Here is a 141,152-nt window from a genome sequence, read left to right as displayed (position 1 = left end):
GATATTATTTTTCTCAGGTAATCCATCCCACGTGACCATTACAGGCTTAATGTGCTGATGTAAGTGTTGTTACAGCTAGTGACGGTGTCTGGGATGAATCTTAACATCTGATTCTTTCCCTATATTTCTCCAAAGCATGGGGGAGTTTATGTGAAGCGAAGTGCCAAGTTTGACGAGAAGGCCATGAAAAAGAAGCTTTTATCGCAGACAAAGTTGGGAACACCTGTAAGTTTCATGTTTTTTTGTTTTGTTCTTATTTGTGTATTTTATGTTTGTTTATGCATTCTGTTATAATCTCACAATTACCTCTCTGAAAATATTTCATTGGAACACCTTAAAAATTATATGATTTATGAGATTATCATTGGTCTAACACTGTGTTTCCCAAACTGGGCTACGCAAAGGGACGTAGGGGGTACGCAGAGGGAAATGTGAATTGCATTTACAAAGTAAAACAGTCCAGTACATTTTCAAACTGACCTATAAATAGACAAGAAGTCTTACATAGTCTGAATAGCCCAGTCGCAATGCCAAAAATACACTTGTGTATACATTGTAACGGTTAGCTCCCTCGTCAGAATTGCTGTGTAGAGAAGCGGCAGCTCATTCCGGTTGCTGCACGAAAATGGTTTAAAAGAATGAATCCCTGGTCCAGATAGACACCAACTGCTACTACTAGTAGAAGGCCTACAATCGAGGATGCACCTGCCGGCGAAAGCAACCGAGGTTGCTCTTCCAAGTCTACCTCGTATCAGGAGGTTAGCAGCTGTAAAGTTGTGATTAGCCAAGCTACTCATTTTTTTGTGGGCAAATCAACTCAATGTGAACGACTTTGTCAAACATGACATAACAACGCACTTCAGTGACGAGACTTTGATGCCCTTTGCCACGATGTACTTATGTGAGAGTGGATTCTCAGCTCTGACGAGCACGAAAACAGAATGCAGGCACTGACTGTGTGTTGAAAAACATGTAAGACTTTCGAAAATTTCAGCTATGTGCATCCTCTCAAGCACAGCCTTCTCATTAACGTGTGTGTGTGTGTGTGTGTGTGTGTGTGTGTGTGTGTGTGTGTGTGTGTGTTTGGGGAGGGGGCTGGGGCTTACAAACATGAGAAAAAATATGAGTGGGGGGGGCGGGGGGGAGGGCACGTAACGTAGCTGGAGATTGAATGTCTGAAGGGGTACAGGACTGTAAAAAGTTTGGGAAACACTGGTCTTACACAATCAGATTTTTTGAACTGTTTTGAATTTGTTGCCCGTTGGGATTTTTCCCATGACACTCTCAAGTCTTTGCAGCTGGCTGACAGGAAAGGTCTAAGGACTGTGGACAAAAACTCTCAGACAACTGTCAATCTATCTGTTCTTCCAGTCTTTTTTTCGTGATCCGAAATGTTGTTTTGATGCTGAGTTATTGCAGTTCTGTTCCCAAGTAATACTATTATTTGAGTTGATGAATTGGGTAACTGCCTAGATGCACATTCAGGGTGGAGTTCTACCAGGAAGTGGTTTCGACTGGCATGGTTTGTTGTGAAGTATGTAAAAGGAAACCCTGAAACCGCCTCTGTTGTCGACACTGTTCTGTGTTCTATGTTCTATGCAGATGTACCTGGTTATCTTCCCAGAGGGAACCCGATACAACCCTGAGAACAGAAAGGTGATCGTCGACAGTCAGGCCTTTGCCACTAAAGAAGGTACTCATGAATAAAAACATTGGGCTACAGTGAATGCCATGCCACACTAAGACGTCACTTAGTCACTGCAAAACTAAGACTAAGTCCTTTTGGTGTTTACACTGGAGGCGATTTCCTTTTCAAAGTATGACAGGAATACTGCCACTGTTTCCAGCACCAACAGAAGGGGCAAAACGTTACTTGGACTCCTCCCAAAATCAATGGTCCCAAAATAAATGCTGCAAATACATTGACTAGACTTAAGTCAACATACTGTTTGATATGATGTATACCCAGATGCACTTAAGGAGGAGAACACAGAATGCTAGGGAGCCATGACTGCTTCTACCTCAAGCATACATAGACATAAGGTTGCCTTCAGAATGCTGCCTTTCCACTTGGCTTCACAATAGCAACAGCACACAAGAACATCAGCCAAAAGCAAGTCATTTGGTGCTTGTTGTTAATAGTCAATATTATTGTCATTACTGTAGTAGTAGTAGTACTAGTAGCAGCAGTGATATTTTATCAACAGTGATAGTAATATCCTGCAGCTGTCAGCCCGCTTTTATGAATCATCCCAGAGGCTGAAGCTTAAAGGGGTGGAAGAAGATTACTTTGTGATTATGGAAGTACTTTCCTGGTGGGTTCTGAATGGTTGATCATGTTCAACTCCATTTTAGAACTGTGTGAAGGAAAAGGCTCAAACAAGCCAGAATTCAATTCAATTCAATTCAGGAGCACCTTCATATGGAAAAATCACTTCTAATAAGGGCATTTCAGAGAGGGGAGGGAGTGATGCATGAGGTTCCACAACTAGGCCTTACCAGTCAGTCAGTTAGTCCAAAACAACATAGACAGTTTTATGAATAGAAATATTTACTGGAATAGAATAGCAAATAATATGATCAGAACATTTACATTCTTCCTTAAACAGTAGACTCATTTAATGAAAAAAAAAAAAATGCTTTTCTCTAGTTGGAGACTGTGGCTGACTAGCTGTGCACAGTATTTGCTCCTGCTAGCTTAGTCTGGCCAAATTAAGCTACTTAGAAAGGAGAATAATAGCCGCAGCTCAAGGCAGCTCTTTTGTGCTCTGTCATAATGTTGATATTATCCTGAGATGGATTAAATGATGAACTCTCAGAGGGTTTTATGGCCATTATCACCGATCTACAGTCTCTGTATATGATGAGCGTCATGCATTGTGAAGGTGTTAACAGCATATGGTTTAGGGCTTTTGAAGCCGTTTCTGTCAGTCGCACTTCTACCTCGCCCGCTATCTTCCTGCTTTCAAAGTCCAGCACTGGCTGAGCTGGTCTTGCCACGGTCAGGTTTTAGTCATTTGTACCCGGGTAAATCAGTCTTGTTCCCTGGGGCATTGCATATGATGTATAGACTTGTCCGCTTTTAGTTAAGGCAGGGCAATTGACAGCCGGCTGGAAATGCCCCTGGCCTCTTGAGGTAAAAAAAACTCATGGATGCTGGAATGATTTCAAGCAGAGATTAAATGAGGAATTAATGCACTGCAAAACAGGCCATCAATTCATCACTGATGTGTAATATAGAATATTATGCTTGTGATTTGTGCTGATTGTCATCAGTAAGATTAAGGGGCCTAGTTTGGTGACTGAAACTCTGTGTTTGCCTTCAATTCTGGCGATAAATGAAAAATTGCGCTGATTTGTGGATTTTGGATATAGGCATGGCGACATATTATTTTCTGACCGGGAACTTGGCACGTTGAAATCAGAAACCATCATTTACAAGTCTGATTTATCTAACTGGCAAAAAAATGTGAAGAGGGGTGAATTATGCCTACATATTTCTAGCAAATAAGCAAAACTGTGTCATGGGTTAATTAATGAATCTAGGATATCCTCGAAGGTAACCCATATCCTGGCAGGCTTTTGAAAAAGAATAAAAGGTTAAACCCTGTGAAATACCTAAGTCATTAGTGAAGCAGGAGGTGGATGGTTTTATTCTAAAGATGATGCAGTGTCGTGACCATACTGACTCCTTAATCAGACAATTGTTTTAAAGACAACAATATTTTTGTTTGAATAAGCCCCTTTTTACAATACATTTTCCTATGTTTCACTTTGTCAGAATATTCTCATTTAATGGTTTACATATAGTAACATATCACCTGTGGGGGTTAACGGTGGTTCTTTAACTTTGCACAGGATTGGCTGTTTTGAAAAACGTTCTAACACCCCGGATGAAAGCTTCGCACATTGCCATAGAGACCATGAGAGATCACCTAGACGCCGTGTATGATGTCACTGTAGCGTACGAAGGAACCCCTGCAGCTGGGAGTCATAGGCAACCCGCCCCAACAATGCCAGGTAAACTCTTAACTCTGTTTAATGGATTCACTTTCAAAATAATTGTCTTGTGTCTGGCGCATCGTCTTGTTCCTGGGAGGAGGAGGAGCACATATATCCTCATGAGGTCAGAAAAGACTTGCAGTAATTTGCAGTGTGTTTACAAGTGTCTTGAAGGAAGTTAGGTCTAATGTTTTTTTTTTTTAGCCTTGATTGCTTTTATAGCTAATGGGTACATTTTACATTTACATTTAGTCATTTAGCAGACGCTTTTGTCCAAAGCGACGTACAAGGGAGAGAACAATCAAGCTAAGAGCAATTAATCCTGGTGTAACAATAAATACTGCTTTTTTTTTTTTTTTCAAGAAATAGAAAACGACATAGAAAGAAAAAGAAGTGCGGGACTGTCACTGCTTAAACGCAAGTTAAGCCAAGGTGCCAGTTAGGAAGGGAGGTGCTCTCTGAAGAGTTGGGTCTTCTTGAAGGTAGAGAGGGACGCCCATGCTTTGGTAGTGCTAGGCAGGTCGTTCCACCAACGCGGAACTACAACTGAGAATAGTCTGGATTGCCTTACAAGGACACTGTCCTAGACTCGTATCCCAGGCACTGATGTGCTGCATGACACCAGACTTTGATTTGTCACCGATATCTGAGTTTAGGGGAAGCATTTACACATTGACTCTTAATATGGAGCTAACATTGCCATGCCATGCTTTGTCTCCCCTTCTTTGCCTCTATCTTTTTTGTTTATATTTGAGGATGTTGGGACATCTCAGTGCCCGCTGTCCCTTACAAATAGGCAGGTGGCAGTGAATGTTGGCCTTCACAAAGATATTGCATGTAATCTGGTGTTGCGAAAATATTGTGATTTAGGATTATTGTTGTTGTTGTTTTTATTGTTGTTGTCTTGATAGATTTTAGAGATTTGACCAATCAGGAAATGTTTTGTTGCACAGCCACTTAATTGTAGCATAAACAGCATGGCTGCCATGTGAGGTTTTGTTCTTCCACTCTGAGGATATGGTGACTTGTAAGGACTGGCTCTCTGACAAGGAACCGTGCAATCTGATGTGACAATCTGATTAACAGCATTCAGATTTGATCAGTTATTTAGAGCAGTAAGCATTGCCCTGACATTCCCTGCTTGGTCTTTGCGGCTGTCGTTCAATGCATAGAGCTCTCTGTCCGCTTATTCATTTGATTAAAATTACAAGAAGTTAGTGTAGGGATGAGAATTTCCTGTGCCTTCCTGTAAACAACACGTGTGACGTGTTGGTTTTCAAACGCCGTCATACATCCAAAGAAAACTCCTGAAAATATTTACCCACGACGGCTCATGAATGCAGCGCTGAAAAAAACATCCTGTTTTGGACAGGAATAAACACTAATGGTGCGCCGGATGTTCGCCGTGTGGCTTTCCAGTAATCTGTCCGCAGCTTCCTTTTATCTGCATGCTCATGGCGTGACTGTCCCCATGCAGCAGCTGGTGGCTGGACGGATCCAAGCCGAATCCGGGCCAGACCCGGGCCAGACCCGGGCCAGTCAGCTAGGTTACGTGAATGTAATCCAGAGGAAGGTTCAGTTAGGTATTACTCTAGTATTGTGTACATGCTGTGGCCATGATGTGGTTTTTAATCACACACCGTCCTTGAGTGACTTGGAAGATGCTAGTGGATACAAATTGTATCAGTATACAATGATAAAGCTTGTTCAATCCTGATGGCTAACCATTACGCATCAATCTGTAGAAATATACTGACCAAGCCTTTTTCAGTAGACTAACAAATCAAGTCTTTAAACCATTTAGAGACATTAAGGTTATTGATCTCCATAGCCTGGAGAACCGATGAAGACTTCCGTTTGGTGCTGCATTAGCCACAGTTTACACCATCATGGAAGAACTTCATACATTAGAGGAGAAAAAGAACTCAGTACTGTGTAGTATTGATATATATGTTTGACACAATATTATATTGATACAGCAGTGCCCAGATTTGTGATATGAATTCATTTAATATAATGATTTATATTTTATTTTGGTCTACTTTGGTAGCATTGGTAACAAGACCTCGTTATGTATTGCATCACAGTTGAAGTTACCACGCCAACATTTACCACGCCAAGGTGGCTGCAGAGACTACCAGCATGCAAAATGTAATATATGGAAGAAATAAATCGCAATATATCGTAAAATCGTAATATGGAAAGAATCGCAAAAATACTGTATTATGGCTCAAATATCGTGATGTTATCATATCATCGCCTCTGGCTTTTCCCACCCCTATTGGTAATGCCGCTTATTTTATGTCATTGGCATTGACTACAGTATGTGCATTCGGAGTAGAGACTCTATTGTACTTATGTATGATGTCTCATGTTAATAGTGGAAGTGCAACATAGGGTATAGTTCTGTGACCTAACATGGTTAGTAAAGGGTTAATATTGAAGTTCTTGATGAATGTCTCTGTCTTTACTGCCAACTAGCTGGTGTCTGAGTGGAGGCGTCACAGGGAAGGCTGACGTGTCTGAGTAGAGCGGTCACAGTAAGGGAAGGCTGACTTTTTACACGGCCTGATTGGGAGGATCAAGTGACGCAGTCCAAAACCTCACTGGGACAAAGCTGTTCTCATGGGCCCATTTTGATTAAGATCTTGCTGTTTGGACACTGTGGAGAGTTCTAATGGCCCTAATGATTACTTCCCTCTGGATTAGACAGATAGTAGGCACTCGGCTTCGATAAGTCTGATTTATCTCAACTGTTTTATTAATTAGGGTTCCCTTCTTACCCCTCAAGGCATCACTTATACTCCAGATGGAGACGTTTGAACATTTTGTTCACACAGGAATATTTGTTTATTGTATTGATGGTATATTTTATTGTATAGATATATTAAGTCTGAAAGATGTGACAATTCTGTGACAATTTTCTGTTACTTTGAAGGATAAAATGACAAGTTATATGATGTGCACAAGGCTTGCATTGGTTCTATTGAAACAGTATTTGAAAGTACAGCATTCATTTAAAATTCAACCTAATTTTCTAATTGAATCATCAGATTGTTTGCTCACATCCAAATGGCTAGTGAAAACGGTGAAAACCTGCGGGAGCCTTTCAGATGATATTCCTTATTTTTCTTATGTTTGTTTACTCTTTATGTCAGAATTCCTCTGCAAGGAGTGCCCAAGGGTCCACATCCACTTTGACCGCGTGGACATAAAGGAAATTCCCTCGGAGCCTATGTTTTTTCGCAGGTGGCTGCATGAGAGATTTGAACTCAAAGACGAGTGAGTAATTCTTCTGGAAATGAATTCAAACGTGCCATGAAATAAATGTAGCCTTTCCTGTGCTTCACATTATGATACTTGGATACTGGCACTGCATAATATTAGATCATTCAAGTTTTTTTCACTTCTTAAGTTATTTTTCTTTTGTGCTATTTTTGTATCCCTCACTGTCTATGTATTCTGTATAATTTAGGTCAATGCTTTTTCCTAGTCATGAATGGTGTTTAACCCTCAATGTTGCATAGATTGTACTTTATGACACTCGTGTTTAATAACTATTTCATGTAAAGGGGGGGGGGGGCTCGTGTCAGAAGGGCATTACGAGTATATTCACCTCTTTTCTACTGACTTAGTTCTGTGAGATTTTGAGCAGTCTGAACTGAGGGACCTGGGTCTCTTTTGTCTGTCCAGGCTGATGGGTAATTTCTATGAATCCGAGGATCCTGCCGTGAAGTCTACGTTCCCCGGAGAAGGTCGATGTTCGGAACTTAGCATCACAAAGACATTGCCTCCGCTGGTCATTCTCAGTGCCCTGACCTTACCCATGCTGCTGACTCCATCGGGCAGGAAGCTCTACCTAAAGACCTGGATCTATGGGACTCTCATAGGGTGGCTGTGGGTACACCTCAGGCCATGAGTGACAGGAGTCCACTGCCATATTTCTGTCTCATATCAGTATGGACAGGCCATGCTCTAGATTTCCCTCCTATGGTGTAGGGGTACAATTTTTTTTCCAAAAAAAAAAAAAAGAACTATTCAAACGTTTTTTTTTGGAGCTACAGTCATTCTGTTCACAGAGATGTACCCCCCAAACCTGTTATTGTTTTAGGAGAAAAAACAAGGTACAGTGTCCTGTTCCCATCAGCCATACGTCTTCAGTCAGTCGACTCCATCTCCTGGTTATATGTGTGTATTGGCCATTCTTACCTCCACCAATTCATAGTTTAGATTGTATATAGGAGGAAAAAAAGGAGAATAATGCACTGAAGAGTAAGTAAAAGGATCTTGAAATGTTCTTGTCTCTATGGATTTGGTTGCCTTGCATTTATGCTATTTTTGAATGTCAGAATCCGCTGAATTTGGGTTTTGATGGAGAGAAAATATATATATAATATATATATATATATATATATATTTAGCCGTCTTTAGCTTGGATGTGAGGTTCATGGGAAGTCTGCATACTTGTTTTTGTTAATGGCAAAACGTTCAGTTCAGAAGCCGTTTATGCACAAATGAAATCGTTAATTAATTTCCTACATAATAAATACTTTAATTTAGATGCCAAGGTTCACTAAATATGGGCGCTTTATTGTAAAAACGAGAAGCGCTGTCAGCATCAGTTTATTACTGTGGAATTGGCTGACTTGTTTTCCTGGTTTGAGTATTTGTACTGTTTCTTGCCTTCTTGCCAAATGTGGGGGGAAAAGCAATACATTCACTTTAATAAGATGCTATATAAAGAATATGAGTTAATTTAGTTCTTGTAAAGCTGTATGAGGTTTTGGTGTGTGTTGCCTTCAGTATGCCATGACACACCACCAGCAAGGAAGGCCAAGGGGATACCTGTTATGTGCTCTCAGTTTTTTCAGCTCTGATTCACATTATCACTCTTATTACCATTACAGGTTTATTCTCAAACTTCAAGTGTTTTTAAACTTGTATTTCTTTTCCGTAATTTTTGGGTAAGATCTTCACCATTTAAGTCTACATATGTCTGTGAATGACCACAAATGCAAGCAGAAGTGAAGGCAGTTTGACTTGAGAGGGGTGGGTGTGTGTTATCAGCAACATTGCTGATCACAACGAGTGGTAAAAATAGCTGTTCCATTAAGCAGCATCTCTGAAGTGCCACTCAATAGCATAGGTGTGTGCCTTTGGCTTTTAGGGGTACTGTTCTTAGTCCATACTACAGATGCGCCCGCCTTTACTGGTCCTTACCTGTGGAGGCTATCTCACTGAGTCCCCCCACTGGGCAGTAGCTGAATTACAGTCATATCACAGCATTTGATTTGCTGAGTTGTAAAGATGTTGAGTTATTTTAAGCATTGGGAGAGTGTAGGTCTAAGGAGATAATTACATATACAAAGCTTTTATCGTAAGCAACATTTTCATACCTTACAACATAGCTCAGTATTGAATGTTAACAGGTGTCCGACACAACAGTTACTACTTCAGTGTTTTACACCAAGTCGTTTGCTTATGTTTTTAAGCAATTTATGCAATAGCCGTAGTGTGTATGTGTATCTATATAATTTGCATCACGTTAGGCTGATTTGTATTTCGGAAACTTTCACTGGAAGTGGCTCCCACAGACTTAAAAGTCAAAAAGTTAATGTTTTTTTTTTTTTTTAAATGTCATTAGGTCAGTTTGTGTAAAATATCCCTGGATTATAACTATGTTTCTGTGTTTAGGCCTATCACAATTAAATGTTTTCTGTTCATCATCTCATCATTATACTTTATGAAGATTTCTTTTGTTGTTGTTTACATCTATCTGAAATAGCTTCAGCTGTACGGACCTTTCAAAAGTTTTTCATAAATCACAACTTTTGCAGTACTTCACCTTTATCCAGTGTTTAAAATGAAACCGTGTCAACGTGGAACTGTGCTTTTCTTCCACTTCGAATTTAAATTTTTACACCGAAAAAGAACTACCTCTCCATCTCTCTACATGATTAATTGCAGAGACTCTTATATGTTTACCAGCTATAGGATGAGCATGACTAGATGACCTTGACTGGTCTAGACCTGGGTGGCATTGCTTTCAGAATGCAGTCAGTCCAGAAAGAAATGGAGCCTGTCAAGGAGAGCAAGGACCTTGTATTGCACTTCATGCTTGTGGGCGAAGAAATGCGACTCTGATTTATTTGTTTGCATGTTGCAATGTTTTGTCAGGTGTGTGTGGAGATATCTGCTTATGTTTCATGTAACCTGGCCAAAATTACCCATTTGGCTTTCCAACATGGCTAAGATTATAATATTTAAAAACAAATGTACTCAAATTAAAGGAATTTTGTAAATGAAAAGGTTATCCAGATTCCTACTGCAGGTATTGAGAAATGGTTCATTTCTCAAGGACTTATACTATTCTTTTCCCAGACTGTTTCAGTGTTTACTGTGTGTTTGTGTGCTTATATGCACATTTTCCCACAACATTAAGTCCCTAAGTTATTTTCATAAATGTGTTTTATTGTATGCTGTTTGTTTCTATACATTTGTCCCTCCATCCAAGTGCCCTGTCATGTAATTTAAGCAGCTCATGCACTTCTCTTCATGTGCTCACACTATCACTATTAAAACAATCTTCCACTTTTACATCAGATGACTCTTCCATCTTGTTTGTGAATATGATCTAAAAATAAAATCAAAATGGCCTTTCATGGGATACATGTTTAAACCATACTGATTTCCCCAACTAAGAATTCTGATTTAGACAGTTGGATGAGTAGGAGCGTTGTTTTTAGTCAACCAGCACTGATCCTATTTCTCTCTGAAACCTATGTGGTCCAGTTCAATTGGTAAGATGGACTTGGAATTGATTAACATAGGTGTTATTTCTTCAGGGTGAAGATCTCCCCACACAAGTTCATTTACCAGTTGCACTACTTATTTCAATTAGGAGAGTATTTTAAATTGCAAATGTATTAACTGCCACTGTTTGAATCGGGCAGTTTCCTTTTAAAGTAGATATACTGTATACAGTTAGTTGTCTGGAATGGTAGTGGTGCTACACCTTTGCCTTTGTCCTAATAAGGCTGTAAAAAGCCATTCAGAGATATGTCCCCTTTCTTAAACTTGTGATAAATTACCAACCCAGAGATGTATGACCTTTTTTGAAACTTTTTGCCACAATGACTATTAGTGTGAAATGAGTGTGCTTGTTGAATCATCTCAATAAATCACATTAAAACCTTCCTCAACTTACTTTTAATTATTTTGGGGAGTCTGCTCTTGGGTCATTATCCACAAGGAAACATAATATCCTTAAAATTAGACAAAATGCTGCTGTTCATTTCCCCTGAAACCATGCGACACCCCTTAGTTTGAGACAGACTTGCTTTATTTCTTTTGTGTCTGTTGGAATATTTGAGCCAACCTCCGACTATGCAGAAATTGCTTCTTATCCGAGATGAACATGTATTCCTGTGCCATAGTGACATGGAGCCCAAGTATTAATTGTATTCAAAATGGTATATTTATTCTTTTAGGGGATGCGGTAACCTGTCTTATAGTACTGTACATAGGTACATTTCCATCAGTTTTAGTGATAACTGAGTATCCTGCCAACCATAATGGGTGTTGTTTGCACATTGCTCTATGTGTTGAGTCATAGAATCACACAAGATACGGGATGTGATATAGGTGTGGTGAAAGCTGTGTGGCAATGACTGCTAGAAGACTGAGTTGAATCACACTGCACTCTCTGACCACTACAAAAACTACAAAAGAGGCCAGACAGCAGAGGACAAACATGATGAAGAATATCTGAACAAAAAAACTTGCTGACACCAACAACGATTTGGAACTATTCACACCAGCAGGGGGCAGTCGACTTCAACCATGTTTTCTTTACACAACCACTGGACGAAAGCTACCATTTGCGCAACCGCCGTCTGAGTCTATTTCAGATGTTTACTTCCTGGATGTGGACTTGAGCTCAGTCAGTAATGTTGAGCTGTTCAGTTTGAATTGAAGGATCGTTTGCTTGTCATAACAATTGAATAACTTTGGGCCTGCAAGTAAGCTGCTTTTTTGTGGGAATCTATTCGGCGTTAAGGGTAGCCTACAGACGATGACAGACGTGTCGCTTGATGTAAATGCGTCATTATAACAGCATTATGAAGTCCAAAAGTCCTGCCAACCAAAGGGTCACTAATACTTATAACTTCCAATAGGTGGAAGCCAGCTGACTCGGTGCTTGCTTGCATACTGTTCTGTTTCAGTGTTTTAAAGTAGAGTGCTTAACTTCCAACGGTACTTTACAGTCGTCGCCATTAATGTTTAAAGATAATTGTTGTCGTTTGCGGTTTCCCTAGTCTGTCATTAAAATGGCTATCGACTGGCTTGGATTTGGTTATGCTGGAGCCATCATTATGGGAGGCCTTATTGGATACAAGAGGAAAGGTAATTATGACCACTCCTCATAACGGGGTTGTGTATTGCACCTCCACCTTCTTAATTCCATCCCAAAATGTATTTTGTTTTTCAGGTAGCGTGATGTCATTGATAGCTGGACTTTTATTTGGCTGTATCTCAGCCTATGGTGCTTACAGGGTATCAAATGCACCAAGAGAAGTTGCCGTTTCACTGTGTAAGTAATGCTGATCTGCTTACTATTTCCATATATAAAAATATGGGCATGATATTCAATATTTTCCCAAAACTCTTGCCATTTCAGTTGCTTCAGGTTCTCTTGCACTGGTGATGGGAATAAGATTTAAGAAATCTGGAAAGTTGATGCCGGCTGGTTTCATGGCTGGGATGAGGTAAGACAATTGTCCTTTCAAAAATAATAACAATTGATATTGAATTATGTATCAAACAAAAAAGAGGTCACTACCGGTATATACATTCTTTGATCTGAACAATATACAGGGCCTACCTCTTAACCAACTGTATTTACAGTTTATTTCAGACAAGGCAACAGTAGTGCTGTAAAAGAGTTTGTATAGCACCATAATGAAACTTAACATGCTGCTTCTAGTCTGTATTCTCTTTGAACAGAGGGTCTGAGATGACAGCCCGATAGGCCCTGATGTGTGAAAATGTAGTTAGGAGGAGCCTACTCGTCAATCCTAATGGTGTGACACCTCCTTCATTTCAGTATCCTGATGGTGCTACGGCTTCTTCTCATGACACTGGGATAAGCTCACACAACCGCAGTGTCCAGAAGTGTCTCAGCAATACAGGCAAAGACAAATTATAGTGTGTGATTTTATCAATGTTCTACAGCTTCATTCCACCACCATCTTTGTGACCAACAGTTTGCATTCCGAATAAAGTTACCGTTATTTTTATTAATTGTATGTATTTCCTTCTTCAAAAAAGTCTCTCTATGCTTTAAGCCTTACCTTGAGTTGCTACTTGATGTGCACATGAACGAGTCTCCATATTAACCATAAGGATTTTTCTTCTATATCCAAATAGTTACTGTTTTTATTCATTATAAAGTATTTTGTTTTCAGTCAGCACTTCATGTTTGAAACTTGAGATATAATAGTACACTTGTGTGAGTGGTATTATTCTACTGCGTCACTGATCTCAGATCACATAGGGGGAAGCTCAGGCTTCATTTCCCCAAGTCCTCCTAACCTCTGACACATTATTGTCTTCCTTAACTGGGTCAAGGGGTTGCGTTGCCCCATAAACGAATTAGTGCCGGTCTCATTCAAAAGACCAGGAATACCTTGGTTGAAAATGCTCCAACATGAAAGAGGAGGTAAATAATATTTGTATATATACATAATAATATATTAATATCATTATAATTATTTTGCGTCTGCATTTTACTTTCATCTGCACGTTCAAGAGTCTGCAGTTGGTCTTATGTAAATATACTCAGTTTTCCCATTTAATAGATTTCACAATTTGTACTGTATTGACTGCAGTATACAGTAATGTTTATTCAATCTTGCTCAAAGTATTGCTACATGTTTTCTCACTATAGTTGAAGTTTGAGGACTTCAGTAACGTTTTTCAGATAAGCATCATCTGGTTTGGGCTTTCTCTGACTTCCAGGCTGGAGGAATTTGTTGATTGTTGGCAGGCTTCTCATCCTGTCCTGGAATGCCTGCAACACATTGTTTTCAGTCATATTTCAATTCATACTATTATATCAGCTGAGAATGCATTCCCAGTAATAATGATTTTTTTGGGGGATATTAAAATCTGCAATGCTGCATGCAAACAGGCCCACTGGATGTACTTCCGTTATCTGATTAGTGTCTGCTCAAAAATGAATCATTTTTACTATGTCTTTCTAAACATTTTAACCTAATTTGATGTTGCATGCAGTGTTTACAGAAAGTTCAGTATGGGTGATATTTACATGCAGATACTAAATATACAAGTGTCACCTTCAGATTAGGGAAAGTGGAAAGAATAGTAGGAAATTTCTCCTCCAGCATCAGAGTGGCTTCCATTAAATGGACATCAGCACGGCTAAGCTGGCTCCCCACAAGGTACTGTGAACCGCTGAGAGCCTGTCAGAAATACACAACATGCACCCTAAATTCATCACCAATCCTTATGGGCATTTCCTGCACAAGAAAATACAAAGTCCTTTTATTTATCATACCTTTTCATATACAGGCAAATAACGGCTTCTGGCTTTTTCTTGAGTGACACCAAGCTGGGTCTCTTTTTCGTCTGGCTTTTTGAATGGCAGTATCATTATCATCTCCATCAAATCTCTAAGCCCTTCAGAGTACATCTCAATCCTGATGGTGAAAGCAAATCCACCATGATTCCTGGTCACACCTTGACAAGCCCTGGCCATGGTTATTATTATTGAGTACTGTGCTCTTACATGGCGCCCTCTTTGAGGTCTTTTCCCTTGAGATTATATTTTCCTGCAATGTAATTCATTATGGCCTTGCTTTGAACAAGCTGCATGCCATCAATTTCAACCAGGGGCAGTTGCTGAAACATCAGAGCTCCATCTGATCAAAGAAGCACATATCAATACATTGTATTATTGATATATGAGAAAAAACCTTCAGACATATCAGATTTGTGTACGATAAGAAATGTAGACATGCATGCATGGATACTAACAATAGTAAGTACTTTTTAATCATGTGTGAATACACAAAAAAAGTTTATTTTACTACAGACCCAGTTTTACATTGCAGTTGCAACCGTCTTGAAACTGTTGGAATTCGTACACACACATTGTTAGTTTAGAAACCTACATCTCCACCATGACTTGTCATTATCGGCAATTTACCATTCATGAGTTTTTCAAACTGCTCCCTTTTTGTAAGAAGTACTTCCTCAAACTATGAAATGAAAACATACAACGTTAACGGTTTAGACACAAAGCCAATGGTGCACTTGAGTTGTATATGTTTCCTTTACAGGCCATGTTATTGTCTACATTCATTGCAGTGATCTGCAAGACAAAGAAAAGCTCTTAAAAGCGTTGACATCAACACAAAGCCAACCTGAACTCCCGCGGCTGCAAGAAGCCATCTGGTGGATTCCATTACTCCCCTCCCATTGAAATAATACAGGACAACCTTCTCAGACATTTTTCCTTCTTTTCAGAGACCTCTGAAACTGAGAGACAAACAAATACAAATAGTGTTTCATATATACAGGAATCTTATAAATGTGACAATAGAATGCTCACCTTGAAGTTTAGGATTTGAGCCAGGTGATTGCAATGTTTTTCCAGCGTTACATTAGAGATTACAGGCGGACTTCAGCCAGAAGGGTGGGGCAAAGCAGCGAAAAAAGGACACTGTAAGACTGTAAGACACTGCACATGCTGGAGGACCTCGAGGTAAAGGACATAGATGGTTGAGGGGCTTCTGTTAAATCTTCTGATCCATTGGAGCTGATTTGCTATGCAGAGTTTTAGGTGGGGGACAGGTCAAGTCTGGCTCGGAAAATAGAGACCAGCTTGACTTATCCACCTAGGCCTTGACTTCCACCACACTACAGCTCAACTCTTTCAAACATTAGTTAATCCATTTTCTGCCTCTACCTTTACCTTAACCACAGAGGCTACAGAGGTTCAGAAAGAGGAGACAGTACGTTTTTATTCAGTAGTTAGTTGGGCAAACATAACTCATGTTATTGTGCTAACTGCTAAATGGTGTTATTGTGGTTAGCTGGTCTGGAAATACCATTGACAAACAACCCGTACCCCTGACAATACAAGGAAAATAAAACTCACTGTGCACAACATCACTGTTTGAGGGTATATGATGGAATATGCAACATGTTTGACTTTGCATTAGCAAATAAGATTTTCAAGCATTTCAAACTCCTGCTGTTTTTTTGTCTTCACCATTCCTGTACCCCTTGGCGTCCTCTCAGCCTATACAGCTCACACTGTATCAAATGTAAGTCAATTAAGTGGATAGAATCTTAATGAGCATGCCAAACTTGAAGAACGGACCGGAAGACACAGTCAGGATTTCTGGAGTTTATTTCAGCGTGGAGACTCGCTCTGAGCTGGTGCTCAAAGAATGGCCTATGTGATTGTAGACTATGTTGGCATTTATACCCTTCAGTCAGGTAGAATACAGGAGTGGAGGGGAGACCACACCTTATAGGTGATGACAGGAAGGGGAGACAGTGGGGTGGAAGGGTTCACCTATAGGGGAAGAGGGTGATAACAGAGGACAAAGGGTGATAGCAGAAAAGAGGCTAGGCCTGTCTGGGCCTATCTTCAGGATGGAGGTTGTTCGTTGCTCTGATGATCGCACTACTCACAGGAGTGCTAGACAGCAACCCTTTTTAACCGCCAGGAATACGTTAACCAAACAGAATGCATGACATCTATAACAAAGTATCACACACACATATTATATGAACATGTAAACAGTCTCATGAGCGCATCAATGCCCTTCGGCTCATGGATCTGATAGTATGGGCACCTTTGAGGAATACTACACAGCACACACACAGAGGGGCCTAAGCAGACATCTTATCAACACTGGAGCTGTCTCTCAGTGAGGAACATATGGTGTAGTACACTTATGGTAACTTATTAACCTTACAGGAATTCGGGGCCTCCATATTCTCTCGGGAGTGCCTGGTACGGCTGGTAACGTACAGTTAAGATCGGCACAGAAAACACTACAATCTAACACAGTCCCCCATATGAGCATTTCTATGCTTACACAAGAACCACCATGCAACAACCAATCAAAACAGGAAAACATCAATATGTGATTCCATCAAAGTAAATCCAATTGTAAAATAAATAGAAATTCAATTCAATGTGCTTTTACGGATGGCTGCTTCTTTTCATTTCAGTTGCAGCAGGTGCACTTTCAGTGGCCATTGGAGTAGGATTTAAATCTGGAAAGGTAATGCCAGCATGTGTCATCATGACTAGGCAAGGCACTGCCCTTTTGTGTTAGCATGACTATAGGTAAAGACAGTGGAGTGCCCTTTTATGTCATCATGACTATAATGTAATGACTTTGTTTGGTCAGAACAATATACCGGATCTACCTCTCTATGTGACCAGCTTTCTTGAATGCAATGTTGGCCCTGCTTATTTAGGCCCTTTTTATTGTACATTGCATATAAATAATACAGGAGGTGAATGCCATGTCATTGCCATTGAAATGCATATGCTGGATCTGGATCAGTGAACTACCAAGGGGTTCAATGCCAATGTAACCTGACTGACTAACTTGTACGAATTCTAAAGGCTACAGGTCACACACACCCAATAGGCTTCCTCCCCTGCCACATGAATCCACTGCCAAACTTAAGAGGTCAAAAGGGTTTACTGTTTATGACATTAGGAACATCCCAAAATGCCATTCACAAGCAACACAATTAACTATTTTGCATTCCAAATAAAGAAAACATAATTTTTAACGTCTATTTGTATTTCCTTCTTTCTTAAAGGTCTTTCCTCTGCCATGATAATGACTTCCTTCATGTCATACCAAGAAACATGTGCAAATGTTCTACATTGAAATTGCTTCTGTGCATATCAGAACATGAGACTTTGTTTTAAATCAACTCTTTATTTTAACAAAAAGGAATGTCAGGAATGTTTTATATACACAGGTTTATCTGCTTCATCAATGATCACAGTCCAGGTCAGGGAAAGGCTTAACTCGACCAAACCTTTTTTTTTTCCAGACTGCATTGTGGTGCAAGGTTCAACTCTGCGCTTAACCTCTGCCACATTCATGTTTTTCTAGGCCAAAGGTCTGTATGATCTTTATCCCTAGCAAATTACCGCCTGCCTGAATGAAAAGAATCTGGAACTATTATCTTGTTAAAGAACCGATTCAACATGACGGAAGATTTTACTATTATACTGTCTACAATAATTTCGGTTGTATTTTTAATTCTACAGTTAACTTTTGCTACTTTGGCTCAATTTTGTCATTCAGTAGGTGCCATGATTAATTATCTCTGCTTAATATACAGTATGTGCACGGGGCTTCAATCTCACAAGTGCTGTTAGGTCTTCCTCAAGGCATCTTAATGTTTAAGACCTCCATAGCTGTTTTGACGTAAACATCATCTGGTTGGGGCTTTCTCTGACTTCCAGGCTGGAGGAATTTGTTGATCGTTGGCAGACTTCTCATCCTGTCCTGGAATGCCTGCAATACAGTCATATTTCAGAAACTCAGAGAATACATTGCTGGTTATGATACATGTTTAGTACAGTCAGAAGACGCAAAGCTACATACAAACAAACTCCATACTGAGTTTACCTCCCAAACTGATTACAGTGGCTGCTAAGAAATACATGCTTTTATGGTTTACTCTAAATGGTTGCTTTTAATGTCCACCAACAGGTTCTGTATGCAAAAATGAATCTATTTAATCTATTACCCTGCTGGTAGCCAAAAATATAAAACAATTGAACAGGTGTTTGTTGAGCAGATGGCTTTGGCCTAATATGATATTAATAAAAGCAGCAGATAGGGAAACCATTAATTTCACCTTTAGATTAGGGAAAGTGGAAAGAATAGTAGGAAAAAGCTCCTCCAGCATCAGAGTGGCTTCCATTAAATGGACATCAGCACGGCTAAGCTGGCTCCCCACAAGGAACTGTGAACCGCTGAGAGCCTGTCAATACACAACAAGCACCAACACACGATCGTTAAGCTTTTCCTCCTTTATTGGCATTTAGTTCACAAAAAAGATTAAAAAGTCTATCTACTTGTCATACCTTTTCATATACAGGGAAGTAACGGCTGGTGGCTTTGCCTTTTATGACACCCAACTGGGTCTCTTTTTCATCTGGCTTTTTGAATGGCAGCATCATTATCATCTCCATACAATCACACAGCCCTTCAGAGTACATCTCAATCCTGATGGTGAAAGAATGACATTCACATTAGTAACACAAATGAATCAGTTACTTAGTATGGTTACTTTATATTATCAGTCAGATCAACAAGAATGATATACTTACATGACACGCTCTTTCAGATCGTTCCCATTGAGATTGTATTTTCCTGCAACATAATTCATTATGGCTTTGCTTTGAACAAGCTGCATGCCATCGATTTCAACCAGGGGCACCTGCTGAAACATCACAGCTCCATCTGGACAAACACACACACACACACACAGACATCATGTTACATATACAATTAAAACAAACTTGCAGATTCATGCCAGATTGTCAAAAATGTGAAAGACATGTATGGACCCCCCACAGCTTTTAGCAAAAAGGTTACATTTAATAAATACTGCCATCAAAGAGTAGCCTACATAACTAAGTTATCGTTCTGTCGATGGCTTTAAAGACAGGTAGGTATAAATCATTCTATTTTGGAGTAGAATGATACCTCCAACTTTTTTCCTTTCAGATATGTAGCCTACGTAGGTAGGCCACATGCATGGCGAGAGTAGATTTATTGATATAATTGCTTTATATGATATTATTATTATTATTATGTCTCTATGTGCGAGATTAATTCATTTAATAGCATAGGCCTAGACCATCCATATTCATGAACCAAGGAAATCCACGTAGGCCGTCGTTACAAGCTAGAAGGCTATGCACGTTTGCTCAGAGCTATAGTCCGGTATCTTTGAAACCTCGGTTCTTTGAGAGGACGGAGTAAGACAAAGCTCACGTAGGCATAGTTCCCGTTCGTGAGCTGTGACCGAAGTACTAATGACTTGTCATAATTTGTCAGAGTTGTCAATTTACCATTCAGAAGTTTTTCGTACTGCTCCCTTTTTGTCAGAAGTACCTCTTCAAACTAAAAAACAAAACAAAAACTGTTAATCCACAAAACAAGCGTTACAGCGTCGTCATCTCTATAATTAATGTCAATTCAATGTGTTATGTGTTAAGAAGAAAGCTTTTAATGCGTCAACAAGCATACATGCACTCCTGCAGCTGCCAGAAGCCATCTGATTGATTCCATCTTTCCTCTTCCATTGAAATAATACAACACAATCTTCTCTGACATTTTCCTGGCAGTCGGAGCTAGGTGAGAAAGTCAAACAAGCCAACCATAGTTTGAATTACCAATGGTATTGCTAACACAGAAGTATTTTCAAAGTCTTATTTTATGCTACCTACCTTTAAAGCAAAGTTTTGACCTGTGGTTATGCCGGGTATGCAATGTTCGCTGTGCAACTTCTGCTGAGTTCACGTTTACGTCAGTGCAGTGCGGTGGGCGGGACTTCGGGGAGGGGCAAAGAGACAGAAATCGAGACAGAACAACCAATAGCGGAGTGTGTCTTTTATATCATAATGACTATAATGTAATAGTCATGATGATATAATAAAACTCACTGGGTCACAACATTGCTGTCACTTTATTTTAACAAAAAGGAATGTCAGGAATGTTTTACATGCACAGGTTTATCCAGGTTTTTCAGACTGCATTGTGGTGCAAGGTGGAAATATTATCTCGTTAAAGAACCGATTCAACATGGAGGAAGATTTTACTATTTACTCTCGTACTTTCAGTTGTATTTTTTATTCTCCAGTTGACTTTTGCTACATTGGCTCAATTTGGAAATTCAGTAGGTACCATGATTAAATCTCTCTGCTTAATATACAGTATTTATTTAATCTCACTCTCACATCTTAATCTCTGAAGTGCTGGTAGGTCTTCCTCAAGGTATCTAAAAGTTGAAGACCTCCATAACGGTTTTGACATAAGCAGCATCTGGTTGGGGCTTTCTCTGACTTCCAGGCTGGAGGAATTTGTTGATTGTTGGCAGGCTTCTCATCCTGTCCTGGAATGCCTGCAATACAGTCATATTTAGGAAACTCAGAGTCAGTCGGACGCAAAGCTACACACAAACAAACTGCTTACTGAGTTTACCCCCCAAACTGATTACAGTGGCTGCTAAGAAATACATGTTTTTATGGTTTACCCTAAAATGTTACATTTAATGTGCCACAGGTTCTTTATGCAGAAATGAATGTAATGTTTATCAATTGCTCTGCTGGTAGCCAAAACATATAAAACAATCAAACAGGTGTTTGTGTAACAGATAGCTTCGGCTTAATATGATATTAATAAAAGCAGCGGATAGTGAAACCATTAATTTCACCTTCAGATTAGGGAAAGCGGAAAGAATAGTAGGAAATTTCTCCTCCAGCATCAGAGTGGCTTCCATTAAATGGACATCAGCACGGCTAAGCTGGCTCCCCACAAGGTACTGTGAACCGCTGAGAGCCTGTCAGAAATACACAACAAGCACCAATACACGATCGTTAAGCTTTTCCTCCTTTATTGGCATTTAGTGCACAAAAAGATTAAAAAGTCTATCTACTTATCATACCTTTTCATATACAGGGAGGAAACGGCTGGTGGCTTTGCCTTTTATGGCACCCAACTGGGTCTCTTTTTCCTGTACTTGTTTGAATGGCAGCATCATTGCCATCTCCATACAATCACACAGCCCTTCAGAGTACATCTCAATCCTGATGGTGAAAGAATGCCGTTCATATTAGTAATACAAATTATTCAGTTACTTAGTAGGCTACTGATACTTTATATTATCAGTCAGATGAACAAGGATGATTTACTGACACGCTCTTTCAGATCTTTCCCATTGAGATTGTATTTTCCTGCAATGTAATTCATTATGGCTTTGGTTTGAACAAGCTGCATGCCATCGATTTCAACCAGGGGCGCTTGCTGAAACATCATAGCTCCATCTAGACAAACACACACACACACACACACATCATGTTACATATACAATTAAAACAGCCACTTCCACATTCATGCCAGATTGTCAGAAATGTGATAGACATGTATGGACACCTATTATGCATGTAATGCAATACATTATGACCCCCCCCCCCCCCCCCCCTCAAACATTTCTTATTCATTTAGACTCATCCATTCAGACTAGGATCTTAGGAAGCAGCTTTTAGCCATTCCAGCCCCACTTTAAGTGTCTTATTACAGGTCATTTAGGTGATAAATGAAACCATGTCCTTGTAAAGTATAAATTATTACACAAAACTAATCCTAACCCACAAAATAGGCTTGATAATGTGGGCGCTTAAGATACCATGTAATTTGTGGAATTTTAGAGGCTCCATGACGTCACCTCCAACATTACCTATAAACACATGTCATATGTTAAAAAGGTGACGTTTAATAAATACTGCCAACAAAGAGGAGCCTAAATAACTAAGTTATCGTTCTGTCGATGAATTTAAAGATGTGTAGGTAGAAATAATTCTATTTTGGATTTGAATGATACCTCCAAGTTTTTCCTTTCAGCTAGGCTATGTACGTAGGCCAAATGCATAGCAATAGTAGATTTATTGATATAATTGCGTTATAAGATATTATTATTATGTCTGTGTGTGTGTAAGATTAATTCATTGAATAGCCTAGGTCTAGCCAAGGAACCAAGGAAATCCACTTAGGCCATCGTGACTATAACGTTAGGCTATGCACATTGTTTGCTCAATAATTTTCCGGTGTCTTTGAAACCTCGGTTCTTTTAGGGAACGGAGTGAGACAAAGCCCACACATGCATTAAGATCCCCGTTCGAGAGCTGTGACCGAAGTAGCCTAATAATGACTTGTCATATTTTGTCAGAGTTGTCAATGTACCATTCAGAAGTTTTTCGTACTGCTCCCTTTTTGTCAGATATACCTCATCAAACTAAAAAACAAAACAAAAACTGTTAATCCACAAAACAAGTGTTACAGCGTCGTCACCTCTGGAATTAATGTCAATTAAATGTGTTATGTGTTAAGAAGAAAGCTTTAAATGCGTCAACAAGAGATCATACATGCACTCCGGCAGCTGCCAGAAGCCATCCGATTGATTCCATCCTTCCTCTTCCATTGAAATAGGTCAACACAATCTTCTCTGACATTTTCCGGAGCTAGGTGAGAAAGTCAAACAAGACAAATCAGCCAACCCATCCATAGTCTGAATTACCAATGGTATTCCTAACACAGAAGTATTTTCAAAGTCTTATTTTATGCTACCTACCTTTAAAGCAAAGTTATGACCTGTAGTGATGCCGGGTATGCAATGTTCGCTGTGCAACTTTTGCTGAGTTCACTTCAGACTATTTTGGCATTTATACCATTCAGACAGGCAGAATACAGGAGTGGAGAGGAGGCCACACCTTACCTTAAGGACCTTACCTTATTGTCAGTGTCATAATGACTAGGCTAAGGCAAGGGAGTGCCCTTTTGTGTTAGCATGACTATGGGTAAAGACAACGGAGTGCCCTTTACAGTTTTTCACTATTGCTAAAAACAATAGCGGCTTTCTCAAAACTGCACACAGAAAACTGAAAACCTCACACACAAAATGCTAAACCTGACACTCCCTTTGCAAGATGACTCTTTGCTATCAAATCTCTTAACTGTTCACAAAAACACACACACACGTACATTCATTTAGTACACACAACTAAGCATTTTGCAGGACTGAAAGAGAACCACACTGTGGAGGAAGAAAACACACTTTCAATATTTTTTGAAAGCAAAGTAGCATTTTCCAGGAGATATAAAGGGTTTTGCATTTTCTGTTAGTTGTTTTGGGATTTGTGTTTAGAGTTTTGAGAAAAGGAGGCATGCTTTCAAAAAATGTGTGTAAGAAATTGAGAAAAACTGTAAGCATTTTGTAGACAAGTTTATGTCAATACAATCTAGTGTTTGGTGGAACAGGAGACTGATATTGTAAATATGGTTTGTGAGAACAACGGTATTGCTGTTTTATGTCTGACTATGAAAAATGTAGGCCTGCACTGATACATTTTACAAAAGGAGAAAGGGCTCAATGAGTCATTGTCATTCATATGGTGTGTTTCGATGATTGTGTTTTCAATTTTGCACTTCTGTGTGCTGTAAATGCTTGGTAGTGTGCAGCAAATGCTTAGTTGTGTGTACTAAATGAATGTATGTGTGTGTGTTTTGAAAATATGGCTGTGTGTACCAAATGAAAACACGAGTTCCATTTTGTGAACAGTTAAGAGATTTGATAGCAAAGAGTCATCTTGCAAAGGGAGTGTCAGGTTTAGCATTTTGTGTGTGAGGTTTTCAGTTTTCTGTGTGCAGTTTTAAGAAAGCCGTTATTGTTTTGAAAAACGGGTTTTAGCAATAGTGAAAAACTGTATACTTTTTCTCAATTGCTTACACACATTTTTTGAAAGCATGCCTCGTTTTCTCAAAACTCTAAACACAAATCCCAAAACAACTAACAAAAAATGCAAAACCCTTTATATCTGGAAAATGCTTCTTTGCTTTCAAAAAATATTGAAAGTGTGTTTTCTTTCTCCACAGTGTGGTTCTCTTTCAGTCCTGCAAAATACAAATACTGTGAGCACACTATATTCTATTGATATGCAGTATTACAGTATACAAGGCAAACAGATTTCATACTTGTTCTACATCCTGAAGGTTCTAATGAAAAACCATGAAAACATGGTCTACCACAGCGGCCCAAATCTCATTAGAGATGACCATTCTCCTTCTTCTTTCTCCTCCTCCTCCTTCTTCACCTTGTCCTCATTCTCTTCCTCCTCCTTGTCCTCCTCTTCCTTCTCTCTGTCCTCCTACTCCTCAACCTCCTACTCCTCCTCCTTCTTGTCCTCCTCTTCCTCCTCCTCTCACTCTTACCCCTCTTCTTCTCTGGTTGTCGATCTTTTCAAAGTTTTCAATAGTTTACCAAAAAAAACAGAGGCTCAAGACACTATCATGGTGCAGTCCTCACTGCAAATTGGTCAAAAGACCTGAAAGTTTAGAGATTTGACTATTTGTGTCTTGCAGGTTGATGCTTTTAGATTTTACTTCAAAATTATGTGCAACAACAGAACTTTGTGTACAGTGTTTTGACAACAATGTGATGTGTAATTGATGTGTAATTGTCTAATGCAGATAAGGGAGTCTTAAGTATTTCCCACTTGGGGCGAGCGATTGATACATGACGTAAAGGTTGTGCAGATTGTGCCGAATTTCTCTTTTTACTTCTTAACAATAGTGAAAAACTGTAATGTCATCATGACTATAATGTAATGACTGTGTAGGAGGCTGCTAATGCAACCTATTTCTATATCCTTACTTTGTTTGGACAAAACAATATACCGGATCTACCTCTCTATGTTGTGACCAGTTTTTTTTAATGCAATGTTGGCTCTGTTTACAGTTTTTTACGATCGGATACACGCTAAAATCAAAAGTATTACACAATTATGAATACCGTCACTCAAGGAGCAAAACAACGGCTCAGATGTGCACAACTATAAGCACATTTAAACATCTCACTTTTTGCGAAACCATACGCACAAGTGATTTGCAAAGCACTAAACACACTTTTATGCTTTAGACACAGACGTATATCAAGAGGTCACTTCCTTGCAATTCCAAAACACTGACACAAATTAGCACACCTATGAGCCTGTAAAATAAACACAGCCATCAAGTGCCCAAACACATGATTGCTTAATTGTAGACACAACAAACAGGTTTAAGTACTATATAAATGCAGCAGATGAGTAACTGTAATCTGTCTTCAACCAAAATGGAAGGAGTCAGAAGAAGAAGAGTGAGGGTGAGAGGGGGAATCCACAGAGGAGGAGAAAGAGGAAGAGGCCGAGGCCATGCCATGAGGCTGAGGTCAAGGTGGAAGTAGAGGAAGAGGAAGACCTGAAGCAGGAGGAAAATGTGCTCAAAGAAGAAGACCAAATTTATCAAATAAACTTGAAAGGAGGACAGGCCCATATTCACGCAAGAACAAGATAGAGAGATCATAAACATGCTTTTGGCAAATACGTAATGCTATCAGGCTCAGAGAAATTCAAGCCAACATTATCGGTGACCATACCATTTTCAATACAGTAATGTCCATCATGTCTCTTAGTAAACACTGGCAACACTGACATCCTAAAAAGACATCAGGGTAAAATGCAACTTTATTTGTACTATATTTTCATTTTTTTCTGATCTTTTTTTACTGTCAATGGAATTGTAACCTGTACTGGAAACATCTTTTCACGTTTGTCTGATATTTGCTGAGCTTACAGTGTTATGCACACTACTGAAGTAGCATGAAAAACTGGGACATGTTTTGTTGTGATTCTCCATGTCGACTGATTTGGGTATATGGAGATAATTACGTAAATAATATTTTCATCAGCATTGGTCTTGTGTAATGTTTTTACTGTATTGTGTAATTTCAGTTTCTCTGTGTACTTCACTTACACTACTCTAATCACTGAGAAGTAGAATTTCTAAAAGTGTTTTAGGTTTATAACAGCAATGTGTAAGTTGTACAAACAGAATTCAGTCATATGCAATGTGTGTGTTTCATATGGTAACAAAATATGGTTTTGTTAAATTAGTGTATAGATTTTACAAGAGTGTTTCATTTTGCAATGGATCTGAGGTGTTTTGCTCATTGGGTGTGTGGTTGTGCTTATTGTGTGAGGCGGATTGAAAAACAAAACCAAGCAGTCAAAATTGTGTGTATCCAATCGTAAAAAACTGTATTTAGGCCTTTTTTATTGTACATTGCATATAATAATTCAGGAGGTGAATTCCATTTCATTGCCATTGACCCGCATATGCTGGGTCTGGATCAGTGAACTACCAAGGGGTGCCAGTGTAACCTGACTGACTAACTTGTACGAATTCTAAAGGCTACAGGTCGCACACACCCAACAGGCTTCCTCCCCTGCCACATGAATCCACTGCCAAACTTAAGAGGTCAAAAGGGTTTACTGTTTATGACATTAGGAACATTCCAAGCCGCCATTCAACAAGCGACAATAATGAACTATTTTGCATTCCAAATAAAGAAGTCAACATTTAAATCTCTGAAGTGCTGGTAGGTCTTCCTCAAGGTATCTGAAAGTTTAAGACCTCCACAACGGTTTTGACATAAACATCATCTGGTTGGGGCTTTCTCTGACTTCCAGGCTGGAGGAATTTGTTGATTGTTGGCAGGCTTCTCATCCTGTCCTGGAATGCCTGCAATACAGTCATATTTAGGAAACTCAGAGTCAGTCGAAAAACGCAAAGCTACGCACAAACAAACTGCTTACTGAGTTTACCTCCCAAACTGATTACAGTGGCTGCTAAGAAATACATGCTTTTATGGTTTACGCTAAAATGTTGCGTTTAATGTGCACCCACAGGTTCTTTATTCAGAAATGAGTGTGATGTTTCGTTGTTGTGATCAATTGCTCTGCTGGTAGCCAAAAATATAAAACAATCGAACAGGTGTTTGTGTAACAGATAGCTTCGGCTTAATATGATATTAATAAAAGCAGCAGATAGTGAAACCATTAATTTCACCTTCAGATTAGGGAAAGCGGAAAGAATAGTAGGAAATTTCTCCTCCAGCATCAGAGTGGCTTCCATTAAATGGACATCAGCACGGCTAAGCTGGCTCCCCACAAGGTACTGTGAACCGCTGAGAGCCTGTCAGAAATACACAACAAGCACCAATACACGATCGTTAAGCTTTTCCTCCTTTGTTGGCATTTAGTGCACAAAAAGATTAAAAAGTCTATCTACTTATCATACCTTTTCATATACAGGGAGGAAACGGCTGGTGGCTTTGCCTTTTATGGCACCCAACTGGGTCTCTTTTTCCTGTCCTTGTTTGAATGGCAGTATCATTATCATCTCCATACAATCACACAGCCCTTCAGAGTACATCTCAATCCTGATGGTGAAAGAATGCCGTTCATATTAGTAATACAAATTATTCAGTTACTTAGTACGGTTACTTTATAGTCAGTAAGATGAACAAGGATGATTTACTTACATGACACGCTCTTTCAGATCTTTCCCATTGAGATTGTATTTTCCTGCAATATAATTCATTATAGCTTTGGTTTGAACAAGCTGCATGCCATCGATTTCAACCAGGGGCACCTGCTGAAACATCATAGCTCCATCTGGACAAACACACACACACAGACAGACATCATGTTACATATACAATTAAAACCCTTACAGATTCATGCCACATGTCACAAATGTAAAAGATATTTCTTATTCATTTGGACTCATCCATTCAGACTAGGGTTTTAGGAAGCAGCTTTTAGTTATTCCAGCCCCACTTTAAGTGTCTTATTACAGGTAATTTAGGTGATAAATAAAACCATGTCCTTGTAAAGTAAGTATAAATTATTAAATTAAACTAATCCCAACCCACAAAATAGGCTTGATAATGTGGGCACTTAAGATACCATCTTGTGGAATCTTAGAGGCTCCATGACGTCACCTCCAACATTAGTTAAACATGTCACATGTTAAAAAGGTGACGTTTAATAAATACTGCCATCAAAGAGGAGCCAAAATAACTAAGTTATCGTTCTGTCGTTGAATTAAAAAAAAAGTGTAGGTAGGTAGAAATAATTCTATTTGGAGTAGAATGATAGGCTATACCTCCAAGTTTTTCTTTCAGATATAGCCTACGTAGGCCAAATGCATGGCGAGAGTAGATTCATAATTGCTTTATATGAAATTATTATTATTAGGCCTATTATGTCTGTGTGCGCAAGATCAATCAATTTAATAGCCTAGGCCTAGCCCCTTCATATTCATGATCCAAGGAAATCCACTTAGGCCATCGTGACAGGCTATAACGGCTATGCACATTGTTTGCTCAATAATTTTCCGGTATCTTTGAAACCTCGGTTCTTTGAGGGAACGGAGTGAGACAAAGCACATAGCCTATGCATATAGATCCCCGTTCGTGAGCTGTGACCGAAGTAGGCCTAATAATGACTTGTCATATTTTGTCAGAGTTGGCAATTTACCATTCAGAAGTTTTTCGTACTGCTCCCTTTTTGTCAGATTTACCTCTTCAAACTAAAAAACAAAACAAAAACTGTTAATCCACAAAACAAGCGTTACAGCGTCGTCATCTCTATAATTAATGTCAATTTAATGTGTTATGTGTTAAGAAGAAAGCTTTAAATGCGTCAACAAGAGATCATACATGCACTCCGGCAGTTGCCAGAAGCCATCTGATTGATTCCATCCTTCCTCTTCCATTGAAATAATACAACACAATCTTCTCTGACATTTTCCTGGCAGTCGGAGCTAGGTGAGAAAGTCAAACAAGCCAACCATAGTTTGAATTACCAATGGTATTGCTAACACAGAAGTATTTTCAAAGTCTTATTTTATGCTACCTACCTTTAAAGCAAAGTTTTGACCTGTGGTTATGCCGGGTATGCAATGTTCGCTGTGCAACTTTTGCAGAGTTCACGTTTACGTAAGTGTAGTGCGGTGGGCGGGACTTCGGGGTGGGGCAAAGTAGTAGAGACAGAAATCGAGACAGAACAATACATACTCGCAAGGCACTGTGGGAAATAGACAGTACAACATTTCAAATGTTTCGTATATTGTATCAACACCAAAATTCAAAGCCAGGTTTTTGCTAAAACAACGCATATGTAGATGCATAACAGAATAGTTTCAATGTTCTGTACAACATTTACATACACGTAGAGACAGAGACAGAAATCGAGACAGAACAACCAATAGCGGAGTGTGTATTTACATACTCGCAAGGCACTGTGGGAAATAGACAGTACAACATTTCAAATGTTTCGTATATTGTATCAACACCAAAATTCAAAGCCAGGTTTTTGCTAAAACAACGCATATGTAGATGCATAATAGAATAGTTTCAATGTTCTGTACAACATTTACATACATGTGGCCACCACCGTTGACGTGAGGTCTTTGCAAGGGGTGGGGTATATAATCTTACCACACCAGCTTCAGTTAGTGGATGTGAGGGCGATCTGGCTGCGACATCTGTCACCCCATTGATCGCTAGGGTTGATTCGGCTGATCTGGCTGGCTAGGCGGGTGTCCCCTTCCTCCCTCACCGCTCCATGTGTGTCCCTCCCGAAGCCCCGCGCTCGGTGGCAGCGGACGTGTTCCCCGGCGGACGAGCATCGCTGGTATAGAAGTAGCTGCACTCCCCTGCTAGACCCTCCAAACAAGTTCAAGGCCCAAGCCCATTGTAGGAGAAACGTAGGGAAGTCAAGCTCCAAGACTTCGTACACATCCAAATGAGGCACTGCACGTGGCAGCCTGCCTTCCTTTTCCCTTATTTTTTTTTTTTTAATTATAAATTCTAATTTTCATTCTATTCGTCAGAGGCATTCAATTTCTTTCGTTAACACATTGTCGTTTACTTCAGTTCTGGTGCAAGATCTACAACTGATATTACATTTTATAAATATTATGAATGAGTCTTGCTAGAAACATTCTAGTTAGTGCTTTCACCTATTTTAGCAGTCTGCAGTACAAGAATAAACAGATGTTGGTGTTGGGATCAAATGTAGATGACCCATTCTCTAAACCAGGGTGACTAGTTATATTCATGTGGTGGTGGCTAATGTAAGAATTAAAATAATAATAATGTACCCGCTTAAGAGAGAGCAAATGCCCCAAAACAAATCGCCTTTTCACAATATTGCTATTTATAGTTATGTTTAGAAACAATGTAGGCTGTTGGAGTGCTTGATTTATTCTTTACAAACTGGTGAAATGTGCAGTTTTTTGGTGTACATGTAGAGGTGTAATTAGGTCAATTAGTCGGCCAAACAGAGGTGCACCCTAGCCTGTGCAAATAAAATAGACTTCAAGACTTATGCTCAGTAAAAAGGAAAAAAAAAATCACTTTAATATAAATGTCACTAATGAAGACAATGGCAATACATTTTTCCCATGGAAATTCCATGACATTTAAAAAAAAAAGTAATTATAATATTAAAAATCAAACAAACAAAATAATAATACCAAAACAGGCACCTTGACGTTAAATGTGTATACTACTTACCATGTTTGCATGTATTGCATGCATGTTTCTATGTCAGGAAATGTGACTATACATTGATAAGGGGGTGGAGAAAATCAGGATATATAGGGTTATACTGTGTTAATATGTTATCCAACCTACAGCTTATGCACATCACTTTAGACAACAAAATAGTTGCATAAACAAATTGTATTTGCCAACACTCAGAAGTTCTCAAATAAGCCCATAGACATGGCAACATTTAAATACAGTAACATACAACACTGACAACATGGCATATTTGTGCATATTTGGACACATATAAAAAAAAAACTTTACACCCACAATATACAGGAGAAATACAAAACAAATATTATTGCTGTTTGATATACATCATTATGTACAGAGTTGGAACAAGTTACAAAACCACAAAGGGAAAATATTAATACAGTCAGTTTCAAGGCCAAGACATCCCTTCAGGGTGGCATTTAATTGTGGCCATATTTGGCAGACCAATCCGTTCGCCCATGTACAGGGTTCACAGGGGGGCGCGGCCTCATAGCAGGAGTGCTCTTGGTTGGCGAGGAGACGTAGGAGGCTGCCCCTGTCTGACTCCGGCTGGCCCTCCATGTTGCATAACCTGCAAAAATAAAAAATAAAAAGAGGTTAAAGACGGGTGGTATGTGCAAAAGAAAAAAGCAAAGACAGATCGCTTCACACAAAATGGTACTTCACCATGCAGGAATATATTCGCTATCAGCATTCATGTGTAAAAAGCCACATACAATTAGACTAAAAGACTGCAATAAATTGCCACAGTTTTATGACAAAAAAAACGCTTCATGAATTGTATTGTACATCACAGTTTTCGTATTTCTTTTTTTCGGTCAGTTTACTTGGAGACTGGCTCAGTGCTTTGAACTGATATATGAATCTAATAACGCGATTCATATATGATGAATGTTCCTCTGACATTGTGTTGTGGAACATACTAGCCACACTCCCCCTCAGGAAAGGGTCAGTTATTATGGCATGATTCGGTCTCTCACAGGTGTCCATTTTTCCTTGTGTCTGCATTTCAATAAAACAGTATTCAGTATACAGTAAAGTATTTCAGACAGTAATCCAGGCGGCTCTCGTGACAGCTCTCAAGGCTCCTAGCGCATGGACAGCGATGCTGCAAACAGAGCCCTGGCTCATTAGTACAGAAGCTGCTAATTAGTGTGTCCCTTAAAAACACTGAAGGCAGGAGCAACTCTGCTAGAAACTGTTGACGTCTTTGGCACAAACAACTTTGGAAAGTATCAGAATATATCACATCTCCGTCTTTTTTGTGAAGTCTTGATGATCACATACACCAACATAGTAAAACCAGGTCTTACTTGTTGTTTTTGAATCACCGATGGGGGCCAACTGCACTCTCGGGTTTGCAGGGCCGGGCTCTTTCTTGTAAAACGAGGGTGTGTACCCACTTGGGAGTGTATTCGTTCCTGGGTTTAAAAAAAATAAACATACATTCAAAATATAAAGGTACATCAAATACTTGAATATATGACGCAACAACAATGTCTTGGATGGTGTGTGGTTTAAGTGGTGAAATACCATAGTCATATTTCGAAATAATTTTTCATAATAGACAAATATTTTCACACCCCTCGGAGGGGAAGAGTCCCCCCAACAACAAAAATCACTAATGAGACGAACATAGATAAATAATCCACATTTCTCTCAGCATTCTTTCTTTGGTTGGCACTGTGCTTGCCTGATGTGCATAGGTGGGTGGGTGTACTCTTACCGTGATGTCCTCGGAGGGGAAGAGTCCCCCCAATAGGAACAGTACTGGTTCCCCAAAGACTGTTTCCACTGAAGTCTTTCGTTGAACTTATTGCCACATTCTTTTTCGTACTTAGCCCTGTGGAAACAATTAATGGAAGCATGGCTTCATCTGTAGTGTGGAAATGAACACATAAATAGCTAGGTCGGACTGAAAATACTCAGTTTACCTGGTAAATATCTTGACTGCTTCAAGTAGTGTTGTTTGGCTGAGGCAGTCCTTGTTTGGTCTTGATAGCCCAGTATATTATTCATATTCGACGAAACGTCGTTCCTGCCAATGGTGGGACTGAAGTTTGACACGTTTCCGTACCTGGGGAGGCCAAAACAAAAAGGTTAGAAGAATCACCTCAACAGCTGAAGAATCACCATCTGAAAATGTCACCTATCTACCAGAAGTGCAGTAGAGAGAACTGCCCGTTCACACAGCAGTCATACAGTTTCATTTAGTTTAAAGAATTTAAAGAAGAACAGCTGCAGTGAAGTCTAGAAGCTGAAGGCTAATTGACCTGCTTGAGGGCTCCTCTCCTTGTCTCCGTCTCTCACTGGAGTGGCTCGTTTTGCCCAGGAGGGTAACAGTAGTCTCAATGTCTTCATAATCATCCCAGTCGTCTTTCAACACCCCCGCTGTGTGGCCCCATCTCCTGCGGCCCGCTTTGGGCTTGGTGGGAAAACCTGAGAAGTTTGCGTTCTCCGACTCCTGCGTCAAACACATAGAAGAGTAGGGGGGTTGGAAAATGAACAACTTACAACAACCTAACAACAAGCATTTCAAAATCAGGAAAGGAAAACCATAGTATTTTTTACAATATCCCTGGTACAGTAGGTAAAAAACACACGCACACACACACACACACACACACACACACACACACACACACACACACACACACGAAAAACACATTTAGACACATTCATAGAGAGAGACTCTTTTGAATTCCACTCACCTGGCTGTGGCTGCCTGTGTCATGGATGAAAGGAAAGCGTGCCGGAAATCCTCGCTCACCCTCATCCTGCTGTGCCTGCTGCTGTTGCTTCACAGTGCCGATGGAAGGATCCGGAATTAGCTCAGAGTGCCTTTGGTACAGCGGAGCAGATGGGGGCTGGATCTGCTGCAGGGGCCGTTGGGGGGTCTGAGTCTGAGGCTGAGGCTGAGTCTGAGACTGAGGCTGGAGTTGTGGGGGCGGCTGTGCCGGGGGGACGGGCCTTAACTGTGGTGGCTGTGGATGTGGATGTGGCTGCTGCTGCTTCTGCTGCCGCTGCTGCTGCTGGAGGGGCTGAGAGGCCTGGGGTCGGCCCTGATCTAGGACCTGCAGTGGCGGGCCCAGGGCCTGGCCCACATTGAAGTAGGAGTACCGGAGGGCCTGCAATGAGCCGTGGATGGAAATGGCAGGAAGGCAAAGAAAGAAAGAAAGAAAGAAAGAAAGTCTTAATGTCAGTTATAGAATGATATTTAAAGACATGGTTTGACTTTTCTTTTTAAAGTTGAATGTTTGAAAGTCGTCATGTCAAAGAAACATGCACGCATTTTTGTCGTTTCTCCCCTATAACATAACGGTCAAGTCATTTTTGGATAAAAACTCCATATGACACCTCTCCAGTGGTATGAGACTGAGAGTTAGTCTGAATTTGTATATGACAGGTTAAACAAATTAGTTTTTATCATAATTCATCATGGTACAGCATTTGAACACATTCAACGGTTTTATCTCACGGTGACTGGACGCTTAATGTGACTTGGTTGACTGGTGTATAGAGCCATATGCACACATGAACAGATGTTTTGTTTAATACTTGGGGGAGACCGGATGCTTGTGGTCACCTGGCTGGTGGTTGGTCTCTTCTTTGGGTCCCACGGCATCAGGTCCTTCATCAGCTGGATGGCCTCCGCGCTGGCGCTGGGGATCAGGCTCCGCAGGCTGGTGGGCACGCACTGCGGCCAGCGGAAGTTCATGGCGGCTGCCAACTGATGGCCCTCTGGCCACTCATTCTAAACAGATGGGACAGGGTGAGAATGACGGCTGTCTATCAGGCTGCCAAACGTCAAAAGCTCCTATTTTCAGGACTGTCTGTACGGAAAGGCGTCTGCCAGAAATAGCTTTGCTTCTGGATCGCCTCCAAGCGATATGTGCCCTAGTCTAATGCATGCAAACAGCTACTCAAAATCTAGTCTGAAGTGGTGGTTGTTTAGACTCTAGGCTGGTACTGGGTTGAGAGAGTAGTGCGCAGTTTGAGTAATGGTACCTTCCTGGGTGTTCCTAGGACTTGGCAGATCTTGAACATGGTGTCAACCTCACTGGATCCTGGGAATAGGGGCCTGAGTGTGTAGAGCTCGGCCATAATACAGCCCACAGCCCACTGGTCTATGGGAGAACTGTAGGTAGTCGATCTCAGGAGGACCTCTGGGGCTCGGTACCTGTGGGATGGCACGGCAAACACAAACAAACACGTCAGAGAAACAGATCCGGTGAATCAATACTCAAATCTCACAGGCCCCAGAGCCTGAGAAGTTCCTTTCCGTTTATGAGAAGTTCCATTCTGTTTATGATTACATGATCCTGAGAGTGATTGATTGATTAGTTTATTGACACACATCAGTTTTTTCCTTTACAGGAGCACTGTTCTTCCTGTGGTCAAACAGTGATCACCATTTCAGTCCTAGCTTCCAGTCCAGTTAATTAGTCACTTATCTGAGAAGAACGTTTTTCATGTACATGTACCTAGTCATCCACTCACATCATTTCCTCAACACATGTATAGAGTGACCCACAGAGATAAACCACAGTTTCACGCTCCCTGACTAGCAGTGAAATCCTCACTTTTACCTGAAAGGTACCCCTACAAGTATGTTTGGGTCCATGGGTCCAACCATGCTCAAATAAAGATTTCACAGCAGGTGTATTATCATATTTACTCAATTCGGGGAGAGGAAGCAGTTTTCCCAGCTGCTCGCTGATGCATTGTGTTGACATATGCCCGCGCAATAACTTGCAGCAATCTGCGAGGGGCTCAGGGAGGCCAAACTCACCATCTGGTGGAGACGTAGTCTGTGTAAGGAGGACGGGATCTGATTTCCCGGGCCAAACCGAAGTCAGCTATTTTAACCAGCTCTGGACCCATGCAGAGCAGGTTTTCAGGCTTAAGATCGCGGTGAAAAAAGCCTAAAGGGGAAATTGTCGGTTGAGTGGGGGGAAAAAACACAACCAACATAACGCTTATGAAAAAGTTATGAAAAAGAAAGCACTAAAAATGGTCTTGCATAATGCCACCACTGACATTTGCACATGGTTTCAGACATACCATGCTTATGAATGAAGGCAAGGCCCTGCAGTATCTGGAACATAATATTCCTCACAGCAGATTCGGGAAACAGCCGAGTTCTGTAACAGTGGCAAAGATAAGCAAATTAATTAAGACATAGTAGCCATCTTAGTACACGAGGAAGTAGGCCTGTCTACCTCTAGTTTTATGAAGTTAATAACAGCAGTACACAGAAAATGTTTACCTCTCTTTCATAAGCTGATAGAGGTTTTCCTTCATGTACTCAAACACAAAGTATAGGTGGTCATTTTCGCGGATCACCTCTTTCAATTTGACCACATTGGCATGGTTGAGCTTCTTCAAGGACTGAAAAGAAATGGATAATTAGCAGGTTGCTTGTGCAGTGCATGCCTGACATTAAGAGAATGCCATGTAAACTCCCTCATTCAGAATACAATTATTTTTTAAATTCCAGGCAGGAAGCATGTGGTCTGTAATTACTATTACCATGCAGGTGCTTAACAAAGTCATGCACTTGTCATTTACATGTAATGTGTCAATTCTTTGGAGAAAATTGGGGGCAAAATAAGCAGGGATGCTTCAGGCATTGTGATAGGACATGCTTTGGCACATAGTGCAGTTCACTGCAGTCCTCTCTTAGGTACTGTTACAATCCCCTTGGGTGACTCCTAAGAATAAGGATGCACAATTCCCCTAAACTGTGGTTCTGAGCAAGGGCTTTCCGGGCAAGGGAGAAAGAAGCACTCCAGGCTTCAAATGCATAAGCAAGAGGCACCTACTATCTCAGTCTGAGCTGATGTCTGGTTGTGAGCTTTGGTGATTTTGAATTAGTGGCCCTCCAAATAATTGAATTGTGGATAAAAACAACAACAAACAATGATTAGACGATACACACAGGGTCCACAAACTCTGATCCTGTAGCTTGTAAATCAGTGCTCTTGATCACACCGGCAATTTCCCCTGCACTTTATACCACAATAGATTAATTTAGCAACCACCTGATATGGTTGCTGAGGAACCAAAAGGACACGGAATCAATGATGACTCATGCTCTCCCGAGTCAATCTTCGCCCTCCTCCATCGCAGAATTTCTATGCCAAGGGTAAGTAACACCAGCAGGATTTAACTGTGCTTTATTCATAGGGAGGAATTAGCCCTTACCTTAACCTCTCTTAAATTCATGCACTCCTCCCAAGAATAAAACTTTCTCTTCATCCTGTCATATTGTTTGAAAACAAAAACAACACATTAATAATAAATGAATTGATAAATTACTTTCATAATATAGTGGTCTCCAGTACCCAACCCAACCCAAAATGAAAATGGAACATTGTGAAATAAATTAACCTTCGTAGTGGTATTGTAAATTCAGGAGGGGTACACTTGTTTCTAATCTCTTTGAGGTAATGTAAAATGACTTATTCATTATTAAATCTATAAATATTTATGTTTTAATTAAAAATAATGAAATTCCATATTCTCTAATACAGCTCATTTGTAATACTCTGCATCTGGTTAGACAAAGGAGCATTATCATTACAACACAGAGATGACATACACTTGTTGTTAACACACAAGTCACATATTTCCCCAACTACCCTGTGGTTTCAACAAGTGATGATTGACCAGGCACATTTGATAGCCTCTGCTAAGGGAAGCACTGGGAAGATCAGATTGTCAATAAATCAATATCACTCTCTAAAGATACGTAAAAATATATGATGCAACCATAGACTGCCCTCCATCCTTGACAGAGGCTTCCTATCCGGGCTAAAAATGGACGGCTTTATTTCAAGCCCTTACAATGCAAGCTTCATGGCTCCTGTGACAGATGTCCCCTCCTAATCAGTTAAATGGGTGGGCTTGACATTGATGTATCACTTAGGCTTGCATTCGTCAGCTTATCCAGGCATGGCACGAGCGGTGACTGGCAGTTAATACCACTACTGGTGCAAGACCAGTTCATCTGACTTAGTGGGGGATTTACACAGCAAATCTTTGATGTAGTAAAGAAAAATGACATACTTCACAAGGACACTATTCCCCTGGTGGAAAATAAATATTGTATAGTAGTATTTGTGCCTCTTATTTTAAATGCTCAAACCGCTATATTACGAAGACCTTCCTGCAAGGAGATTTTAACAGATCCTGGCATGCATGTTAATCCCTTGGATTCGCTAAGCAACCCACTCAATAGTCTAAACATGAAGTGAAAAAACACTATTTCAAAAACATGGTTGAGCTGAAAGTGACTTGATGCTTAGCAGGCACACTCACTTTTTGATAGCGACGAGCTCTCCTGACTCCAGGCTACGTCCAAGGTTGACGGAGCCATAGGTGCCATCGCCCAGTTGCCTGAGAGTTGTGTATCTATTCATGGTTCTTGTTGCTTGTCACCAGCTGGTTGTAAAATGTAATGGTCTGAGGCATGGGACAGAGAAACCCTCTTGCTGTCGAGTGCAGCCAGCTTTTGCGGTGACAACAGCAGTGGACAACTGGCACAGTTGCAAGAGTCATATTGTCACTGGCTTGCTGCCACCTTAAAAAGTGATGGGAGAGAAGGCATCATTAGTGTCAAGACCTGCACCAGACTTTGAAAAAAATCATAGCAATGTATCCATAGATTATATCCATAGCAAATCGGCGACCCTGGTGTTGTTTACTTCAGTGATCATTGTGTGGAGCACATAATCACAGACAGAATTAGTCAGTTTTTGTAGTGTGAAGCTAGGTTACGGTATTACACATGATTATTGACATCAACCTGATCGTCACTTTGTTCCCAAATGGACAATAAAGACAACAAACTAAATGCTCAGAGTAAAATGAATGTTATATTAAAAATGTTGGCGTTTAATTTTTACTCGCCACTTTAGCACAGCGTCTCAACACCATATTACGTTACATAGTCCCTTAACATTGATTGGTGTAAACAAATTAAGTCAGGGGCAGTAGCTCGCTGACTGACTTACAACCGTTAAAACGTTGACTAAACGCTGCCCAACAATGCATACATACCTAAACCTAACATTAGCTTCACATTTCCCGAAATTTTGAAACAGCACCTATTGATCACGCTATTCCAATTGATCAATTTCCGTTAGCTTACCTAGGTAATCCATAGCTACATTTAGCTTACATAGTTTGCATTACTATCTTCAATGGTAATTAGCCAACATTGAAAACACTGGTTAACGTTATAATAAAAAAAAACTGCTGTTAACGACAGCTAACGATAGTCTGTGGCTGTCATATTGTCAACATTCTAGTCAATCTTCTCAAGAAATCACGCCGAATGGCGTTAAGATACTGTGCTCCTGATAACCGGATAAATATGTTTACAATGAGTTACCTTCTGCGATTCAGTCCCATACAAAAACATTTGAACTATGTCATCATAAAATGTCACGATCTAACTAGCACTTGTAGACGTAGCTGTAGTAGCCTACTTTCGACAGGCAGTAGTAAAACTCGCAAGCTACACAACCGTGACCTCTCCGCTTAATGTTACCAGCCAGCTAGTAGCAACATGAGTTATCATGCAGCAGCAGCTACAGTTGGCGAAGGCTTTTGTTGCTATGTTTTCGCAGAGATTTTCTCTACATTGTTTTGACGATGTATTCTACCATTGTGTATGTCCCTGCTTTAGCGCCATCTGCAGTGCCGGTGTATGTAATGTTAGAAAGTTGAAACTGGCAAAAGACTTTGTAATTAATTGTAATTAAAGCCAGAATTGTATTTCTAATCTTTAACTCGTTGTAAGAAAAATACGTCTGTTTAAAACAACTGCTGCGAGCTTACTTGATGCGAGCCATAGTTAAAAAAAAAATATCTTAGCCTACTAGTAAAAATATAAATATTGAGTGAAAAAAAAATGTATAATGAAAACACACACTCACAGAATAACAGCCTTTCGTTAGATCCCTTTTCTCTTATCACGTTTTCATGAAACACATTTCATGAACATTGGTGTTTACTTAGCAGACTATCTAACAATAAATAGTATTCCTTTTGACGTTGAAAACAATGATGGAAGCCACTGATTCTTCTTTTTCAAGATGAAACCAGACTAACTACAACCAGCAAGTGACATCTGAAAAATCTAACATACCGATTAGATCTATAGTGGCATCATGGAAAAAAAAGTTTGTGCTGCTGATATTGAATCATGGAGATGTTCAGTGTAAAAATAAACTATTAGTCATACGCTGGTACAAAGACAGCAGAGGGGTCTACCTTTTATAAACGCCGTTGGAGTCACTGTCTTAGTTATTGTAATTGTTTAAGTTATTTTGAAGGCGCTTTTATCCAAAGCAGTTAACCAAATTATATAAACTCTTCCATTCCCCACTCCAGGCGTGCAGGTATTATAGTCTGTGGTTTAATTAAATGGTAGAATCCACTGCCTTGCTGTCGCAATCATTCGTCACACCACGTGAACAAACAACACCAAATAAGTCCTTCTACTAGCTTTAGCTCAGCTAGGTACAGTTCTTCGATTTCACCCTTACGAAATGGCTGCTGTTTGGCGAGCCCGTAAATTCCCTCGTAGTGTCGTCCGCTTTTCCGACCGTGAACTGTAGATTCTTAAGTAGAGGGACACATCGCACACGTTAGAGGAAGATCTGACGGATAAACAATTATGGTTGTACACTACGTTTTTATCTATTACGTTAGTTACCCAAGTTAGCCAGTAGAGCTAATTTTAGCTAGCAAACATGCGCACGCCTACTGCTTAGCATGACGTGTCTGATACTAGCTAGGGCTGCTAATCCTATGATGCTAAGTAAGAATGAGGCTATTCTCAATTTTTGGTCAACGCGTTTTAAACTTTCTGCTTGACGGGCACATGCCTATTGTCTTATGTGCAATGCAATTATTGGTTATGTGGTGATGTACATCATAGGTTGCCATTGAAAGGTCTGAAAGATTTGCAAATGCTAGTATGGTGGCATAAGTTTGACATGAATGAAGGCTACCCACAAAACAAGTGTGTTTAGATTCTCCGCGAAACTCAGTGCTAGTGTTACAAGAGGCAGCAGTTCGCATAATACAAATGAAGGCTCGGTCTGATGGATTTTCGACCGTAGTCTGCATGTCTGAAGCTATGTTATTGTTATTTACAATAAACTCGTAACTGTTGACGGTCTGTGATTGGCTTTGCATGTCTCACGCCTCTGCTACTTACACTACCAGGCTGTAGTGCTGAAAATCTGTTCATTTGAGATTACAAAATAGCTACCTACACCTTGCTTTGGAATATTAGTTTGATAATGTACGAAGTGACAGATCGTTGCTTGATGAATAGCTTTACCTAGGGAGAGATTGTAATATTGGTCCTTGCAGAGTAGTAGGTAGATTAATCTTTTTTCACGTGGGAAATAACAACAGGACATCTCTTGGAAAATAAGGACATGTTCAGTTTATCACTGCTTTTGCATTTGTAGGATATAGCTGTTTTATTTGACCACATTGTTTATGATGTGGGACTGAATGATTATTAAACTTTCACAGGCTGAAACGGAGCGGAATTCTGAAGGTGGTACTGAAGAGGGGGAAAATGAGAATAATGATGACTCCCATCTTGAAGTGAGTATACATTCTTAAACTGTAGCACTTTTCAGTAGCACTGACAGTACAGTCCATACATGTATTAGGTTATGGTACTTTCCAATGACAAAGTGTGACTTGTTTTACTCAGCCAGGTGTCTCACATATTTGAAATGTCTGAACTAGTTTGAACTGGTTTTGTTGGTCTTGTAGTTGGAGCTCAGTGCTTTTCGAGCTCAATGGATCACAGAACTAATACCCAACTCTGGGTTTGGTGGACTGAGGAGAGACCTGTCTCGAGTAGCTGACCTACGGAGAAGACAGGAGCTCATCCGGGAGGAAAAAGTAGGTTCACTCAGCTCACTTTGCAGCGCGTCTTCACTTACAAGAGTAGCGTTAGATAGAAATATGGTAATGTACTTCATGCCGTAGTGCATTAGATAGCATTGAGGCTTTCTGAGGTTTGCACCATTGGTAATGCACAGTGAGCTGCATGAAATATTTAGTATGTGGCTGTTTTTTTGACTCCTTCTCCTGAAGGCAAGAGGACTGTTCCTAAGAGCAGTTGAGGAAGAGCAGAATGGATCGGTGTATGAAGGTATTCTATCTCTTTTGAAGTCAGATACACAAACAATACAAAGTTGAATTTTTCTTATGCGTTAAAAAACCCTTTTGTTCTGGTCACATGCAGCCATCAAGTTCTATCGCCGGGCTATGCAGCTGGTACCAGACATCGAGTTTAAGATAAACTACACATGCTCGCCTGATCCAGATGAAGGTGTTGGAGCCTAGTAAGTGATGAAACTGAACTGTATCAAACATTGATCATTTGCTTAAAGGCTACTAAAGGGTTAAGCATACCCTTGCTTGCATTGTTTATCTTAAGGGAACTGTTGATTTTCACAGCAAATGACATTGAGAACAGGGCGTAAAATAATGTGTCATACAGCAGTTTCACTAATCAACCACACAAAATTGCTTAAAGGTCCTGTTGTTTCTCTTTAGCCGGGAGGGGAGTGAGGGCGACTGTGAGATAGATGACCTCATTGCCTTCTTCCAGCAGCAGCTCACTCTGCAAGGCTCCTCCCAGAAAATATGTGAGCCTGAGATGGAGGTCTCTCAGGTGCACATCTCAGGTAAAGACTAAAGCCTTAGATGCACTCTTCCCATGGTCAGGGATGTACTGGGGAATAACTGAGGGGGATAGATGTAAAATAAATGTACATTAATATCAACACAGGGGTTAATGTTGTTATAATAACCCTCCTGAATTCCATCTTATCCTCTCTTCTGCTCTCCTCCACTATGATGGACAAAATAGACCCTGCCTGAGCCTGAACACAAACAAATAAGTCACTGGGGCAGGCATATATGCACTAAACTTGAATCACATGCATGACTGGGCAGACTATAGTTGTACTTCATGTTATTGTGTTACTTATTATTATTGTGTTTTTATATGCACATGAATGTAAGTGAAAAAGGAATAGGAGTTTAATGGGCCATTTGGACAATCCTGCAGAGATTTTAAGATAATTTAATTTTATGTTTATTTATTTACATATTCATTTTGAAATGCATATGCTTTTGTGTCTGTTTTTGCTTCTCCGTTATGTTTTGATATGTTCTGCTTGTCCAATGCTTTCGTTGGCCATCTCACCGCTGCATGTTATTTTTGCGTGAATATAAAATGTTAACTCTCAATGAGAGTGAACCAAGTGCAGGAAGACGCACACAGCACGCTCTCATGTGCACCCTGCCTGACAGGCAGACAGACTGGGCCTGTAAAGAGACAGTCTGGGCCTGTAAAGAGACATACCGGACCAGTAGAGAGACAGACCGGGCCGGTAAAACTTTAATGATTTATTTAAATTTTTATGGCCCACCCGTATGGTATGCCTGATGGCCAGTCCACCACTGTCCTTGTTCCTTCAGTATATCTTTATCATAAGAGGTCCCACAAGCCTCTACACGTTTCTTCTAACAAAAGTTTGTTGGCGTGTTTCTTGGGGACCTCTGTGAATATCTCCAATTGCAGAGCTATTCATATGTCCAGTCAAAAAAGGGTAATGCTATCTTGTCCCTGTGTGATTCAGTGTGGTTTCTGGTTTGTCTGTGTCTTAACAGTCCTGCCCAGGGAGGTGCTGATGTACATCTTCCGCTGGGTGGTGTCCAGTGATCTGGACATGAGGGCGCTGGAGCAACTCTCTCTGGTGTGCCGAGGCTTTTATATCTGTGCCAGGTGGGTCGCTCTGTCCCAGTTTTCACCAGGTGCAAAAAAAGTCAACACATGTGCATACTAAAGAAATATACACACTTGCTTAGAAGTCATGGTTGAAGGATTGGAGAAGAATCTTGTGTATATATATATGTGTGCTGTCAAGTGAGCATTGTGTGAAAAGTTTTATGAGGTATTTTGGGAACTCCGTGTCTCAGCACTACCAGGCAGTGTGTGAGAAGTGTGAAAAGTGTCGAGCTGTATGTGTGTTTCTTTGCGCTGCAGGGACGGAGAACTCTGGCGTTCAGCCTGTCTGCGGGTCTGGGGCCGCAGCTGCACCAAGATGCTGCCGTTCACCTCCTGGAGGGAGATGTTCTTAGAGAGGCCCCGCGTGCGCTTCGATGGTATAAACATTTTGTTTAATGTTATGTACGCTGCACTATGTTGTCTTTATTTTATCTATTTCTTTTATTTCTTTTCAAATGTGTATTAATTATTTTTTTTATGTTTATACTTGAATGCTATTCCTACTACCTTGCTGCTTTGGCAATTGAATTTCCCTCACAGGATTAATACAAGTTTTATCTATCTATCTATCTTATATATCTACAACCCTGGGGAGGAAGCTTGCAGATTTTTTGTTTGTTTGTTCAAACGAGTTGTCAACTACAAAATATAGTATAGACTTTTCTGCTCAGTAAGCATTTGTAGAGAAATTTTAAATAAAAAGCATATTGTCAAAGTAATTTTTTTCAAATCCTCTAGGACTATACATCAGTAGAACCTCCTATCACCGCCAAGGAGAGGAATCTCTGGATGGGTTCTACAGGGCATGGCATCAAGTTGAGTACTACCGGTAGGTTGACACACACTGTATTAACTTTGGCTGTCCTGAGTGTAAGTACTTGGCTCGAACTCTCAATGTTTTGTGTTTGTAGGTACCTGCGTTTTTTCCCAGATGGTCGGGTGATGATGCTCACCACTCCAGACGACCCACAGGTCTCTATTCCTCGTTTGCGTAGCAGGAACACAAGGTTTGGGTTGAATTTACTTTGGACTTTGACGACCTTTTCAATGTCGTTTTTTAGCATGAATCTTTGGTTCGTAAGTGTTGCCTCTATATCAGTGGTATGTTGTTGCTAAGTTATGTCGCACTGGTCTGTCTAGGCTGGAATCTGTTCTTGTTGGTCACTACCGTCTATCCCAAGACACAGACAATCAAACCAAAGTTTTTGTTGTTGTCGCCAAAGGGAAAGAAGAGGTAGGTGGGGGCGCCGGGCTGAATTAGCAGATTTTTGTTCATTCAAAAGGTGCTCTGTAAAACAGGATGACTTTGACCTCTGACCTCTGTGCATTTTAACATGGCAGAAGAGCCGGTTCTGCAGGCGGAACCCTGCGACAGACGCGGAGCACAGCTTCCATGTGGGGCTGCAGCTGGCCTCCGGGGGGCGCCAGCGCTTCAACAAGCTTGTGTGGCTCCACCACTCCTGCCAGACCACCTACAGGTATGCTCCTCTCTCTCTCTGCTGCACCATGTAGACTCATGGCTCCACTTACTCAACTGTGTGTTTCGCGAAGATACTTACATGTGCATAAATGTTCGGTTATTCATTAGGCAAGTGATTATCAAAGGCAGCCAATCTGGGAGACAACTTTGCTTGATGTCATAGTCGTAGGAAAGGAATATCTTTTGGTCAATGGGAGCAGTGATTCTTGGACATTTTTTTTACTGGTTTGAAGCTGCATACACGCCATATCAGTTATCATAGCTGTTCTATGAACCACACTGTAAGCTTAAGAAACAGGATGTAGGAAACATTCAAACAAAAATATGAACGCTTTCCAAAACGAAGCACATGTGTGATCTGTATATTATATGTGTGTTGCTTGTGTTTGATGAAAGTGTCAAAATTAATGTTTTTGTTGTGTAATTATGGTTCAAAAACCATAATATTCCCGTTTTTCTTTTGTCTTTCAGATCGACAGGAGAGACAATCGTCACAGCTTTTGACATGGACAAAATGTACATGCCCCTGTTCTTTGCTCGTGTGAAGAGCTATACTGAATCTTCTGAGCGACCCCTGTAGCTCAGTGAAAGGATTGCACGTTTGACTTCAGTCTACCAACAGGTTTACATGCGGTCCCTCACAAATCCATTCCCCATTTACCTTTCCTTGCTTCCCAGCTAAATAATGCTATCGATGAATGTATTTCTGTGTATATGTGAATATATCTAGCTTGCCATACCTTTAGGAGTGGTTCCATGCAAGCACATGTACTAGAATCAATGCTGCATTGAGATGTAACTGCTACTGATTGACATGCAAAACTACACACCACACAACACCATAGTAAACAAACATCATGGACTTTCATGCACCTGCAGCTCAGCATCTGTGTGTGTTCACTTGGTCTGATAATGAATGCTCTCACAATGTTTTGTGAATCCCCTTACTTTCATTGTACATTACAGGGGTAAAGAGATTATCAAATGCAAATAAAATGAATACATCTCTTTTTCTGGTGTTAAAATCGGGGACTGTCATATCTATATTCAAATGTGTTCCATTGGTGTCCAATACTCTGTTATTTAACATTTAGCTTCTCCCCTGTATGATAAGGACAAGTATAATCCAGGTATTACATGTTCTATGATTTCTGTGGACTTCGAGGGATTAAGATTAGAGAAAATTTGATCTTCGAACATGGAAACAAAACATTGATGGATAAAACATAAATGGATGCTTGCCAGTGCTTTCTCTGCAATGCTGATATTGCATATGTATTTCACTGCCATAGTGTCGGCCTTTGGAAACTCCTTAATGAGTTGCACTCTGGTTCCTGGTAAAGCTGGTTTGATAGCTGCAGCATGTATTCCATGCACTGCTTTGTTGATGGCTCATGTTAAACAAACTGGTCCTGTTGAGGAGTGCTTTCACCACAGCTTACAGCCAATGCCTCCCCTGGTTTCTCTCAAAGGCTGAGGGAAAAACACTTGATGTGCTGGAATGACAAATGTGTTGAAAAGAAAACTGTGGTATGGAAAAAATAAATACTTTTCTGGACAGGCTGCTTGGTGGGAGGTGTCTGGTCAGAAGGTAGCACTTTATCTTCTAGAATTCAATACAGATTGAAAGGTGACTAAGGAATGACCAATGAAGTGTATCAATCTAGGACCGATCCCCCCGTCCACGTATTTAGGCCTAAGAGACATCACAAGCCATGCATACTCCCACCTTTATTTTAAATGTCACAGACAGAACAGTTCAACAACGGGGTGTCTAACTTTTAACAGTACTTGTAGAAGGCAGGGTATGATTCGAATGTGGTGCGCTAACAAGAAGCTGGTTTGATTCACCTGAAGCCCATTAAGCACAAATTACTCTTCATTCAAAGGTAAATAAATAAACAACAAAAACTAAAATGAAAATACACTTACACGTGTAAAAGTATGAATTATTGTGAAAGGTGTGGACATTTAACAGTCTAGACAATTTAAAAAGTGGCACTTTTCAAATACATTTGGGTGTGACAGTTTGGAAAACAAAGTGTCCAAATGGACAGCAATAACATTACTTATTGCAGTAAGCATTCTTGTGTTCAGTGATTGAATTGGCTGGCATAAATATTCAGGAGAATTCAATCAGACAACTAAATTGTAAAATGCCCATTAGCTGCCAAGCTGTTTGAAAGAACAGATCTCTGGGTTCAACATGGGGTCTTTTGGTACAGTATGTGGTATAGTAAGGCATATGGACAACACAGCATATTAAGATTTTTAATACAGTGTGCAATGACAATGATGTTGAAGCAAACCAAAAAGCACTGAACACAAGTATTAAGGCAACACAGGGAAATAAAAAGTGAAAAGGGTAGTCACATAACATTGGACAACATTCTTGGGCTTATTTGCCTCAGGAAATGTAGGTCAAAATATACCAGGAAATCAGTTAATGGCAACAAAAACAAACTGGAACAAGTTATTCGAATGAGTGAAAAATGGAATGGAATTTTTGAAAGACAGAGAAGCTATTGTAAAAAAAAAGAAAAAAACATACTCACATAACATACTTACATGAACATGTACATCGCAACATTAACAAACATGGAAATAGCAAAGCTATGGGGGTTCCAGAAAAGCTGGCACACAAATCATTACAAAGTTGGTATGTATTTGAACTGATCTCAACGATGTTGGACTGTTTTTCCTGCCAAATCAGACAACCAATTAGAGACAGTTTGGACAGTAATAGATATAGTTGATAAAGTATAGCAGATAGACACACTGTGTTTCTACTACATTCTGTGCACTTGGCATGTGTGATGAATTGCCCTTCATAGAATTGGTCTAATTTGAATGAATTAGCTGTAATGGTGAAGCAACAGAGGTTTCTGTCCCGCACTGGTTCGTCTTCTTAAGACAAGTCAGTGTACAAATATTGGGCGCACACAAACACACGTGCACGTTTACTTTGGGGTTGGCCATCTAGACAACAGAGAGACTGAAACCAAGTGCTTTGCATGGACAGAACATGTTTTAGTATGCTGGAGACTGGATACTGTGTGTGTGGACAGACCATGTTTTAGTATGCTGGAGACTGGATACTGCGTGCATGGACAGAACATGTTTTAGTATCCCAGAGACTGGATACTGTGTCCGTGAATCGACAGAAACAGCACCACTTATATTTGTTGAGACACTTGAGACATGTCCATAACTTACACACACAATCCCTTCCAAACTGTTGGGTTTGGGGCCTTGTCATTCATTGCAGTCATGAGGGTGAAGTAGTGTACATTCAACATTTAAATTAACAAGGGGAGTTATACTGTCGACATTCACAATGCTAGGCCTGGACCTGGTGAGATGGTGGTACTTCAAACAGCATCAACACGGTACAAAAGTACAGTAATAGTAGCAGAAGTGGCGGCATTTTTAACTGCCATTGCTTCTAAACCTGATCACAAGGTTGGTTCACATTCACGCAAAGACCTTGTAGTTCTGTTCTTTGCTATGTGACTTTTTTGTTTTTTTGCAACCATTGGTCTAAGATGCTAAGAATGGCTATCATTTCTACAGGTTTTGAACCCTGGTTTTTCCTGAGTCATCATCAATGCATGCGATTAATGTTCACCTGTGTCTCAGGAGCGCTGTTGGACTCTCTGAATGAAGCGGATAAGACTTGGGGAATGTCAAAAGACTCTTATTTAAAGGAACAATACTGCTATCTAATGTCTATTTGGATCTGTGGTCTCTTAAACCAGCCCTTCATCAAAACCGCTCCCGAACAAACAGTCTGGAACGTTTCAGTGCGGGCAACCATTAAAAAAAAATGTAACTGTAAAAAACAATGTTGAAAAGAAATTGGTTGAGCTGTATTTTGCACAGATGGGCAAGTAGGAGCTGGAGAGGTAAACACCTGTTATTTCAGACTGCAGCCATATCAGGTTCATTCAGGGCATGTTTACCCATTTTACTCTCTTTTTTTTAAACATTATTACCCAATTTACTGTTGAAATATTTAGAGAGGAAGAGACGTTCGTTCATTTTCTGTAAGCACTATTGTGAAATAAAAAAATCATTATTTCCTTACCTCTTAGTTTATCATTGATCTAGTCGGCCATTTAAACGCATGCAATTGCGTATTCAGGCTTAAGCAAGCTTAAAGGAAGCCATTATGCATTATTTGTGATAATCACTAGGGTTGCGCCATCCTATGCAAAATCAATTTATTTGATTTAGTATAGATTTGTTAGTTTGAAGTATAACTTGCTTTATGTTAAATATTTACACTGAGAAAATCAAATATAACCCTTATATGTCCATGTTGCACGACAACTAAAGAGGAATGGTAAGACTAAGAGTCTAATTCTTGTTTTCAACAGTCATCAATATATTAACATAAACAGCAACAAACATTTGTGTCCTCTAATCTGCATATATGAGATGTATTAACCGTCACTGGTCACAACATCTCCAGTGCCAGGACTGCATAATCTCAACGGTCACGTGTTTTGATTCAATATGAATAATAACAGATCATGGTGTGCAAAACGTCAGGAGTCTCTAAGATCAAAATGGCTTAGGCTTTTTTCTACAGTGGATAAAATCTGCATTAATCTCCTATGGGTTCCTGATAAGAAATCTTGCACTGCTTCCTAGCATTATTCTATGGATATGCACTACTATGGAGATAGTGAGGCTTGCTTAAGGACCTTGAGGAGATGTCAATCAATCAGCCCTCGACTTCCTGTAGTTTTTGCTGTCTGTGGGTCCCACCCCGTTCATGTGGCCATTCTTAGTAGTGGCTACCGAGCCGTTCTGATAGTCCTTCTTTAGGGACCCACCATGGCCCTTGTAAGTCTGTAAGACAAAAGGCAAAACATTTCAATTGTTTAAAGTAAGTAGCCAGAGGGTAGCCTGGCCATTACCAGCCTGTGACTCCATTTCATTCCGTCTTTCAGTCTGGGCCAACCCAATGCATTTTGGTTTCCGAGATCGGCGGGTGCTTAGCTTGAGGTTTAAAATCATTGGAGTTCCCTTAACCAATCAGCAACGATTAGTAAGCATTCGGTAGATTAAACTCTTCCCAAAGCCAGTTGGGAGAAGAGCTACGACGTCCTTTCCAATCATAAAACTTACAAGAAAAAAGCGAGGCAGAAACTCTTCCCGCATCACTTCTCCTCCTGTTGCGCTCAGAAATAGTTTTTCACCACTGGAAACTCTCCAAGGGGAGCAATTCTCCACACCCAAGGCCAAAAGGCACAGGAGTGCTATCCGTGCTGCTAACAAGCATAAAGGGCCCGGATCCCCTACACATCATGATGGTCCTCATCTGCTGCGCTCGGGAGTCCCCCATTTCACCCTAAACCCCTCTCGGACCACTCGGGGCGCTACTCGACCACTACCACAAGATCGCCGAAGACTAAGGTATGCTAACACCACTAGCACTAATGCCGAGGCTTCCCACAGGCCATTAGCACTCAGAGGAGCTAACGCTGCTAGCACTAGCCTTGTAGCTAATACTGTTTACCCAAACAACCCAAGAACTGGCCCCATAACTACTGATAAAGCAAGTGTGTGGAATACAAACACAACGCCACAGATGGCCACTATCTTGGTTGGAGATGACATGACAGAACATGTCAAACTTGCAAGGACAGAAAGTCTTTGCCTTAGCAACACATCAGTCGAGGAACTGTCGTCAGAGATACAAACAATCCTCAAGAATAAACCAAACAATGCAAAGATTATCATCCACACTGGCTCATTTGATATCCTGCACAAAAAAACTGGCAACGTGATACTTCAAGAACATTTCACCCAGCTACTGAACACTCTAAACAAACATCAAGATGTGTCTATCAGTGGACCGATTGCATGTTTTCGCAGAGGAAATGAAATCTTCAGTCGACTACTATCTTTCAACACATGGCTGGCATCTGTCTGTCTTGCACACAACCGGAGATTTATTGACAATTTCAATGTTTTTTGGAATTGTGCAGACCGTTTTCAAGCCGATGGACTCCACCCAAACCGTAGAGGGTCTAGATTACTTACAGCAAACATCAGCCACGCGCTCTTGACAACCTCAAACAGCCATAATCAAGCCTCACTCCCTATTCCTGCTGTGCCTAAGACTGACACACCCCAAACCTCCTTCCATGGAACAGAACAGAACATTCAAACAGCCTCCTCCAAGGACACGGGCCCTGCACAGACCTCCACCACCCCAAGGAATTCCCCTGGGATAAACCACCTTGTGGGGAAAGCTGTGAAGGCCCATGAACTCAGTAATATGGACTGTCAGCCCGAAAAACAACAATAGGACAGCCACCATGCTATTTCATCAAACATACCGGTCATCATAAACAGCAAATGGCATGGTAAATAAACCCGAAAATTATAAACCCGAAACTCGTCCTAGAAGGTTGAAAACTATCCATGTTCTCCCTATATCTCCCCCAGTTTTACCTGTTAATACCCCACAGATGAAACTGGCCCTTCTAAATGTCAGATCACTAAATAACAAAACCTTTCTGGTCAACGATCTGATTAAAGAAAACAACTTAGATTGTATCTGTCTAACAGAAACTTGGCTAAACGATGACAAGGCAACAGCAACTTTGATAGAAGCGTGTCCGCCTGATTACAGCTTCCACCAAGTTTCTAGGAAATCAAAAAGAGGTGGAGGAGTCGCAGCTATTTTCTCATCTAAACTGTTGTTCAAAATCACTGAGCTAGGTGAATTTACATCAATTGAATATCTTGCTATAGAGCTCAAAACTGAATCAGTACTGTTTGTTATTATATATCGGCCACCCAAGCACTCACCAATATTCATACAAGAATTCTCTGAACTATTATCACTATGTGTCACCAGATATGACAAAATAGTCCTGAATGGAGACCTTAACATCCACATTAATAAAAAAGCAGACCAAAGAACTATTGAGCTTTTAAATCTCCTCACCAGTTTCGATCTAACTCAGCACATAACGGATCCAACACACCAGCACGGAAACACACTAGATCTAGTAATAACAACTGGATTAAACATCAATAATATTTCAATAACTGATCTACCGCTCTCTGACCATCATTGTATACTTTTTGATGTGGAAATCATCTTACCAAAAACCACAAAAGAATTCTTAGTCCATAAAAGACATCTAGACGATGAAGCTATGGATAGATTTTCTGAGCAGATTGCTCTATATGAGCCAACTAGTCATGACTGCTCTCTAAATGAAATGGTAGAAAACCTAAATGATGCATTATCATCTGTGTTAGACTCTGTAGCCCCACTTAAAACTAAAAAGAAGTTTACAAGTAGGACCTCCCCATGGCTAAAAAATAAAAATGTTAGTGAAATAAAAAGAAAATGTCGCATAGCAGAGAGAAAATGGAGAAAAACAAAGACCACTATCCACCACGGTATCTACAAAGATGCACTAACTACCTATAACAAAACCATCCGTCTAGCAAGGAAAGGTTATTTTTCCTACATTATTACAGAAAATGCCGGAAATTCCAGAGTTCTGTTCTCCACCATTGACCGGCTGCTAAACACTGTCCCTGCCCCCCCACTATCCTCAGCAGCTAAATGCGAAGAGTTTGCTCAGTTCTTCAAGAACAAAATAACATCGATCAGATCTAGTATCACTACTACTGGAGGTGAAATTGACATCAGTAGATCTTGCAACTTAACTATGAGCACTTTCACATGTATCACACTAAGTGAACTCTCTAAAATCATCATCGAATGTAAATCTACAACCTCAGATATTGATCCCATTCCCACTGCATTCTTTAAGCGAGTGTTTGATAGTGTCTCAGGTCCGGTCCTTGACATCATAAACACATCCCTTAGAACTGGCGTTTTCCCAGATGCCTTCAAAACAGCTGTTGTAAGGCCCCTATTAAAGAAACCCAAATTGGATACCAGTACACTAGCAAGCTATGGACCCATATCCAATCTTCCATTTATTAGTAAAGTCCTGGAAAAGATAGTATTAGTCCAAATAAATTCATATCTGGAAGAAAATAACATCTTGGAAGTCTTTCAGTCAGGTTTCAGAAAATATCACAGTACTGAAACCGCTTTCACCAACATAATTAGCGACCTCAGACAAAACTCTGATGCAAATAAAGTTTCTATCCTTATCCTGTTAGATCTTACTGCAGCATTTGAAACCATTGATCATGACATCCTAATCAATAGACTTGAAAATCTTATTGGGTTCTCTGAGTGTGTATTGAACTGGATCAAAACATATATTAGAGGAAGGAAGTTTTATGTCAGTCTAGGAGACCATATGTCCGAGAAACATGAAAGCTGCTACGGGGTTGCACAAGGGAGCTGTTTAGGTCCATTGCTCTTTTCTCTTTATATGTTACCACTCAGTGACATCATCAGAGAACATAGTATAGATTTTCATAGCTATGCGGATGACACACAATTGTATATTTCCGCTGAGCCAAATGATGCAACAGCAATAAACTCCATTACCAACTGTTTATTGGCAATAAACAAATGGATGAACAATAACTTTCTAAAACTCAATGAGGACAAAACTGAAGTCCTACTTATCGGCCCTAAATTAAAAAGAGAGATGCTCACCAAGAATCTAGGAGGTTTATCCCGGTGGATTAAACCTGAGGTGGTTAGTCTTGGTGTCACCCTGGACTCAGATTTGAATTTCAACTCCCACATTAACAAAGTCACCAAAACCGCTTTCTTTCACCTCAGGAACATAGCAAAGGTACGATCATTCTTAAACCAAAATGATGCCGAGAAGCTTATTCATGCTTTCATATCGAGCCGGCTAGACTACTGTAATTCACTTTTTACTGGTCTTCCCAAGAAAACAACTGTAAGACTCCAGCTCATTCAAAATTCTGCAGCTGGACTATTAACCAAAACTAAAAGGAGAGAACACATTAGTCCTGTCCCAGCTACTTTACACTGGCTTCCTGTTACCTTTAGAATTGACTTTAAGGTCCTCCTCCTCACATACAAAGCTCTAAATGGACAAGGACCTAGCTACATTGCTAACTCTCTTACTAACTACACACCAGCTAGAACACTGCGATCATCAGATACAGGTCTGTTACAGGTCACCAGAAGCAGTCATAAGAAGATTGGAGATGCAGCCTTTGTCAACTACGCCCCAAAATTATGGAACACATTACCCGTTAATATTAGGGAAGCAAACACGACAGACACCTTCAAAAGGCAGCTTAAAACCTATCTTTTTACCAAAGCATTTTATTAATTTTATCTGGCACTTTTTATTTCTCTGTTCTCTTTGAAACTGTTTTAAGGGTTTTATGACTTTTATTACTTTTACTATTTCTCTGTAAAACTGTTTTGAGGGTACCATGGCACTGTCGGAAACCATATTGTGGCTCAATATATCACATATTATTCTCAGAGATATTTCCATAACAAATGTTCTAGTCCCCTAGGTGCAGTCACCTTCCTTAAGCCTGTAAAAGAGAGCTAGTGTCTCTCCCGAAGCCCTGAAGTGCGTTCGGTGGAAGAAGACGAAGAGGCCTCTGAAGGAAGGGTATAGAAGGAAGGGTGGCCTTTGGCCGGGGAAACATAGCTAGGGAAAATATTTAACAGGGTAGGTCGGAATCTATGGAGCAGCACTATGGTTTCGACTGCGCTAAATACCAGGCAGAAGGGTTTTATTACTTTTATTATGATTTTAATATTTTAAGAATACACATCGGAACATCAGGTTCTGATACGATGTTGACCAATATTTTATTGCTCCTGCTGCTTGCTCTTATTGATTTTATGTAAAGCACTTTGAATTGCAACTCCTGTACGAAATGTGCTATATAAATAAAGTCTTACTTACTTACTACTTACTTTTAATTTTCTGATGTTCTCGAGAGTTGAGACAACTTTTCCGATAGCTTTTCGTGTCTTTTCCTCCAAGGCGAGTTTTGCGTCACAGCTCTGAACTGTTCGCTGATTGGTCCTGCAAAATTTTGAGTTCTGGAGACGATTGTCAATGGGGTTGGGCCAGACTGAGTATGAGCTTGAAATCAATTCAGGCGGAAATACGTAGGCTGGTGTCACCAGGCTAGCCAGAGGGATGCCTTGAATTCAATCTGTTCAGCTAATGTCCTTCCAGTCAGTGTATTGTATTTGGACCAACCTTCCATCTCAGATTTGCACAAGCGTCACCTTTGAGCACTACACCATGTGGCATAGTGTGAGGACAGAGCCTGTTAGAGCCTTCTTACCTTGACGTAGAAGTTGGAGAAGAAAAAGATCATGGTCACCATGTAGGATATTTGGAAGTAAAGCCAGCCCATGGGAAAGCTACACGGCCAAACCACGGCACAGCTCGTCTGGGCCATGGTGATGACAAACTGAATCTGAAGACAACACATGAAATACTTTTTTTTAAGTTTAGTCACTCAAGCCCCAACACATAAAATCTGAGTGACACACATCATGTCATATGTTATCATAAAACACAATGAAAAGAATGTAATACCTTACTTATGACTAAACACTTAAAGTCAGTGACAGTGACTGTCTGGCAATGCCTTGGACCAGGTCATTACACAGAGCTTGTGTTGCAGCAGTCGTAGACGACATGCAACACCACACAATCCAACTGTCATGAATAATCATGTTTGGGAAAGCGTTGCCTGGGGGGGTGAAAGGTGAGCTAACGGTCAGGCCGTCTGTGTGTAGGTACAGGGGGAAAGGTGAGCTAGCGGTCAGGCAGTCTGTGTGTAGGTACAGGGGGAAAGGTGAGCTAGCGGTCAGGCCCTCTGTGTGTAGGCACATGGGGGAAAGGTGAGCTAACGGTCAGGCTGTCTGTGTGCAGGCACAGGGGGGAAAGGTGAGCTAACGGCCAGGCGTCTCACCAGCTGCCCTTGGGTTATGTACTTCTTCCACCAGAGGTAGGGTCGCATGGCTGGGATGGCCGAGAGCCCGTAGTAGGAGTACATCAGGACGTGGATGAAGCTGTTCAGCATGGCCCCAAAGTAGGCTGCCAGGGAACACAGGAAGACATAAATGATGAACCAGTAGAATAAATCATGTCATATAAGCTGTTAAATGCTAACATTTACCTTATCAATGCATGACTGTTCTCGGATATCTCGTTTCCTCTCGGCATTGTTGATCTGTGTGGGTACACCTTGGCACTACAGTAGTTTGGTTGGTTTCCTCTCTCTTTTAATCTGTGTTGCCCAAACCTTTCCCTAAGGATGTCTCAGATGATCGGTTTGCTCAATTGACTAATTATTCACCCAAATAAGTTTCACTGAATCTGTTACCTGCTTGACTTTATCAATTCAGCTGGGGGTTCACTTACTTTTGAAATGGACTAATTCCATGTTTCATGTAGTTTTTCAGCTTCTCAAACAATTTCCTCTAAACAAGTACATGCAAATGATAAACATAAACCTGACATTTCATCTATGGAAAATTGGTGATAAAAAAATGAAAAATCATGGTAAAACAACAGAAAACGCTTAAGTGCTCAAGGGGTTCACATACTTTCAAGTGGCACTGTACAACTAGAATAAAGACCTCAGTAAAAACATGTTTGGGGGAAAACAAATAACTTGGCGAGGTATTTTTGAAGAGGATGCTGACCTAGCACCTCTATGCTAATAGGGACAAAAATAACCCAAGGGGCCTCTGAGAATGGTTGAGAGCTGACAGCCCCTTTTCTGTATACGGGGATGAGTCCTTGAAATAATACAAAGAGCATCAGCAAATAAAACCATTAAAAGTCATATTTTCCATTAATCTTTTCCATTTGCTTAAACTGTGTCAAATACAGCTGGTGTGTATCTTTGCTTGTGTCTTTTTGCTGTGTACATTTGAATTACAATCACCTCATATGTGTAAACTGTGATCTACAAATACTGTGATCTACAAATACACTTGCTCCACAATTCAATCGTTTGTTTGTTTCTTTCTAAAGTTAGAGGAATGTCAGCAGTGACACTGATTGAGGGTCAGACCAACTAGTAGGAGGTGATCAACAACTTGTTCTTCTGGGGGTGGTTCAGAGTGTGAATCTTCCTTCATCAAACCCTACACTAATCCTGTTAACAATACAATACAATGTAGTAAAATGTAGTAAAATGTAGTAAAATCTAACGATGTGTATTTCTGTTCGTCATGTGACCAGTCTCTCCCATTTCTCACCGTCGATGTGCCTTGTTTAAAATGTGTTTCGATATGCACTGCAGGACAGGCATACCGTTGCTATCATAGTCAGAGTTATCTGGGTTTCTGTGCCTGAACTGGATTGTGCATAAAATGTCCTTTTGTCCTGATTTCAGAACAGTCTAGCCTATTTTATCAGGGTCGTGATCAAAGAGTTTTACACTGGAATGCATTTCTTCTGAAATCTTAACTCAATTTTTGTTAGCCTGGGTTATCGTACTGGAAATTCTTTTGACAAAAAAAATCACATGCAATTCCTTCACACTATGACAGTGTTGCTGACATCATTGAGGATAAAAATACTTCGGGGTCAGTGTGACCTGTACTTGCACTGTGACCAAGCGAATGGGCAGAACCCATCGATGATTCATTTGGATGCATATGCTCGGTCATTCCATCTGCCATCTTTTTCCAATGCATGCAGAACAAGCAACAAAACTCAACGTTTAAAACAGGGAATGGTTTTGAGATAAGCGTATGATCTTTGCTATGTGGTGCTTAGATATGTTTTTCCACACACTGGTTGAATTTAGAGTGGTAGACACAAATTGACGGTGTTACACATAGGTCAGTCTGCTTTCTGCTAAGCGAGATTATTTCACAGGGGAAAAACAAAACAGTAGACAAAGAAAACTCAAGAGAGTCACTTACAGTGACCACACGGCACACACACACACACACACACACACACTTACAGTGACCACACGGCACCCAGTTCATGACGAACCACCAGATGTTGAGCATGCTGGCATGGTGATAGATGTGAAGTAATGTGATCTGGTGGTTATTCTTCCGCAGGATGAAGAAGAACGTGTCCATGAACTCAATCAGCTTGGAGAAATAATACCACCACAAGACACGGATAATCTAATGGAACGAGCAGGAGACAAACTGCAATTAGTGTCATCATTGGAAATGTAGTCTTACATTTCCCCTCACCACAAACAAATCACACATGTCATCTTTACTATAATCTGAGGATATGACTTTTGTCTGTATCGTGGAGACACTCAGCAAGGGAAACAAATGCAGACAGAAGAACACTATAGTGTTGTAATGTCACCAAGATGCAATAGGAACACTTACAAGTTATTACTCAGCAATTACAGGTTGTACTTGAACTGTTTTATCACAGGCATAACAAGTTGGATGGAGGCCTATTATCAAGCTTGAAATGACTGCTAAATTGCTCTCTACATGGTCCTATGATTACCTTGTGGTCCGTTTCTCCTGCGCTATGAGTGTCCTGGCAGTAGAAGCTGTACCCTCCTTGCCACACCGCCGTCACAAGCTGTGGAGGGATGAGAGAATAAGTCTTCCCGGCAGGGCCATAATGAGGTGCCCCATGACTCAATGTTCCCTCACATTAGAATGAATTAGCTTTGCACATTAGCCACCGTGAGAACAAATAAGAAAGTACCTCATTTTTTGACAACCGCCGAGCACTAAATTGCAGCAAGACTCCCTCATACTACTCTATGTAGAGACTCTCTCATAATTAAATAGTCTGCATATTTATCCACAAGAAGTGAGAGCTAATAGTAGAGCAGCTTGTAGCTCAAGCCTGCGCTGAAGTCATTGTGGACTGAACCCCTGAATTTGAATCACTCATATATTTTGGGCTAAATGAATCGTGTTGCTGTGGTAAGGCTATGAGAATGTGACAGACTTGCATGGATGAGTTGTAATGATCCTATTTTTTTATAATGGCCAAGTAAGAAGTGAATGGAAGTCTGCCGGGCAAAACTCGCACTGTGTGTTAACACCCACGTCCGACTGGAGTTTGTCATCGGAGCAAAACCCTGTCACCAGATAGGAGATCCCACCCAATTTCTTCACTGACCTTGTGATCCCTCTTTGTCTATTGTAACATTGCAGTGCAACACCCCCATCCCGAAAACCCACCCCACCCCAACCCCCACCCCCACCCTCCATTCTCCCAAAACTGATGCCACTTGTAAATGGAGTCTTTGTCCAAACAATTTACCACTTTAGGATGTAAAATGTTATGTCTCAGAGTGTCAAGGTCAACTGATGATTTAATAAAAAAAAAAATCCCACTGAAATCCAATTTTAAATGGTGATGTAACCACAGAAGTTGACCCAGGGCAGGTGGGTGGTGTAAACAAAGAGTGTGGCACGCTAATGTGTTGATGACTTTTGAGGCGGCACCGGTGTGGGGGATTACAGCCTGATGTTAGCCCTACAGAGTGTGTGCAGAGAGAGCACAGGGACACGGTGAGGCTGGGGACAGGCAGATGTGTCCTATCGCTCTGTGGCATAATCCTCTACAGGTTTACCCTGCACAGAGCCGATTCTCAAAACTGGGTGTCCTCTAAAAGGACCAACAACTACGCTAGATTTGCCACAGCGCAATGTAACAGCCTGTCGGCCCCTTTAAAAGCAGAGAATTGAGGTCATATCGAGCTCTTCAGTTTAGACAGCCTGATGTGCCAGGTACTGCATTCAGTGAGGCTGTCTAGCCTTTTTTTGCCAAGCAACAGAAAAAAATGGCGCATCTAAACAAACAATTACTTAAATAAATAAAGATAGAATATAAATCAATGTATTGCAGTTAATGAAAGAAAAAGTCCAGCTCACCTATACGGTTAACTGAACTCTTGTGGAGACATTTGACATTTTTTCGCTTCAGGTTTCTCCTGTTATTACACCATAAAACCACACAAAAATACAGACTCAAGGACCAAACCAATCTCAAAAGCCTTTCAGATGAAAAAAAAAAAAAACCTCTTCATTAAGTATTTGAGTAAGTTTCCATTTAATCCTAATGACCATCACTTGCACAGAGCCAAAATTCCAACAGTTGGCTAGAGACTTTGCCCATTTGTGAGCTTAAAAAGTCACCCATATCAGTGCCAGCCATTGCAGCAGTCCAAACAGGTAACAGTGCACTGGATCTGACAGGGGAGAATTTTTGCAATAGGAGACTTTATACTTTAAGCCTATAACCCTTGGCAAGCCAATCATGTCCACACACAGTAATCATACTTGTAGAGCATTTAAGGAGGTGTGTTCATCCTAAGCCTATGTGGGAGTATTTTAGATGGGCACATTCGGTTACCTCAGACAAAATGAACAAAGGTAAAGTGAAGTCAAAAGAGAAATCGGTCAATGGTCTAATATGTTTCTTAACTCAGTAAATATTGCACCATTTCATAGAATGATAAACTCACAAACTGGTTCTGCCAAAACTGAGAGGTTTTGGGCGAACAATGCCCTGCAGGCCCGAGTGAAAACCATGGCAGATGTGTTGTGCTGTAACAATAAGCCTGTCAGGCTCCCCAGCTGTCTGTAAGACTTCCCCTCCCGTTTGAAGTGGGGCCTCTGGGAGCTGCTGTTCACATCAATCTACCTCAGGCTCAGGCAGCTGATACTAACATCAGGGATGAAGAGATGAAGAGAGCAGCTACCTCTCGCCAATCAAACAGGTTTGGTTGTGTACTTGCTTACATGAATTGGTGTCATACGATCCCTGTGATAATTAAAATTGTCTGCACCCTCAAAACACCAACACACACACACACACACACACACCCTCACACACACACCCACACACCTGCACACACACACACACACACACACACACACACACACACACACACACACACACACACACACACCTGCACACACACACACACACACACACACACACACACAATTCCTGGCTCGGTGCGCCTGAGGCTTTGCACTTCTTTACAGTTTTAAGCTGGACCTCTGGGAAATGCTGTTCATTTTAATCTACATCAGGTTCCGAGTAGCTAAAACCGTACAGGGCCATGATTTGAGGGGGAGAGATAATCACGGCCTTGACATCTGATTATCACGAAATGTTCCTCTGGATCAACTGATAAGGCAAGTAGCAGCTTGCCCTGATATTGGCTTGAGTCCTTAGGACCACATATATTGATGTAGCGTATTTATACCATCACGTTGGACAAAAGCATGTGCTACAATGAACATATGAACATTGAACAAATGTATAAAATGATAACACATTTTCCGTCACATGCACAGTGCTTAACCTGGCTTACCTCATAGAACATGTACAGGGAGAGGAGAGTGATGGCGAAGTTATACACCACCAGGAGGCCTCGGCAGGAGACTGGCGGCCTGTTCTTCATGTATTTGGGTCCCATCCACACAACCAGGAGGTACATGACGGTAAGTGCAAAAGTCGGAGGGTAGTTGTCCAGCAGCAGCCATCCTCGCACTCGGGAGTCTGAGGTAAAGAGGGGGGAGGGGGGAGAAGCTATAATCTATGCATCCCCTCCACTCTCACTGCTTATACCTGCATTACAGCATATTCTACTGCAGTGAACAAAAAATAGACTTACTTGGTCAGCACACTGGCATGCTTTTTTTTATTGTGCTCTCAGTTGAAGTGAGATTCAATAAAAGAAAAGAAAAAGTCTTTACGAGTGCTGACCAATTTGTCTTTGCGCAGTGTGATTTATTTATTTTTTTGGCCTTTGGATTCCGCATTTCATAGTCTTTCTTTAAGGAGGAGGGCAGCCCATTATTTACTCCTGCTTATCCACTGCAGCAAAAACAGTAACAGTGGGGTAGTTCGCTCTACAGAGTAAGGGAATGGGAACCCTTCACAAAAAGAGTGAAATACGGTGGGACAGGGCTTTTTAAAATGGCCAAAAGAGGGCAAATAATCTCAAATATAATTTCAAGTCTAAGAGCAGAACTGCTCCATGCAGAGAACAGCGCCCATGCAGGGAACAGCTTTCCTGTCACTGAGAACTATGGGTTTGTAGCTCAGCTAGCTTAGCTGGCATCACTCAGGGGTTGCACCAAAGCAGTGTTGTACAGTGTTTAATAATTAAAAGGGAAAATGTGATCAATTTAGACATTTATGGAGATTGATTTTCTGAAAATGACAAATGGGGGAAAAAAGATCCTTTATCTGTTACCATAATGAAATGCAGTGACCATGAGACTATTGGCAGGTATTTAAATCACTGGAAACCACATAAGCATTGACTTACACAACAGGCTTTCTCAGGTCCGACCAATCAATATGTTTAGACTCAGGAAACACACCATACGATACATAATACCTACTTCAGCATTTTACTGCTCTAGGATTTGAGGAGAGATAAACCAATTCATACACCCACCCACCCTTTTGCAAAACTAATTATATTTATCTTCCACAGTTACTTTAGGTATATGATAGGTGAGAAATCACCTTAAGTTACTTCAGGACTCCGGAGTTGTCAATAAGTATATTTATTCAACAAGAACAATTGCAATCGGGCTCACTCACAAAACGAGGATGAGAAGTGAAGCAATTTCACTTAGGAACCACAAGGTTTATATGCTTAGATTTGTCTAATGCTGACGCTGTAAGTGTAAGAAATCATAGTCAAAACAAGGTTCTCGTCCGAGCTTCTTGCACATTCACAAGGTTAAGGAAACAATAAATGGCGCCAGTGAATCAAGTTACACATAATACACAGAGACACAGAAAAGCCATGTCTCTGAGAAAAGAAAAGCATATTAGATCATTATTAAAATAAGGCACTTGATTCATATATTCTTATGTTATTAAGTGTTTGTAAATAATCTCCATCAGTATATGTGAATGGGAGCTAGTGAGAGAAATATTGACAGGTGTACAATATGAGATTAGGAGTGTGATGGAGGTAACAACTAAACATATGGCAACTAGACTGTACAGACAATGGCAACTTTACTTACCCCTTGGACCCATCCATGAGTCAATATATGCGTTAAGGTTCAAGTTGAATGTCTCCATCCCCACCTAAGGAGAAAATACACAGAAATGTACATGTTTCTGCTGGGGAGACTGAGCAAAGAAGAACATTGCTGTGTTTTTAAAAACACATACGTTGACATTATCAAAAGCAGATTTTGGAAGTGTTTGGAAGTGTGGCAGAAACATTCATTACTGTGACCTCCATGTTCAGTTAAGAGTCAGTAAAGATACAAGACAGCCATGGGAGATGACATTTACACGTATGAGGGCAGCTGCCAAGCCATGTACAACGTCCATATTGTGAATTTTACCAGGGACACAGATGTAATGTAGGTTCACTTTACTGTGAAGAGCCTTCTAGTTTCAACAGTTACCTACATACCATAACGTGGTTCAATAAATATTTTGTAATATTATGCTGTTCTGCCTAATGATTGCATTTTGCAGGCTTATGCATTTTGGTGTTCGTCTCTCAAACTTCAAATAGTTTACAACTTGCTGAAAAGTGACAGTCTGACGTTTTCAAACGAGCTTTACGAGCTTATTAACCTCCTAGCTACTTTTTTCCTAACTTGATCGCATGACACAATCTGGCAGTAGCAATCAGACATGCAGCAACACCTCATTCATCATTGAAAGTTTGGATAATGGAGTAATAAAGATTCAGTCACGTGTAATTTACCACTGGCAATAACGAATTTAAAACGTAAGTGGTGAATATAAAGAACATTTTAAAAACACGCGTGGAAAGTAAGGGTATTTAGGTATGTCAAGACATGAACGAACAAAGACAGCTCGAAATATGTTGGCTTCGGTGTTTGCTTTTCTCAAACACTGCTGATTATAAGTAAATAAAGTAAAATAAACCCTCGATCTGCACATTATATTCCGTAACATCTGAGCTGAGGAATTAACGTTAAACGTTAAAAAAAACAAAGCAATGGAGGGGAATTCGATGATAAGTTAAAGTTAGCCCGCTATAACATTAGCGTATAGGTTTGCACAACTTATTGTTAGCGCCCTTTCATTTTAATAACTGTTTAAATTTAGCTAATAACTTATTGATTAGAGTCTGCAGCTGCTGGCGGCGAATCAGTGACCACCCCATCCTTTTAATGCGGGTCCCAGTCATACAAATCTCTAGAAGACATACCTGCTGAATAGTAAAAATTCAAATGTTTTAAACTATTGTCACCTTCGTTTATTTTATAGAGGTCATATTAATCACGTGTCACATCTCACTTAGCTTTCGGCTTAGCCTTGTACTAATATTACGTTAGAGTGGGTATGTTATCAATGGTTTAAAAGTCCACATCATCCTATATTTAGCTACATTTTTTTTAATTCAGCAAAATATCTTCAGTTCAAATGCCACATGTTGTCACTGGACTTATAAAATATCGTCATACCTTTAGCTTTCTGGATGCGTAACCTTGGATGCTCAGTCCCAGGGCAAGTCTGGCAACTCGACTTTCCGTAGGTTGGTGAGAACGCAGTCGCTGAGAAGGGAAGAACCAAACGAACGAAATGGCCCGGTGCCCTAAGCGTCACCAGTGACGGCTGCTACCCCTAAGCTGATGCTGAGGCTTTTATTGCAGTGTGGCAGTGATTGTTGACCATTGAACTCAATTGTAGATTTATTTCAGTGATTGATGCATGCGACTGTGTGTAGAGAAGGCGTGCACAGTTAGGACAGTTATTACGACAAATATCTGTAAGATCAACATGTTAAGTTAACCTTTGCCTGACAATGAACAAAAGTGGTCCCTCATACAAACGCTCACTTGTGTTTTGATTAAGAAACATAATTTAATACAATCAACAGAAGGGCTTTGTTTGCTACATATATACACCACATACTTGTGTTTAAAATTACTTTTCCATTGCACGAGTTAACAGACATGTGCGAACACTGTGTAAAGACCATACACGTCGATACCGGTTGACATCCACTGGCCTGCAGAGCTGTCCGCAAGTGTCACCCCATTCGCTTGGAGCAAGCGTAAACCAATCAAAACACTGCTCTCATGTGGCTAAGTGGAGGATAGTCTGCTGGACGCTCTGGCACGACGCACTGGAGTGGTCCACTTCCTTTTAGGGGAACATGCCAGTGGGCTCCCGTTGGTTGAGTCAGGGAGACGCACACACATCCGATAGTTTAGCCCTTATTCTTCACCGTCTCTGAGGGCCTTTGATACTACATACATGCAACACTGACCGTGGGGCTCAAGCATGGCAAAAAGTGAAGCGCTGAGATATAAAACTGTTAAACCCAATGACCTACTTTTCAGTTCAGAAATATCATTACATCAGAAATATAATCTCACAGCATAAAGCAGACAAATCAAGGTTGCGCCACTTTCTGATAATTATCTTAAAAATACCACAAGCATGTAACACAACCATGCCTGACAAAGAACATAACAGCCCAAAACTGGTAAACAGAAATGCTGAACAATGTAGCGACATGGTAAACTACAGAAACGTATTTAAATCATATGATCTAGTCTAGCTTCAATGGAGGCAGTTGTCAACAGGCATAATTTACTAAAGACGGCTAGTGCCCTCTAGCGTCAAGAGCGGTCATTTCCTGAATGACGATTGGATACATTATCTGGCCTTTACCAGAGGTAGAGGTCAACTGCATTAATACTCAAGTGTGTATAAACTTGATCATTAATAAAGTTCTTCAAGTACAAAATTAAACTGGGATACGAGCGTGCAGTTTACAGTTTTATTTCAAGATCCTTGTCACCTAAAATCCAAACAGGTTTTTGTCACGTTCACCCGAATGTCTCCGGTTCTATTCCTCTGTGTAGTGTTATAGCTAGATGCAAAGACAAACAGCGCTTCGTTAAAAGGTTCTCAGACACTGCAGATCAAGTTAGCAAACTAAAATTATTTCTTTTAAAAGAACCTCTGAACAAGTACACACATATTTCATGAAAATATGCTTGACTGTTCAGAGATCAGAGGGATGATATTTACAGAACATGGAAATCTTACTGATGTACAATCTGGTTGGGCTACATATACATACAGTCATACAAACAGAAAGCACATCCTGTGACCAATCACTGTAGGGAAATATTTACATGTCAGACTGGAATTACAGTATTCAACTGATCGCTGATTCTTAATCTATTAAAATAATTTTCAGTCATAAAAATCTGATATATACAAAATTAGTACATCCATCCTGATCTTTGCAAATCTACACATGCAATTCTTTCTTCAAGCCAAAGATAGTTTGGACCCTTGTATGTTTTTTTTTTCTCTTCTTTCAGTTATCACATTTGGTCATTCATGCAAATCGATTTCAGTTAAAATGATAGGATCAGGACTTATTTTCCTCTTTTGACAAAGCCACCACTTCTATCGGCCCCTGTTGATCGGCTCGCCAACGAGCTCTGGGCATCGCTCCTCTCCCCGAGCAATCCGGTCACATTTCTTGAGCAGGTCGAAGTTGATCTTGTCAGTGATCACGCTGTCCTGCTTGTATTCGGGGTGTTTGGCCACAAACTCCCGCATCCACTTTGCCATGGTCATCAGCTCCCCTGTGTGGATAAACCGGGAAAGTGAGACTTCGTGGCAACTGGTCACACCCATTTGTGATGCAGGACACAAGTTTAACCCACGTCACGTTTCTTGCACCCAAATTATTTGTTATATATATATATATATATAAAATAAATGGAATCCAACGGCGACTAAAAACAAACAAAAAAAAATCTTGTTTGTGCTGGTATACGCTCACCTGAGGCCCGTTTCTTGATGAGTTTCAGGTAGTTCAGGATGGTGCACCGGGTATCTACATCCACCTCCATATTTTCCAGGTAGCAGTTCAAGATTGGGATCAGCCCTTGGAATACTCCTTCCTGCAGACAGAGTGCTAGTTTTTTAACAAAAAAAACTAAATAAAAGTGAAAGCCATACCAGATGGCAACTGACTCAGACCGAAATGACCGTGCTTAAGGCCGGATGGGTTGCAGAATCAACTGGCGTCTAGAATGAAACCATGGCAACATCTGTACTGCATCTGTTTGGGGAGGATAATAATTCCCAATGCGGTATAATTAAATAACAGGTGCTGCCAGCACATGTGCTCACACAGTAATTACAGCAGAGAATGGTCGTCATGGTGATCAAAACTAAACACACAGGCTGCAATGCTTCGAACCAATCAGTATACCTCACTTAAGATCAGAGTTAGAATTAAAATTATCTACATCAAGAACCAAGCACAAATTAGGTCACTCAATCTCACATAAAAATACAGCAAGTCAAATAACAGAGGACATTCACTTTGCTCACTCAGCAAAAAGGTCATCGAAAAATATGGGTACACTCATGCGAAATTAGTCTGGGGGGGGGGTTAAGCTACCTTTCCGTTGATGATGGTGTCAATGCTCATTAGGGTGTATTCTTCATGGTCATCATCTCCTTCTAGACCATTCTGGGCATTTGAGGACCCATCCACGACCGGGCTGCAGCCTGTGAACCAATCAAAGAGGAGATCAGAGGTTGGTCGGTTTAGGAGCATTCTAGCTGTAGAGTTCAGGCCATTATTCTTCAGACATGGGTTCATGAGTTCATATCCAAAAGAGCAACATGAATCCATGATGCAAATGGGGATGATTTAGTTGTGCTGACACAAGCATTTGCATGATGACCTCAGAACAGCTGCAATACAACAATGATGTGTGATTAAACCTCTTCCAGCCCAGTTGGGGAACACCGTGTTGGTTTGTGACTTAGGCAACTGAACTGGGGATCAACATTAATGGTTGCCACGTTGCCCTTTGCAACCATTTTTAGGAAGCTGGCAACCACTTTCAGATTTCTCTTTCCCTTCCCTTTTTTCAAAGTAAATAAAGGAGTACATAAATAAAAGTTGATTTCAATTTGTTAATTTCCCAAGAACCACCTTGCGTCTTCTGTGCAGCATGTAGCTGTATGTGTGCCAACAACATGTTGTAACACTAGGTAGGTGACAATGTAAGGTCACCTGAACAGAAGATGAGCCGACAGCAAAAAGGCACAGATGCAGAGTGGCTTATAACCAGCTCAGAGCTTTATTCTATCTACGTTTAAACACTACAAATAACTCCCTCAGGAAATAGGAGACAGAGAGGCAAAACCATTTATTCCTGCTCCAAAGTAGGAGTGTAAATGTTTCAGGTTCTGATTATGTACATTTGCAAATGACCTCCCGTCAAAGGAAACTAAAACATAACTTGCTCTATGATGTTTTGTCTGGCTTTGTTTGATGCTATTAATTATAAAATGATGAGGGTCAATAATGACAACAAAGGACATGATGCATTTAAATAGTCTGGATTATCTCGCACTTCAGTACACTTATTTGTAAATACGCAATGTTAGACCATAGCCACCATATCTTTGTCATTTCTGAGGATGCTTTGTTTTATGTTAAAACATTTTATTAAAAACTGCCTAACCTTGGTAGATGTCCTTCCTGAAATAGAACATGCCTTCCTGAACGGCATTCCGCTTCTGAGCCACCTTCATGTTCTCATCCACCTGCAAATTACAGACATGATCACATCACAAGACTGCCCTCACATGCAAAGGACGCACATCAGGCTAGTAAGCTGGCCATGGGTGAAAAAGCGTTTCGAGGAGCAAACCTTTGACAGAGGGATGAGGAAGTCAAGCTTGTACGACAGAATCACTCTGGTGAGCAAGACCACGAACACAACGTAGGCCGAGTTCTCAAAGTCTGTCAGTTGAACCTGCAAAACACCAATGATAAAATAAAATAAAAATGATTTACATACAAATCACACAAGTGAAAAAGTACTGTATGGACTTGCTGCAGTGCTACACATGCATGGCACTATCCTAATAGTAATACGAGAAGCCGGCTTTTGGCCAACAGGCATCAGTCATCCAATACGATCAGATAACATACCTCCATGGGACGGAACTCAACTCTCCATCCGATGTCAGAGTTTGGGGGAGGGGGCTTAAACCTCATTGTCTGCCAGTTGGTTGACTGAAGGTTCTAAGGGGGGGGGACCAGACAACACGTGATCAGATGACTATCCATATCATCTTACCTCAGCGTAACACATAATGCTTCAGGAGTTTTCAGGCGAGACTAAGAGGTGACTGGCTAGTGGGCAGTTTACATTCGAGCACTTTGTCCAACAGGACCCTACTGCAACATGCAAAGTCATCGTTTTACCTCAAAGTGGTCCGACTCATTCTCATCATCTAGGTGAATTTTCTCCTCAAACAGTGAGAGGGGATCTCGAATGAAGAGGTGAGCAATGTGCTGAGCCAGCAGTTTGTCGATCCCTGGGAAAACAACAGTTGGGAGACTGTCTAACCACGTCACATCTGTGCAGTCTCGTCACTGCAGCAATGAATTACGGAAAAGCCATGCGTGTATATACACAGCAGATATATTGAACAGATGCACTTTATGCTCACATTTGCAGCCATGTTTAGATGTAGTGTTATTCAAATTGACCTCAAGCAGATGGGTCCCCCCTTATGTGCCGTGGTTCTGCTTAAGGTTTCTTCTTGCCTAACAGTGAGTTTTTCCTTGCCCCTGTTGCCGTTGTGCATGCACTAAGGGGGTTTAGGCTCTGGGCTCTGTTAAGCGCCTAGAGGCAATTGTATTGTTATGGCGCTATACAAATAAAATTGAATTGAAATGATTTCTATGAACAACTCAGCAGTTAAAATAATCTGAAGGAACGGCTTACAAGGAGTGTTACACACAAACTCATGACCATTACCTGCATCTAGGAGCTGTTTGTTGATGTCTTCATCTATGGTCAGTTCGATGTCATTATACTTTTCGCCACAGCAGGAGAGGTAGCTGTCAATTGAGTCGTATCTTGACTTGTGGATCCGAAATTTGTTGTTTTTCAGAGGCTGCATAAGAACATTACGCACATCCGTTGAATAATCATCATCAGAATGATATCAAATTAGAACTAAGTTACAGCTAAATAAGCATAGGACATTCATACAAAACGCTGTGCCTTCAGATTCAGCCAACTCGCACATCAAAATATATACCATATGTCTGAACAGTCTAGATGAGAAGTTGAGTCACAACTGAAGCCCTTCCTCAAGAGGACTGATTTGGCTGGCGATTGGCCATCTTGTCTCCAGCTTACCTCCAGCCCCCTCTCCTCTCTTGTCCTGTCGTCCACTGATGCAGAAATGACTCCCCAGCGGCAGTCGTTGTCTGACACATACCCGCGGTAAAAGGGTGAGGCAGCGCTGAGAGCCATCTGCAGACAATTGAGCAATTAGCTTTTCACCACCACAAAACACCACACAGACTGACAACACACACACATACACACTTTACTGGAAAAATTGAGCAATCCTTAAAAAAAAAACCTTCACACAGCTTGTTTCAACTGCATGTCCTGTGACTCAGACGTGCATTAAATACTGACCACGCAAAAGGAGAAGGTGAGTAACCAGTTGAGTTACTACCCATAGAGCAGAATACATTGCAATAACAATGGATAGACCTAACATTTGTTGCCCTGTGGTCAATGTTGTAAGTAAGTCTGTGCATCCAATTTCATTTCCTGAAACCATGACTCAATTGAACCACCAAGTAACATTTAAGGGAAAAAAACGTGTCCAACTGTCGAGTGAAATGGCATCCATGACAACTTTATTTGTTTTCCACAGTACAAAGTACAAAGCTTAAGTGCTGAATGCTTAGGCTTATGCTATTCCATGCTATGACTTACCACAATGGGACAGAAGGTGGCTAACTGGTCATACAGGTACCTCGCCTCGCTAATGCTACAAGCCTGGAACGTCACCTGAAAGAACATATCCGATCAGCCCATTTCTAATAGCATTGTCTTCACTGAAAGTAAATCATGTGTTAAATAAATGTTATGGCTTCAGAGTGTAAGGTACCTGTAGGCAGCAGTTGCCCATTCCGAAGCCCATGGCATCCATGTAGATGTGGTCAGGAAGAGCTGCCCTTGCTGCCTCCCCATCATCTTCCGGAAAGTTCTCCACAAATGGAGAAGGTGTGTTCTTGTCTTTGAATACTATAAAAAGAAATTTACGCTGAAAAAGGTTCACTGGAAGACACAGATTTGGCCCAAAGTGTATTAAAATGGCACAGTTTTGTGTCATAAATTTGTAAAGCCAATACAATCTGACCACTGTTTGTTGGCCATCTTCAAAGCTTTTGAATATTTGTTTACTTACAAAAATGTAGACATTTGTTAAAGTGTGCTTACTAGGTACATTGATCGCCACCTTTTCCCCTCTTCTGTGGCGAATGTTTCGAGTGAGGGTGCTAGAATAAAACAAAGATAAACATGAAAATAGGTTTGCAGTGTCTGTGGCGTAGTTTTGCATCTGGTATGTAAATACTTTCATTTATACACCGGAAAATATGCTAGTCCTTGTGCTATTGGATGGGGATTTCCCACCAAAGTCAAGCCTCTCACTTTTCACAAGCAAGTCCTCATACCCAACAACCTTGCATAAGTTTTATAACAGAGCATGGTCCACTACAACCATCATAACAATACTTAACAGCAGCAACAACAACGACGCCTTTGTGAGCATTTCCCTGATGTTGTCAAGTGGGTATTTCCTCAGTCAATGTTTCATTGAATTAGGCCTAAGGCACCCGCAGAAGGCTAAACAGTGGTGTCTGGTGTTTAGTATCCCAGACCCATCCCCCTCCATACCCACGATGGCTTAGGACACATGTCAATACACCTCAGGATACACCCTAACATAACACCCTGACAGACTTCCCCACAATAGCTGCAAACACATGGTTTAGCGCAGTGGTTCTCAACGTTTTTTGCTCCATGACCCACATTTTTAGATAACAGTGCAGTTGCGACCCAACAATTAATAATCAGCATGAATCATAGGCCAATAATTTAACAATTGTATTATTATTATGATTACTACCACTACTAATACTCTACCACTGTTTAACCATTGAAAACACATGCAACTGTTTAAAAGTCAGGATCAGTTATGCAATCATGGACTTCTGAACTTCTTTGAACAAAAATGAACTTTAGCCATACATTTTCAACTTTTTAATAGGAAATTATGAACTTACATGTTCAACTTCTTAAGAAGAATCCATGGACTTACATGTTCACCTTTTTAGTCAGAGATGGACTAACATGTTCCACTTATCACAGGACTTATGTTGATTTTTTTAAATGAGAAATCCTTACTTACATGCTCAACTTTTTAATGAGAAATGGACATGTTCAAATAGTAAATGAGATCCCTGAATGTTTTCCTGTCATCGAGGCTGCCCCATCCGTTGTCACACCAACACACTTTGACCAGGAGAGCTGATTGAGTTAAAGTATGTGTCCATTGCAGAAATTGAAGATTAAATAAGAACTGCTCTTCAAAGTCATCATTCCGAACATACTGCACGTAAACCAAGAGAATGGCATGGCTAGCCACGTCTGTGGATTCATCGAGTTGTAAGGCGATATAGTCAAAAGTGCAGAGACGTTCAGTGAGCTGCTGCTCAACATCATTTGACATGTCACGTATCCTTACATGAACAGCTCATACGTTAAAAAAAAAAAGTCTTTATCTTTATAGACAGTTGGCCTGCTTTGTTTAAAAATGTATCTGCAATTTCGAAGGCCTCAGGCTTTCATTAGCCAGTATTTCGTTGCATGGCACACACAACGGCAGGTGCTCACCATTCTCCACGCAATACGTAAATCCATATTTCAGAAATACCGGGTCACACGCCTGTAAAACTCCCTCTTTGGTTCTTCAGATGAGGTCGTATCTGAGCTGGAACTCGTTTTACAGGAAGATACTCGGTTGACTTTTTGCCTACACTAGTCGCCTCTAGACATTCTCCGGTCGCGACCCAAGGGTTGAGAACCACTGGTTTAGCGAATAACCCAGATGTTAACCGTCACTCTTTCCATTGGCATTTTGGCCGCACCAAGCCATTTTGCATTTCCATTTTGAGTTGAACAGGCCTAAATTGCACCAAATCACTTTGCGACGGGAGCAGTCATCATTCGGCTCTTCCCATAGTGTGTCTGTATTTTAGTACATCAAGACACGTATGAAGCCCAAGCGACGCCAATCATACAGAAAAATGGCACAAGCAGTAAACCTTACAGAAGACCCCTATTGCTTTGTTTTGCTAGGAGAATAGAGCCATGGGTCTCTTCATTCAACATTACGCCCCTTTACAAATACATTTATGTTGGTGATTTAAGTATGATTTATCTATTACTGACAGATTAGAGCCAGAAACACAAACACAAAAGATGGCTACTTATGGTTCCGAATATAAAACCCTGTGCTCACAGTGTCCATGTTATGGCCCGCAACCTAGCTCTGAAACCTTGCATACACAGAGCTGAAGGGCAGTTTAATGATTACTAGTTGTAAAGCAAACCAGTCAAGTCTAGTAAAAACTCCTTCCTTTGCGGCCTTGTCCATGAAAAGAGACATGACCCAGAGTATGAACATCAAGAGGCTGTGATCTTGTCCCTCACCTGAACCGTGGGTGCCTGTTAATGGCTTCATCAGGGAAGAACAGGGACTTGGACACTCCTTTCTCCACAGGAGTGGGTTTGTGTTCTGGTTGGGTGAACCCCGGACAACCTAACCTGAAAGCATTGTTGAAGAAAGATCTTGTATGAACCCGAATGACCTAATGTGGCGTTTATATTCTGGTTTCATTACCTTTCCATTCAGGAGTGGGTAACTACAGCTTATGTAACCACACAGGAAAGACACAAACAGCATGAAAGAGGAAGAGAGAGGCAGAGTGCAGGAGATAAACATAAACATCACATTCACTCCCCTCTTGGGATACAAAGCTTGGTTAGGGTAAAGGTTCAATGTTATCTGGACAAGAGAGATTTAGCAACTCTTGCTACAGGTACTGAATGCCCTGCCCCCCCACCCCTTCAAAAGAATCCATCAGCATTTTCTTGACTAGATGCGGCTTATGTGAAGGTTTTGTTTTGCCTTCATTTTGATTGTGTTTGGCCGGCATCCTCCTACCTCGGGAAGGCTGTGACGGTGCAGAGGGTTTCGTTTTCGTTGAGCACAGAGGAGGCCTCTCTCCTGCGCTTGTCCATGTTGTCCTCCACCGTGTTGAACTCAGACATGGTCCCACCGTACGGCTGGCCAGGGGTTCCCTCGATCATGTAGCTGCCGTACTCTGGCCTCCAGAGAGTGGGGTGGCTGTAGACAGACATAACGGGACTACATTTGAAAAAAAACTATGCTTTGTGATCAATGATGGTCTTAGAGAGGGGGTACAGACAGGCATACACACGGCCCATACAAGCAATTTAAACATGCAGGGGCCTGAAACTTTCTCAAGCCCCTGCTTGTTTAAATTGTTAACTCTGGAATGAAAACTCAAAAACAATTATGGAATGTGAGCATCATCCATCATGTGAGCATCATCCATCGGGTTTGAAAACCCGGGGCTGGGCTCCGAGCGGAACACATAGCGAGGTAAACATGTTTTTAATCTGACGGGAGCCACTATCTCAGCACGGGGAGAAAAAAAAAAGTGCTGCGGACAGGGCATTTGTGTTTTGGGGCGTGCTCTTTAGTCTGTGCAACAGAGAGGCATTAATGAGGAATGCCACAGCTCCGCTCCGCCGTCCCCGTCTGCCGCTGGTATTTCCCCCGCCCCGTCCCGCCACCGCTAGAGCGACAGCGGGCTCCAAAGGCTTCTGACGTCGCAGGCGCTTGTATAAACAAATTCACATAAAATGGCCACTTCCCACACCACAACAGTTTGTTCTGCAACAAGACATAGTTTTAAAGTGGGCCCCTGGGCTATAAGAATAATGGTTTAAACCCATATCCATGACAAGGAAGTAGTAGTAGTGAGCGCCAGCCAACATTTATCACAGCATTCAGCACTCAAGGGAAAAACCCTGAAAAATATAGACTCGATGCGTTTAGCAAATAGCTTCTGAGATCCATACTGTAAGGATAAGTGTTCACATCTGGACATCAAGCTCATTTAACATAACATTGTGATGCTATTGATGCACTAGACATTTTTTTTTTTTCAGATGGATTCTCCTAAGCTTACTTCCTTCAAGGACACCCTTCTTAAGCTACTGCTGCTACGAGTCCACACTTGCTCACTTGTATGTCACCTTGGATAAAAGCTTCCACCGAATGAATGAATGAATGAATGAATGAATGAATGCAAATATGCAATGTTCACTTACTTGGGATTGGTTAATTCACCTTTGTCTTGGAGAGTCTGTAGGACTTCGCCACCGTTCAACACAAGACGGACTTTTTCATTTTTATCATCCATTTCAACCAACATATATTCCACCTGGGAAGGCAACAAAGAAAATAAAATGATACTCACATTGGGCTAAAATTAAATCTTCACTCTTTCAGTGAGAGACAGTAACAGTAGTAAAATGTCTTCATGTAACAAACTAATCCAAGAACCTTTGATGTTCCACTTATGCAGGATATAATCACTCACAATCTTAGATACAGCTAAATGTTGTACACAAAATGCTCAGCCATGCACAGATATGTGTATTGATCACTGTAGTAATATGAAAATACAAGCAACATAATGTCCCCATGTACTTCACAATTTACCCCTAAAACTCAACTCCATGCTTCAAAGATAAAAACGTTGACACCATCACATCCATTCCAATTCATCAATCACAACTCCTTGACTTTGAATCTGCTTGCATGTAATCCACTGTCTGAACAAGGGATTAAACTAAAAACAACAACATTCCACAATGTTTGAAATCAAAGGGTTTTGATCAAGCTAGCACACTCTGAAGTCTTATGGATTAGCTAAGGCATTCCTATATCTACAATGGAGATAATCATATGTGCAATAAAACCGGAGACAGACCAGAAAAGGTCATCAGTGTATGCTCCGAACTTGTGTCCTTAGAGCGAAGTCTTGGTATTAATTTATTTTAAGAATTGACTATCGCGCAGATAGCGCACAGTGCAGCACTTATAAACAGTCATTGCATATTAACTCCTCGGTGCACGTTTGCCCTCTGTTTATCAACCACATCAACCTCGGTGAAATCATTTAAAATTTAATGAGCAACACTAACGTGACACCTTGTGTCCTGAAAGCTTCGCCGTAGGAGGTTGTAAAGGCAATTAAGATCTGGGTTGAGCAATTTAGCTAACTAGTTAGATAGTTTACTTAAAACCATTTGAAAGAATCTGACAAACCTGCCTCCCACAATCGAAGCCATATCGACTGAAAGATAGGTAGGTGAAAGATAGTTGAAGTTTATCTTTGAGGCTACGCTGCTTCAAACAAGTTAGTAACTGTAGAGTTCATGTTAGCCCGCACACACGATTATGTCCCGTTGCATGTGGCTGACGCAATATGGGCAACATGAAAATAATTTACAATGTTAACATACATTGTAATATAGCGCCATCACACACCTGATTCGAGATGCATCGTGTTTACGTTAGGAAGCTGGCAAGGTTATCCTACCAACTGGCAAGTCATGTAGGAAGAACTAGCAAGCTATCCAAAAGAATGCATGCACCTGCACACAACCTCGCTGGTTGTCAAATGCTGGTTTACGTTAACAAGGGACAGTTTTCTAAGAAGCAACTGTATACAGTGTTTTCTCATCGATTCGGTATAGCTGGAACCCCTTCAGGCTCGTATGAGTGTCGATAGACTTTTTAAGCATGCGGAGTTGTCAAAGCAACCACTACACGTGTAATGGTTTCGACACAATAGAAAAGACGACTTCTTACCTCATCACCCCATTTGAGGACATCCTTCTGGCGATCCTTCACCTTGTTGTAAATGTTCAGAAACTGTATTATCCCATGCTTTCGTACATGGTCAGCGTACTTTTTGGTTTCTTCCCAGGAAAGCGGCGACCCTTGTGACAGCAAGCCCATAGCACAATTCTACTGAGGCACTGGACTGGTTCGGGCGAGTTTAATTTATATGAATTAAACCAAGTTTGCCGCCGTTCCACTATAGCTTGTAGTTATGAACCAACCACACAAAACAAGGTTAAAACCGCCCTAGACACTGCTACTTTGATAAGTTATGACCGCTAGCTAGCAAACTAGCTATCAAGAGCGAGGCCCTTGCACATTAGCTAACGTTACTATTTGAGCCAACAAGCTATACTGCTGATATCCTTCACGCAGTTTGATATTGGCCGGCGGCCTTAATCGATAATTGCAAACGCAATGCGTGCTCAGGTATTCAATTAAAACCCAGTTAAAACTGAACCTTCACACGTTAGACAGCACAGCTCTCCTCAACCCTAGCTTGCAGTGTAGATCCTCAGCAGTTGAGTGCAGAACGTTTTGTGGCCGGTCGCTTGTCTCGCGGACACTTTGCGTTGACTGAACACACGTGATTATATCAGGCGGAGGTACGTCATGTTATGACTCAGCATTCCCTCCTACTTTTCTTAATGGAACTTGAATCCTTTCATCGACTATCTTGGAGACAGGAACTGACAATAGTGCTGCCGTAATCATGACACGGCAAAAAGGCAACTCTAAGAGATACATATTTTGCAATAGTATGCGTTGTTTTTGCTTTTGTCCCAGTCATAATGAACTGACAATGTGGAATAGCCAAAAGCGCTGATTCACTTATTGATCTAAGACTGTCTATTGGTGGAATAAACCCAATCATTCAGTACTATAGCTGCTGTCACTACTGCTGTCAGCTGCTATACTGTATTGTATAGTCTCATTTTAATTGGGAACAATTAAGCAAACGTTGTGACTGCCTCATATAACAATTAAACACGATAAGGTACTATGAAACATGGAATCCTAATACCCATGTTTGCAGTTCATGTAGTCAATGCACTATCCAAGGCCTACACCATATGACGGATTAGCCTATCTTATATTTCAGTTCAAGAAACATTGGACAAAAACTATTCTACTAACTATTTGTTCAGCGCAGAGTAGTTGATAGTTGCTATCTAGCCTATAAGTGCGAACAACAAAGCACTGCCTTTCTTCTCAAAATGAGGGATCAGATGCTACCTAATTAAGTTTTAAAACCAAGTCTACACAGATACTTGTTTCTTTACTGGAGTTGTGTGAATTGTATTTTTGTTGTATATGTGAAGTTACTATTATTATTATTATATTCAAATAAAAATAAGCTAAAGCACATTTAACACAACAGATTCTGAAAAAGTCAACATCAACTGGAAATACAATGAGAAAATGAAGTAAATGAAAAAATGGAACAAAATGATTAAGTCAAATAAATTAATAAATGAAAAGATTTCTTAAGAAGATCATCTTAAAATACATTTGTGGAAGACCCAGACAAAAGGCAAGATGCACATACTACATGGAAATAGGCAATATTACTATATTCACAAAATAATGGTTCTTGGTTTCAGATACCATTTGTAGATTGTAATGTCTATTATTTTCTCACAGCCGCCATTTTGATGGAAGTAGGTTAAAAATGTTTTAAGCTGGCAAAATCACAACATTTTCTTTAAAAGATAAACTGGTCAAGCTGCTTCAGTAATTTTGCTTCTAAAAAAGATAAATGTCAGAATGGCCAGTTGTGGGAGTAAGGACTAACTTTAAAGGGTTGATGTGTGATACTGGCATCTGTCTTGCGCAGGGAACATCCATTGTCCAGGTTTACTGCATTACATAAGCATCCAATGATTCATCTGGCCTTTTTACCCCAGATGACCTGAAGAACAAGTATGGCACATGCAAACGGCTCATCAAGGAGATTACTGTGGTAAGTACTGCAAGACACACTCTCAGTTTTTAGTCATAAAAATAACCAGATAGTATAATGTTGATGGAATCACACTTTACAGATGCATTGAAACACAAAGGCCTTAAAAGCAAGTGCTGCAAAAGGGGTGAAAGTGAAAAAGGAAATGGATAGCTAATATACAGAGCTGATCCAATGTTTGCTGATAAGATGGAGTCGTTTAACCTGTTTTGTTTGCTGGGCAATTGTACATGTGCCTTTAATGTGTCTATGTGGGAAGGAAACTTTGGAAAACAAAGGTGAAACCTTCTCATAGTCTACACGAAAGAAAGGAGAAGCTGTGAACATGTTTATGAGTTCTTTCACCAGTTCAAAAAAGGCCTTTCGTAAAAAGAGTATACACACCTCAATTAACCTCAAAACACCCTCAGTGTTTGAAACATTACACCAAGTCATGCATGTTGCATTTGTCCCCTATGACAAAAATGTATTGTCATGACAACACCACACACATGTTCTTCTGGATGTATGACTTATGACAAGGTAAAGCCATGAAGAAGAAAGAGAGGTCAGACAGTGCCTTCATGCTGTCTTCACAGTCAAATAAACACATTCATCACATCTTTATATTTGTTTATTACATTTTAGACATTTGGCAGACAGATTTGTTATCCAAAATGACTTTCATGTGTAAATGTAGGTAAAAATAGGTTATCCAACATATTCACAAACTGTTTTTAATTTGTGATTTTTTTAATGTAAAGTAAACAATGGAAATGCATCAGTAGTTCAGTCCAACTAATCATCCCATGCCGCCAACTGTGTTTGGCCAGTTTTATGAATATAGCTTTTCATGTGTAACATCCGATCATCTTAATATAAATAGATTCATCTGTGTGCATGTTTTTCTATGTGTATTTCCGCTCCGCACATTCTGGGGTGAAAATGGGAAAAAAAACACACACACAAAAATATAGACACTGTGTTAAAATCGTTTTATAGGAATCTTTATTAAAGAAGCAGTTTTCTAGAGAGAGGGCTGGGTCAGGTACAACTTTGAAGTATGACCCACTGTACATTCAAACCCTTAACAATGTTGTCTAAATCATTTTTCACATTATCTCTAAGAAAACTCAAATAACGTGAACTGTTGGGGAATTGTGAGAGGCATCAGTGCCTTGCACTAATCCCCTGTATAGTTCAGGCTCAAGCTTCAGTCCCCCAGTGCCAACTTTCAGTCTTCCTTTTTACAAAATAAAAGTTAACATAATCAAAACCTTCATTGTCCCCAAGCAACCATCATCATGACAACACTCAACAACCCACACACTTCCTTCAGTCTCTGAACCATGTATTTACCTAAGACCAGCTGTAGCATCCTCAGGAGCCAAAACGGTATTTCAATTGGTGTACAGATTGATACACAGAACAATCAATGACTGATAATCACTTACCTACTCCTGGCAGGCATATCTGGCAATTCACGATTGTCTGTTACTGATAGTTTTAGACCTCATATCAATCTTATATTGAATGACTAAACAGAAATACATTTGTTTTCATCAATATCATGGACAAAAACTGTTGTCATAATGTACAGGAGATACACATTAGTCCTTTCTTTCAGCTACACATTCAGTGGAGGATTATAAACTGCAGTTGTATTAAGACAACTGAATTTTGTGAATAAACTTATTTAGTTCTAAATATTTATGCAGATTAAAGGGCTTTTTAATTAATGTAGTTTAATCTACTAAATAATATGAAAATGGGTTTATATAAATTGGCTTCATACAATTGGCCCCATAAGGAAAAAAAGACTGAGAATTCTGATATAGAAAACTTGTGTACTGTATGAGTATATTGTTATATTGATATATTTTTCTTTCTTAAATTTTTATTTATGTTGAGTTTGTTTTTTATGAAATCTTTTGGCAGTATCTTCATTTAAATATTCACATTGATTTATCCAGTGTAGAAGAGAAGTTTGTAACTTTTTACAAACAAGAATCCAACATATGTGACACAAGTGACAACAAGTAACAATTCAAAGTCATGTGTTTTAGAATGAGATATTTGATGTGTAATCTGACTACAAACTGCATGGTATATACATTGTGTATGTCCTAGACAGATCTGAATACAAAACCTGAACTGAGAATTAAATGAAGATTATCAGCTTAATCGCACAGGACTCATAATTCACTGACTAAATGAATGTGGAAAATGTGTCATTTGAAGTATGCTAATAAATAAATAATGCTCCAAGTACCCCAATACACTCAACTGAACTTATATACTGATTGGTGCAGAGGATGCTGAGCTAGCTCTGGACTCTCGTGTTTTACGTGTGGGGATGGTGACAACACAGCATGAAATACCCACGGTTGACTCTGGCAACTCATCATCCTCAGTCCACTCATTAAGGTCTGGGTTGAACATCTGTATGCACTTCTTATACTTCTTTTCAATCTCGTTCCATCCTCCCATGAGGTAGATCTTGTTATTCAGAGTGGTGGCACCAGCCGTGCTGACACCCGTGAGCAACGGTGAACTGTAGCTCCACTGCCCGGAGTGGGGATTGAAACACTCGACCGCCAGGACGTCTACCCTTTCGCCACGACCACCAAGCTGGCTTCCGCCGATGACGTAGGCACGGTCGCCCACTGTGACAGAGCTGTGCCAGCCTCTTGGGGAGCTCAAGCTGTTCTTATCTGACCAGCTATCAGTGGACGGGTCATACATGCACACAGCTCGAGAATAGGCGTTGCTGATGTAACCCCCGGTTACTAAGATCTTGCCATCAATGAGTGTGCTGGCATGGCAGCACCTTGCCACCTCCATGGGTGCCTTCATCTGCCACTGGTTAGAAGATGGCACATAGCATTCTAGGGACGCCTGGCAACCCTCTCCATTGCGTCCTCCGATGGCAAACAAGAGGCCATTGAAGGTGTTAAGGCTGAAGTGAGTGCGCTTCTGGATCATGCTGGTCAAATGGATCCAAGTATTGAATCTTGGATCATATCTGATTGGTGGAAGACACAGCAAGTTAAGGTCATTAAGCATGTTATCAATTATTGACTGTGACACATGACTTTTTCCATGTATGGCTAATTTCAATCACCAGACAAACATGCAGTAATGTAAGGCAATTGTTCAGTTTACAACATAGATACATACAATGTAATGCCTCATGTCAAGGTCTTACCTGCAGAAGTTACTGACAGCATGCTTAGCCTGGTTCCTTGCATCATTCTGGTCTTCACCTCCGGCAACATACAGGAAGCCATCCAGAACTGCCACACACTGATTGAAGCTCTTCGCAGGCATGTCTGTCAGCTTGTTCCACACATTGTCTTCATCTCTGTAGAGCACCTCCTTGCTGAGAGACTTTTCAGTCAGGGCTGGCCTACCTCCCACCGTGAGCATAACCTTGAGTCCACCACGCACTTTGGTTCTTCGTGACTGCAGGATGTTCTGCTGGAAAGGCAGCAGGTGGTAGTTCATGGCGTCGACCAGCAGACGGTGGCATTCAGCGTCTTGCATCATCCTTGGCACGTTCTGGACGTGACTGACCAGGTCCATGGCTGTGATGGTGCCGAAGCGGATGTTGGTGAGCAGGTCAGGGGCATACTTCAGTCTCTTCTCGTCGAAGTCTAACCACTTCATGGCGATCTGGAAAGCGGTGAGCTCTGAGGGCAGCTGGAGGGAGTCATCTTGGAGGAAATCACTGATCTGCTCGTACGTAAGCTTCAGGAACTGCTCCATCTCCGAGAACTCGATGAAGTTGCCCCGCATGAACTTCTGCGCAGCCTCCTTTGTTTCTTTAAGGTCGTATGTATCTGCAATGTTGGCCACGTACATGCAGTTCTCCACACTCATCTCCCGCATCAGGAAATCACTGCACATCTTCACAAGGGTATTGATCTGCAGGAAGACTGCGGCTGCGATAGTACTACCAATGGTGTACAGAGACAGGGTAAGTTTTCCAGAGTATGCATAGGTGATTGCTGTGGCCAAGCCCACTGGCGATAGATCATTGAGGTCTATCGTTTGAACAGAGGCATCTTTCTTCAGCATGCCCTGAATGTACTCACTGCAGGAGGCCATGACAACTCTGTGGACATCAAAAGATTTGGATTTGGTTGAGACGGTCAAGTCGCACAGGAAGTTGTCCTGTCGCATGGTGCTCAAGCCCTCCAGGAGGTTAGGAGCGTAAACAGGGTCATTTACTTCCGTGGAGATGCAGCTGAAGCCATTTCCATGTTCAAGGAGTGTGTTCAGCCCATTGATTTTGTTGATCGGGCTGTCCTCCACCAAAATGGTCATCTCATTTATGTCTCCTTTGCTCTTTTTGGCTGTCTTGTTCTTTTTGGGTGCCATGACTGTTGCAATGAGTCACAGCCCAGACCTACAATTAAAACAAGTTTTAGTTGTAAGCCATTTGCCACACAGCCACATAGATCCAAAGGGCATTTAATATCTGTGCATATCATTAGCTTAAATATAATGTTTCCTTTTTTGGAAAATCTAAATTTCAAAATGTTATTTTGTGTGTAAATAATGTCAACAATATCAAATAATTGCTGCTTCCATGAACGATAATTTCACAGTAGGCCAGCATTTATGCAGTCCTAAAAATAAGGCATTAACTTGTGTAAAGTGACCATATAGGCTATTTTACATAGGTTATTTGAAGAAATGAATCCAAAATGACCACGTTGGTAAGAGCATGTTACCACGTCAACATTCCTCTCTTTGCATCTGTCACTATTTATCACTACCATGTCCAAGAATAGAAGCGCAGGATAGCTAGCTCTTGGCGTTCCTTTTATAGACGTCGTGTCAGTAAGACTACTCCTGGCCTTTCGAAATTTCTTAAAGTTTTATGAAAATTAAAATCACATAGACAAGGTTGTTCAAAATGTTCCATTGTTGCAATGGTATATTTCACAGGCATGCAAGTCACTTGTGAATAGACTAGGGGTCATGAATTTTAAAGTTGTGACGTCAGGCAACACAGGCCATTCATGTAGCTAATTTAGATTATCTAAACACCATTTTAAAGTGTGATATTAAAATGCTGACAGCGAGTTTTTCCCATGTATGAAACTGCTAACAAGCTTAAGAACACCTTCTGAATACCCTGTTTATAGGAGTGTCGCCTCATGTAATCCAAAATAAGCATTTTTATCGATTGATACTTAAGTTATCAGATAGAAACTCCGTTTTACTGAAATTAGAGCTAACAAGTGAAACTCACCGACAGAGATGAAGCAGAAGTTGGAGTAAAAATGAGTTGCGTCTCCAACTTGGTGTGTGGAGAGAGAGAGAGAGAGACAGAGAGAGAAGTCGTGTAGCGGAGGGTGTCTGGCAATTAACTCCTCCTCTGTCCGCCTGTAAACTGAGGAGATTATGCAATTGGCGTTTGGTGATATTGAACAGGGACCACAATATCCGATACACAAACAAGCCTATCGATGCTGAAACATGACCTAGTAGCCATTTGCATAAGTAGGGATGATTAAGGCTTGTTTTTTTATATTTCTCTAAATATGCCCTATATTTCAATAAGTGTCGATGAACTCTGAATTAAAACGTTGTTTGTAAAATATTTATCAGAATGCGAATTATAAACGATTTGGCACCGCCCCGCATAAAGATGACGACAACATCTATTACGTCCTTCAAATTCGCAGGTGTAGCTCACAGGTAGGACATCATCAAAAGTAGCCCGCACGTGAGGGATAGAATGGCAGCGCTGAAGACGGTGCTGGAGATCAAACTACAATTGAAATCGTCTGAACCAAAAACGGTAGGCCTATAGGCCTAAGCCTCCTTTCCATGAATCTGCATACTGTAGTGATAACTGCCTTTTCTTACCAGTATTCTTGACTTTCTACTGGATAAGGGCCTGTATGTAGTGTTTGTTCAAGTAACACTATGCAACAATTTGACACTTTTTGAGATATGGTTTTACAGGCAACTAGTTTTGGTACCATCCTCAAATTAATTTTGATAGAATATGGTCATGTGAAAGACAGATAAACACCTGTGTCTTCCCCATTATCCATCCAGGATATGCCCTATTAGTTCTGTGTAACTGGCTGGTACACCCTGTAGAAATTGAAGAAAAGCTTTCACACGCATGACTTTGCCAGCTAAACTGCCAAAAGACACCAGTTAGTGTGTTGGCAAGCGTCTATCAGTGTTAGCTGGGCTGATGGTGGGGTAGTTAGCCTACTAGTTTTGGAACAGTACTCCGTATTACTGCTTTAAAGACATATACTGAGAAATTTGCAGTTTATCAACCTCCCTGCAATTTTTGAGGGGGCAGGAATGAACTATTAAGATATGCTTTTCACCTATGACCAGCTTTTGTATAATGAGGAGTAATCCCCAGCAGGAAACCCTATTTCCTACATTGAGTGGCATGATTATATCTGTTGAAACCGGAGGTGTTGGGGCTGGCTTGAGGGTGGTGCTGTGAACCCTAAAAATAGTTCCCCAGTTGTCCCCTCTCCCTTTGACTGTCCGTCAGTGTTGCTGTAGGCTACAGCTTTGACCATATGGTGTTAATGTATCAGCTGAAGCCAGACACACCTTTAACTGTATGTCTGACCTGTCACTTACTGTTCTTGGCTACCAGTCTTTTCTTCAGTAACTTTTGAAGACTAATGTGAGTGAGTATTTATTCTATACACATGCAACAGCCAATGCCTTGCAACCAATGCAGCTGCCTGTATTAGCATTGCCCATTTATAGCACATTGCAAATGGAGTAGGCTGGAGTGTGGTTTTCCCATACATAGGTCTTGTCCAGAAAGCCCAGTCAGCAAACTGTCTTTGTAAGGAACCTCGTATGACACAGTGGTGCTAGTCTGTTGTAGGTCACGTGTCATTTATCTCTTCATATATTTTATTAACCGCAAATACATTCACATTCCCGTTCTAATAATATAATGGGTGGCCTGAACTGATCTAAGCAATCCCTCTTTTCTAGGTTGTTACAACTTTAAAGAAACTTCAGGAGTTGGATATTACCATCGATATTCTTGCAGTAAGGGCAATTAACCTGTGTTAAAGAGTTAAAAAGTGCAACAAGCATTATTGCTCCTTTGGGAAGAAACATGACAAACCATAATAAAAAAAAAAGGATTTGAAGAACCTGAGAGTTTGAAAAATTAAACCCAGGCCTTGTGTAAACATGCATTCCCATTCAATCACACTTGTCTTTTAAATTGCTTGTTGCACACTTGCTCTTAATTGATTTCATTAACCTTCCTGTAGTTAAATTAGGTGTTTATAGAGTTGTCTCTTCCTTCATAGGAAACTGGAATTGGAAAACTTGTTAATTCCTTCCGTAAACACAATGAAGCCGGAGAAGTGGCAAGAACACTGGTCACTCAATGGAAGAAATTGATCCCCAAAGAGAACACGAGGTAAACACATTGTGTACAATTTATTTTTTATTTTTTTAATAATAGATATTGTTGTGCACATTATGCTTTTATTTGTTAAATTGGTCATGTCAAAATGTTAAATACAACTCACAACTTACCTTTTTTTTTTTTTACTAATGTCTGAAGTAAAACAAAAGAAAAAGACCCTGAAAAGAAACCATCAAAAACTGAAGCAACAGTGGAGCCTGAACAAGCCGAACAAACTGAACAAACTGAACAGCCTGAACCAACTGAACAGCCTGAACCAACTGAACAGCCTGAACAAACTGAACAACCTGAGAGGCAAAACAAACAGATTGAATCCAACAACCAGAGGGATTCTGAAGCCCGGACCTCTGATAAGCCTGAAGTCCAAATTACTGCTCCAAACAAGAAAACAGAAGCTAAAGAAACTGATGTCCTCATTAGTTCAAAATCATCAAAGAGGATTACACACAAAGAAAGCAAAACCTCTGTATCAGAACCCGAGAGGAAAGATGATGTGCCACATTCCTACAAATCTGGACACACTAGAACTGAAAAGGTTCCAAAGGACCCTGGACATTCTATTAACTCAAAGACGAAGGACAGCAATGCGAAAGCGATCAAATCCAAAACCAAAAAGGACAAAACAAAGAGGACCGCAGAGAAAGGCATTGATCTGAAGAAAAAGAAAAAAGTTGAAGACCCTGAAACTCAAGAAATGTCCTTTGAGGCCTTTCTGAGCTACGATATGGTGGCCCCAAAAAGAAAAAGGTCATCTGATGTCAAGAAAAAACCTTCAAAGCGACCTAAAGTAGATCAAATGAGTAGTAAAAAGGATGACTTGGTTAAGATTCCAAGTATTAAATTACACAGAGAATTCACAGAAGAACCTTCAAAAATGGTAACGTCTCTCTGCGAACTTTAATTGTTTATCGTACTTTCTACTACATTCTGATCCTTTATATCTTCTAGGCAACTAGCAAGAATGAAATATTGGACTTGCTGAATGTTCCATTGCCAATAACCCTACCAAAGTGTGATGACTTATCCGACTACCGCTACTTTGAGGAGAAAGGTAAGTGCATTATTTGCACAACCACACATGACCTGATTTTCATTAAACCCTTATTTCTTCACCTTCTACACTTCCCTCATTTTTCTCCTGATATATCGTATTTTAGTCAGGTGAAACTGAAGGATTGATTTTAATGGGACTTTGTTTTCTATGTTTTATCTGTGGTTGGCCAATTGCCAGATCGTGTAAATGTCAACGAAGTGTAACTGCATATGATCCTTATATTCTTGTTAAGGCACCTCTCTTCAACACAGTACGTCCCCAGTCATAGATTTGACATAGCAGTTTGATCAAAATCTGTATAAACCTTATATAAAATAATGTTTGGTTTTGTTCCCTCAGCTGAAGACAGGGTTGCTGATACTGAGGCTGAGGCAGGAGAAGAGACCCCAGGCTTCACGGGTCAGAGGTCCAAGAAGAAGATGCAGGTGTACTCTGGGTCTAAGAGCACCTTCCTGCCCGCCATGATGTCTCTGTACCAACAATGCATTCGTGCTCTCCAAAACAACATTGACTGTATGTTTTATTTTTATACCATTACTAATTTTCTCCCTTTTGAGTATGGACTTGATTTTATGTTTGTATTTGAACTCCGTTTCTTTCCCCCCACCAGCATTATATGAGGTTGGCGGGGTGCCATTTGAAATCTTGGAGCCGGTGATCGAGCGCTGCACACCGGAGCAGCTGATTCGGATTGAAGAATGCAATCCTGTTTGTATACTAGATTAACACTTTACTCATTAAGTACACTAATGAGCTCTGGCTCTGGCTCCAGAGGTGCTATTGGCATCCTGGTTTGCCAGGACTAGTTTGTGTGCGGGGTCAGCAGGTGAACTTCGATCGTCCCTTCTGCAGGTGTATATCGGAGTGACGGACCACCTGTGGGAGAGACACTGCCAGAGGGACTTCAGGAGCGCCCACCTACTGGAGTACGAGTCCTGGAGGGAGATGTACTTCCGGCTGTCCGAGGAGAGGGAGAGGAAACTGGCAAAACTGACCAAAAGCATCGTTTCAGCTCATTCACAGAAGCCTAAAGGTACCTGGAAATAACAAGTAGTGTGGCAGAATGCTAGTCTGGCTCAGAACGAGCACATCCTCACTCAAACTGTATATAAAGAATGTTGCGTAATGCCATGTTTTTGTAGTGCCAGTCAAAAACTTGTGGAGAGTTTAAGGAGATTATAAAATATGAAAAGTCTTTCATTTCAAAATAGTATGACACTATATCAGAGGTTGGAAAGCCTTCTGCATTTGGTTCTGTTTAATTATAAAGTTATATAAATAAAGTCAAAACTGAACAGTCACTTTTTAAATATGAAACTAAAGGGATGACTCCGCTCCCTACTGAGTTAATCTATTTATCCTCACACTGCCTTGAGCTACAAGCTGATCCAATCACTTAAAATATAATCTGGATCAATGTTTACAAGTTATTAGAATTGAATTAATGTTCAGAGAATGTTCGATAACCAGAACAAGGCTAACAAAACTCTTTTTTTCCCCGTGAAGAAGACTTTTCTCTGTCTATATCTGTCAAAGGGAGGGAAATAATTGGTCCTCAAAATCAAATGACAATTTACATGTGAACTTCTGATGTATTTGATGTAAATATTTAGTTGACTGGGGTGACACTATAATGGCGCATGAAACGGAATAGACCTGTTCCGTCTGGCTCCTGCAGCCATTGGAACTGCAGTGCGGTGAGCCGAGTAGGGAGGCCCATAAATACTGAGAGCATGTTAAGGTGGACCAGGCCATCTGTCCTCTCGGGCGCTATTAATAGATTTAAAGTGCCACCATGGCCACAGAGTTAACCCTCAAAGCCCTGAGGCCTTGGGGCTGTGTGTGTGTGTGTGTGTGTGTGTGTGTGTGTGTGTGTGTGTGTGCCCATCCTCTCCCCCGATTACCCCCCCCCCCCCCCCCTTCTATATACATTTTACATGTAATGGTTTTGCCAAGATGCCCACTCAGTCATTCCCTATTGTAATTTTTGTCTTCTTTTGCTCTGTTTAGGCCGTCAGGTTAAGATGGCATTTATTAACTGTGCTGCCAAGCCGCCCAGGAATGTGAGGGTTCAGCAGGAGATCTACGGTACGGCCGGGTCCACAGTGCAGCCGCATCCTCTGGACAGACCCAGGTTGGTGCTTAACAAGAACAAAAAGATGACTTCCTCTGGCAGTCTGTTCACTAAAACCTGACTGTGATTATGGCATTACTCAAGTGTTCAATATTATCAATAGTCCAATTACATTTTGGTTAAAAACATTCTGATGTCCCTTTCCTGCATCTTAGGCCCCCAAAGTAAATGCATCACTACAGTTGCTAAGCAGGGTCATAATTGGCCAGCAATTGCACTCACCAAAGTGCCTTTTGCGTGAGGTTAGACAAACTGTGGGATCGAGGCAAATGGCCGTATAAAGCAGTTTGTGATGGTATGTTATTAAACACACCCACACCAGGGGGGCAAATGGCCCGAGTTGTTACTGGACCATCTGCAGTGTCCCAGTTTTCCCATTAACTTATCAATATAGCACAAACTTTGCTACAGGAAGGGTAACTTTTACAGAATCACAGTATCAGATTTTTTTTATTGGCCAAGTAAGTTTGCCCAAACAAGGAATTTGACCTGGTGAACTGGCTCTCAATGTGCTTACACGAAATATACATAACACAATACAAAAACAAGCACAGTACAAAGACAAACAGTGCAATGGTCTATGAAGTTTAAGAAAGTACAGGAGCTGTGAATTGTCACAACCTTTCTTACCACTCTGTGTTTATGTGGTTGGTGGAATGTTACTGTGATTCGGTAATTGAAACTGGCTCTGTATTGAAATTCATTCTGCCCCCCCCTCGCCTCTAGAGTGCAGTGCCTGGAGAGCAAAGTGAAACCTGTTTGCCGAGAGTATCCCAGGCCTGCCAGCAATACCACAGGCCCCAGCCAAGCTCAAGACCCCCGCAAAATTAAAAGTGAGTAAAATGATCATGTAACTCAGGTGTACATTGCAAAGACTGGGAATCTTTCTTCTGTTGTAATGACTGAATGCAGGAACATGGCATTGACCATTTAATTTGACCTTTGGCACAACAAGAAGAATCATAGCCTATCCATGGCGTGCAAAAACATGCCAAACAATCAGAGGTTCCTAAATTCATTCAACATTGCAGTGCCTTAACGTGAAAAGAGAAATGGTACTAAAACACTAATATATTCATACTTTGTTACTGAAACTGGGATTGGGCAGACCTAGATGAAATTGAAGCTCCCTGATTCTGTATCTGCAGCTGTTGGACGGCAATAGCACTAAAAGGGGGTGTGTGTGTGTGTGTTTGCTTGCCTGCCTGAGTGCTTGAGTGAGAGTTTGTGTCTTTGTATATGCATGCTTAAATTAAACCAAACAGGTGCTCCAAGTGGTTCAAGTAGGTGCTGCAGGAGTTGAACTTGTAAGAAATGAAGGTTCTAATGTGTGTGTCTATTCACTGTCATCATGTGTAATGTTCGATCCATAGGCTCCAGCTTTTCTGTTAGTTCTGCTGTGTAACAGTGGGGTACAAATGCCATGAATATAAATCTCACAAATGGTGTGGTGGTTATGCTTAGCTACAGTGTGTATTTAACATACAGTCAGTCAGGCTGCTCACATGCATGTAATTATGGAGTTATATTTTGTTGTAAAAGGGATAACCTTGGGTTGTGTATTTAAAGTGAATCTTCCCACATTCTATATACTTGAAATATCAAATGCCATTAGTGATTTATAATGTGACTAAAATGTATTTTACTTTGAAGGAGTGGCACCAATGATGGCAAAGTCTCTGAAAGCCTTCAAGGAACAGCGAAGACGTCGATGAACTGTAAGAAAAAGATGTATATAGTTGAAAATCTGTATTTATGGGTGACTAGCCTACGCACAGTTTGTTCAGTTGCATATTTGTACATTTGAAGCACAGCCCATTGGCATTTTTCATTTTTTTTCTTCTTATTAAGAACTGCTGTCATCTTGATGAGCTACCAGTGACTTCTACAATCATAAATGTCTAATTATGCATGTATTCAATGCGTCATATCAAGCACTGTGAATAAATATTCTGATTAAATGCGAAACCAACCACATTTCTTGTTCTTGTTTGTGTCGAATAAATCTGTGTTGGTAGATGGAACTCCTGAATTTTACCTGTGGATCACTAACTGATCTTACAGGCGTTTGGCTCCCTCTAGTGGATATAGCATAGTATGCAACTTGTAGAACTTGCATTTGCTACAGGTTGTTCTTTCCACCTCCATTAAAAGGCACATCAATAGATGAATGATTTGCAACAAAATTATGTATTTTAAAAGCTTCATACATTTCAGATGTTTTGAAGGTCTTTGTTTAAACATGGATGGTTGGTGAACATTTTATACAGAGGACTTATACAAGGTGCTTAGTTCCTTCAACATAATCAATACAACCGATATATAAGGTGCACAAGGTTCAAAATTATATGTGTTTTTGTACACAGAGGTGGTTGTGATGGCAGGGGATCAACACTGCCGGTTGCAAACACCGCCCTGCCTCATATAGCTTCCGACTCCAGTTAATATTTGCATTTGAACGTGCCCTAGGCGCTTTCTGTAATTATATAATGCAAACAAACGCATGTAGTCGCTGAATGTCAGCAAAGGTGGACTTATCACAGAAATGGTGTGTGGGAAGAATAGTCTTACTCCCACAGCCATCACATACTTTTCCAGCAGAGGGAGGGTGATAAAAGGGAGGAGCAGCTAGGAATCGTGACGTCAGATTGGAATGAGGGAGTGAATGTTCCGGGTCAGAAACTGGACTGAGAGGAAATTAACACTAGGACAAGAAAAACACGAATCACTATCTAACTCAACAGAGATGTAACAGTCTACGAAAGAAGATTCTAAGAAAATTCATTCAGCATGCGATGTAGAGAGATGGACAAACAGGCGAAATCTTCATATTAAAGTACTTAAAGTGAGGTGGACAACGACGTTTTATCCCATGTTTCTTTTCAATATATCCAGCTGAAGCCTGGGTAGGAGGTTTCGTTGTAGGCTTGCTTTTAAAATTGGCGTGGGCAGTCATAGCGTGTACCTGTAGCCGGCAAGCGAGCGCGAAAACGCTGAACTTGGGTCTCCTAGTTTCTACTTGCTCCATCCAGATTTGCTTTCCCTCAGCGGTAGACTATTTTACTGTACGGATTTAGCCAGAGCTAGGATCAGCCCGTGATGTTTCACTGTATACCCCTGTGGCGGTGTAACCGTCACATTGAATTGATCGATAAGCGCCACTGCTCCCTGTTGTACGTCCCCGATGAGATCTACCGCTACAGTCGGAGTTTGGAGGAGCTTTTGCTGGACGCAAACCAACTCCGCGACTTGCCTAAGGTAAGAACAAGACAGGGTAGCTTAACCCCTGAGGACGCCTGTAGTTGCTAAATCTGCTATAATGACTAGCACGGTCAGGCAGTGCCATTTCATCAAACAACAGCTCATTATCTAGAGAAGAATGGGTCACTTTTAGTAGTGTGGTGTCATTGTAAGGTTACCTATTTAACTTGCTCTGTTCTGCGTGGCATGGGAAAATGCCAGCATTCTCTTTGCACCCACTTTCGAGCAGTATCGGCTAAGTTAGCTAGCAGGCTAGCGATAGGTTAAATGGTGGTGACAGGTACGCCGTGTTTCATGAGAATGTGTCGTTTCACTTACGCAATGTCAAGTGGCCACACATATGACAGGAATGTCCCCTGCAGGTGTCTGTTTTTTCTGCCTTTTTCCCCCTCACCTGTAGTTTTCCTTTCTCTTGAACTTCAGTGATTTATTTTTTTAATCAATCACAATCTCTGACTTGTAAACAGTTGTAAAAATGTCCCTGCTATTATCTATGTACTGAGGACTACATTCCATTGAAGGGCCTCATCGCCCCTCTCAGTTGATGAACCATAGCTTTTCAATCATACTAAAGCCATATGCTTTAAATTAAATGGGAGTAGGAGTTTGCTATGTTTATTCTTAAACTTATTGACAGGATGAGCATGTTAAATGACCTATCTATTCGAAACTGACCATGTTCTCTTTTTAAAACAGTGTCTAAAAACAAATAGAAACACGATGCACAAGTCACAGGAGTTAAATGAGCTTAGCCTTCTCTGTACTCTTGCATCGCATGTAAGTGTAGAATTGTAAGCGCGTCTTCCTTGCATGCCGTGGCTTGAAGTAGGCCACAATCCTTGCCATGGTGTTGCTTGAGGTGTAACTAATCCCATCCTGACTAGTTGGGTGCATCTATGACCTGTCAAATGGAGGAATCAACCCAGCTCAGTTGAGGGCTGTGCTTGTTGTATGACCACAGTTTTGTTCTACGTTCTCCACGCCGAGCTTACGCAAGGAGTTGATGTAGGTTAACTGTCCGCAAGAAAGACAATTGCACTATTCTGCCATTGAGAGGACAAGGCAGTGCCACACAGGCACTATCACACGTGGCAGCAACTATCTCTGTATTGCTATAACCATAAGCCAGTCAGACAAACCCCATCAGTGTTATCATCCCCAAATGAAATGCCCACTGGTCAATGAGTTACTAGATTAGCCATGCCATGGGACATGATGAACAGCCCACAGAAGAGAAGGTGGGGATTGTTTATGATGTCTTCATTACAAGTGTGTTTCAGATAAGGAAACGAGGCTGAATTGTTCATCCCTGACAAGTTCTTAGCAGTCTGATTCACACCAAGTTTAAAATTCCAGACATACCTGGTACACACATGTTGAAATGACTCATCAGTTTTTTTTGTATATGATCCCCCTTTAAGCTTTAAGGATTTTGTTTTGGTAAGGTTATACCAGTCAAGTCGGTCTTCAAGTAATGCCCCCCAAAACAGAATGTTTGTTCTACAATTAGTGTAAAAGAGTTTAACACTCCATGAAAGCTGTAGTATCACAAGAATTAAGTGTAACTTGGAATTCCAAAAGCCAAAAGGAGGGCAGTGATTTTAAGACCAGTAGCCTTCAGCTCTCTGGTGTAACTTGCAAACAGAAATAGTTATCTTTACTTCCTATTAATGTTAGATTGCTGAAACCGTGTATTTGATTATTTTCCTCAGACAAGGTCTAACATGTCAGAGTTAACAAATTGGATGGCATCCTGGATGCTTTGCTGATGCATGCCCTGAGATGTGTTGGCCCTGTTGTCTGTTGTCTCTGGGTCAGTCCACATTTTAAAGGTCCGGTCAAGGCTCACTTAAAGGCAAAGTCTGCCATTTGCTTTTGGTTTATCGCAAAAGCGTGTTGATATTTGAGCTCAACAGCCAATGAAAGTATGCTCCCTCCCATGCTCCCGAAGTTGATAGACCGGGATTGTTTATGGCTCAGTCCAAGACACTGTGTTTGTTTTCCATTTACAGAGTCAGGACGGTGTACAAACAACAGAGTTTCTTTTTAATGTTTTAGTGCAAACACTGAACAGAGAGCCAGAGGACCTTGAGGAGCAATATAAATACACAACAATGACTTTCTTAGTGATCAAGTAGAGTGATGATGAAATGTTTTTCATTGGCATGACCTTTGGGCTAATACCATCATTCCACACCCTACTGCAAGACACAATAAAAGCAATATAATGAGAGCAGATTGGCCTTGTATCAGTACCCACCCCCCCTGGAATGAAATGTCCTGCATCTATTTATTACAGGTGGCAAAACTCATCAAATTCTGAATTAATGTCATATAGTAATGTGAACTTTGTATTGCCATGACTATCTTTTTAACAAATTCACTTGTCGCAATGGGTCTTTGTGTGGTCCAGAACACAATAAGCATCTGCACTTCAAAGTGGTTTCCTATGAAACTGACAGCATTACTCCCTGAAACCCGTGGTGTCATTGATTGTGCCTGCCTGATGGCTTTCACCGTCTAGCTCCCTCCTCGATACCGAGATCAGAAAGCAGAGGCACTATGCCTTTGAATGGATGTGGCAGAGTGGAGATTTAGCACACCTGAATGATTGCCTTTTTTCATTCATTGACCTGTTGTTTAACCAGACAACAAATACAAAGGCATCCATCAATCCCTCAAAACTCACAGCCATCAGTCTTTCATCCGAGCATTGAAAACAGATGCAGGTAGCCTACTTATTTTGGAGATAATGTAGCTCATCATTCTCAGAAGCTTTTAGGTCCATGTGTTGGTTTAAGTCTAAGAGGGACACTTCCCTCCATCTTTCAGTATTATTGAATTCTCTTATTTTCCATGTAGTATCACTGCTGCTCTCACTTGTCCTTGTCTTGCGTTCACATGTTGAGACATGAGGAGACCTCTGCATGTCTTTGAGGCGTGAGACAGAAGACTTTACGCCGACAGATCAGGGTGTGTCAGCATCCTTCCCCGCACGTGTTCTCTGTTCTTTGATGGTGGGAGAAATGGGACCTTTCTTATCGCACAGGAAACGCTTTGAATCAGTAGTTGTTAGCAGGGCTTTTTAGTTCTGTCTGGCTGCCTTAGAGGTTTGCGATGCATCTCTAGTGCCAGCATCTGTTTAGTGGGGGGGATGAATGTGTTCCTCTCCTTTTGGGGGTCTTTTGATAACAATGTCAGTTCCAGTTTATGGATGTTGAGAGGAGTGAACATACCATGCCACTGGAAGGTGGACGTTGCTTTGGACATTTTTGTGGATGCAAGCTAAGTCTTATGCAAGTCTTTAGGACAGATCTGACCTGAGTCTGGATGATCGGCATTACAACAGATCAGGGCGGAATCCATCGCCATGCCAATCTCTTTCGGGGGGGGGGGGGGGGGGGGGGGGGGGAGTGATTGACTCTTTGTTCCCCTATTCTGGGCAAAGGAAGGAACCCACAACATTTTTGTTATCTTAGGAAAATGAGGTTGGGTAGTGTCACAATTGGGGAGAGACTAAGTTAGTAAGAGGGTGTGTAGCATGTGTGTGCATGTGAGTGAGTGAGTGGGTGAGTGTTGTAAACAAGATAAAACATGATGGCCTCAGCTCCATTATGTCATGTCATGTGTAACTTCCAGCTCTCCGTTTAACTGAGCTTCCATCTCCCAGAACTCTAATTAGTCCACTGGTGTCCCACCCCCACCCACCCCCGCGCCCCTCCAAGAAGCCCTATCTCAAGGGAGGGTGAAAATTAGGAAGAACCAGTCCTGGCCAATTTAAATAGGCCATTTCTGCGAAGCTTTAAATATTGACAGAGGAGTAGCTGCTTTCATGTGTAGCCTACTTGTTAGACAGACAGGCTGTGTGGGGTGGGGGAGGGGATGCGAGAGGCTTGACGGTCAATGACATTAACCAGTAGTGCAGGTTTTGCATTGTTGCACGAGAAAGGTCTGCTGCTTGGTTATTTAACAAGACACCAATAGCAGCTGATGTAGCCTCCACTATCTGTGGTTCCAGTGGCTGAACTTTTTTGATTCATTATTTATTTTTTTGTAAAGTGAGAGTTTTGGTCGTCAGGCTTCCTTAAGAAGGGAGGAGTGAGTCCTGACTCCTTATTGATTTAAAAAACAAAGACGAATGATATCCTTCCTTACTGAGACCACCACGGTGACCATAACAGCACTCTCAAGCGTACCGTACAAAACTGTGTTACCTTTCCCTATTCCACAGTGGTAGGCTGAGAGACAAGAACAAAATGATCTAGTTTATAGCAACAGGTTTGCACTGAGCTGGAGGGTATGCAGGCTAGTTGGCACACAGGTCGTGAAGGCTGGCAGTAATGATTTGGAGTTGAGCAAACAAATACATCCTGACACTTGCTTATTTTCAGTCACAGGTCTGCAGATTGAAAATGTGATAATGAGATTGAGATTAATGAGTGCGCACCCAAACCTAATGTTCCCCAGGAAAATTGAAAAGAAATAAGGTTGATATAATATTAGCGCATGAGTAAGCCCTCAATGACTCAGACTCAACAAAGAGCTGCCCAGACCAAACACACACAGCCCCATCGATATTAATACAGGGCTAGATAAGCGATGACCGAGACGGAGCTTTATCAAGAGGAGCTAAATCGGTGGTTGCGTATATTGACGTCACGAGGGAAATGAACCGGTGAATAAAGAAGTAACCGGCCCCGTCCACAGAAAATAGGACGAGGCTGTGCCACCTGTAATCTCGGGGTGCGGGCGACCAGATGCGGCAATCGGTTTGAGGTAATGGAGAGAGAGATGGCGCCAGACTGCGAAGGGTAACATTAGTCACAGAACACTATTTTTGTGGGTATTGGGAGCTGCAATGTTGTGATGAGTAAATCTAATCACATCGCATTTTCTGTCAGATATCTAGTCCATGAGACCGATAAATGTCTGTTTACCGTGAAGAAAAGCTTAACAGTTAAAATCGTTTTTAAGTTCGGACAATATTATGCCACTAAATTGTTGTTTTTAGTAGATTCTTCGTAATAATGATTACACACAAGATGAAGGTAATGGAGTTCGCCTGCATGTTCTTGAATTAAACCTATGGCCTTCAACCGTCCTTGATTAGTGCAATGTTCCTGTAGCATGGGCTAATTTTAGGTGGTTTAGTATCTTTTTCAAATGGCTGGAGCAACGAGCAGACTAGTAGGCAAGTAGGTCATCCTGAGTGAAATGAATAGCTGATCGCTCCACTGAGAGATGCAACCGGGAGGTATTTACCAGGTCACTGGGTACTCCCGTGGCAAACTTTTCATAACAAATGATCAGATAAACCGTCCTATTCACTAATCTGTCATCTAATTTAAACTCAGATTGGGGAAAACATTTCAATTCAAGATTCAAAAAGCTTTATTGTCTAGTATGTTGCCATACTAGAAAATTGTCTTTTGACTGAAGGCTTGGAGGTGTGTGTATGTGTGTGTGTGTGTGTGTGTGTGTGTGTGTGTGTGTGTGTGTGTGTGATTTGTGTGTGTGTGTGTGTGTGTAGCTATGGGGATGAATGTTTTTTTTGTAGATAGCTTTCCTGGCCAAAGGCATTCTGAATCTTCTGCCAGAAGGAAGTAGATCAAAACAAGGATTGCAGGGGACTGTAATGGATTTGGGGTTTTCACCTCATTATAAGAGTTCACCAGTTCCTGGCTTCTGAGGCTAAAATGTGCCTTGAGTGGCCAAAAGAACACAAGCGTGTATTGATCGATAGCCTCATACAGTAGGGAAGGCCTCTCTCAGACAACACCTCGTCATCTAGACCAGCCTGAAGTGGGGCTCCACAGGGAGGCTGATGTTGCACTCTGATCACATTTGATCTAAGACTGTATGGATTAAGAAACCAATCCTTAAGTGAGCATGGAGCTAGGGTGCCATTGTTTTTGAAGAAATATTTGGCTTTGTTTAGGCTGAAGAGGAACGCATTGCTGTTTGAAGAAAAAGCACTTGACGTGGCAGTAATGTTCGACTTCTTTGAAGGTTTACCAGCATTCTGTCATGTTTATGGTTTGTGTGTTTTTGTCTTTTTACAGCCATTCTTCCAGCTGGTGAAACTACGAAAACTTGGGCTGAGTGACAATGAAATCCAGAGACTTCCACAAGAAATAGCCAACTTCATGCAGCTCGTAGAACTGGACGTCTCTCGAAATGGTAAGTGCCAACCACCCCTCAGAAAAATGCCTCAGGTCTCGTCACGGCTCTCACGCTTTGCACTCACTCACTGTTTCATTCTCTCTCTCTCTCTCTCTCTCTCTTTCTCAATCTCTCTCTGTCCCTCTTTCTTGCTGGCTATCTCTCTCAGCTATATTGTGCCTGTTTGCCTGTGTCACCCTTTACTGAAGCACTTACTCATGTGTGCATGTAAGCGGAGGTGTGGCCACTGCCAAATGCAGTCCTGGCAGAAAGTTATCCACGTAGATGTAGTCTTGCGTATGTTTGTTTACATTGCACTGTATGTACTGTAGTCCTCATTCTTCTCGTGGTTTGTGTTCTTTGCAGAATCTCTGAATTCATAGGAACATAATGTTTTCTCAAGTCTCTTTATTATATTCTTGTCCACACAAATATTGTACTAAAATAACAGGTACACAAGGTGTTTGCAGCACTTGTGAGTGGAACCACTCCCCACCACCCCCCCCCCCCCCCCTCACACACACACACACACACACACCTTCATCTATCCTCATGGTGAAAGTATGAGTAGTTGGAGTATTTATTCACATGAGAAATCGTCTCCATAAAGACTTCCAACTACACATAAGAGAAAGGGAGAAAGGGTCAGCTTGGGAAGAAGGCTGAAGCTCTACTGGAAGACTGGAGCTGTACTGTTGGACATTGTTTAGTGTGTTCTGTCTGTGCTATACATCGCTTCCACCCCCGGTTGTTCTGCTCGCCTCTGTGCCCAGCATATTCTTTAAACCACAGTGGTTTTGGCGGAGTCCACAATTAGACTCTCTAACATCCGAGAAGAGAGGGGTAAACGGTCTTTCTCCGGAACAACTCCCAGCCGGGGAACACAGGCGTTCCTCACAGGAACACGCTTCCAACGATAATTATCGCGATTACATCGGCCAATTACAGAGGTTCAAATGGTGATTCCTACTAGCAGCTCCCATCGTAAAGTTGCGGTGTTTTAGATGACTTTAAATAGATGTTTCCCTGAATGTGTTTTATGTTACAGTTGCATTTATATCATATCTCAATCTAAAATAAATCCTCACAGGGGACAAAAGCTTTGAACTTTGACTTTCTTTTTGCACATTGTTGGTAATGTTTTCATTTAAAGAGCCTGTGTTTTGTCTATGTAGCCTATGTACCACAACGAGTTTTAGAAGTTGTATCACACACATTCAGTACATTTACCTAGTATAGGTGTTTTCATTATTTATTCATTATATAAATGTATATATTGATTAATTGTTTGTTTATGGTATTGTTTGTTTGTTTTTCTTTTGCAATTCACCCTGTCATTGTCATGAGCATAGCCGTAGAGGGTTGACATGTCAGCAATTATCTTCATGTTAACATGATGTTTATTTTTGCTTCTTGGCACACAGACATCATGGAAATCCCTGAAAGCATTGCATACTGTAAAGCTCTCCAAGTAGCTGACTTCAGTGGAAACCCACTAACAAGGTAATTAACAAGAAATGTCACGTTGCTATTGCTGCTGTTGCAGCTGTTGTTGCTGTTGTTGCTGTGGTTGCTTTGGGGGCTATTGTTGCTGTTGCTGCTATTGTCGCTATTGTTGCTGTTGTTGCTTCACATGTGAACACATAACAGTTTGACCAGTTATGCTTACAGACCCTGAACAATTCATAGCCTTAATAAAGTTAAGCCACGCTGTTTCATTAAACTTACTTGTTTTCAGTAAGGCTTACAGTTGTTTATTCGTGGCTTGAACTCTCATGGGAACTATATATATATATATATATATATATAAAGACAGAATGCCTTCAGAAGTACCTTAATAAAAAACGTCTCTAATAAAATACATTCCTGTGTTTTAGACTTGTGCAACATCGTTATGTGTTTGTTTGTCCATGCAAGAAACTTGATTGCTTTTATACAAAGAAATGCTAAATCAATCTTTACCCTTTGTTGTTTTTAGTGGCATTCCAATAGATTTCACAAATGTGGGTCACCCATAATGCATTTATCTTCATTGAATTAGCAGTGCCCCAATTTGTCCGTGGGTTTTTCCATAAATGTTAGTCATTGCTCAGCGTGGCCTGGCCCCCGGGGTCTGCGTAACCCACCCAGAAGCATAAGGTTTCGCTCCGATTAGCATTATGGTGCTTAATGACATGCATGCTTTCAGACTTGATAGTCCCAGCTCACAGACGCATGGGAATGCGTTCATGCCACATTGAACATGTAGACTCATGCACATACAGACCCGCATGCAAACGTGCTATTGATGAGCTCAAGATAAGGACTTGAACTTGTGGGACTTGTGGCACGCTGGTATTCACTGATTTGGTTAACGGACCGTTAAATGCTGCTGTCAGTGCAGGAATGTTGTGTGAAGTGCACTTACATTTATTCAGTGTGTCATTACAACCTCATTTGGAAGTGAGAATTTTGTATATCACTTCTAGCTGTGTGTGTGTGTGTGTGTGTGTGTGTGTGTGTGTGTGTGGACAAATTCCTCATGTTTGTGCAGCCACTTTAACTAAACATTAGGATTTTTCTTATTGTTTTGCAGATTGCCAGAAAGTTTTCCAGAGTTAAGGAATTTAACTTGCCTCTCCATCAATGATATTTCTTTGCAGAACTTGCCAGAAAACATAGGAAAGTAAGTCAGTCGTTTCCTCTCTCTTTCACACACACACACACACACACACACACACAGGGAAGTAGGTTTGTTTTTCCACTCTGTCTCTATTTCCCCATGCTGATTCTGATTACTGCAGTTGGAAGAATTCTCGTAATGATGTTCCCAAGAAAGGACAGGAAATTCTAAATTATTTCTTAATTTCTTCGGCATCAGAAGTACTAGCATAGCGCCATCGGTGCGGTACAGTTCCAGACTAGGTTAGCTAATCAGTGTGTTGTGCTTATCAGTGCACCCACTCTCTGAAACTCGTCAGTCAGCTTTCCAAAGTTGTCATTAGTGCCATTTGTGTTTAGGTTGCGGCGCGGCTGCAGGAGCTGCTCTGTGCTGTGCTGTCTCAGGGCATCGCTCACACCCAGTTTCACTCGCTGCAGTTTCGAGTCCACAGACGTTGCTCCAGAGCGTGATCATACCTGCCTTTAGCCCCCAAACGTCTAGGCAATCTCGTCTCCGTTCGGAAATGTCACGATTACATTAACTGATTCTTCCTTGAAGAATGCTCTCTACATTCTGTGTGTCAACCCCATGGAGGACTGGCTGTGCATAGCGGTTGCCGTGACGGTCCACTTGTCTGTTTTTCCCCTCTCATTACTTCCTCTGTGTGTGGTTCCTCGACCTTGTTCATTTCCTCTGCAATATCCTCCTTGCTCTTTGTCCAGACTTTTCCAATGCTGTGTGCAGGCCGCTCGTCCCAGGCCGCTGACAGATAAGATGGCTACTCATGCGCCACCACAGAGCTGACTCCCAGCGCCAACAAATGTGTTCCTAAACAGGAGATTTGGCCTCGCTAATGGGTTTATACTTTGGCACTGATGGGCATATGGCTCTGGCTTATATTTTATCACCGCTGTCTGTGTAATAAGAAGATTATAGCGTTGAAGGTTTGGTGTAAGGTTAACATAACACACAGCTCTGTTTGCCAAAAATGTCCATTCTGCTACATTTGAGAGCACTGCTGGCTGGAGATACAGGAGAGTGTGATTTAGATGTTGAGAACGTTGTTCCCCTTTCCTGTAGGTTGTATTGAGCCTTATTGTGAACAGTAGTGAGGTCCAACAGAACCGTGCAGATTTGAGTGGTTTTGGTTTGGTTGATTCATTACCTGGATAGGTTTTGTGTTGGGATGCATGATAATATCAGCACGTTGTCGGTTTTGGCCGGTACAGGCTTTAAAATGATTTCGCCACGTCGACGTGATGTGAGAATTTCTGATGTAGACATGAGCTATGTGCTTAGGTATGTCGGTGGTGTGGAAATATGCAAAGCTGATAGCAAAGTTGGCTTTCGCAATGCCTGTAAAGTATCAGACACACGAGTCGATGCATACACATTCAACACTTATCAGATATGGGCAAAAATCCAATCTCAATGCAAATGCAAGTGCCTTTTGGAAAAGAATACCGACCCACCTTAAGATGGCCTTCAGAATCAAAGACTGTCCTCTCCCTTTTAATCCGGAACAGTTAAAGGGTGACTGCAGGCTTATGTATGTGTCGGGGTGGGCCGGCCCGCCGTGGATTTAGCGACATCGCAGCAAGTTATCCTGTCATTGAGGCGATATTATTTTTAGATATAAAGCGCATTTCCCCCCTCAGTTAATCCTTCAGCTGCTGCCTACAGAGTCAGTGTTTATTTGCTTTCCTTCCATTTTTGGCATAATGAAAGACCTGAAAAGCTGCTTTGCCATGTTGATTTACTACTGAAGAGGAGTGTTTAAAAGCTTTGCAATCCTTTTTTCGTCTGCAAGCCATTTGAAAAAAATATGTCACTATGTTAATACCTTGTTTTATCAGTGTTGTATGTTTTTATTCTGAGCGTTGTTGCTATCTGAATTATGTATGCCATCATGGAGGCAAACATAATTCTGACATAATAATACTGAAAGTGAAAGCCCCAAAGCATTTTCTGTCTGTCTGCGTAAACTCATGAACAGAGATGAACAGGGATGAACGGAGATAGTATTCAAAATAAGTAACTGAAGATAGCACAACACTGCATGGCAGCTGGCGCAAGTGAACTGTTGTGTATTTTGTAGAACAGTCTCACTGGCCATAGCCAGTGGTCAACTCTATTGAGGCCAGTTGGAATGTTGTCATGTTTTGTTCCAAGTCGCTGAGTCACCCTTTGCTTAAAGCAAAGCTCATTTTAGCTGAAAAGTGATTCTAAACCATGACGTAACATTTAAAGGAATCTAGGTTTGAACCTGGAAAGGGAAAAAAAAATCACCCTTTTCCACTTTCTAGAAAGCTTTCCCTTTCTGTTTTGATCCCATGAATTACAAGGCACAACTCTTTGGTGTCACAACTGATTACGGTCCTCTTAAGCGGTCCAAACACTATTAGACTTGGCTTCTGTTGCTCTGCACAGTGGCATGAGGCAACATAAAAGGGATTCTGTCTTTCTTTTCTTCTAAACTAAATTACCCAATTTAAGTGTGGCATGTCCTACTTTAACTCTGAACCAAAACTCTCATTGTAGCTAACTTTGGAGCTATATGCTTTGCTACTTACGTACTAAGGTAACAGGCAAATGAAGGCCTTAGCGTGCAGTACTGTGAATTTAACATTTCTGTCATGATTGGCATCAAACATTAGCATGTTAACTCCACAAGCCCACACTAAGTCCTTACTGGTCAAAATATCAGATGTCTCCATTTATACATGACTAACGCCTATCTACTTTTGCCTCTCTTTGCAGCCTTTGTAATTTGATATCACTGGAACTACGAGAGAACCTGTTGACATATTTACCAGAGTGAGTAATACAAAAATGACTGTTGTAGGCCTGAGAGTGTGTGTGTGCACAGGAACACTGTTGTGTCTGTTGAATTGGCCTCCTCAGGCCTGAAATATGTCCATGTGAGATTCATGGTATCATGGTGTCCATGATTCCAAACTGTTTACATGTTGTCATATCTCTGCTTTGGTCATGCAAGATTAATTAAAAAGAAAGTTCTGCTTTTTTGCCAATAACTATTTCCTTTGATTTTGTTCATCCAGGTCTCTGTCACAACTTGCTAAACTTGAAGAACTGGATCTAGGAAACAATGAACTTTATAATTTGGTGAGTCCCATCCTAAACCTGGTTATTCTAACAGGTGAAGCATATTATTTACCCCTTTAAACAGTGGCTTTGACATGAGGCCCAAAACCTGACCCACCTCTCAGTGTGAGTGTGCTCTAACCAGAGCCTCAGGGGTGAGGAATGCTGCTAGGCTTATGCTTGGCGTTTAGCTCCACATTCCTGTTTACATTGGTGCCAGTCACCTGGTGCCGTGGCTCTCTCGTACTGACCCGTGTCAAACCTCTCTTCCCTTCCCATCTAGCCCGAGACAATAGGCTGTCTTGTCAGCCTGAAAGACCTGTGGCTGGACGGGAACCAGTTGGCCGAAATTCCAGCGGTAAGAGATTCCGGAAATGTTCCCTGCTGAGGTCATGTTGTGTGCGTTTGTGTATTTTTATGTGTGTGTGTGTGCGCAAAGAGGTTGCAGTGACGTATGTGGAATGTGATCATGGCTGTTTGCTCAGTCTTGAAGGGATGGCTTTATGTAATGCGTCCCAATGTTGTTTATTTTTTAACATTTCGTTTATCTCATGCAAGAGGTCAGTATTTTAATCCGATTCAGTGAAAGCCTTTGATGTACTATGAATCTTGTCCATTTCTAGTTGTATTAGACTTGGGTCTGATTATTGGGGGGTGGGGGGGTGAGTGAAAGCCGGGTCTGGTAACTGGTTTCCTAAATCAAATACAGTTTCCTAATATGAAGTCATTCTGGTTGCATCATCATCACTGTTTAGCAGCCCAACCACTGTAGTATCGTCTGCAAACTGAAATACGTTAACTGAGTCAGGAGCGATGCAGCCATTTGTGTGTGAGGAATCAATAGCTCCCATTAGTAGTTGGAAGAGTGGTGTGTACGCTCATGTAACAGGGTGTACCTCTTGGAGATTGTGTGATGTATTGTATAGTATAACATAGTACAGTATAGTGTGAGCTTTTCCCCACATAACCATGCAAAGCGTCTGGGTTGTTATGGTGCTTTGTATATTGTTGGTTGTAAAATAAAGTATATTGGGCCACACAAAGCACGCTGTATAGATAGGCCAGTGGATGATGGAGTTCTATACAGGCCAGTGGATGATGGAGTTCTAAAATATCCCGGACGAGGGATGTGTACTGACGACAGTTCATCAGTCCATATCCCTCGTCCAGGATATTTTTTTTTTTGTAGGGTATGTTTACTACATTACTACATGTTTACTATATTCCTTTTACTTACATGATATTATTGCTGAGGTCTTCTAGAATATATAATCAGATATTCCATTTGTTTTTAGTTAAGGGAAATGTACAAAAACATCAAGGCATGTTAGACAACTTAGAAAAGTCTAAAAGGCATTGGACTGTAGAGCTATACCAAAGCTTTATTAAACATGCCTATGTAAAAGAAAAAAAGCATTATGGCATGCAGTGTGATTGTTGTGTGTTGTTTTCTGTAGGAGATGGGCAGCATGAGGAGCCTGCTGTGCCTGGATGTCTCTGAGAACAAGTTAGAGCGCCTCCCGGAGGAACTCAGCAGCATGCTCTCCCTCACTGACCTGCTCGTGTCCCAGAACCTCATCGACATGCTGCCAGAAGGCATAGGTCAGTGTGTGTGTGTGCCAATGAGTGTGTGTGTGTGTGTGTGTGTGTGTGTGTGTGTGTGTGTGTGTGTGTGTGTGTGTGTGTGTGTGAGTGAGTGTGTGTGTGTGTGTGTGGATGCATAAACAAACGCGCATGTACGCACACACTTAGTGTACAGCAGTGGTAGTGTTAGTCGTGTGTGTGATTGTGCATTGTAGTATGGTTATTCTACCCTCTTTATTTATATTGCATTACTGTGTGTTTGTGTTTGTGTGTGTGTGCGTGAGTGTGTGTGCATGTCTGCCTGCACGCTTTGGAGTGCTACGTGTATGTGTGTTTTTGTAATTGTGAATCCTCTTACATGCGCACAGCATGTGAGTATAAGTAAGTGCTTGTGGGGTCAGATCAGAAGGCAGTTGGAAATGGAGCTGGTGTGTGTGTGTGGTGTGTGTGTGTGTGTGTGTTACCCACCAAACAGCAGGTCTGTGTCATACACTGTATTATGTGCATCAGTGAAACTGAGAATGGAGGCAGGTTGTCTGATGCCCAGCCCAGAGAGATGTCCAGATTTCTTATGGTGAATTTTCAAACCATCTGGGGAAAATCCCTGCATGAAAAAAAACTTGCTTCCCCGTCAGACTGCGAGTGCAGAGAGCTGTTTGTTAAAACAGGGATGTGGCAGGATGTCTCCGGCACTGAACTGCTCAGCTCTCACCACTGAATGTGGGTCTGAGCTGTGATCCACACTGAGTCTCACTGATCCACTTGATCCTGCGTGACTGTGTGCACCGATCAGCACTACAGGGCACTGCTCACAGAACACCCCCCCCCCCCTCCCCCCTCTCACCTCTCACCTCTCATCTTTGTCATTATACATAATTAAGCAATATGACATGAGGGAGTAAGGGGTAAAGGATATCCCCACGACTGTGATTCAGCCATTGGCCCGAATATTGCTATAACAGTTTACTACCGAATAATTGAGTTGAAACACTCACTTGAGCTGATTGTGTTGTCATTTCTTTATTTCTAGTTTGTATATTCATCCCCAAAAAATTGTTCCAACCTCAGTTTTTGGTGCCGAGCGTTGCTAAGCGATGAATACTGTCACTCACCTGTCTTCATCCTTATGTAAATGTATACATTCCTATACTCCACTTTCTCCCTTTCCTCACTCGATAACTGTCGAATGTACGTGAGTGGAATGTCGACGTCAGTTCACCAGTTGAAGTATATTAAATGCAGAGTGGGGTTGTGGTAGGGTCTCAATGGATGTCAATCAGAAATGAATGACCATGCATGACCAATGAGCAGAGAGGACTTATTTTAATCTAATATAACCAATGAGCAGAGAGGACTCATTTTAAACATTTAAATCTGATATAACCAATGAACAGAGAGGACTCATTTTAAACATTTAATTGTGATATTACCGCAAATTTGAACATAACCTCTTTTTTTTTGTTTTAAACTTGAAATATCAACAAATCCAAAGATCTAATGATCTAATGACTTTTCTTTTTAGTTAAATAGTTCAAGACTCTATGTTTTGCATTGATATAATTAAATACCTCTGTTGTCGCAACCACTTGGAAGCTGATCTATCTCTTTGTTGTCTCTCATCCCCAGGCAAACTTCGAAAACTCTCCATACTGAAAGCGGACCAGAATCGACTTGTTCAGCTTCCAGAGAGCATTGGCAACTGTGAAAACCTCACCGAGCTCGTGCTCACGGAGAATCAGCTAGTGGTGAGTACGCCCCCCTTGCCTCCCTTCCTCATCATGGGTCAACATCAGGGAAGATGGCCTTTTTAAGTTGCCTTACTTGTTTAGCAGGTCAAGTCAAAGTCAAGTCAAAGAGAAGCAGTAGCAGTAGAAGGAAGTCAAAGTTCTAGAAGGATTACTGTCATTCTGACTGAGAATGTCGTTTGAGAATGTCAAGGCCCTGTTCAGGCTTTTCACTGGTGTTCATCCCAGCCTTGACATATTAATGTCAATGTCATTATGAACAGTAGGAAAAAAGAAAAGAAACAGCCTGCAAGCCGGCACCTTATACTATTCTGAAATGATATTCAAATGGGGGTACTGAAGGCCTCCATCTACAGCCCAAAGAAGCAAGTTATTGGACGTCCTTGTCATGATTTGCCATACTGATAATTTGAAGACAAAAGCTGGATAAATAAATACAACCAGTAAATAATATATTTCTAGTGAGACAAGCAACATAAATCTTCCTAAGATAGTTAATTTAACAGTTTCTAATAACTCTGCCTCGTTGGTGGTTGGGGAACTGTCAAATGCATAAATCGTTGCGCATTGTCGACGGGCACTGACAGTTTTTTCATCGAAATGTTGCAGGTGTGATTTCCAGGGAACAGCAGCTTGGCCTGTAGATATTACCACTTTATCTGCCTATCGTAATTCCACAGACAGACATAGGATTGCTCAACTAATTGCTAATTAGTTTCGAGATTCCTCTACCCCCTGCCAAATAATTCCAATCTGCCACCTTGTGTTTTCTGTGTAGACTAAGCCCCCCGCTCTCTTGAGCACGAGCCTCTTGTGTCGACTCGTTAGGGCCTTTCTTGATTAAGAGAGCAGACTGCTTCATTAGAGAACCAGGAAATGTCCACCGACAGAACACCCTGGAAGCCCACTCAGGAGACTGTTGGGGGGGGGGGGGGGGGGGAAACAACGGCCCACTATTGTCTTCAATTATATTAAGCTGGGTAGCCCTCATCTCTCTGCCCCCAGCCTCGTGCCCCGTCACTCCCCTCAGTGGTATGTTCGTGAGGCCTGTCAGCAGCGTCCTGAGGAAAACCCCACATGACCAATTAGAACTCGTCATCCTCTTCAGCCGCGTGCTGATCCTCAGGCAGCACACAGCGCTGTGTCTTTTTTTTTCCCCCCCATGCCCTCTGTAGGAGGCGCACGTAGGAGGTCCCCACTTTCTATGCTCATCACGTTCTTAATGGTATCCTCTTTCTCTCCTCCCCACCCATCTTTTCAGAGTTTGCCTAGAGGTATTGGAAAGCTGAAGAAGCTGTCAAACTTCAACTGTGATCGGAATCGCCTGACTTCTTTGCCCAAAGAGGTATGTGTGCGGACCTTACACAGGTGCTGGCTACGGCTGTGAACTTTCACCTCATGACCTCTGTATCGAAGATAATGTGTGTGTTGCTATCAATATATACAAAACGTCCTCCAATCTCTTTTTTTTTTAAACCAATCACTCTGCTGCACTGATTTTACCTGACAAAAAACTGACAAACATTTGATGCAGGAATACATTAAGCAATATACATGTAGGACTACAATACTGTGAGACAAGTGCGAAGCATACAACTCCTTTGTTTCCATCTGGCTTGCTGTTTTTCCAAGAGCAGACTGGTTGTAAACATATCACTCGAGACATAAGTGGTGGGCAGAGCTGTTTAGCATTCTGGCAGTGGCTGTGTGCGGTAATCAGCCTCAGCTCCCACAGCACGGGCACCTGGAGTGGAGTCGGGCATCACTTGTTCTTGCATCAAGCAAGTGGTGTTGAAGTAGAAGTAGAGGTGGAAGTCGGACTGCTGTTTTGTCGTGTTTTCTTTTACCTTAGACAAGAAGGGTGGGATCTAATTTCCTGTCGTACTTGTAATACCTGAATTGCTGGCCTTTTGGACAGATAACTAGCAATCGCTCTATACTCATTCGATATCTAGTATATAGTGTCCTCTCATTCTTCTACACACTAAAAATGCCCACTTATTAGGAGTGGAGGTGAAAGACTGAGAAAAGTACGCAGAAGAGTTTAGTGCTTTTGCTAATACCAGCTGAAGGACCCAATGACTATTGTAAACGGCTATAATTTGGGGGTTTGGCTTTCACCATATGCCACAATATTGAGCTGTACGCATCCTTATGACCAAAAGTTCACATTATTTTGATTGGCCCTTAAAAGTTATCACACCTATAGACCCTTATACTCCTTCGTACTGGAGTTTTGTGGATATCATTACATAATGTGTTTATTTTGTGCACTTGGATACAAATCTTCCATTTCGACATAAAAGGAGTCACAATTTTTGCAAAGGTATTGTTCTCTGTGCACCTGTAGGCTGGGATTGTGGTTCAGGGAAAAACAAAGGTATTATCGCTGTGCTCTGGCTCCAGGGGGGAAAAAAACGAATTGTGACCTTTGGCTCTCGGCAGACACTTTAATCCAGACCTATTTACTGCACAGCCCATGGCTTTGTTTTGTTTGGACGTTGGCATTGTGCTTCAGATGGTGGCAAGCAGCTGTGGGCACACTCCTCTGTTATTAAACAGCAGGATCTATTTAATTCATCCTTGCATAGATTAGAAGTGTCTGTGTGTGTGTGTGTGTCTGTGTGTGTGTGTGTGTGTGCGTGTGCGTGTGCATGCCTGTGCTTGGTTGTTTACTTGTGCTTGTTTGTTCATGTGTGCGTGTGTATGTGCAAGTGAGTGTCTGTGGAACTTAGAGACAGAGACCAAAGAGGAGAGACCGTTACAGTTGGAAAGGGGATGGTGCGTTTGGGATTCTGCGGCTGGTGTTTGGTCGGTCTTTCCGGTTCAGTGGTAATTCATTCAGTGCCCCCTCTGCGGTTGTGAACGAGGCTACCCAGTTCTTTGCTGGTACTCTGGCACATACGGCTGGACTTTGGTACTGGCTCTGCATTCCTTCCTGATAGAAGGAAAAGAAATGGTGCCATGCTCCGAAAGGTTAACAAGTAACCGAAGAAATGAATCATCTCTTTCAAAATGATAAAGGTCGAACAGTGAGGCCTGGCCTTCAATAGCTTCTGTTTTGATAGCAGATAGAAGTATTGGAATTTGTATTTGATGTGTGTGTTAGTCAGATTTGGCTTCTGTTTTTTTTTTTTTCAAGCCTGAAGTACTAGTGGATGTTCTTTCCACAGTGTGGAAGGCTTGGGTGACATCTCTTCATGTTCACTGTCATTCCGATGGCTAACTCATTTTAGGCTACACTGACCAGTAGACATAATGTGGATTATGGGGCATTTTTAGTTTGAAGATGTGCATGATAAAAGTTGGTGAAGAGAATGATTGATTTTTTAATAATTCGCTTGAATGGCTGCTCTAACTTGTTTTAACCACAGTGAGGATCTGATTGCAGGCCCATGCAGATAACTAACAGGCGGACCTAACAGAAACGAACACGTCCTCCAATACCTCCTCATAGCTCAGAGTAAAAAAAAAAAAAAGAAAGCAAAACAAAACTGTGGCTCAAACAGTAGCCCCGACCACATTCGGGCTTGACGCTCAAGGAGGTCGGGGGTTCGAATATGGCCCGATGACATTTCTCCTGTCCACTCCCCACCTCTTCTCCCTCTCATTTCCTGTCAAAATCTTCACTGCTCTGTCAATTAAAGGCATGAAAAGCCCAAAAACAAATCTTTAAAAAAAAAAAAAAAAAAAAAAAAACAATGTGTGAGGCTACTCTTGCTGTGCTTCTTGTCAGCCGTGAAGGTGATCTCCGATAAACCCAGAAGCGGCGGTTTGTTGACATTTTTATGTTTTTCTCCTCTTGCGTAATACTTCAAGCCAGACTGTGTTTTCCTTACAGTTTCCTGAGTGTGTCGAGGAGAGAGGCTAGACTCCGGTTGGAGCGTAATCTGAAAGGCTCTTTGAAACAGACACACAATGCCTCTGTGTCAGAGATGCAAAGGGCCCTGTCAGTGAGAGTGAGTGAGGGAAGACCTAACGCTCTCCACAGTCTCCAAAAGTGACCTAAGCTCAGTGGCCATTGCATAAGCCTCAGTTAAATAGAACACTAAGACACTTGGAGGAAGTGTCATTGTCATAGGTCACATTTACTGTATTTTTAAAATTGTTTTAAAGTAACAGTATGCAACAATTATACTTCAGGATTAGGGTTTGGATAAGCAGTTTTACCTTAAAATAACAGCTTGAAAAAAATTGGGGCACTACAATCACTTTTTTATATGGAGAATCGCCTCCGTGCCATTGTCATACCAGGGTCCATAGGCATATAACTGCTAAATGTAAGATTGCCTGACGCCGCCTGGCTTTCTACTGTCTGCCGAACTAGTAAGTAGCTTATTTGCCGTCTTGCTTTGTCTTGTGTTGCATTTGCTTGATGTTTGACTGTGTTAAGACAGTTGTTAAGTAACTAGTTTGTCAAATTATGACTCATAATGTCGAAGTCAGCACATTTAAAGAGATTTCGTTTGTTTTACCCGCTAGCTTATCGTTAGCGAATAGCAATTGATCCGGAATGCTTCTTTAAATTGAGAAATGCATATCTGTGTTTTACTGTAAATTGCTTTGGAAGGATCGGCTAATGCTAATGAGGAAATGGACATGAGTTTAGCTGTGATACCATGTGGAGGATGTATTCAATTAGGTTTATAATAATGCCTTAAAGGGCTTATGCAGCTTTGTTCTGTTGATGGCCCAGCTTTCAAACAACTGTGAATCATTTATGGCCATATGTTCACAAAAGGCCCTGTGAGGTTCTCACATGTTTCTTGTGTGACGCGTCTGCTGGGTGTCTCCTGAGGCCGATACCATCTCATGGCTCTTCAATATTCTCCTCCAACTCCCGTCAGCGCCTTCTGGTGTTTGTTTTGCTCCAGCATGAAACTAATTCCACCCTCGCACTTCACCCACCTCAGTTTATTTAGGTGTTTACCTTTTGTGTTTGTTCATTTATGTGTTTATTGTTTTAATGACTGACACGCTCATATTGGTTAGCTGCAGTGATGGGGTGTCTGTAGTACTCAAAGGGTACAGTAGTTTGTAAGCAGAAGTGCGTTGTCCTTTTCGCCGCCTGTGATCTAGCATTTAATGAGGCTGTGAAGCTGCAGGACTGTGTGTCTGTGTGTCTGTGTGTCTGTGTGTGTCTGTGTGTCTATGTGTGTGTGTGTGTGTGTGTCTGTGTGTCTGTGTGTTTGTGTGTCTGTGTGTCTGTGTGTCTGTGTGTTTGTGTGTCTGTGTGTCTGTGTGTCTGTGCATGAGTAAGTGTGTGTGGTGTCTGTGTGTCTGTGCATGAGTAAGTGTGTGTGTGTGTGTCTGTGTGCCTGTGTGCCTATGTCAGGGTAGGGCGCAGCCCTGTCTGATGTAGGGCTGTCAACGAATAGTCGAAGTTCGAATATTCGTTCGAATGGTATCCAAAAACGCGAATTCGAACGTGAAAATTAATATTCGAATGTGCAAAAACACTCCCGCGGTCCCTCGTGTAATGTTAATACTGAACTTATCAGGACTCTTATTGTGAAATGATGCGTGAACCGGAAGCTAGTGTAACGTACCTGAGAGTGGAAGACAGTTGATTTAATAAAGACTCCTGAACTTGCAGTATATGTGGATACCGGGTAATACTTTCTATGATAAAGTACAAGTCAATACATGGTGTCAGAAGTGAGATAATATTCGAATGAAAAAAAACACTCCCGCGGTACAAGCGCCTATCTGCTTTGTGAATGAGCCTCTGTCTGTTCGCGATGTGCCTAGTTTTAAAGTAAGGAAGCAGTGCTGCTTGCGATGATCGTTCTTATAGCCTAATGTTTTTTTTTTCTTTGAGAATAACCCAGCAGTTTAGCCACGGTTGCACTACATTACAAAATCATATAGCCTACGTTCATCATTTTTGTTCCTGGCGATTTTAATTGGTTGTCTGTGCAAGACAACAGACATGGACATTTATTCTTTCTTATTCACAACTGTTCTGAGCTGGACTTACACAGGCTATGCCATTCAATAAGCATCCGAAGTAGAGCAGGGGAGCTAGTAGTCTGGTTGGTGAAAGCTGCTGTAACGCAATGTTCTCGGCAAAGTCCGAGACAGCTTTTTTTTTGCATTATTGACGTATTGACGGCAACTGCGTAAAATAGACAACCAGATATTCGAATAGTTCGAATTCGTGATTTTTTTACAAACGAACATTCGAATGTAATTTTTGAGCAATTTTGACAGCCCTAGTCTGATGGCGTTGATTGCTGTCTGGTCTTTGGCAAGCCATTAGCATCGTGCTTTACACCACAACTAATTGCCTCTAATTTTAGCCTCATGGTCAACCCCGTATTGATGTCCTGTAGGTCTGACGCCTAAGTTAAGCGCTTGTGTCTCTCGGCAGCAGTTTTGCTACGTTTTTATTGTTTTCAGTTCCGGGCTGTGTTCATTCCTTCATTTATTCACTCATTCATTCATGTATTCATTCATTCAGTAACTAATCTGTCATTTTACTTGCACGTCACACTAGTGCATTCATTAATTCAAACAGTCATTGAGTCAGTTATTTATCCGTGGATTCTGCACACTGCATGAAGGCTAATGCTTTGAAGTGTTTGTCTTTTTTTCTTCTCTTCTCTTTTGGCAGATTGGCGGGTGCAGCAGCTTGAATGTCTTCTGTGTGCGTGAAAATCAATTGAAACACATTCCCTCCGAGCTGTCACAAGCTACTGAACTGCACGTATTTGATGTGTCGGGAAACAGGTGGGACAATCGCAGACACTCATTAAACCTGCAAATCGCAATTTCAAAACCCCTTACCCCTCCACGCCAACCCCACCCCCCCCCCCCCCCCACAGGTCACGAGTCTCGGACGGGATACAGGCTGGACCTGGGTTCCCCCTGGGCTAAGTTCATTTGGAGACGGTCTGCGATGTTCTGAGAGGAAGCTGATCACACACTCTCGAGTGGCCACTGATTGTAATGACAATTATTCACTGTTGATGCAGAGTTCGATCTGCCAGATGTGACTGAAGGCCTGGCCACGTTATGAAGTGGCAAATCTAGCGACTTCATGCCACGTAGAAGGCCTTACCTAAGTTGACCATTCTGATGCAGAGGTGTGTGTGTGTGTGTGTGTGCGTGTGCGTGTGCGTGTGCGTGTGTGTGTGTGTGTGGTACATTTGATTAGAGAATCTATCAGTGGCAGTCTTGGGAGTTTTGAATTGAGATGAGAAGTGGCCCTTGTTCGACACATTGTATGGCGAGAAGGCCTTTGTGTGAGACTCCCACAACTGACACACACACAGGGGGGAATGAGATGCTTAACTGCAGTGCGTCATTTGATGGGGGAAACAAGGCCTCTCTTTGCTCGCATGCTTTTGTAATGGGCTGACGTTGTCACTGAGAATGAAAGCGTGTTTGCTGGAAAGACCTTGTGGGCTGATTGCATGGAGACTCTGCCTGCTGTGGCCGTTTGCTGTGTCTCGAAATGTGCTATATAAATACAGTCTTACTTACTAACTAACTTACTTACTCAGTGATTAAGCCTGCTGAAGGTGGCTGTGGGTTGGTGTAGGGAGGAAACAATTTTAATATGCCACAGTGTTAGGTAGGATCTGTGCTTTAAGCCAAAATAAGCGGTTCATATCGCAAAGACACTGTTAGTAACTATCAAAGGATATCTCTACTGACATCCACCAGTATCGCTCTGGACCAGGCTTCAGTTGGACCAAGTCCAGGTTGAAACCGTGGAAATCGGATACTATATGTTTGCATAATGATATTTTAAACTAAGTCTTGGATGCACTAAAATGGGGCAATTGGTTTGAGTGTTATAAAGTATGAATATATGTGATCAATCTATTATCTATATGCTATGCAGTACATTCTATATGCCTATGCAGTACACTCACACAGTTAGCATAATATACAAATACAAGTAAAAGTCTTCAGCCTGCACCCTGGTCTACCCTGACTCTCCATTTTCAGTCTGTACCATCCTCTCTCTCTCTCTCTCTCTCTCTCTCTCTCTCCCCCCCCTGCAGGCTGGCCTACCTGCCCCTGTCCCTGACCACGCTGCGCCTCAAAGCGCTGTGGCTGTCAGAGAACCAGTCGCAGCCGCTGCTCACCTTCCAGACCGACACGGACCCCGAGTCTGGGGAGAAGGTGCTCACCTGCGTGCTCCTGCCCCAGCAGCCCTGCGAGCCCGAGAGCAAAGGTAAGACGCCCAGCTCGCTTGACCCCCGCTTGACCCCCTGCTTCCCTGGCACCACAGAAGTGTCAGTCACACGCCAGTGCTCTCGGCTGTTTCCTGTGACGCACATGCACTTCCACCTTCCCTCCATTTGGAAATGACTTTGGATAAAAGTGTTTGCTAAATCAAGTAGAAGTAATCAGTAGTAGAGTCTTGGACAGTAGTTGCTTTATTGTTTGGATTAGTTGTACCCTGCTATAAAACAAAAACCCTGTCATGGCTACAGTGACTACTGCTTATGTGAGTGAGCCTTCAACAAGATAAGGCTCTCTACTGGGGTGGTCCTCTTGGTGGCGCTATTGACGTTTGCGGGGTTGTTATTGCCTGTATTGCGATTGTGCACTGATGTGTCTACCCCGGGTCCTTGGACTTTTGGCCCCTTTCATCTTAATGCAAATCCACCCTTTCATGTAGCGATGGCTCCCTCCTGCTCACCCTCCCACTGCTTGTCAGAGCGCCTTTGTGCTTCTTGTCGAAAGGAATCCACTTCATACTAGTAAACAGCTGTAGTGCTCTTCAGGATGTCGCCCTCCGAAAGCACAAGGTGTTTGTTTAGCATCGCTTTATGGAGTAGTGTAGGCATAGGTTAGGCTAGCCGAGGCAACATAGAAAACAACCTCTTTCATCCTTCTGTCCCCAACCTCCATGGCATGGTTAATGGACTACGCTTATATTCAATTCAATTCAATTCAAAAGGTGCTTAATTGGCATGACAAGGTCACTTACATTGCCAAAGCAGTTGTATACAATATACAACCATACATAGACATCGAAATATATTACAGTAATTGGTTTCAAAAAATCAGAAAGTCAAATATTGTGTGTGTGTGTGTGTGTGTGTGCGCACACGTGAGTTTGTACATGCGTACTTGCAAATGTGTCATTCACTGTCCCTCAGCTTATATCTCTTTGTGCAAGGGCCAAGCTAAATTTCCCTCGGGATAAATAATGTATCTATCCATAAAGCCATTTTCTGTGAATCTAACAAGGTCAAGACGTACTTTGAGAGTTTTTCGTCTTAACACAGGGTTATCACGGGAGTTGGTGTTTTGGTATGTGTAGTTCATATTTGGTCATATTCATCACTGATCGAGTAGACTAAAATAAAGACACTCAGGTCAACGCAATTTTATCTCTTTAGAAGAGTAGTTTTAAAATTATGATTGAATATTGTAGAGACTGACGATGATTTGAACACTCACTTCTAACTAAGCTTCCTGTTGACCACCGTTGCTGTTCCCTTCGAGCTTTAACTTGAACAGCAGCGCTGTTAAAAAGCGTATTTTGTTTGTTGATGATGCACACAAGTGTAGCCCAAAGCACAGGAGAGATAATGAGTGAAGTACACAGGCTCTAAGGCTGCCCACTGGCATTGAGGATGCGGCTCTCTTCAATTATCATATTCTACTGATGGCACTAGTCGTCTTCCACTGATTGCAGTGCTTCAAGCCTCACTCAGGCAGCCCTGCAGTAATTGCTTTTAAAGCCGCAGTTTGCTTGCTGATGGGACCCGTGGTGGGGCATGGGGCGTTGAGGCCCAGCTGTGTGTGTGTGTGTGTGTGTGTGTGTGTGTGTGTGTGTGTGTGTGTGTGTGTGTGTGTGTGTGTGTGTGTGTGTGTGTGTGTGTGTGTGTGTGTGTGTGTGTGTGTGTGTGTGTGTGTGTGTGTGTGTGTGTGTGTGTGTGTGTGTGTGTGTGTGTGTGTGTGTGTGTGTGTGTGTGTGTGTGTGTGTGTGTGTGTGTGTGTGTTGTGGGGAGGGCTTAGTAAGAGACCAGAGTTCTCGCCTGTAGCTGATGGTGTAGTGTTAAAATGATTTGGCCTCTGGCACCTGCACACTTGTTATGTGTTTCACACACACACACACACACACACACACACACACACACACACACCCTTGCGGATTGCACAGCCAAAGAGGCTTAACTGCGACTGTCCCAGAGCCATTAAAGGGCTGCCGTCACGTTCAACAACGGGTGGTTCGCCAGATTCTGTGCTTTATCCAATTGGGAATATAGTAATTAGTGGACGTCCCCACACCCCTTTCTTCTGACCCCAGGTCAGTATATCAGTCCCTCAAGAACCTGGTGGTATAAGAGCCATACTGTTTGTTTTGATATTTCTTTTCTCTCACCCTGCGTGTCGGTAAGTGTTCCGTGCCTGCTGCCCCTGTGTGAACGAGGGGGTATGTGAGACTCGTAGAGGTCGAGTCAGTGCGGGTGAGCCTGGGGGTTGGGGGCAGATTGTCTTACAGTAAGCCTATGACTAAGCAGGGATTTGAAACTGTGATCTGGCATCCCCAAGCCCTCGCTGAGCTGGCTCACGAGACTCCCTCGCCTCGGCCCGGCCCGGTTCGCCCGACATCCTGGACAGGGGGTGGTGTTGGAATGACAAGGAGGTGAGAGGTGCCTGAGTGTAAGGCCTCCTCTCTTTCTCTCACCGCCCTCTCTCTCTCTTTCTCTCGCAGCCCTCTCTCTCTTTCTCTCACCGCCCTCTCTCTCTCTTTCTCTCGCAGCCCTCTCTCTCTCTTTCTCTCGCAGCCCTCTCTCCCTCTATCTCTCACCGCCCTCTCTCTCTCTTTCTCTCGCAGCCCTCTCTCCCTCTATCTCTCACCGCCCTCTCTCTCTCTTTCTCTTTCTCTTTCTCTCGCAGCCCTCTCTCCCTCTTTCTCTCACCACCCTCTCTCCCTCTTTCTCTCACCACCCTCTCTCTCTCTTTCACTTAACGCCCTTTCTCTCTCTTTCTCTCGCAGCTCGCAGCTCTCTCTTTCTCTCGCAGCCCTCTCTCTCTCTTTCTCTCAACACCCTCTCTCGCTCTTTCTTGCTCTCCTCTGAATGATTCACTCTCTCCCTTCTGTCTGTCCTTCATGTATTGCACTCTCTCATAGCTGCCCCCCCCCCCCCCCATATGTCTCTTACCCTCCTTATGTTCTTTATCAACAAATCCAGCCAGGCTTTAAGCCTGTATGCAGCCAGGTGTTGCTTGGTTTGCACTGGCCTCTCATTTGTGACATGCACGCACGCACACACACACACACACACACTAGCGTACACACACACCCACACACACACACACATACTAGCGTGCACGCACACACACACACACACACACACACACACACACTCCCACCCTGCACTGCACTGCTCTGCATTAAACCATCCTCAGTGGGGTTTAATGTGGTGGCTAAGCAGGGTGAGATTACTGGTGCCTGGCCTGCCACCCTGACAGCCTGATTTGATCCTCTGTGCTGTGCCGTGTGTGTGTGTGTGTGTGTGTATCTGTGTGTATGTGTACCGTGTTTAGGCCTGGATAACCCCATGCTGTGCCGTGTTTCGGCCTGGATAACCCCTTGCTGTAGTGTGCTAGGCTGCGCTGCGCTGTTCGGTTTAGGCCAGGATGACGCCATGCTGTACCGTGCTAGGCTGCGCTGTGCCATGTTTAGGCCTGGATAACCCCATGCTGTAGTGTTGTGTGCTATGTTCAGGTTAAGCTCATCATGCAGTGCTGTGTCGTGCTATCCTGGGCTGCGTTGGGTTGCTGTGTAGTGTTTAGGTCTGGATAACTTCACCCTGTGCAGAGCTGTGCAGAGTTGTATTTGGGCCTGGAGGACCTCAAACCCACAACCTTTATTTTGTGCCAGGCCAGGCTTTTACTATATAGAGTTGAGTTGTGACCTCACGTTTGTCGCTATTTGTCGTGTTCAGGCCTGGATAGCCTGGCACGGTGCGGTGCCCTGGAGAGCCTGGTGAACGACATGGCCGACACCACGTGGGACGACCGGCCTCAGAACCGGATCAGCGCCATCCGCTTCCTGGAAGATGACGACGAGGAGGAGGATGACGAAAAGGTCAGTGTTCAATGTTCAGCATGCTTACAACAGGATAGACAGCATTGTATGAGAAGAGTACTCTAAAGAGTGCCTGTCGCATATGTTTATGCATTACCTACACGTTTATATGGCTAATTAAATTAACGAGTCAATGAGAGCCAACATGGAAGGAGTGAATGGATGAGTGAATGAATAACATTGGGCAGAGAGTACTCGGGATGTGCTCTGTTGGAATGGGAGTTGTCTTGTCTGAAGCCTGGCCTGATCTGAGCTTCATCCATGTTTTCCCCATTTCCCCCCCCCCCCCCCCCCCCCCCCATTTCCACAGGGAACCCTGATGCGTCGAGCAACGCCTCACCCCGAACAGCTGCGGAGCATGAAGAAGACTGCCGAGAACCTCCGCAACGACATGAACGCCGCCAAAGGCCTGGACTCCAACAAAAATGAGGTCAATAATGCTGTCGACCACGTGACCACGTCTGTGTGACCTCGCTCTCGTTCTCTCCTCTCTCCATACCTCAGAGATTTTTACCTCCTGTGTCTCTTGCCACTACTCCCGTGCTACACGTCACAACTTGCCCCCTCTCCTCGACCGCCAACCCCATTGTGGGACCCCAAATCTGTTCCCCAACCCACCCCCTGCTCATCCTGCAGGCCCTACCGCATCCCTCCACCCCCCCACCCCCCCAACCCACGGATCAGAACGGGGACTTCCATGGGATGGGGGGCAAGGGTTTAGGGTATCATCGCTACGGTCCACGTGCCTTCTCCAAATGTCCAATGCAATAACCTGCACAGGTGTGCTTCTTTTTAATATATGTGTGTGTGCGTGCGTGTGTGTTTTTTTTAAATCCAGTGCTTTTAACATTTTTGTAGAGATGGTAAATAGGTAGTTGCACTATTGAAAGTCTTACCACAAAATACATGTCAAAAATCTTAAATATATAAATATATATATTTTTAAAACACTGGGCGGACACTCGATTTTTATTTTATTTTATATATATACTTATTTGGGGATACCCAGGCTTTTTTGGACCTACTGATTTGAAAATTATTGTATAGTTATTTGTGAATATTACTTTTATACTTTTGGCAGCTGTGATGGTGTAAATTTCTTAAAGTGTATAGCAAGTTTCTTGATCAAAGGCAGAATTTAACTGTGTACTCAAAAGTGGGCACAATATAATTATTTTAAAGAAAAGAAAAAGTGAAAAAAAAAATACAAACAAATCTTATTTTTTAACATCTCCTTTTAAGTCTTAAGTCTTTAAACAATACGACGCCTCAACACTTCTTCTCTTCTGGTCGATTGGTTATAGCATACTTCTGCTTGGATGTAAATATAGCACACTTTCTGAAGGGCTGACACAGAATACACTGTGAAATTTCCGTTACCACTTTACAGCAATTCAATTGATGAGAAGTGTGGAGGCTGTCTGACGCTTTCATTGCGCCTCTCTATTTTGCTTTAGCTCTCAGAATCATAATTAATATCAGCCTCAACATTTTTGCAAATGTTCCTTATCTCCTATGGAACCGGTACACTAAGAATCATTTTGTAATACAATAATGTACATTTGCTACTTCTTACTATTGTATAGTTATGATTAAAAAAAAAAAATGCTGTTGTCATTAATATGAAATGCACTTTTGCAAGGGTTTCTTACTCTATAAAACTGCTTATTCTCATGGTACACTACAGACTTTTACTTTGTATTTTTAACTGTATGCAGGAGTGAATTTTGGACATTGTTCTTTTTTAATGATTTAACTTTTTATGATTTTTTTTTTTCCAATGATCAAGCTGCACAAAACCAATCTCAAACAGGCACAATCTTTGTGCTTAAAAACTTGGACTTTTAACCACTGATACAATAAAATGGATTTGTACAACCTCAAATTATGATTTTGTTTTTTTCACTAGGAATTAATACTTACATTGCTTCAAACCAAGGTCTTTTCTTAGGTCAATGTGGGGGGGGGGGGGGGGGGGGGGAATAAATTATATTGTTCCCAGGTTACATTGGGTTGACGTACTCCTCTATATCCAATGCATTAGACATAATCAAAACATCATCTCCTGAGACTTGCTTCACCATTGACTCCACCCGGCATTACACGCTGAGAAATCCACCCCATCCCTTCATCAATCCTGTCATAATCTCTGCCAGGACAAAGCCAGGGAGATCGGAATGAATAGTATTCCGCTGGCATTAGTTGGTTATCTCCGATGGTTCTGATGGGGTGGAATGACATCAGACGTCTTCCCAGAAGCGGCATCCGTTCGATCCGTGCATTGCAGCTTTAGTGTGTCGTGACCTTGCATGCTTCAGACCTTTTCTGTTCACCTCTGTGTTGTCTTTTGTGTTAACTGGTCATTGTCAAATGTCCTGCATAATGTTATGTGCAGAAGGGTGTGTGTGTGTGTGTGTGTGTGTGTGTGTGTGTGTGTGTGTGTGTGTGTGTGTGTGTTTGTGTGTGGGTGGGGGGGCTGTTGTTTCATGATGGTGCATAATCTATGATATTGTTATTTCCACACATTTGCTGTATTCTCCACTGTAGAATGGGGCGACGTGACCACTGCCAGTATGCTGTTGATTTCGAACGTTGATGTGTTTACATTTACAAAGTGCACCTGATTCTGTGGAAAGTGATTGCAAATGTCCCTTTGGAATTGAATTTTTACTTTATTTGATATTATTATTATTATTATTGCTGCCACACAGTATGCATGCAGACCTTAAGGTGTCTGTGCTAGTCTAAATGTGTTCTTTAAAAAAGCTCTATTGAACAAGTTGGCAGAGAATATGTTGGCACAATCATTTTTATGCACTTTAACTTAAGGTGTCTTGCGCTAGGCTTAATGTGTTCTTTGAAAAAGCTCTTTTGAACACAGTTGGCAGAGAATATGTTGGCAAGATCATTTCTATGCACTTTAACTCCCTGAATAGTAAATTAATTCTTGGCCTTTTATTGATTTTTCTCAAATATTGGTGGTCTGGGGCCCTAATTTCATAGCGCACGGGCTACGTGCAGAAGGAACTGCGCAGTGAGAATAGGTGGGGAAACCTATATTTGCTCATTCCATTGGCACAGGGCTGGCCGCTATCAAGCGTAAATAGGTAGAGTAATTGATGGGTGTGGCAAGCAAGTCATTCTTTATCATCCAATCACACTAGATTCAACCATACGTTTATTATCCTTCGCACAGTTGTTGTTCTACAATGGAGAAAACTAATTCCCGGTCACGAAAAGAGCACTTCACACCAGGTGACACGGAGGTATTTATGCCTGACATGAACTCATGTTTGGGACCCAAACAGAAAAGGCCACCATTATGTTTCCAACTTTTCTTATTCATATTTATTTTCATCGTCCCTCTTCTGCATTTGGACTCTGTTTGCCCTTACAGCCACATGCTTTGAGTGCTCCAGCACCACCAACTGTATCTCAATGTTTTTATATTTTTAAAAGCACTTGCCATCACAGCCAATCGAAATCAGCGGGGAAGCTGCCAAACAGGAAGTGAGGTCAAATCATAGAACGTAGAATCAAACATGGACTTGAGACCCAATTTTGAGCTCAAAACATTTTGTATAATTTTACCATTACAGGGCACTGCAATAAGCGATTTACATCAATAAGCAATACGTTTTGGCTTAAAACTGTTTATCTGTTTGACTTTAAAAGAAAAAAAACAGTTCTTATGTCTGTTAATGCTGTGTGAGGGCCCAAGGATAAGGCAGTGCAACTTATGACAATCTAATTGATGCACCGGCCATATTTAGATTTTATAGAAAAGTTTTTAAAAAAAATTCACAGACCACAGTTTTCCAAGTTTCATGACATTTGCTACAGATTATCCTAATTTAGGCTTGTTATCACGTGGATTTAAGGGAAATGTGGGATCTTCACAACTGTTACAGTCTATCGAATTTGGTGGCAAATACCCTGCTGAGCTGCTTGGCCCCCTCAACGCTGTAGCTATATTTTGTTAAGTATTAAAAGTGTTATTTGTTTTATTTATCTTCTTAAAGAAACACTCAATGATTCAAAATATGGCAAAGAAACAACTGTTCTGTTAATTGGTTCCTCCTTTGATGCGTGCAGTAAGCCCAGTTGTCATCTCCTGCTGCTGATACATGCAGTTCGGTCTCCCTTTGCAGTGCTCCAGCTAATATGCCCATGCCAATTGTGTAAACACCAACATGTCACAAAGAAGGCACTGACTTCCTGACGGCTGTATTGTAATGTGCCACCTGACTTGTCCAAGCATCTGAAAAGCATTTTTTACTGGCCAAATGTTCGCTCAGTCGACCGTGAAAGGCCATCGCTGCTGTTACTGTCAAAGCAACGGGAAGAGGACTCCCACATCTGTAATGATGTAATGAACAACCTCTCGGGGTAAGTGGAAATAACTCACGCAGTCCTGCGCCTTGCTAAAATGCATTACATGACCTGGACATTCAGTTCATTAAAACCCCACATGGAAAAAAAATTATAATTCTAAAGTTAACGACAGCATTTTTGCCTTACTTTTGTAGTGTCGCTTATCCAACAAGCCAGAATTTTCTGAATATCCTGAGGCAATTTTTTTAAACCTTTGTTATGGCAAGACAGAATATTTGCCTACCAATTGAATGTGCTATGGCGATTTGGTCGTCTGTAGGGGAGAGTGGGGTGATTTGAAGTTGTGCCACCCCTTATTTCTAGGGAACCATAGAAAAAAAATTGTCAAGTGACCACACATTTTTGGAGAGTCAGCCATTTAACTCATCCTGCAAAGAAGAGAGCCTCTTTGCATGAGAGATAAGCACATTTAAGTTAAAAAAAACATTTATTTGCCTTCCAAAGTAAAATTTCTATGGTCACGGTTTTTTGATTGTTGTATCTAAACAGCTATAGACAAGTTTGAAAACATTTCACACATGTTTTAGTGCTTTCGTAAGCTACACTATGAGTCTATATAGCTAGCATGATTTTAGCTCAAAACAGCTGGATGATGCATTTTTTCCATAAAGGTGGGATTGGGATGATTTGTGCCTGGGCCTGAGTTAAGTTGTGCCAGTGATCTGTACAGAGAATTGCATTAAATTTGGTCTTCATTTGAATTTCATTTTGTTCTGAACATGTGTTCATGTAAATTACCTTTAAATAGAATTGACTCAACTCAACTTTGTTCTGATTTGTTCAGGAAGCCCTAGGCTTTGTTTAAGAAAATGTACCTTTGATGTGCTCATGTGGCGCAATAGACTTGTAGAAAATCGGCCTTTGATGTTGTAAAATAACTTTAAATAAACCTTAAATGAGTCATTTTGCATTTAATTTGTCTAGCTTTTATAAAGCATCACAGCTTCTGAGATGCAAATATACTGTTTTACTTCAATAATCAATGGCACAATTTACCCCAATGTATTCTCTTTAATGGCACAACTTACCCCGCACCAGGGGCAAGTTGTGCCACGAGACCAGCTATATTTCTTAAATACCATATTTCAGATCCAAAGTGATTGTTCCCAAGGATGCACCACATCCTGAAATATATGTACATATTTAAGTTGGAAGCATTACTGTCATGGCCTCGCTTAAAAGTCACTTTAAGTAAAAACTGGCACAACTCACCCCACTCTCCCCTACTGTCTGGAAGTTTCACCGAAATGGGGTTGCTTTAAAAGGGTCTAATTTATATATGGAAGACGTTTTTGCGCAAACACATTGCCCATCAATGAAATTAGTGCCCCTGGTCTTCTTCAGTTATATTTATTCCCAGAACGGAGAAATACAAAATGTCAAAGAGATTTTTGTGCTTTATAAGTAGCACCTCTGAACAGTGTGCTCAAAAGGCTTTCTCTGAAAGGTATTCTCCCTTTTGGATGGTTCTAGAATATTTGAATGCCAGTCTCTGAACTGGCTAGAATGTGTACTGTCCTCAAATTATTTCTGAATGTCTTTCAAGTTTCTGAATCATGAATAATAAATTGGGGGAGCAACGTTAAATCAGCTGGTCAGAACAGAAACGTCTGTAAACAGCTTTGAAATGTCATTGATGTCGTCAACGACGTCACCTTTAGCTTTTCTCAAAATGTCATTGCAGAGAGCCATAATCCTCTAAAGCAGATTTTAAATTAGCTCGAGGACATATGAAGGAGAAAATATGTATTTGTGAAGTGTCCTTTCAAGTTTTGTTATGAAACCTTTTTAGCTGTGCTATCCTGAGAAGGTGAGTCAAATGTTAACATACTTAACTATGATTGTATGCTTGCCAGAGGGCCGTGGGTAGGCAACAGCCAACGGGATAAGTAAATGTGATCACTTGTCAAGGACTAGCATGGCGGTTGTGGAAGTTGCTTTTGTAAATTAAGTTATATATCCCTGCCTATTTGTTGCTCGGTGAAATCGAGAGAATTTTATTTGAACTTATATTGAATTTAGTTATTGAAATTTGAAGTGCATCATATTGTTGTGTGCCCATCACCCATGCTGTCACCTTTATGTGGAAAGGTTAAGAATTTGGGTAGCTAATCACTATACAAATAAATACTTTTTCTCACAAAGTCAGAACTGTGCCTGTAGGATGGCACTTGCCTGTTGAAGGGGGGCTACCTTTTCACATATTCATAGTCTTGTGTTGTTACACACACACACACACACACACACACATGTAATAATGTATATTGTAGTGTGACTCAGTAGGACATATGAAGGAATGACACTTTCATTAAAGATATTTAATGAAAATAGCTAGTAAAGACCAGGTTAAGTCTCACTATTGTTTGGATATTTTATATGTAAAATATGTAGAGTGTCAGGATATCAAATCAGACATTAGTATCATAGTTTAAGCCAATATATTGACTAAACTGCATCCTGGAAATGATCATTTTCAGAATGGCACCATCATAATGACCTTTAACCTTTGTACTCTGTTTAGAGGTTTATGGTTAATTTGTTTTCAATGGGAACGCATCATGCTTTCGCAGTCCTTTGAGGTTTACTGTGGAAGCACAGTTTGTTATCTGGCATTTAATAGGACCTTCAGACTCTGATAAACAGGCTGCTGGCTTCCAATTATCTCTCCTCTATCAACCCTTTTGCAGCTGAAATGCTCACTTAACATTTACTAGCTTATAAGCTTTCACTGTGCTGATGTGACAGACAGCTCTACCTTTACCTTTGCAGTCTGACGTGACCAGTGCAGTTTACATTCATCCAGTTTCATTCGATTTTCCATGGCCCTTATGACAGAAGAGGGAGGCGAACTGCAGCTACTAATCTAGTCTCCAGTTTCCTCCTGTCATTCAGCTGAAATGGACCTCGACTGGTACCGGCCCAGATAAGGATCTGGGGCCGTATTCACAAAGCCTTTTATCTTACCACTAGGAGTGCTCCTAACTCGCGCTAAAACCTTTTACGTAGGAGTAATTTCTTAAAAGTGATTCACAACGGCTCTGAGACCTACTCATACTAAGGATAATACCAACTCCTAAGCTTAAGATAAAAACTCCGTTGCTATGGATGACGTCGTTTCTCATGCACGAGTTTAGAAGGGGTGAGGACGGTGATTGGTTGTTGACAGGCTCTCTCATTAAAAACTCATTCGTGACGTCTCTCTAACAATCCCACTATATCGACTGAAAATAAGAGAATAACCTAGGCTTCAAATTAAGTCATATTAAATAGTTATGGACAGTGCAGTTAGCAGAATGCACACGCATGATGACAAGTTTGTGCATCCAACGGGAATGACACTTTGCACGTTAAGAGAAATATAAAGCGATCAATATAAAATATGGCAATTGCATGTAATCAAGGCAGTAATAATTAAAGCACCCAGCAAACTGTAAGGCTATTATATTTCCAGCCCTTGACCACTTCAAATATCAGCACATGCGGCCCTTTAAGCCCTCCAATCTTAATTGATCAAAGCGAAACGAACGTGAAACGTATAGCCTAAGCGAAAGCCTACTGGTCCCAGGACCAATAGCCACTGTCACCCCAGCGGCATCCAGCTGGTAAGTTCTCAAAAACCTGCTGCAGACCGCTCTGCGTTGAAATGCACAAGTCATCGGTACATCCAACTGTTGGATGATGTGGGGTCTACAGTGCGTTGATAGTTTGATGAATTAAACGGCTGAATGATGATCCCCAGTGTCGTCATTTGCGTTTTCCGCGAAGCCAAATAGCCTATCTTTATGTTTCCAAACATTTCACTTCGGGACACATCGTTGTTTAAAGGCGTCATTGCATCCCGCGCTAATTCTACGACAATATTAATACCTTCACGGTTTAAGCAATGTCTTTTATCAATTCCAAGTCGGCTGCAGCCATCTTACGATTTTTTGTGAATAGGTCTTAGTGACTTAGGAGTCCTCATGAGGAGTTTTAAGCTGTCCTAGACTTAGGTGCTACTTTTAGGGATAAAATATTTTGTGAATTGCTCTTAGTAAAAAAAATTAGGAGTCCTACATTTAAGACTGACACGCCCATTATTTTTAGGAGTTTCTCCTAAATTCGCCACTTATGAGCTACTTTTAGCCCTAAGATTCTTTGTGAATACGGCCCCTGATCTGGAACAGAGCCGGCTACGAAAGGGAGAACGAGGAGACTCGCAGGGGTTGGCAGAGTTGTAATTTCTCACCTAAAGGCAACCCGGTGTGATATGTGTTCTGCCTCACAGGGAGATAGAGCCGCTAAGCCTGCTGTGAACAGTGGCGGCGGGAATGGCGGGAATGGCAGGAGCAGCGGCGGCAGCGGCGTTGTCAGCCAGACCTGGACACTGCCCAGCCTGCGCTGGGTGCCAGGCAAGGAGCCGCCCCCGCAGGTGACAGGCAAGGAGCCGCCCCCGCAGGGTGGCCTCAACCTCAACCACGTCCCTGCCACAGACAGAGTCAGGGCCCGCAACTCCAACCCTGAGAAAGACGCGGAGGAGTTGCCGTCAGACACAGACGAAGTAAGGTCGCTCTCAGTAGAAGATATGGACAGTGACAGTTTTTGTTACACATACAAGCTGATGTCAATGTCAATGTCAACACAATACCAGTCAGTTCTCTTCTCATATGTTTATAATGAGGTGGCCAGAGCAGGGTAGTCTACCACTAGCATGTGTACCTTACAAAACACACTGTCAAAAGTCTCACTCCCCTGGGAAATACCAAAATGGCTGCGAATTTGTAGAACCATGACAGACCTCCTCATTACTCTCTCCCTTTCTCCCTCTCATTAGAACATCACTGCTCACTTCTCTGAGGCCAAGCCGCCTGGCCGGGGCCTCAGACATCACCGGTGCGACCTGCGTCAGGACAGCCGGAAGCTCCCGAGGTGCCGGGCCATGAAGTCGGCCCTCTGTCACCACAGAGATGGGCCAGCGGAGCCGTCTGAAGGCAGTGCCATGTCCGAGAGGCCTGGGCCAATACCCGTGCCTGAGAAGGCTCCCGTGCTCAACAAATCATTCATCTCCCAAGTGCCATTAAGAGTAAGGGAGCCTGCTTGGTCTTTTTCACTGCTTTAAGTCACAGGAAATGTAATGAAGACACGGCTAGAATGCTATCTCACAGGCCCCCAGCTCCTGAAAGGACCTCAGGGACCTCTAGTTATTGGGAGCAGAGGGTCGTGGGGGGGTGGGGGTACCCATGTTACTTCAGGGGAGTGTTCCAATTTGTGACAACAGTCTTTCAATTAAAAGATGTAACTCTTGAATACTTTAAACATAACTTCAGAGATAACTTCAAGCCAACCTGCCGCCCTCCAGAGCCAAACATTGAGCTCATGGCTCAGGGCCTGACAGGCCTGTGCAAGGATTGATTAGAACCTAATTAAATATAAAATAGAAAGGGCATCTACAAAAAGGTGAAAGGTGAAGGAACTTCATCAGGTTCCATTTTGTCATAATATATGGCTTCAGAGCTGAGAGTGATTTGGCTCACTAAGTATTCACAGAAACTCCCTCACAGTTGGATACGAAGTGGATCCATTATGGGATCCGCCAGAAAGACAGATTTTAGTTTTTTTCCTGAGAGTATCAAATGTCTGCTAGTTTGTTAGAAGGGGTCGCAGAGGTTCATGTTGTCTCCTGTCTGAACACACATTGTTTGTACCTCTTTGGCACGTCTCGCCGGATTTGCGAGCAGGTCCCCAGGCAATCATTCTGTGTTTCCCTCCTCAGCTACAGATTAAAGTGAACGGGCAGCGCGGGAGTCTGGGCATCAGCATCGCCGGAGGAAAGGGCTCTCTGCCGTACAAGGAGCATGACGAGGTCAGCCTTATCGCCTCGCTGCTCCTCTCGCACCGCGTGCAGAGTTCTGCTCTGTCCTAAACATGGGGCCTGTCCAACTCATTACACCTACATTAGCATCTGACTGGCACCACACTGATATAACACCGCATGCGGTCCAATTCAGAAGATGACAGCTAGCCAAACAAATTAGCTGGCGGACAGACTGGCCCTGAATTTCAATCTCCTGCTCTGCTACAAAAAGGGGCTTGGGGGGGGGGGATGAACCATTCAAACATCTTACCTCTCTTGAGTCTTCTTTTTTTAAGTTTGTTTGTTTGTTTGTTTATTTGCCAGTTTGTTTGCTTTCAGGGCATCTTCATCTCAAGAGTGTCCAGAGGCGGTCCTGCAGAGAGGGCTGGGGTCCACGTTGGAGACCGAGTGCTGGAGGTGGGTGGACACAGTTCTGAGATGCCACTAACAGCATTAGGCACGGAGGCTCACAAGATACTGGTGCTTGTTTGCTTGTACGCAAAATGTTCACACTGCAGTCCAGGTATTAGCTGGATGCAATTCCCTAGAAAAGGCAAAGGTACCTCTCAGAAAGACAAAACCTGTGTTTTGTGTTTAAGTAACCGTATGTAGCAATTGTACTTCAGGGTTAGGGTTAGGATTAGCAATTTTACCTTAAAATAACAGCTTGGAGTACAATGACGTTCAATATGGAGAATGGCCTCTGTGCCATTGCCATACCAGGGTCCGTAGGCATATAACTGCGCTATGTAGGTTTCTGGAAGCCACAGAGGTAGGTTACTGCTCTCTGCCTGACTAGTAAGTAACTTGCTTTGTCTTGTGTTGCATTTGCTTGATGTTTGACTGTGTTAGGAACGTTTTTGACTGTGTCAGGAACGTTTTTGACTGTGTCAAAGTAATCAAATTTCAACAGGTTTCGCTAGGTTTAGCCGCTAGCATCTCGTTAGCGATTAGAAATTCCTTCGTGCTGTGCTAATGTGTCTGAATGGAAATCTAATTTTAAAACATTTCAGTTAGTATGGCAATGTTTTCCTGTGCAGAAATGAATGCCTGCAATGTGCTGTCTTGTTAGTTTCCTTCTGGCCAGTGGAGGGCATTGTGAGACAAAACCATAATCCACCTTTGGCTCTCCTAACAGCCAACATCTGACACCCACTGTTCACTGACAAATACAAGTCAACTGTGTTCAATTTCTGTGCGTGCCTGCACATCAAAAAAATCACTTTATCTATAGTGAATCAGCCCATGTACACTTGACATCAAAAACACCCCTGCTTACTGTTGATCTGCTGTTACTTAACACCCCTCTCACTGTTAATCAGTGTCTCAGTGGGGTCATATCCTAATATGGAAGCCAGTAGTTCAGTGAACTGGTCTTCCTCTCATATTCACACACACACACACACTCACCAGCTGGGTTTAAGTGGCTCCCAGCACCGCTGTGAGATAATCATTTGGCCCAAATGCTGGCAGGTCAACGGCCTGGACATGCAGGAAGTCACCCACCACGAGGCGGTCAGCGCCCTGCGGACCGCTGGGAGCTGCATCAAGATGAAGGTCCTGAGGTGGCGAGCCCTGCCGCCCGAGCTGTGTGCCCTGGCGGAGGACCCCGTCGTTAGGGAGACGGAGCTGGTGATCGGCAAACAGCACGACCCTGGGAACAGCAGCAGCGGAGGAGGAGGAGGGGGAGGAGGTGGTGGTAGAGGTGGAGGGAGCAGCCGGCCCCAGCCCAAGCAGCCCAAAGTGGAGCCGGCGGCCTCGGACTACAGCCTGAGCAAGAGGATAGAGGCCGTTGTGATGTGCAATGGAAATGGAGTGGTGAGTATCTGCCTCCAAGCCTTCCTGATAGCATATATGTGTATGTGTGTGCAAGTGTATGTTTGTGTTTGTGTGTACGTTTGTGTAAGTGGCTGTGTGTGTGTGTATGTAGATGTGAGTGTCTGTCTGGCTTTCTGTGCCAGTCTGTCTGTGTGTGTTTGTGAGGTTTCACATTTATTCACTCACTGACTCATTCAAGTCCTTTTTCCACTCAAGATATGACATTCAGCAAGTTCCAGCACGTTGGAATGGGCTGAATAAATGAATCCCTGTATTGAATTTTTCATTATCTTGGTGAACAACTGTTTGCTTTCAGAACTGGTCCAACGCTGAACCGGGCCAAGGCCGATCCATGAAGGACGCCGGTGCCTCGTCCAAAAACAATGTCCTGAAGGTCATGGAAAACACCATTACGGTAAGTGCTGGCGACCATTAGCATACCTCCAATGATGCGTCTGAGGCGTGATAAGACCTTTCTCTTATGATTCTGCCAACCTCTATTCCAGCCGGACAAGTCAAGGTTTCTCGTCATAAAGCTCCAATTGAACCCTTTGATTCATGTTTTATTAGGTTGTGTTTGTTCTGTAGTGTTTTTATTTGGAACCCTCTATGGTCTTTCTCCAGAAAAATAAAATAAAAACGAAAAAAAAACAGGGTTATTGCCTTGCTGTCCAATCCCAGCTCTCGGTTGTGTAGGTATGCATTACAGCAGCCCCCTTGAGGGGCAGTCCGTAATAAAAATGCTCAAATAATCCAGGAGCAATTTCATACAAAGGCATCTCCTTTTTCCACCCAGTGATTGGCTGACAGTCCGTGACAATACATTTCCTAATCTCTCTTCCTCTCCCTCCCTCTCCCCCATCTTTCAATCCCTCTCTCTCTCTCTCTCTCTCTCTCTCCACCACCACCACCCACACATTGGCTGTGAATCCCCTGACCCCTGCCAGATACCCCGCATCATCCTCACTCATCCGTCTACCTCGGATGAGGACATTGAGCCCCTCACCCCGAGCGCTGATGAGGGGGATTTGGGCGACTTGGATGACCCGGACTCTCACCTGTACTCTGAGTGTTTGAGCAGCGCCTTCCATCCGCCCTGAGTTGCTCGTGAGCACGCACATGCCCACAGGGGAGTGAGGCCACAACGGGGTGCGCCTCTTCTATTCCAAAGGTCTTCTGGGAAGGGAGTCATTGCTGCGTCTGTCAGTCTTCTGGGGGGGGCGTGTGTCCTACCAGTTACTCTCTTTCTGTTTTTATACTCTCTTGTTTGTTGCTTATGGAGATTTGCTTGCATGCGTGTGTGCGCGCGTGTGTATGAATCTGAGTGTTGTTGTTTGTTGATGTCATTAGAAGCAGATTTTGTTTGCTCTTTGGGTTATCGGTTTATCTGTGATGGTTTGTCTGAGCCACGTGTGATTAATATGCAGACTTATTTGAAAGACATTCTGAAGACATTCTTTGATAGACAACACCACACTAAAGCCATCTCTTCTACCCTAACACACACACACAAACACACACACTCACACACCCAGTATACGTAGGAGTTGAAACAATGCAGATGATGGCCAAACATCCCCCTTTCCAATTCATTGCCAATTTAAACCGAATGCTTAGCTACAGTTCAACAGATAAGGTTGACAGACACACCCTTCGTTTGTGGAGGCTGTTGATACGATATGCTGTATTTCACGATATGTTATTAGCATTTCACTAGTAGAACAGGAGACAGGGACCCTGACGACCACTGATTGCTTAAGCATGACTTCTCAGAAACACTCCACACCCTGCCTGACTGCACTGCAGCTGCTTAAACTTTGTCAATGCCCGAACCATCCTTTCATAAATTGTATTTGCATTCTCTGCAAGAAACTGTAGCCGTATCCATCTGTAGCATTTGTAATGGGTCAGTATCTTGCTTTTGGTTGTTCACGAAATAAGTGAAATGAGTACAAAATACAAAATGCATGCAGAATACATATGAGAAAATACGGTAATCTGATGCATTGTCAGCTTGTAATTGCCCATTATGGTGAGAAACATTGTGGTTTTAAATATTCAGGAGGGCACCTCTACTTCGGACTTCTCATTCATCTGGAAATCCAGAGACAGTTGATGAGTTTGACCTCAGTCACTCCGTATACTTTTTTTTTATTGGAAGAAATATCTGCATTAACAATGTCATCAGCCTCATTACAATGCTAAACTTGTTCCACGAACAATGAGCACTTCACAGTTCACAATGATAGTAGAATTGAGCAACTTCCAATACAAATACAATGGACTCAGGGGAAGCTTGCCTTTTCTACTTAACAAGCAGTAGCAGCAAAAAAGATACATAATTCAGGTTCTCCTTTATCTGAAGGAGAGCATGACTGCTGCCTAGGGCTGTTGAAGGAGAGGCCTTCTGGAAAAGTCTTATTAAGTGAGTTACTGTGATCAGCCCTGAGCTAAATCGATAATTACTGGCAGTTCGGTGAAGAGCTTTGTCTACACTCCAGATCATTGAGGTAACTGACTGACTGTAAATCCACAATGACATCATGCAGTTTCTGACTTTTACAACTTTAAAATCCATCTACTTTATAACTCTATAATGCAGTATGTATAAGTATGGAAGCCCTTTTCTGACAAAGTGAATACAAGCGATAAACTTTCTCTAAATAATTACTTAGTATCTCAAAGTAATGAGAGGCTTAGGCTTTTTTTCATCACATTGGTCAGGAATTGGCTTCGATAGATGAGCCCAATTATGAAATCTGTTTTGTGAATAGCGTGTCAGTTTTGCATATATGAAGTTGAAGACATCGATGGTGTTTACAATTTTAAAATGAGTAAGTCCTGTCAGGGAATCTTTCTGGAACTTTGCAGTACCGTCAAAGACAAAAATGCAGTATTGTACTCTGTATATATTTTATATAACACATTTTGACAGAACACAAACTAATATATGAAATGGAGCAGAAAAGAACTGGCCATTGTGGAATGTCTGGTAAATAGGTGAAGACCTCATGAACAACATGTTCATAACATTTCATGCTATTGCTCAGCTACATGCAGAGTACAATAACAGTACATTGTACTTCACAGAGGTTTCTGTCCTTTCTAACAGTGTAGACATTATTAAGATGTCTACTCAATCAGATACCAAAGCGTACAGTGATTCTCCAAGGTTTTATACAGAAATATTATGTTGTATGTGCAGTGGTAACTGCTGCAATTAGAATGTGCAGCAATTAACACCTTACATGCCTTGTGTTTTTTTTGTTTATATTCTGGAAATTCTTACTGGAAACATTCATACTTTCCAGAGCATTATTTCAATAAACCTTTCTCCAAAAACAGGTTCAGTGACCTTTTCGTAATCATCATCATCATCCTTCTTCTCATGTAAGGCATTTTTGTCTTCCTCCTAGTTTGGATGTATTTTGCAAGTGTATTCAGTATGCGTGTTCATCATACTCAGACAGCTACTAAACAACCTTTGGAAACAGAAACCCACCGTTTTTTCTCCTCTTGATGAGGAAGTACATGAGAAAGAATGAGAGCACTTCAAATGTCACTCACATTTGCATTCATTCCTTCTGGGGAACACGCCTACAGCACTATGCAAGTATACATTTAACAACCATTTGTGGCCCCTGGGTACTGAACCGGTCACCCTGGTCTTGTCAGCACTGTGTTCTACCAGCCATGTTAGACTCTCAGCTGCTACTCACACAGTTATTTTCAGGTGTTAACAAAAGGAACAGAGAACTTGAGTGGGATGTGTTAAACCTTTCAGGAACTTGAGACTAGGGGAATGGTTGTCACAAGTAGTTGTTATACTTCTGAAAACAAAGACATGCATAAATATGGTATTTAGTGTTGAGTATGTGTTTGACTGTCGTTTCCTATGATGTGCATGCATAGGTCACTCGACAGTGTAAAACTGGCAACCACGCAGACAACTGCAATAAATGATCTTCACTTCTCAACTTGGATTGGGATTTTGGATAGAAGCACATTTTTATTGCATGGCTCATGGACTGGTGAGGTCTGGAGTGGCCATAAAGGCAGCAATGCACATGAAATGAAGTGTGCACCGGAAGTGTGCAACTGAATCCTAATGAAATATATGGGTACAAATATATGCATTTTATATTGCGAAAACAAGAGATCCTATGGATATCTTTCTCTCTCGCTCTCACTCACTCACACACAAACAACATTTTATTTTATTATTTCATCGTACCATTTTATTTATCATGTTTTAAATAGCTGAAATGTCACAAGTAAGATCCAGTTTACGTTTAGACTACATGTCAAAAAGTTCCCAGACCCGACACTGTCAAACAATGGATGTGTCATTTACTGGGGAAAATCATAGGGTATATATCCAGATGTGTATAGTTGAGCAATATAATGTGATAACACTGTTTTCATGTTGCATTTCAGCATACCTTGATTTTACTAGGACAGCTTGTCACTGTCTACCCTGTTCCTCATGAGACCCTGGATATCGTCCAGGCACAGAATTCAGGTAATGACTATTGATTGGTCAAACATTGGCCATTAGAAAACACAATCAGGTTTCAGGGTTGACTATTTCTCTCTCCTTCACACACATTTGCTTACACACAAAGTTTGTTTGCTCATCTGAGTTACTATAATGCCTCACAAAAAGACTTGACATTCAAGGAATACCTTGCATTCTCTCATTTTTAATGCTGTACGCACTTGAAATCAATTTGCCAAGCTTGAATGAATTTGAGTCAAGCCATTTAATTTCCACAAACTCTTTAAAGCTGGAGTTGAAATTAGCATCACAATCTGAAGGAGAAGACTATGCAATACCTTCACTGTTATTCTTTGAAGTATTTTTTTTTTAGTCTCTTAAGTATCTTACTATCTGTTAAACAAGGGTAAACATTAACAAACGTGAACAAAAAATGAAGAAATGAAACGATATAAGATCCCATATAAGGTGACACGTGTGATAACTTCACTCCTGTAGTGCGTTACAGGTTATAAGCGTTGCTGCCAGTCACGCGGAATGAACCAGACTGGCAGCAGCGTTTACTGTATATATCGAGTCTGGCCTGGGGCTCTGTGGAGAAGAAAATAATGAAGACGTTACGGCTGAACTGGAATCGGAGCTGCTTGTGCTGGCCGCTGCAGTGGTGTCGATGAAGGCTGTGTGTCGCTGTAGAGCTGTCTGTGGGGTGGGGGACACATTAAGACACGTTGGGGTGGTGGCTGGGTGCTGCACTACGGACAGGGGCAGCTGTGAAGGAAATGTAGAATGTGACGTGCACCAGGGATTAGCCAACAGTCCCTCCACCAATCAGCTTCCACTCGCTCTGTCCTCAGGGGAGGCAGTATAGGCTGGGGGAAAGGGAAGGGGAGATTAGTTTGTTTGTTTGTGTGTGTTTGTGTGAGTGTCCGAGTGTGTGTGTGAGTGTGTGTTGGGTTGTGGAAGTGGGGAGGTGCAGGGGGTGTATAACTAGCAATGTGTAGGATGCCTCTCAAGGCAAGGTAGTAATTTTGGAACATTGGAATTCCCATTCTACAGAAATCTACACTGGAAGGTTTTTGTAATGTCTAGTTTCAACGGTGACTCTATATTTATGAACACACTCTATATTTATGAACAGACTGTTTGCTTTTTTTTTTTTTTTTTTACATAATGTATGTTAACTAGTTTTGCAGGATTTCAACACATCTATACATTTAGTTTCTAACCCATTGTCAGAATGAACTCCCTGAGGATGGGACATACCCTCTGTGTATTAGGTCTTTGTGCCTACAACAGCATAAATATATATAATTAATATGCATAAATATGCAGACAAAATGGGATTTTGAAATGAAAAGCGGATGGATACTCACACTCTAGGCCGACCTGTATGACCAAGGAAGTCAAGCATTTAGCAAACTTTACATATCAGCCTAGAAAAAAATCACCTCAGGTAATCAAAAGACATGGAACAACAGGCAGACATGATTATTTCTGATTGAAAGGCACCACAGAACACCCCTACAGAAGTCAAATCTAATTCATACCCATTCGTGTGTATCACAGACAATCAAATACATTTTTCATACCAAATGTCCAATGTAACATTGACCCCTGCCTGGATGTAGTGCAATTATGATAGTTTCGCCATGTAAGTTAACATGGGCACCCTGAAGAAGACATGAGCCAATTATGAAACTCACACTGAGCCGATGAATTCTGTATGAGCTAAATAATTTCATGGATGACCTTTAACTCACTTTGCATGCAGACTTGTTTAAATATTCGAGCCCAAGTTACTGGTCTGATTGCTTGAGCCCTAGGGCAAGACCTCCATTGGGGCTTATAAAAAGAATGTATGACTCACACCTGTCTGTTGTCTATTTTTGACAGCACTGTGGTTTCCAATAATCATAGTTTAAACTGAAAGTTGGCTGATGATTCAAGAAAGGTCGAAGATAGGTTGATTTATCCACTTGATAGAACTGATTACATAGGATGTTGCATGCTGGCTAGTTATGATTTGGCCATTATATGATGAATGAGATGAATAATATAAATATTAATATACATAAGAGAATATGAGGCAGTTTCATTTTTGGCATTTAATGATGTGTGAAAATAAATGTTTTTGTTTGAAAACATCAACTGTTGCTTCAAGATGTAGTGGCATTCAAAGCATGCACTCTCTGTCAAAGTCAAAAATATGGGCTGGCATTTTTCCAGCGACCCCAATCCCCCCCCCCCCCCACACACACATACACACCACCCCCAACCCCCCAGCTTTGCAATACAAGCAATGGTAAAATATGAAAGACAATGTTCATCAGCACAAAATGGCTGCCAGTAGAGGGAAGCCTCAATGTCGGTAATTGTGCAGTCATTGTTTTTATCGGTGTCATGTAGGCTGGCTTCCATCACCATGCTATTTGTGGGTTTGAGTATCTATAAATGGAAGCACGCTCTGCACCCTGCTGCCACCACTGCTACGTATTGGACCTCATCTGAAGTAGTTGAGAAGCATGCTGCTCCCAGTAAGCAGACACAGAAGTTTCTCGCCCCATAAGACCAGCCCGGGGGAAGATATGGAAATAGAGCACGTAAATGGCAGCTTTGACAAGGTAAGAGCGCTGTGATTTTGTTGGAAAGGGCAAAGTCAAAAACAGCTGACGTGTGTTCCAGACGTGAAGATAGATGGAACACAGATGACAGAGCAGGCCAAGACCCATGACCATCATGTAGTGACCTTATTGTGTAGTTATGAGGTGAATGTTATGGGAAGTTTTTAGATAAAAGATTATGTTTTGTTTTATTTGGTTGAGGGAAAAATTGAGGATCTGGTAATAATTAGATTGGCTCGAGTTGACCTGAACAAATGTCAGTTTGTCCATTCAAATATAAATTTGTTTTATCAAGCCTAGGTTTTTGGGGATCATTGTATAAATAAATGGATACATTTCATAGTTTTTCTCTTTTACAATTAAATTACAACAGTATAATTTCTTTATTTTATATTCAGATGTCTTTTCCTGCTGGGAACCTGTGACATTTAAATAGATTAATACCACTGTCCCCACTTTTGGAAAGTTATCCATAAACTATGTGCTCAGGACACTTAAAATAGAAATTATAATTGTAGGTAATTTGAACCTCATTAGTCCAGTAGAGCAGAGATCCTATTCTTTGTCATAACTAGCTTGGTCATAACCACTTTAAAATGATCCCTTGCACACAGCATTTTATAGGGCACCATACCAAATGATAAGAAGTAAGATAAAAGAGCAAGGCAGCTAAACAATCAATATGATTTTGTGGCGGCAGTATGAAATATCACTTTCAATATATGTCACTAGTCAAGTGCCATGGACTGCATGCTAAGTGAACTCACATCAAAGCTGTTTTTGGAGTTGTGTATATTTTCAGGCCAGGCTTGTATTTGGATATCATTACAAGCCGGATGGAGAGACACACCCACTCCAAGCCTCAAACCTCCAAGGACCTACAATCATGCCTTGTGGTCGAAGTCATTTATTATTATTGGCCTGAGGTTTGGGGGCTTTTGAGCAGTCCAGGCAATCATGAGTTCAAAAACATACGCTACTCAGTCAACTGTCAACACACACAAACACACACACACACACACACTGCACTAAGAGAGCTACTCAGACCTCCGCTTGAAACTTTTTAGGAATATATCCTTAAGCAGCTGCAATATTTTGTTAATACACGTGTTTATATCTTTCAGTGAGGCAGGATATTTGTAATGAGTGTTCTCTATACTGCTGTGTGAATCCATAGCTGAATGGAATGTATTGATGTCGAAATGTCAACACTAAGTCAACCGTCATCCGTTTTGTTCAAGTTCAATGCAGGCTATTGAGTGAAAGTCATGGTTTCAGACTGGGTGAAATAGCTGCCATCATGGGTGGTGGTAATATGATCTGGGAGGACGTTATGACCTCTGCAATGCCCACAGCAAATAAATCACCATAGACAGCTTTTACTGGCAAGGAGGAAATGCAACCTATAACCTTTTAGCATGTGTGTGTGTGTGTGTTTGTG

The 141,152-nt window shown here is 41.6% G+C and overlaps 14 protein-coding genes across 18 annotated transcripts in view; 6 read left to right on the top strand and 8 right to left on the bottom strand.

Moving 5' to 3' along the window:
* The window catches only part of agpat5 (1-acylglycerol-3-phosphate O-acyltransferase 5 (lysophosphatidic acid acyltransferase, epsilon)), a 12,766-nt gene extending 2,761 nt beyond the window's left edge, over positions 1–10,005 (top strand). Inside the window, exons 3-8 of the mRNA XM_080849267.1 lie at positions 1–17; positions 136–225; positions 1,603–1,693; positions 3,859–4,020; positions 7,161–7,284; positions 7,696–10,005. The exon at positions 1–17 is cut by the window's left edge and continues 99 nt beyond it. Of these exons, the coding sequence (XP_080705393.1) occupies positions 1–17; positions 136–225; positions 1,603–1,693; positions 3,859–4,020; positions 7,161–7,284; positions 7,696–7,921 (710 nt within the window). The 3' untranslated portion in view covers positions 7,922–10,005. The remainder of the gene's footprint in view (positions 18–135; positions 226–1,602; positions 1,694–3,858; positions 4,021–7,160; positions 7,285–7,695) is intronic.
* Positions 10,006–11,948: 1,943 nt separating this feature from the next.
* On the top strand, positions 11,949–13,247 carry tmem14a (transmembrane protein 14A). Its single transcript, XM_080849271.1, has 5 exons — positions 11,949–12,023; positions 12,321–12,408; positions 12,494–12,595; positions 12,683–12,770; positions 13,109–13,247. Exons 2-5 carry the CDS (start codon positions 12,333–12,335, stop codon positions 13,149–13,151), a joined length of 309 nt encoding a protein of 102 aa, XP_080705397.1. The 5' UTR covers positions 11,949–12,023; positions 12,321–12,332; the 3' UTR covers positions 13,152–13,247.
* Positions 13,248–13,945: 698 nt separating this feature from the next.
* On the bottom strand, positions 13,946–15,536 carry LOC308372962 (glutathione S-transferase 3-like; the record flags this gene model as incomplete). Its single annotated transcript, XM_080848336.1, has 6 exons — positions 13,946–14,074; positions 14,361–14,486; positions 14,582–14,723; positions 14,813–14,945; positions 15,233–15,284; positions 15,450–15,536. 6 exons carry the CDS (start codon positions 15,534–15,536, stop codon positions 13,946–13,948), a joined length of 669 nt encoding a protein of 222 aa, XP_080704462.1.
* Positions 15,537–18,057: 2,521 nt separating this feature from the next.
* LOC308372960 (glutathione S-transferase 3-like) lies at positions 18,058–20,603 on the bottom strand. The gene is made up of 7 exons (XM_080848334.1): positions 20,537–20,603; positions 20,337–20,440; positions 20,159–20,210; positions 19,412–19,544; positions 19,166–19,307; positions 18,937–19,062; positions 18,058–18,590 (listed from the first exon to the last, which is right to left on the bottom strand). Exons 2-7 carry the CDS (start codon positions 20,421–20,423, stop codon positions 18,459–18,461), a joined length of 672 nt encoding a protein of 223 aa, XP_080704460.1. The 5' UTR covers positions 20,424–20,440; positions 20,537–20,603; the 3' UTR covers positions 18,058–18,458.
* A 484-nt stretch (positions 20,604–21,087) lies between these two features.
* Positions 21,088–23,317, bottom strand: LOC308372961 (glutathione S-transferase 3-like; the record flags this gene model as incomplete). Its single annotated transcript, XM_080848335.1, has 6 exons — positions 21,088–21,210; positions 21,523–21,648; positions 21,754–21,895; positions 21,988–22,132; positions 23,049–23,100; positions 23,231–23,317. 6 exons carry the CDS (start codon positions 23,315–23,317, stop codon positions 21,088–21,090), a joined length of 675 nt encoding a protein of 224 aa, XP_080704461.1.
* Positions 23,318–27,170: 3,853 nt separating this feature from the next.
* LOC308372959 (glutathione S-transferase 3-like) lies at positions 27,171–29,689 on the bottom strand. The gene is made up of 7 exons (XM_080848333.1): positions 29,607–29,689; positions 29,407–29,510; positions 29,225–29,276; positions 28,225–28,357; positions 27,981–28,122; positions 27,750–27,875; positions 27,171–27,422 (listed from the first exon to the last, which is right to left on the bottom strand). Exons 2-7 carry the CDS (start codon positions 29,491–29,493, stop codon positions 27,291–27,293), a joined length of 672 nt encoding a protein of 223 aa, XP_080704459.1. The 5' UTR covers positions 29,494–29,510; positions 29,607–29,689; the 3' UTR covers positions 27,171–27,290.
* A 1,510-nt stretch (positions 29,690–31,199) lies between these two features.
* LOC308373111 (serine/threonine-protein kinase ICK-like) lies at positions 31,200–40,516 on the bottom strand. Of its 3 annotated transcripts, none has more exons than XM_080848522.1 (14): positions 40,451–40,516; positions 38,617–38,878; positions 37,501–37,555; positions 36,563–36,684; positions 36,358–36,437; positions 36,086–36,218; positions 35,302–35,473; positions 34,880–35,047; positions 34,005–34,421; positions 33,567–33,757; positions 33,228–33,370; positions 33,020–33,136; positions 32,607–32,714; positions 31,200–31,864 (listed from the first exon to the last, which is right to left on the bottom strand). In XM_080848522.1, the coding sequence occupies exons 2-14, from the start codon at positions 38,715–38,717 to the stop codon at positions 31,713–31,715; spliced, it is 1,959 nt and encodes a 652-aa protein (XP_080704648.1). In that variant the 5' UTR covers positions 38,718–38,878; positions 40,451–40,516; the 3' UTR covers positions 31,200–31,712. The 3 variants fall into 3 exon arrangements, with proteins under 3 accessions (XP_080704648.1, XP_080704649.1, XP_080704650.1); XM_080848523.1 differs by lacking the exon at positions 40,451–40,516 and adding an exon at positions 40,239–40,374; XM_080848524.1 differs by lacking the exon at positions 40,451–40,516 and adding an exon at positions 39,692–39,809.
* A 322-nt stretch (positions 40,517–40,838) lies between these two features.
* fbxo9 (F-box protein 9) lies at positions 40,839–46,885 on the top strand. The gene is made up of 13 exons (XM_080849395.1): positions 40,839–40,984; positions 41,854–41,928; positions 42,103–42,234; positions 42,430–42,487; positions 42,581–42,680; positions 42,895–43,025; positions 44,017–44,131; positions 44,393–44,511; positions 44,873–44,963; positions 45,046–45,141; positions 45,275–45,368; positions 45,476–45,612; positions 46,086–46,885. Exons 1-13 carry the CDS (start codon positions 40,982–40,984, stop codon positions 46,192–46,194), a joined length of 1,260 nt encoding a protein of 419 aa, XP_080705521.1. The 5' UTR covers positions 40,839–40,981; the 3' UTR covers positions 46,195–46,885.
* A 3,454-nt stretch (positions 46,886–50,339) lies between these two features.
* elovl5 (ELOVL fatty acid elongase 5) lies at positions 50,340–63,613 on the bottom strand (the record flags this gene model as incomplete). The annotated part of the gene is made up of 7 exons (XM_080848296.1): positions 50,340–50,471; positions 55,872–56,006; positions 56,508–56,632; positions 58,521–58,692; positions 59,039–59,116; positions 61,878–62,065; positions 63,556–63,613. The coding sequence occupies 7 exons, from the start codon at positions 63,611–63,613 to the stop codon at positions 50,340–50,342; spliced, it is 888 nt and encodes a 295-aa protein (XP_080704422.1).
* A 2,853-nt stretch (positions 63,614–66,466) lies between these two features.
* gclc (glutamate-cysteine ligase, catalytic subunit) lies at positions 66,467–77,878 on the bottom strand. The gene is made up of 16 exons (XM_080848450.1): positions 77,369–77,878; positions 75,820–75,932; positions 74,624–74,806; positions 74,110–74,223; positions 71,833–71,891; positions 71,501–71,637; positions 71,326–71,400; positions 70,732–70,848; positions 70,345–70,483; positions 69,786–69,898; positions 69,510–69,602; positions 69,226–69,330; positions 69,037–69,118; positions 67,959–68,068; positions 67,332–67,452; positions 66,467–67,131 (listed from the first exon to the last, which is right to left on the bottom strand). The coding sequence occupies exons 1-16, from the start codon at positions 77,516–77,518 to the stop codon at positions 66,950–66,952; spliced, it is 1,893 nt and encodes a 630-aa protein (XP_080704576.1). The 5' UTR covers positions 77,519–77,878; the 3' UTR covers positions 66,467–66,949.
* A 2,456-nt stretch (positions 77,879–80,334) lies between these two features.
* Positions 80,335–84,735, bottom strand: klhl31 (kelch-like family member 31). The gene is made up of 3 exons (XM_080848837.1): positions 84,607–84,735; positions 82,552–83,754; positions 80,335–82,368 (listed from the first exon to the last, which is right to left on the bottom strand). The coding sequence occupies exons 2-3, from the start codon at positions 83,724–83,726 to the stop codon at positions 81,636–81,638; spliced, it is 1,908 nt and encodes a 635-aa protein (XP_080704963.1). The 5' UTR covers positions 83,727–83,754; positions 84,607–84,735; the 3' UTR covers positions 80,335–81,635.
* Positions 84,736–85,095: 360 nt separating this feature from the next.
* Positions 85,096–91,866, top strand: eloal (elongin A, like; the record flags this gene model as incomplete). Its single annotated transcript, XM_080848664.1, has 11 exons — positions 85,096–85,158; positions 86,346–86,402; positions 86,672–86,784; positions 86,932–87,670; positions 87,742–87,844; positions 88,187–88,360; positions 88,458–88,555; positions 88,700–88,880; positions 89,858–89,981; positions 90,708–90,814; positions 91,635–91,866. The coding sequence occupies 11 exons, from the start codon at positions 85,096–85,098 to the stop codon at positions 91,694–91,696; spliced, it is 1,821 nt and encodes a 606-aa protein (XP_080704790.1). The 3' UTR covers positions 91,697–91,866.
* On the top strand, positions 91,675–122,425 carry lrrc1 (leucine rich repeat containing 1). The gene is made up of 14 exons (XM_080848665.1): positions 91,675–91,699; positions 99,305–99,422; positions 100,829–100,907; positions 101,980–102,069; positions 104,806–104,862; positions 105,108–105,171; positions 105,434–105,508; positions 106,608–106,752; positions 108,361–108,479; positions 109,741–109,824; positions 115,096–115,211; positions 116,495–116,667; positions 120,404–120,546; positions 120,857–122,425. Exons 2-14 carry the CDS (start codon positions 99,389–99,391, stop codon positions 121,013–121,015), a joined length of 1,338 nt encoding a protein of 445 aa, XP_080704791.1. The 5' UTR covers positions 91,675–91,699; positions 99,305–99,388; the 3' UTR covers positions 121,016–122,425.
* Positions 122,426–139,588: 17,163 nt separating this feature from the next.
* The window catches only part of mlip (muscular LMNA-interacting protein), a gene marked incomplete at its 5' end in the record, with an annotated part of 24,154 nt that continues 22,590 nt past the window's right edge, over positions 139,589–141,152 (top strand). For 2 of the 3 annotated variants that reach the window (XM_080849015.1, XM_080849017.1), the window contains one exon: positions 139,613–139,711. In XM_080849015.1, the coding sequence (XP_080705141.1) occupies positions 139,613–139,711 (99 nt within the window). Of the gene's footprint in view, positions 139,712–141,152 lie in introns of all 3 variants that reach the window. The other variant, XM_080849016.1, reaches the window with a different exon arrangement.

This window comes from Sprattus sprattus (genome assembly GCF_963457725.1).
Source record: "Sprattus sprattus genome assembly, chromosome: 12".
Classification (NCBI taxonomy): domain Eukaryota; kingdom Metazoa; phylum Chordata; class Actinopteri; order Clupeiformes; family Clupeidae; genus Sprattus; species Sprattus sprattus.
The sequence above is the reverse complement of the archived record's forward strand: the minus strand, read 5'-3'. Positions and strand labels throughout refer to the sequence as shown.

What these genes read in the sequence shown, in the direction of transcription:
- tmem14a (XM_080849271.1), top strand. Translation starts at nt 12,333, where the DNA reads ATGGCTATCGACTGGCTTGGATTTGGTTATGCTGGAGCCATCATTATG. An exon ending in TATTGGATACAAGAGGAAAG is followed by an intron (nt 12,409 to 12,493) that starts GTAATTATGACC and finishes TTTGTTTTTCAG; the next exon opens with GTAGCGTGATGTCATTGATA. An exon ending in GGTTTCATGGCTGGGATGAG is followed by an intron (nt 12,771 to 13,108) that starts GTAAGACAATTG and finishes CCTTCATTTCAG; the next exon opens with TATCCTGATGGTGCTACGGC.
- LOC308372960 (XM_080848334.1), bottom strand. Translation starts at nt 20,423, where the DNA reads ATGTCAGAGAAGATTGTGTTGTATTATTTCAATGGAAGAGGAAAGATG. An exon ending in TGGCAGCTGCAGGAGTGCAT is followed by an intron (nt 20,211 to 20,336) that starts GTATGCTTGTTG and finishes TTTGTTTTTTAG; the next exon opens with TTTGAAGAGGTACTTCTGAC. An exon ending in GATCTGAAAGAGCGTGTCAT is followed by an intron (nt 19,308 to 19,411) that starts GTAAGTATATCA and finishes TTTCACCATCAG; the next exon opens with GATTGAGATGTACTCTGAAG.
- LOC308372959 (XM_080848333.1), bottom strand. Translation starts at nt 29,493, where the DNA reads ATGTCAGAGAAGATTGTGTTGTATTATTTCAATGGAAGAGGAAGGATG. An exon ending in GATCTGAAAGAGCGTGTCAT is followed by an intron (nt 28,123 to 28,224) that starts GTAAGTAAATCA and finishes TTTCACCATCAG; the next exon opens with GATTGAGATGTACTCTGAAG. An exon ending in CCGCTTTCCCTAATCTGAAG is followed by an intron (nt 27,423 to 27,749) that starts GTGAAATTAATG and finishes ACTGTATTGCAG; the next exon opens with GCATTCCAGGACAGGATGAG.
- LOC308373111 (XM_080848522.1), bottom strand. Translation starts at nt 38,717, where the DNA reads ATGAATAGATACACAACTCTCAGGCAACTGGGCGATGGCACCTATGGC. An exon ending in TCCTAGGAACACCCAGGAAG is followed by an intron (nt 35,048 to 35,301) that starts GTACCATTACTC and finishes CCATCTGTTTAG; the next exon opens with AATGAGTGGCCAGAGGGCCA. An exon ending in GCAGTCAAGATATTTACCAG is followed by an intron (nt 33,137 to 33,227) that starts GTAAACTGAGTA and finishes TTGTTTCCACAG; the next exon opens with GGCTAAGTACGAAAAAGAAT.
- fbxo9 (XM_080849395.1), top strand. An exon ending in CTCTCAGGTGCACATCTCAG is followed by an intron (nt 43,026 to 44,016) that starts GTAAAGACTAAA and finishes GTGTCTTAACAG; the next exon opens with TCCTGCCCAGGGAGGTGCTG. An exon ending in GGCTTTTATATCTGTGCCAG is followed by an intron (nt 44,132 to 44,392) that starts GTGGGTCGCTCT and finishes TTTGCGCTGCAG; the next exon opens with GGACGGAGAACTCTGGCGTT.
- gclc (XM_080848450.1), bottom strand. Translation starts at nt 77,518, where the DNA reads ATGGGCTTGCTGTCACAAGGGTCGCCGCTTTCCTGGGAAGAAACCAAA. An exon ending in TCCTCAAATGGGGTGATGAG is followed by an intron (nt 75,933 to 77,368) that starts GTAAGAAGTCGT and finishes TTGCCTTCCCAG; the next exon opens with GTGGAATATATGTTGGTTGA. An exon ending in ATGAGTCGGACCACTTTGAG is followed by an intron (nt 69,603 to 69,785) that starts GTAAAACGATGA and finishes CCCCCCCCTTAG; the next exon opens with AACCTTCAGTCAACCAACTG.
- klhl31 (XM_080848837.1), bottom strand. Translation starts at nt 83,726, where the DNA reads ATGGCACCCAAAAAGAACAAGACAGCCAAAAAGAGCAAAGGAGACATA. An exon ending in GCTGTCAGTAACTTCTGCAG is followed by an intron (nt 82,369 to 82,551) that starts GTAAGACCTTGA and finishes TCCACCAATCAG; the next exon opens with ATATGATCCAAGATTCAATA.
- lrrc1 (XM_080848665.1), top strand. Translation starts at nt 99,389, where the DNA reads ATGCAGCTCGTAGAACTGGACGTCTCTCGAAATG. An exon ending in ACTGGACGTCTCTCGAAATG is followed by an intron (nt 99,423 to 100,828) that starts GTAAGTGCCAAC and finishes CTTGGCACACAG; the next exon opens with ACATCATGGAAATCCCTGAA. An exon ending in TGACTTCTTTGCCCAAAGAG is followed by an intron (nt 109,825 to 115,095) that starts GTATGTGTGCGG and finishes CTCTTTTGGCAG; the next exon opens with ATTGGCGGGTGCAGCAGCTT.